Source organism: Apostichopus japonicus, chromosome 12 (assembly GCF_037975245.1).
Source record: "Apostichopus japonicus isolate 1M-3 chromosome 12, ASM3797524v1, whole genome shotgun sequence".
Classification (NCBI taxonomy): Eukaryota; Metazoa; Echinodermata; class Holothuroidea; order Aspidochirotida; family Stichopodidae; genus Apostichopus; species Apostichopus japonicus.
In genome coordinates this window covers 33,668,596-33,789,741 of record NC_092572.1, presented here as the reverse complement: position 1 = coordinate 33,789,741, position 121,146 = coordinate 33,668,596, and the positions used below count along the sequence as shown (strand labels likewise).

Genomic DNA, 121,146 nt, shown 5'->3' with positions numbered 1-121,146 from the left:
GCATGGGTGTGAAAGGCTTCTGTGACCAGAAAGATGTTTAACCTGATCATGTTTGGTTAGGTTATGGGTGAAAATAATTTAACGTTTAACGACGCTTTAAATTGTACTTTTGTGTTTATTTGTAACATGTTTTTTGTTTCCATAGCCAAGCCATGTAAGGTTAACTCCTATGATAATATTATCAACCTATGTAACCGTGTGGCTGTGGCCGTACACCTTCTGATAAGAAATACACTGTTTGAACTAATAATACAGGATAAAATACATTTGTGTTATCTGACACAAATTTATTGTTAGTGTTTACTGCTTCATTTACAATCCTTCAATCAGCCTGCATATTACGTCGTGTAATGATATCATAATTAACCTGAACTATTTCTTAAGAAGCCTTACTTAACACATATGTGATGAAAAGAAAGTGTTCCTCTTTTTGTAAACCATAAAACAGCCGTATTACGAATAACCAAGAATGTTACCAAAATCTTTAAAATATGCAAAATTAGATTGCAATTAATCAAATTATGGTATCTTGTTTTAAGTCGTGAATGAGAGTAATTAATAAAGTACATAAGGCTTGTAACCCGTCGTCACACAGCTATTTTTTCTAGATTAAAACCTTTAAGGAACTAAATATGAATTGGAAACCTCCAAACTTTAATTTACTGTTTGTTTGAATTAAGCATAACAATTTTAACGAACAACTTTGCTACGGTAGTCTTGAAGCGAATAACATATTTATCAAATAAATCGAACTATTTGTTTTAAATATTTAAATATACAAATAATAATCTACTTAGCCTAAAACGAAAGAGTCAAACGTTACAGACTAGCATTCAATCTAAAAAATATTGCATTCAAAGTGAAACCATTTCTCTGCACTGGCCTTAATAATATCAGCATATATGGCCGCAGAGTTCTCATTTCTCTGTGAATAAAGCGTACGAGCGCCCTCTAAAGACAATAAAGTTTGCATCACCCAGGAGGTGGATATAAACAGATATAAACATCAAGAGAAACAAAGGTGGAATCAGAGTAATATACAGCTTACTACCGTAAAAGTTCGTTTTTATAACCGATTTTGTTTGATTAATATTAACAGACTAACTGTATATTAGTTTGAATGTTATAGTTATGCGAGGAGTAAAAGGACAAACTTGTGTTTATTTACAGAATTTGAAAACAGGACGACGATCCAGATTTATCATATATGAATACAAACGATTATCCAGGTTAATCGGCCCTTAATCAAGCATATTGACGATAGACCTGCATTATCGGTCGAAGAAACTTCCTTGACAATGAAAAACTTTGATTATTAACCGGATTATCGGTTTGATTTATAACTGATAATCCTATTTTATTGCCAGTAAGCTTCATTTTCAGTTGAAAAAAATCTAAAACCAGTAAAAACAAGACCGGTATCGAGGGAATATCCAAATTTTCCGACAGAATAAAACTAGAATACATAATTTAGTTGTTATATTGAGCGGTGGGTCACACACGTGATTCAGGAATACTCTTGACATGCGAGGTAACGTCCGGTATGATTAGCATAACAATACGAGTAAAATCCCATTCTTTATACAAAGATGGAATGAATGAAAAGAAAACCGCAGGTGACTTTGTGAACATTTCAGGCACAGATGTTCTCTTTCTAGTCTTACAGTATTGTATTAATGCTAGCTTGAATAGGCTCGTTTCTCGTGCTTCAAATCCAACGTAAGCAATTGAACTTACAGGGACTGCGGTTGATAGTGTAACCGTTTAGTGAAATAATATTTTCCTCAAATACATTACAAAAAGACAGTGCAAAGGCTTAAGAAGGTGGATCTACATCTATGGAAATGTTTGTGCAAATTATTGTCGTTGGATCAATATCCCAGGATTTTTACCTTGTGATTCTTTCGCGATGATTTCGATACTCCAGATGGATGTAGGCTATATGCTATCACGAATTAAGGATCAATATTATTATCCAGAGACCTACATCTTTTCGTGGGCTGAGGAGGTGATTCTTTGTGGAGGATTACGTTTGTTGAGAGGATCAGTTTGGTTTTATACCGGGATAAACTTTAAACTATATAGCATAACGATAGTTACTTTCTAATGGTAAAGTTCCTACGAAATTTTACCTGCCCGACTTCTTGAACCTTCTTGGAGATTAACAGATATTGGATTTCAAAGTATTGTCCCGTTGACCTTTCGTCATCCCATGTGAGTACACATTCCAATGAAATTCTTTGTTAATATTAATAAACTGAAATAAACGGTACTAGGTTAAACACCGGAACAACAAGTTACTCCTCAAAGACCAGTATAGCACAACCCACAATTAATTAACTACCCATGATTTTCTTCAAAAAAATAAGCAACTTATTTATGTCCTTTATTGTAATTAAGTTTAATAAATCAAATAAGAGGATATATACGCATCCTCTAATGTAAACAATAACGTTACACTCAAATATTGGCAAACTATGCCTGAAGTAGATTATTTAAGTCTTAAAGGGTAACTTTCAATAGTCTTTCCTGAAATTTCGATCGGATAGGAAACAAACATCTATAGGCTACCGCTGATACCGGTCGAAAAGTAAAATAGCGGCTTACCAACTAGCAGCCTAAATTGTTTTATGTTTAAAACAAAGTTTTGAACGTCCTCCAATGATTAATCACTACCCCAGCCCAAACTGGAAAATTAGATCAGGTGAATTATGTAAGACAAAAGTCCTTCACTTTCTTGATAAATACGGTATTATTTAGCGCACTCATGTTCCATCAATTGTATTGCATAAACAAATTAAACACCCACACAGACACCTGTGACTCATTCCTTTTCATAATTCATGTAAATTAGTCATCATTTCTGGGGTATGAAACTCTTTTGTTGGAATGTGAATTAGAATTTAGAACCAAACCTTATTTGATTTTACAATATCATTACAATATCAATACAATATCAAGTAAGTATATCAAGTCGAATTATGTACTGTTAATGCATCTATCAATCTCCAATCATTGTTCGCAAAATTCATCAGTGGGCGTAAAGTAAAACTGGTCAATACCTACCGTCAAAATGTCGGTATAAATAATTCCTTTACTAATGCAATAACACACTTCCGTCATGAGAATATTTTGTTCATGTAGGCAAGAACAAATTTACGTTTTTCATAAGAGTTCCGATGGTGTGCCTGCATTTGTGGGTGCTCGCGCGCGTGTGTGTGTGTGATGTTAATTTTCCATTCATGGAGATGAAAGCACCACTGTAGCCTAACTTATACATACCTCTACTACCTTTCCTTCTTTTGTTCTCGAAATGTCTTGGAATATTACATTTAATTCTCAGTACTGCATTAGTATGCCATTGTTTATTATTTTCATGACTAATATCAGCAACTAAAAATAATGGTTTCTAACCTTGTTTGGTTTAAATCTTAAGACATGGCTTACTACAATAGGTGGTTACTGTATAGTAGACTGTACAGGTACTGTATAGTAGACTGTACAAGTTCTGTATATAGTAGACTGAACAGGTACTGTATAGTAGACTGTACAGGTTCTGTATATAGTAGACTGTACAGGTACTGTATAGTACACCCTACAGGTACTGTATAGTAGACTGTACAGGTACTGTATAGTAGACTGTACAGGTACTGTATAGTAGACTGTACAGGTACTGTACAGTAGACTGTACAGGTACTGTATAGTAGACTGTACAGGTACTGCATAGTAGACTGTACAGGTACTGTATAGTAGACTGTACAGGTACTGTATAGTAGACTGTACAGGTAACATAGTAGACTGTACAGGTACTGTATAGAAGACTGTACAGGTACTGTATATAGTAGACTGTACAGGTACTGTATAGTAGACTGTACAGGTACTGTATATAGTAGACTGTACAGGTACTGTATATAGTAGACTGCACAGGTACTGTATAGTAGACTGCACAGGTACTGTATAGTAGACTGTACAGGTACTGTATAGGAACTGTGCAGTAGACTGTACAGGTACTGTATAGTAGACAATACAGGTACTGTATAGTAGACTGTACAGGTACTGTATAGTAGACTGTACAGGTACTGTATAGAAGACTGTACAGGTACTGTATATAGTAGACTGTACAGGTACTGTATATAGTAGACTGTACAGGTACTGTGTAGTAGACTGTACAGGTGCTGTATAGTGGACTGTACAGGTACTGTATAGTAGACTCTACAGGTACTGTGTAGTAGACTGTACAGGTGCTGTATAGTAGACTGTACAGGTACTGTATAGTAGACTGTACAGGTACTGTATATAGTAGACTGTACAGGTACTGTATATAGTAGACTGTACAGGTTCTGTATATAGTAGACTGTACAGGTACTGTATAGTAGACTGTACAGGTACTGTATAGTAGACTGTACAGGTACTGTGCAGTAGACTGTAGAGGTACTGTATAGTAGACTGTACAGGTGCTGTATAGTAGACTGTACAGGTACTGTATAGTAGACTGTACAGGTGCTGTATAATAGACTGTACAGGTACTGTATAGTAGACTGTACAGGTTCTGTATATTGTAGACTGTACAGGCACTGTATAGTAGACTGTACAGGCACTGTATAGTAGACTGTACAGGTACTGTGTAGTAGACTGTACAGGTGCTGTATAGTAGACTGTACAGGTACTGTATAGTAGACTCTACAGGTACTGTGTAGTAGACTGTACAGGTGCTGTATAGTAGACTGTACAGGTACTGTATAGTAGACTGTACAGGTACTGTATATAGTAGACTGTACAGGTACTGTATATAGTATACTGTACAGGTACTGTATAGTAGACTGTACAGGTACTGTATAGTAGACTGTACAGGTACTGTGCAGTAGACTGTAGAGGTACTGTATAGTAGACTGTACAGGTACTGTATATAGTAGACTGTACAGGTACTGTATAGTAGACTGTACAGGTACTGCATAGTAGACTGTACATGTACTGTATAGTGAACTGTACCGGTACTGTGCAGGTACTGTATAGTACCTGTATGGGTTGTACATACGTGCATTTATAGTGATTTGTCCATTTTAAATTTTAGCATATTTCTTATATATATTTTTTCAATTTTTTCAACTCCAATTTACATATTCATAATAAAATTAGATCCTTAAATTTAGTTAATTTACTGTATTGTTTAGTCGGATAAAACGAATTACCATACCATATGATATCCTTTGTTCCAAAATATTATTGTTGCATATGCGAAATGAAATCTCATATTTAAGAAGCAATATTCACTAATGTGCATGTTATTACGTGATGTGTTAGTACTTCACCAAAGCACATAAAAGCTTGAAATGCACCGCGCGTATGGAAAGCCATTTTAACATTTAATCGGCAATTTGAGATATCTGAAATTGTTTCTTATTTTAGATATCTGAAATTCTAATTCGGATATCTGAAATTGATTTCGAGATATCTGAAATTGAATTCAAGATATCTGCAATTCTAATTAACAAAACGTTATTTGAGGAGTGTGTGTCGCTCAGTACAGACTAGTCCTTAGCCATATTGCGACCAAGCCGGTTCAGTTACATGATCTGAAATGTCTCAATCGTAGCTGCGTAACTGTAGAGAGCTCACTTTGATAGAGGTTTTTCGTATGACACAAATATCAAATATCATCAGCTAATAAAAAGTAATTCAACAATTGAACGCTTTGGATGATAAAAACAGGTTTTAAGTGATATACATTGATATATAAAACAGACGTATACTCGCAACCGAAGGTTTCATTATACTCAGATTGAAGTATAGAGGTTTCCGCTTATGAAGCTGTTTCATAGACACCAATTATCACAAACCATGCACCAACACACACATAAGCTAGGAATATTCACTCGTACTTTGAAATGAAAAAAAAAAGACACGTAACGCTCTTGTACCCTCTGAACTCAGGATAAAAAACAATTTCGAGGAATTCGAGGAAAGATGTGAATGACGTGATTTCGTAAATCAACGTTAGAGTCTGTGAGTACACTCATACACGGATGAAGCCAGCGATGGGATTTGAAGGTAATAAATGCTGGAGGTTGACGGTCTGCTGTAATGGTCCCAAATTTAGCACACTAAAACTAAAAAGGTACTGCTCAATGACACACTGATCTGACATGCTCCCTATCAACCAACACACCAAGTCTTCACAAGCTATACAGCAAGCTCAATCAAACATGCAGTAAACTTCTTTTTTTTTACAAATTGACTCAGGCAAGAAAGTGCAGAGCAGAGCAGAGGCGGGCTAACTGGCATATACTATCGGCTTATAAAATAACACCGTTACCAGGTTGGAAACTGACATGAGTATATCATGATTTAAAACATTCCCTATCCTAAATTTGTTTTGAAGTTTGTTCCAATTTATGTAGTATGTATGTAGTTTGCACTGAGGTTATCGTTTCTTAGTTAAGCGCCTTTTGACAGTTGCGTTGTAGCCCTAGCGTGGCAGGTAGCGTAAACATTACAACCTAACCTTATTTGAAGCAAATACAATTTGACAAACTCTACAGGTACCACAACAGTTACCTATAAAAACTAAAAATGCAGTCAGTTACTATAATTGTGATCACACTGCCTATGAGTCTATTGTGTGTGTATATATATATATATATATATATATATATATATATATATATATATATATATATATATATATATATATATATATATATATCGCTGCTGAATAAACTTCCAAACATTTGACAAATCAAGCTCAAGCATATTAGTGTGGTATTTAAAGATCTGTTGTATTGGCCCAAAATTTAGCAAGCAATATATCAAAATATATTGGATAATAAGAAAATATGATACTTACAAAGAAACTATAATCCAAAAGGATTAATCTCATGCGGTTACTAGTATTGATATAATATTATATGTTTATTACACTAACAGTATATATACCCTCTATGCTTAAGCAGGAGGTATTCCTTGGCAATACATTGCTCCTAATTGAGAGGAAATTGACAAGTGAAATCTCGCTGGGATGGTTTTCCATTGGGGGGGGGGGGGTATTTTGGCAAGTTTGTCAGTAAATTTAGGAAGTGTTCTTTTTTTCTTATAGAAGTTGTGGACTAATATTAGCCTTATATTTGGAGTAACATGTGTGTTAACATTGTTGATGAGTGACATAATATATTCTAATCAGGATGCAAAAAAAGTATCATCAAAAGTCGGATTACTGAAGTAATGTTATATTTCTAGGGAAAATTGATCACGCCAAGAGCATTACCCGAGAAGTCAGAATACTATAGTTTGAATCACGGCATGAATATCAATGCTTTCATATGAATGACCTTTTTTTGCTGTTATTTAACGGATTGTTTTTACTAAATGTTTCCGTTACAGTAATAATTTACCATGCATAAGCTAAATAGAAATAACGACACAACAACTCTGATAACCTTAAATGAGTTTTTATCTGCTCCAAAATTGTGTAAGTTCTTAACACATACTACACTCATTTACCAAGCATATAGCTATCGATAAGATTTTTGTACACAGTATAGGTAACTAAACTAACAACATATATGATTTGCTGAAGTTAATTATCTTGAGTTCTTACGTTTACTACCGATAGAGTTACACTAGTATCAAGTTATCATTTATTTAACGCCTTCGACACTAGAGGTGTTCGTTGTAACAAATCTTGTTTTTTATATGATTATTGACATATTACTCTTATTTATGAGCACCTGTAGGGGGCAAGGAAAGATCAGGGGACTTGCACTCCACATGGAAAATAAAATTGTTAACAACAATCAGGGTTAAACAAAACTAATGATACATACAAATTAACAACATTCTAGCTCGCTATAAGGGCTCAGAATAGCAGGGGTGGTCATTTAATTCTTAGAACATTGCTGGGGCTTCCCCAGCCGTACATTTCTGCGTAGCGTTGTTTGCGGTTTGCTATTATTATGCACTGGCATTATTCCCAACATAACGTTTACATTTGCAAAATTTTCATTGCAGACGACAGCATATTTGGGCATTGTTTGGATTCTAATTTTATCTCACCAAATGTTAATTCAACATACTTTTATATATGAATAAGTAAACTTGTCAGTCACAATTTTCTGAAACCTTATTCATGAACCAAAATCATCATGCATCTTACCAAGACGGACAAATGTTAGTTACCAAAACGTTAAGTAACCCTACTCTTTGCCACATGTATAATATTTCAGGGTAGCTAGCGGGGGTTGGAGGCGGCGAGGGATATGTGTTGGAAAATACATTTTATATTTTCTAACACATAATTTTGTGAATGACCGTTGGCGTGTCATTTTGTTATTTCATGACGTGTTCAGCCAAGAATGTGTGTCCCGTGAAGCAATCCCCTGATCTTTTCCCCCTCTGTTAAAAAAGAAGTGGTTATGACGTATTATTATTCTCATGTTGCCTTCACCCGTAGAGTATTTTTTATTCACAGAATACTCACTTTCAACGTTAATTTAAATATTATAATAAAACTGCAGACATTAATGAATGAATGATTGTAACATTGTAATAACAATCTAAATATAACATGTGTGGATAATTACCCAAAATAATATATAATACACATTTATATCAATAATTGTCTTGAAGAGAGAGGAAAACTGAAAAAAAAGAACCACTGGTGCATTTATAATTAAATATGAAATAATATTACCGTTTTGTCGCCTCTGTTAAGACAGGACATTAAATTTATTATCATCCATCAACATTTTGACAGAAATGTCATATTGTTCAAAGGGAAATGATTAAAAGAAACGTGAGTGTAAGAAACAATAACGTTGGATTAAAGCAGTATGTTAAATGTAATTCGTATGATTTCCTCATGTTGTCATAACATGCTTTGAAACTTCGCCAAAATTGGAGCCAATCAGTTTGCATCTCCGGTGATCTAAACGGGTGGAAGTTGGTGTGTTATAAACCGGGGAATCGTTTTAAAAACAATAAATCACTTTGGCTACATTTTTATTGAATACAAATACCGCTGGTATGGTGAATATATCCGGACTGCATAGAATAGACTACTTTACTAAATGGAAATATAGTACATGATATTATAACCTATAAAATTGTATCAACATATCTTATTGAAGAGCAAACCGTCAATAAGGAAACAAATTTGGGAGTGAAAATAAGCAGTAACGCCTGAGTAATGTCACTTGTTTCAGTTCACGTTGTTGCACATTAATTAAAACAATGCTGATTTATATTGTTTAGCGTTGTCCCAATATGAAGATTCCTTGTACAGTTTGAAGGATAATAAGACCTGTACATATGACATTGGACGCGAATAGGTTTTTGTTGGCACCTTTAATACGTTCACTTGATCTCAAACATATATAGACGCGGTACAAATGAATTGACTCAACTTTACCGTGAATATGTCTAGTGAAAAGCTTGGAAGGGGATTTCCCATTTCAACTATTTCCAACTATTGCACATGTACCTGGATATCAATCATCAAACTCAACCCCGCTTCTAAAGAAAAAGATGATACACATTATTTTGAGACGTTCCGTCAAAAATCATGAACATTATTTTGCGTACGTTCCTATATTTATCGTACTTGCCAGCGACATGTGTTACTTGCGTGGCATATGAATATTCATATCATGTCATTTCACGAGCTGCACTTTTCAATCTCTTTATGCGTACTTAGAGATATCGAGAGTTGGTCCGAATGTGTGAGGAAAAATACGGCAAAATAAGTGAAAAGTCTAGGCGAGCTGTTATGTCGATAAGGAAAGATTGTACACACCCCCTTTTCCAATCTACCTTTAATATGTCTTGCGGAGGTACTTGCTTCTGGAACCACCCCCCTCCTCCCTCTCCAAGAAAAAAAAAGAAGAAAAAAAAGAGATTTGAAAATTAAAATTGTCACATTTCAAAGTTATAGTGAACTTGAAGCAAACAGTTGTGATGTCATTGTGTATTTCTTAAATATTTGCATTTACTTTTCTGCCCTAAGATGTGTTCCATTCACAATTTTTAATGCACCACGGACATTGACCTTATATGCACTTGCAACCCCGTGAGGTAAACTAGCCATATGTCTCTTTCAAGGTCTAAACAATAGACTGGACTATAAGGAAAAATAAAGCAATCAGTTAAAACTGTTCGGCACATCCGTCGGAATAGATATGGAATACATATGGAGTACATCATATCATAAAAATTCCAAGTTTTTGACCAAAAGGCATTTTTCTTGACAAGCCCTCAAATTAATCTTAAATATACGTACACTCAATCTAGCATGGGTGGCTTATACTAAAAATGCTCATCTAATTTGTTTTTAGCCTTTCAAAGCACATGGCTGGCTGTCAGCCGATATTGATTGAGCGAACTTCTTCTTAAATGCTGTCATGGCAAAACATGATTATAATGGAGATTAAAACATGTCATCTTAATTAATCCCCAAAACACGAACAACGTATCTTATCTGGAGGGTATAAGAAATCATAACTGCCCATGTCGTAATTATGATTGTTATTTCGAGTTTGTGAGTTCACGAGATGGAAAGTAGGTAAAGGAGGGAGTGTCCCACATTTTAAGTTTTTCATGCTAAAGTGCCCTTCTGAAAGTTCTAAAGTCCCGCTCTGAAAGTTCTAAAGTGTCCCGCACTGAAAGTTCTAAAGTGTCCCGCTCTGAAAGTTCTTAAGTTCCCTCTTGAAAGTTAGACTATGCCCATTCAGTCCCTTCTACACATTAATGTTTCATATACACCAGAAGGATGATATTATTTCTGGAAAGGGTCAACAATGACCACAGGGGCAGTCTAAATTTAATGAAAATAATGAATGATGCCCTTTTGCACACTTGCAGATCATGGTTTTACTTTCAAATCTGCACCCAATTTGCTAGAAAAACACAATTTGGTATTTTTGTATGACCTTTACAACCTCTTGATGCAAACAAGCCACCTTATCCAAGGGATAACTGTAAAAGTAAAAATGAGAACACACTTTGTTGTCAGTGTGCAACTTGAATGAAAGTTTGATAATTGCTTGAAATTATTTTTAGTTATCTTATTTTATTCTTAGGTATATCGAAACGAAATTTCTCATGGAGTATCCTTTCGAGATATAAAAAAAACCGAAATTGCGTGTTAGGCAGATGACATTATTTTATCAAATATCAGTGGCCAATCAAGGACTTGTCTAAAACGCGGTAGTCCTCTGGACTGATGTTAAATTGTCAATTACGTAAGGAACGTAAATATTGAAGAAATAGTAATACTGAAGGCAATACAAATTGCTAGCATAGAAGTAGGTAACCTTGAGTTCAGTCGCAAAGCCAGTCGCTGGGTGAAGGGTCCTCCTCTTCACCAAGAAGTCGTCGAACATTTAATGGAGTTTACTGCTACCCTGGACCATTTCCAGGAAGAAGAGTGCTTATCACGTTCTCAAATTGATAATTTGATCGAGATGTATTTTACTTAATTGAGAAGGCTACGACCAATTTGGTTCATTTCCAAAACTTTGAAATGCAAATAAAAATATGTTGGTTTAGGGTTGATTGCCATAACATTTTAATCTAAATTTTTATTGTATTTCAGGTGCCAGTGTGTAAAAAAAGCATACACAATTTACACGGATGGAAGAAAGCATGGGCCCATAATTGATTGCTAAGTAGATGGCTTCTACACCCATCCTGAACCATTTATAGAGCTATATCAATTCCTGTTGAATAGCATTTTGTATCTTCTTTAACTATTACCTATTACCTAACTATTACTCTACGAGGTGCATGGTACAAAGAATGTCGAACTCGACAGAGAGTTTATTGACAGCTTGTGTTCAATGTAAGTTGACTCTATAGGAGAGTATTCGACATTGTTGAAATGAATGGAAACTGTAGGTCTTTCCGAGCGCATTTGACCTATTATTACAAATGACTACTCAATATAGTGCGATCACACTTCTATATTGCACGCGAACATTTATCTCACTATTTGTCATGAAAAAAACCTGAAAAACAGACGGTCGTAAAACTAGTATCAGTTAGAAGTTGCAGGTGCATTTTATTGTTTACGAATTTCTCGCGCTTGTCAAAACTGGAATAAATGAAGAAAAAAAAGGTACTTACAGCTTCTATAATCAAATGTGTCAAATATATGCTGACAGAAATGGCATATATAGTTAAAGTGAAATGTGTAAGAAGTATAATTAAGACTTAGAACAAAGATTGTATCCACTCCATTATTACTATTACCAGCTATGATTGTACCTCAAGGAGACCATCAATCATCGACTAAAATCCGCCTCTGTTAAAACAATCAAAGTGTCACGCACACGTGCTTCATTTGAAGGGCAAATTTAACTTGGTTTGACGTTGAACTCTTTGATTGTACCTGCCGTGGTCAGTCGAGGGTTTGTTTGAGTTTGTTCCACTTTCCACCACTCCCATCGATCGAATTTTATAAATTGTCTTCAGTCATTTTTGGGCCAACAAAATATGCTGGAAAGATGATAAGATAATGAGAAGTAACTTATAATTGACAAGATACTGGAAATTTTGCCCGACTAGAACATTGCGGAAATTTTCTGGAACCTTATTATTCTACATTAAATAATTCTCCATTCAACCAATACTCTACCTACGGAAATATTTTCTTTCGGAACTTGCATTTTTGCTGGCCTTAAATTGTTCATTTCATCTGTATCAACTCACACAAATATATCAAATGATTCACACTTTCTGCACTATATTGTACATTGTACAAGTCAGTTTGGCCATTCGGGAGTGATATGGTAACTTATTCAATTTTCACGTATCTGAAGTTTCGTCCCACTGTTTGCAGGAAGGGATACTTACCACAATAGAGATGTTTTTAACAAAATTTGAAGGAACAAATATATCAGAGGCATGAGTTTTACACGATGAAAGCACAGGATAGTCAGAATTAGATAGCAATAAACTGATATCTTCTGTCAGTTGAGTTAGAATTTTGTATAGATAACCAGGCAAAGAAATAAAGATAAATTCTAGTTTTTCATGAAGCATCAAGTGAGTAGTCTAATTGAAAAAAGTCGCTATGGATAGATGTATTAACTGATGAGGTTTGTGAAATTACAGCTTTAATTCTAAAAGACTGTGCTGGAAGCTTTGTTTTGATCAATGTCAACTTTCTTATCGTATATTGAGCAAGGAATATTGCATTAACGGTCCATAGTGGGAAGAAATTGTTAAGCCAGGTTGTCTTGCTTTGTTAATAAGCAGTTCCATTACATGTCTACATATGTATGGGCGTATGTATGGGATTACAGTTATTTTATTAGTCGACTTCTGCTTTGTGTGTTTATTCAAATTGTCAAGTAGGCCTAATAAATGGTTGAAGACCATTAGGAAACTAGATAAGCAATATTCTGTTTTTGTAATAGAGATATAACATGGAAAATGGGAATTTTTTTTTTTAAATATATAAACTTTAATATATAAACTAAAATTTAGTCTTCATCGATAACCTCACTTCTGCTCTGTGTGTTTATTCAAATTGTCAAGTTATAAATTGTTGAAGACCATCAGGAAACTACGTAAGCAATATTCAGGTAAAAAAAAATCAATTTAATTATTTATGATGGAGAATCAGGCGAGAAAGTATGTCTACAAGGAAAGGCTTAACGAGTTCATCACCCGCCTATGAATATTAATAGTTTATTTTAAATATTTTGTGACTTGGCTGGTGGATAAATTTCCTGTTATAAAATAAACCTGCATAGGTTTATAAGCATATTTAACCAAATGCAAATATAAGCAAAAACCAAAAGCTATATTAAACCTGCAACAGGTGCAGAGCTTTTGGCACGGTTTTGAGGGTATATATAGCGATAAAACGCTGCCCTGTGCTGCTGTTATGTATGCCGTAATATTTCAGGGAGACATTCGAAAGATTTTCATTTCGTTCCAGCATGAATCTCTACATTTTGTCTCTGTTCTTTGGCACGGCTTTATGCGCATTCAAAATATCGTTTGCATCTAGTCACAATGAAGAAAGAGTCCGTCTGAATCCGCCGAAAGAATCTTCCCAGAAGAAAGAAAGACCATTCCAGCCCTTGACATTGGTAAGTGAATATATTTGTATTCTGTTTAAAATATTTAAGAAATCTGAACCAAAATTATAGTGGTAAATTTTGGTAGTTTAGATGCAACTTATTTAATGATATGTGTGTTTAAGAAATTACTACTTAAAAATTGAAGTTGCTGTTGAATTTTGAGGTATTTGAATTTGTAAGTAAGTGAACTTTATTTAAACGTTGGAAGGAAAAATTAACTGCAAACATTTCCAAAATTGCTGCATATATCGTGAGAATGAAAACACATGTAGCCGACAATGCTGAAACATTAAGCACTCCAATTTCTTTCTATATCAGTTTTACCTAAATGTTTTGGTGACCCCCACGCCAACCTCCCCCTCCAGCGACATCCTTGGTTCCGTGTGTCTTTTTTTCAGACCTTTCCCCAAAGGTTCATTTTGATTATGATAACACAGTTATTAATCTCAATTTGTAGGGACCAAAATACTGGGAAAACTAACCTAAAATGGGCTAATAGAAGGTCCCCAAATTTGTGTTTAAAATGCCTGGATGTTATTAAGAATTCCAAGTCATATATATATAAACACTAGTAAACTAGATTAATGAAACGAATGTTGCACCTCTGGCAGGCAAACGCAACTTCGGTATCAATGAAAAGAAGTTTTAAAATATGCAAATCAAACCCAATAGTTTTAATTAACCAATCAGTGAGTAGTAAACATGTTAATTTATGATCCGTAGCTAAAGGTAGCTTCAAAAAGTTGCGTTGATACCATGTACTGCCATAAACAATGTATACAAATATACCATGGTGTTATTTTACGTATTGGTCAATGACGTTCAGAGGTTAACGTAGGGCGGGGTTTATTGCGCTCCTAACGGGGAAAAACAACGATGAAAGTTGTACATTTTTCAACTTTTATGCCACCATTTGACTTAAGATTGAATACATAATACATCAGTTATGTAAGTCGTTATAGCATGGTGGAGTCAGTGAGGTTGAGAAAATCATATGAAAAAGACGCAAAAAGCTGCTTTAAAATGTACACTTCCGAAAGAAAATAGTATAAGTATGCTATAGCATTCTAATGGTAGCCATAGCCTACGTATGCTGAGAGGAAGTCACATGAGCAATTTATATGTAGGTTAGTTCTTAGCTTTGTGTTATCAATCTTTGTTTCACATGCCAAAGGGACTTACGGGGGGAAGGGAGGGTGGATGAATTGAGTGAAGTGGCCATTAAGGGGACCGGAGCACAACCCCCTAGTTGTTCAAAAAAATGTCATATGGTGTATTTTGACACGACTTCGTCTTGTTAACGCTTTGCCTATAGGAGTGGTGCTGGATGCTTTATCATTAAGTAAGCCCATAGAAGCCTCAAAATGCTTAATTATCATCCATTCGTCTTAAATTTCATCCTAGAAAATAAAATAGACAAACATAAAACAAGGAAAGTGTGTGTGGGGGAAGGGGAGGAAGGGGGGGGGGAGTCCCAGGCCGCTCAGTATTGACCCCCTGGTTTTGCAGAAGAGTCTTAGTTTTGCAATAGGGTGGGGACTTAGTTCTGCAGTGTGTCTTAGATCTTAGTTTTGTTGACAAACGTAACAACCGAACACGTTTTCTTTAATTCACCAAGTTTCATTCCTGCAAATGACATTTGCTTCTTCCTTGTTGCATTTCATAGGGCAATGCAGAACTACCCCTTGATGTTAACAAACAGGGAAACTTAGCAGGTTATGGGAATCTTCGTAATCGTAGATTAGACGACACCGACGAGCATAAAGTGTCAGTAAAGATCAGAAGCAGTAAGTTTTGTTAGATTTGAGTAAAATATAGATAATAACCTTTATCAGGCCACTGAACTGGAGCCTTAGGTTATTAAACTAATAACACTATTACAGCAATCTACCATTTGATCCGTGAACATTTCATCTTTGGGGCAAACGATTATTTCCTTTTTGCGATGTAATATGAAATCGTTGTTATTGTATTAGTCTTGTCCCACAAACACGCATGTATGAAAAAGCAGCTTGTACAATTAAACACATATCCTACCTTAAGTGGCTCACGTAAAGACCTGCAGATCTATATTCCTTCGTAGGTTGACAATTAGTTCCAAAGAATGGAATATAGCACATAGTGTTTTATTTTCAGTTGAAGTGTGTACTTCGATTTGTAGATTTGGTATCCAGGTTACCGAACAGTGTAGAAATATGATACTTATGTCGTAAAGAAGAGGCATTCGTAAGTCTGTATTTGTATTGAAGTACGAACACCATTTAACCTTTAACTGAAACTCAACAAGATTTCAAGTTAGTTCAGATCCATGCTTCGTATTATTTCCAGCTGGTCTTATTGTGTATACTATTACAGCAGGAGATGACCAGTCTAATCTCCGAAGTCCTCCAGGAGAATCAGCTAGTGGAGCCATCTACGTTAGATGGGGTCATCATAGTTGTCCATCCTCTTCACAGTTAGTTTATACAGGTAGCTGATATGTAAATTACAGACAAATGTTTTTACAACAATTTCTTTTTGAAAAAAGCAAACTATTATGATCGCATTGTTTTATGCTATTAGTTTAAAATGATTTTTGAAAGAAAAAAAGAATCCACCAGAAATTATTACCGACAAATAGATGAGATTAATTTAAATTTTTATAGAATTGTTCATGATAAAACAATATACCCGAAATACCATGTATGTATATATTCCACCAGGCAAGTAGTTTTCAACTATTTCTTAAAACTTTTTTGATATGGAATTAAAACCTTTTCAGCGTAAGATATGTGAAAAGTATTGATACGAATTTCAACCGATCACAGTTAAAATTTTAATAAAGAGGATTTTGTCTGTTTGTAAAAAAATGGGGATGCATATCTAATACGTTATACTGCATGTTGTCCTTACGTGAGGTAATTTATTCATTTAAAAGTAGAAGAAAACGATGTTTGAGTTTCTGCAATAGCCCATGATTTTTGTTTTAATAGTTTGCAAGATTACACAAAGAAAATATTCTAACTACCTTTATCCCCGTTTACAGTTGCGAAAATGTATCCATGTCGAAAATAACATCAATTTAAAACAACCAAAATAGGTGATGTGTTGGAGGTTGAAGGTAGTGATACACCTACGCGGTTAAGTCAAATAACCTTTCTGACTTAAATAAAGACGTCTTTTGTTGCGATTCATAACGTATTAAAGTGGTCTCCAAGGTGGTATACAACTAACACTGCTCTCAGGCACGTTTCTACTACAAAAGGTTCTTAAATAGATACTTCTAATCGCATTTTCGAGAAAATTATAAATAAAAATCTTTCTACTAAAGAAAGCATGCACAGCATTATGATAAATCTTTTTATACTTCAACCGAAGCTCCGCCGCGGGAACAAACGCGCAGGATTCCGGGGCGGAGTAAATCAACTTTGCCTATCGCAAAACCCTGTTTACGATTCTCCAGTAGCTGGCGTAGGGTCAGAAAGATCTTTCATTCATGGCAGTGAATATCAGATAACTAATTTTCCACAACTTCAGTCTAAACGATGGTATGATGTTCCTTGCGCAGTCTGCTTAGCAACGGCCAGATTCGCTAAACTGATCATTCCTGGCACGAATGTGTGCCCTTCAAATGCATGGACCAGAGAGTACGGAGGTTATTTGATGTCCGCGAGAGTTCATTCAGTACATAAAAGGTCAACGCATGTTTGTGTCGATAGAGAGATGCAGGTGATACCTAGCTCCGGTGGGATTCCTCCTGATACTAAGCGGGATTCCCTCAATTTGGTGGAGGCTAGATGTTTATCAAGTGGGGCCGGCGGCGGCATTACTTGTGGTCCTTATGTTGATGGCTATGAACTGGCGTGTGCTGTGTGTACCATGTAAACTAAAAGTATTTGCATATCTAAGCACAGTGACTTTGGATAATTTTTATTTTAAATCTCTAAAAACTCGTGAATATATTAAAATAATTGGTAAAAATATCGCAGTTAAATAAAGTATGGAAATATAAATAATACATTCAAATGATGTAACCAGCAGTATGCATGTTTTTCAGACTTTTATCTTTGCTCTCGGTTTTTTTTTTCGTTTTTGCGACCATTTTCCGTTTTGCGAAATTTTATCATTTCTGAAAACTTAACTGTTCGTCTTTTGGGCATTTCTTTCACGTTTTATGACTTATATTTTTCGTTTCTACTACTTCACATTTTATCTCAAAATGCAGGATCATATAGTCTCTACGCGAGGCCTCAATTGCGAAAAACAGTTCGTTCACGAAGCAAACATATCATTGCTTCTTGGCGACTGATTTCTCTCTTCTAAAATTGGACATCGTGAAATCAATTGTAATCCATCGATCAATCACCTTTAATGTCGGAAGAGTGTCATAGTTGGTCAATATTTCTTACGAGAGACATTTCTCATTCTGAGTAGCCTGCGTTATAGGCTCTTATAGAGGTTAACAATATGATATACAGCCACCAGCCTATCGCAGTTGGAGTAGCAATGTAGCATAACTAAACTTCAGGGTAGACATACTAAAAGAGAGGATGAAATGTCGCCAAAACAAAAATATAGAAGTCGCTGAAACAGAAAATAAAAGATGTAAGAAAAATATAGGCAAAAAAAGAATAAAGGTCGCAGAAATGAATGACTGGATACTCCTGCAACAACTTAAGAGACCTAGATACATTGTTGCAACCACATGACTGTTACTAACTACAGGCGCGTATCCAGGGGGGGACGTTGGGGGCGCGCGCCTCCCGGGTAAGAAAAAAGGGAGAGAAAAAAAGAGAAGAAAAAAAGGGAAAAAGAGGGGGAAAAAGAGGAGGAGGAGAGGAAGGAAGGGAAAAGAAAAAGAAGAAAGAGAGAACAGGAGAAAAGGAGGGAGTAAAAGAAAAACGCCAAGACACCTGGACAAGAAGGAGAAACAGTGACGTCATTACAGCGCTGATCCCTATTATATACACAGGGTAGCCAGTGACTGATCAAGGATTTCGAAAGGGGCGTGCGCCTCACCCTACCCCTAACATCGTCAACTCCATTTTTGACGTTTCCATTTTGTCCTCTCTCAATAATGTAAATGTACATATATACTATATGTAAGGTCTATCATAACGCGTGTGTGTGTATATGAAACCTGCTACGAAACCAACTGTGGCTGGTCTCGAACTCGACCGTGTCGTCGGGGAACATGACGCATTTCGGGAAGGGGGCGACTGCCCCACCCCCCCCCCTCCTTGAGCATATTTTGTTATGATACCTTTAGTAATTTCAAAATGCTTAAATGCAACATACAAGGCCGGGGAAGTTTCATTACCAGCGATCTGGGAGGTATTTTTGGCCAAAATTTGCTTGTACGCTTCGCGCCAACAAATGGTCCTGGGTAGTGTCATTTCCAGCGATTTGGGAGGCATTTTCGGCCAAAAATTTTCTTGAACGCTTCGCGCCAACACATGGTGGCGCTACGCTTAGATAGTCTGCCAACAGGCTTCGTCCCTCACTTAGCAAACTCCTCGCTACGCGCCGGCTCGAATTGAAAAAGCAAACAGCAGATATCACCTTATATCAATAAGCATTAAAATGGTGTTCAAATATGAACAACCTCAAAACTGTCTATGTGTGAAGTCATGGGCGTAGGAGCCCAATTTGATTTGGGGCTGTAACGACTTGCCCGAAAAAAACAACCAAAAATTTGCGCGCGCTCGGCGCGCGTTCAACATGTTAATTACAATATCATATACGCCAGCATCGGTTATTACATCGTATGCCATCGTGTACCTTACGATCCGTCAAAGTTGCGCAGTATACCGCGGGATGCTAATGTAAACAACGAAATGTCTTGTGTAGATGGGCTTAAAACCTTGAAAAGTGGGGCTGACACGTATTGTGGGCCGCGACGTAGAATCACCTACACAAGCAATGATCCACAGGACATGCGATGAGGTCCAACATGATTTGTGACTGGTGACAATCTTCAAAAAGGTTATGGATGGGGAAAAACGGAGAAGATCCTGCTAGGATCGAAACGTCAGGCCTAGTTACTTTACACTATTTCGTCACGCGTAATTGTACAGTTGGTGAACGATTTCAATATAAAATGAATATTCTAAAATTATGTACTATTCCTAGTATATATGAAGCATTGAATGCGGTCAAACCAAGTGTTTAAGTTAGGTCTGAAAATTCGTATCTTAAAATTTGTTTTCAGTAAATATTGACTGACACGCTATGTGAGCAACTTGAGCAGTGTACTCGTTACCAGATATTCATATAGCAGAAACCGTGGAACCAGGACATAGTTGACAGTTGGTTTTCAACGAAATATTGCGAAAGGTTCAACATAAATTTGTGTACATTAAAATCAATGGATATTCGCGTCTCTATATGATTAACAAAGAATAGCGTAATATTGGATCAACGAATAACGATATGATCAATAAAGCTTCGCGTTTACTGTACGTAAAATAGAGATTCGCCTGGTGCAATAGGATCGGTACAGATTAGTGTTACGATATGCTCGGGCTACTTATTAACAGAGATTGGTGTCCAGTAGCATCATAGGTTCTTGTAAGGTACTATGGAGGTTTACGTTTGATAGCATCAACAGAGATCCGCGTATGATAGCAAGAACAAGGACTCGCGTTTATATTATATAGAAAATGAGATTCACGAACAATAATTTCATTAATGTATATATTGAAGTTTGATAACATCGACACAGATGAGGATTTGAAAGTATCAACACATAATCGAGTTTGATATCAACATCGATTCGAAATTGATAGCATGAAGAGAGATTTCCATATAATGAAAGAAGTATATTTATTAAAACTGCTATTTGTATATAGATTAATGTACATTCTGTACATAGCTACTGTTAAGAATTCCAAATACCTTAAAAAGTACGTATTAATAGAGTTATTTTAATGTTACCATTTTAAAATGTGTTAACTTGTCTAAAATTACTTATTTTAAAATGTTATCCTATTGGGAAATCTTCAATCCACAATAATATTAAGTTACGTTTTGCGATAGTTATATTCGGGTCAGTATTGTGAAAATCCATATCAAAGTAAGGGAGTTGGGGGAGGGGAGGGGGACCGATCAGATCGCTTGTTGCAAGGGCGCATGCGAAAATGATGTTCTTCGTGGTAAGGCTCTTGCCCTCGTCAACAATCTAGTCCACATTATTGGGTTTTAAGGATTTCCTGTGTCACTTTCTAGCCAAAAGGTTGTAGGAACGCCTGGAACGGCATGATATAAACTGCGTGACATTAATACAAAATGCGGCAATATTTTCTAGATCGGTCAGGATACTTCAAAATGTCGAAGTGTATACCTCATGTGTCCTCCATTGGCTGTTAATGATATACTGCTGGTTTGTAGACGTGTGCAGTTTTTTCTAGTTCAATTATGTGACAATCTGAATGCAACATTTGACAGTTAAAATTGACATCCACTTAAGAGATATATAGGTGTGACATGATGTAAACGTATTAAATCTTGAACAGAAATTAAAGAGTATGATTTTCAAATTTGGGCTAGAATGAGTTCAAACCAGTGACCTCGTGGTTACCACATTACGGTCACACACTGGTTACTCCCTAAAGTATGTAGTTCTCATAAACATGAACAAATCCCTTTAATTCCTTTATCCCCCGGATCATATACGTTAATAAACTGTTTATGGTATTTGCGTTTAGGATATGCATAATTATGAAAAAAAAAACTTCAGTGGGTTTCTTTACACGGATACGTGCAGGCCCTTTTGATTCCAATAGGTAACAAAATACAAGTAAGAGGAATGGGAATGGATCTATTCATGTTCCCATTTTGTTTGTATTAAAATCAACATTTCAAATTTGTAGTACATTATCCCGTTAATCAAATTGCGTGACGTATTCTAGTGAGGTCAGTTCAGAGTGTTCATATGGTGTTTAACGAAACATTATGTGTTCATATAGCCTTGCCTACAGCACCTCCATTATATTACCCTTTTGGGTTTTGTTGGGCAGCTTATACCTAGTCATGATAACTTGTATTTGAAGGGGACGATGATACGGAAGCTCGGGGACCAGTATGGGTGGCATGATGAGAGCTATGGAGGGGATGACGGACGTTGAAGAAAGAAGACGGTCAAACATTGACCACACCCCTATCTTTTCCACCTTGAGGTCTTCTATTATTGCTTAATACAGTCACCCCCATCCCATCCCCCACCCCTTCCTTGCTGCTAAAAACGAGACTACGTATTGTTATATGTCTATTGCATATTGTTCTGTATTGTAAAATAAATCTTTAGTACGCAACAAAAAGTAAACCGAGTTTGTATTTCTAAGTCATATTTTGTTCAAACACGACCCGCAGGAGGTTGGGTTTTCCCCTCAAGGCTCTTGTGAAATTATATCTCAAGCAATGAAGTTCATCCAACTTTTACCTTTGGAGCTATCCTAAAGTTTGAGGGAATTTCATCTCCATTCTCAGATCAAATATCTGACCAACAAACCAACAAAAAGCAAAAACGATAACCGTTCTTGTACTGAACCATTACGGTTGTAATACATACGAGGTTTATGCAAATAAGAATGAACATCGAAAATATCGTGTAGAGTTGATGATGGATTTAAAGACAACATATCACCTTCACTTCGGAATTTATTATACTTACAATAAGCGCTACATATAGCGTATGGTAGACATGGATAACTTATGATATCAGTTATTAATTAAAAGTCTTTCACTTGTTGACCTCTGCTGACTGAAATGACCCTCGACCTGCAATTACAACACAACTCAAGACGGTGGATCTACAACGTTCCGTCATACGTATGGTCATTCAAGTTTTTTGTCTGTTGTTATTAAGTTTGCAGGGTTTTCAGACTGAACTTTGACGACTGAAAAAGACCATTCATATCCACAAAGCAATAAAGTCCTCTTATTCATTAAGGTGGATCTATGTACTAAATATGTAACAATGCACACGATATTTCACACTTTCACTTCTATGTGCGTCAAATGAAGTTTTACCAGAAAATGCAACCAGTTTCTACAACATACATTACATTTGTCATACTTGCAGCTTGCAGGGAGAGTAGATCTTTAGACCGTTCTGATGTCAAACTTCCTGATAACTCCTTGAGTCTGAGAAGTTGCCCTGTGGTCAAACTAACATCGCTTATTCCCCTATTCAGATTGCAGCTTGATGTAGATGAATTCTCCTGGCAATAACCTTTGGCCAAAATAGCAGAAGCTGGTTCCTTCAAAGTAGAAGTACTCTATTGCCACAGATGTTGTACCAAAGTTGGTGCCCCAGCCCAGTCAGTTCACATTGTGTCCCTTGGATTAATTCTCAGGCATAAATTAATTGTTGACAAGATGGCCACATGAAGTCCTTTCCTTTAGATTCAAAGTCTGTACCTTTGCTACAATATTTGCTTTTCTTCATAGCTTGTATAAAGATAGCTTTATGTTAACCGTTTATACACGCTGTGTCTATTGACCTCAAAGTTACAACAACTTTGGGTATTGAGTTAATTTTCAGTACTGTGAGAGATCACCGAGTCCATGACTTACAATTCTGATGTCATAACTGTCTCAATCCCTAAAAGAGCATCCTTAGAGCAAAAATTTAGAAAGTATAGGTCTGTTGGATGGTCTGACCTTCAAGTTGACATGCTGTTCTCCTGATTGTATCGAATTCATAGCTGAAAAAGGATAAAATCATTCATTTCAAATTGATTAATTTCACAGTTTTTTGTCAGTTTGGTTCATGTTTCCATTTAGTGATTATTCATTTCTATGTTGAATTATACATCTAGTACATTGTACAACATTTAATAAGATAGGCTAAGATAATCACATTTAATTTATAATAAGAATGATTACGGTTAGTCCATCATCAGAGCTTCACTGCAGAGAAAACGATCCTTTTTATCTGAGGTTGGCTATTTAGTACAGCTATTGCAGCCAATTTCAATTATATTAAACCATTTCCACTGTTGTATTAATATTGGAACAAAGAATAGAAAGTATGAAACCATCATTCCAATGATGGATTTCCAACTTAATTATCGAACTGCCCTGGAAAAGGATGTTAGTTCAGCAAATGACCTGTCACGTAGATACAGATTATCAATTCTGTTTCTATATCCTGATTCTTAACTTTATAATGATATACTGATTTTGTCATTGCAGACTGTCTGATATAAAAAAGATGCTCTCAATAAAATCCAGGGAGGTCCACTAGTTTAGGGTCTCTCGGTGACTGGAGTGTGTTTGAGTTTAACCTCCATTGTGGAAGACAGCAGTCACCTGGTGGGTTTGAAGGCTGATCCCTGAGGAGTTTGGTGCCAGATCTGGGGTACCCAATCTGCTCAAGCTTAAATGCAATGGACTCCTGTTTATTTTCCAGATTTTGGTTATTTATCTGTCAAAAGTTACTGTCTGTTTCCCTACCCTTATTCAATTTTAAATATATTTTCATAATGATATCGGTTTTCCCACAAATGTTTTCCCTACCTTCGTACAGCTCAAACTGAATCACATCACTACACACACGATCAATCAATCTTGACTGTTGACTTGGTATTTCTGACTGACTTGAGACTGAAAAAACTATATAACATACCATACGATATGCTGATGAACAGGAATACAGCTCAAAGTATTACTGACATCTGTTCTCCAACACGGTATCGTTCTATTTTGGATCTCTGATTCGGTCATACTTGCTCGAGAGCTATGAATTGATTATGGGTGTAAATGATGTAAACATGAGGACAAGAAAACCGAATGCATATTCATAGCTGTAACTATGATGGTAGCTTCTTAGGCTACAAATGAAAGTATATCACTTTTTATGTTATGAATGTTAATGAGGGGGGGAAATGGCACATTATACACAGATTGTTTAAAGGGTTAAGTCAGTAGCTGTAGCAGAATGTAGGTTTTGTTTTTTAATATTCCTTTTAATCAACATTAACTGATACAGTTATTGCTGGCAATTAATCTCCTTGAATATTCATTGTGCCTGTCAATGTATGTCAGGTAGATTATTATTAATCTGAAGTCACTTCACTTCCAGACTCACTTTCTGAGGATATCAGTTATACGGTAGCTAATTCCATTGGGGTATTTATATTATTACATTTGATATAAACCTTGCTTAAGCACTTCCTCCCACAGATCTCTACAGCCAGCTGCATCCCCTCCTAGTACCCTGTATGTTGATTTACTCCCATGTTTCTGTTTCCTTGCCTGTAGCATCTGATAAACAGTCTCCTTGTGTCCCTCAGTGGAATCTGTTTTGATGTTCACAAGATCTACTTACCAATCATGAATTCATCCACAATAAAGTGTGTTAGCTGTCTTATCTACAATCCAAGGATTCCCACACACAATCATGCACGCATTTATACTTTTTTTTAAAATGCTGTACATTGAGCAAAGCTAATGTAAATATATTTAAGCATATTCAATTGAACACATTGGTTCAGTAGGTTCATCATATTAGCTTCACTACAGAGTCACAGTCTTCATTCTACCCATTTGATGTAGCGTATACAGGTTTATTTTTTTTTAAATTTGTGTTATTTACAAATTTTACATTTGTCATGCCACTATTGTAAGTAAAACAAGATGGCAAATCCTGGAGTTGCAGGTCTTATCTCCTCCACACTTCCTAACATTTTTCGTGAAGACAACCGTTAAGTACGATATCTAATCTCCCTATACATTACATGTATGGAGATGATATAATGACACAGAATACATGATACTATCACTGAAACTGGGGATGTTCAATCAAATGTATACATGATTACTTTGAAAAAGACTTTCAGTGAAGACACTCAGAGCATCACTAAACTCCATCTAGTGATCAGAATGATCGTCACACAATTTATATTTTTTTTTTTCAATATTTCTGATTTGAGCACTCTTGGTATCTTCTGGAAAGGCATACCCAAGTGAAGATATTGCAATAAGTAAGCTCCTTGCCAAGTAAAAGTATTTACCATCACATTATTCAATATACCTAAAAACAGTAAACCTCTTGACTTTAATTGTTATATAAATTAATTAGACAATAGTTCTCATATAAGCAGAGTAACAAAATGTATATATTACATACCAGATAACTGAATGGATATCTTCTTTCCTGTCCTGCTGGGATATGACTGTAATGTGAACACATACACAGTCTAAGGCAGATGTTAACAACCATCATACAGATGATGATGGTAGAAGAGCATAAAAAGAATATCTACAAAGAAAAAAGGGGAACATGATAAGTATAGCAAGTGTGTTCATATAACTATTATCATGTAACTGTGGATTACTTATATAGCCTACTGACAGACTATCAAGTGTGAATCTTGACTGTTATATTTGTACTAATTTCATGAATTTGAGATTGACTAATACACACTACATGCTGCCATTCAAATGTCACAAGTTACTGACATTCTGTAACTGTGGTCTACTTATATAGCCTACTGACAGACTATCAAGTGTGAATCTTGACTGTTATATTGGTACTAATTTCATAATTTTGAGATTGACTAATACACACTACATGCTGCCATTCAAATGTCACAAGTTACTGACATTCTGTAACTGGGGTCTACTTATATAGCCTACTGACAGACTATCAAGTGTGAATCTTGACTGTTATATTGGTACTAATTTCATGAATTTGAGATTGACTAATACACACTACATGCTCCCATTCAAATGTCACAAGTTACTGACATTATGTAACTGGGGTCTACTTATATAGCCTACTGACAGACTATCAAGTGTGAATCTTGACTGTTATATTTGTACTAATTTCATGAATTTGAGGTTAACTAATACACACTACATGCTGCCATTCAAATGTCACAAATTACTGACTTTCTGTAACTGGGGTCTACTTATATAGCCTACTGACAGACTATCAAATGGTAATCTTGACTGTTATATTTGTACTAATTTCATGATTTTGAGATTGACTAATACACACTACATGCTGCCATTCAAATGTCACAAGTTACTGACATTCTGTAACTGGGGTCTACTTATATAGCCTACTGACAGACTATCAAGTGTGAATCTTGACTGTTATATTTGTACTAATTTCATAATTTTGAGATTGACTAATACACACTACATGCTGCCATTCAAATGTCACAAGTTACTGACATTCTGTAACTGGGGTCTACTTATATAGCCTACTGACAGACTATCAAATGGTAATCTTGACTGTTATATTTGTACTAATTTCATGATTTTGAGATTGACTTATACACACTACATGCTGCCATTCAAATGTCACAAGTTATTGACATTCTGTAACTGGGGTCTACTTATATAGCCTACTGACAGACTATCAAGTGTGAATCTTGACTGTTATATTTGTACTAATTTCATAATTTTGAGATTGACTAATACACACTACATGCTGCCAATCAAATGTCACAAGTTATTGACATTCTGTAACTGGGGTCTACTTATATAGCCTACTGACAGACTATGAAGTGTGAATCTTGGCTGTTATATTTGTACTAATTTCATGATTTGAGACCGACTAATACACACTACATGCTGCCATTCAAATGTCACAAGTTACTGACATTCTGTAACTGGGGTCTACTTCTATAGCCTACTGACAGACTATTAAGTGTTAATCTTGACTGCTATATTTGTACTAATTTCATGAATTTGAGATTGACTTATACACAGTACATGCTGCCATTCAAATGTCAAAAGTGACTGCATATGAGGCCGATAACATAGCAACATACATGCAGACACTGATAATGTTAAAAAGAAAGCTGTTGCCATTTCCATTTTTAACTCACACATCTCCACTTGTACAATACAAAGAGTTCACCAAGTAAATTAGTGAATTATGATATTTCTTGATTTCTCACACAAAGTTTTTACCTAAATGTAGGCATATATCACATACCATATGAGATGCTGATGTACAGGCACATGTTTTGAAGTATCACTGACTTCTAATTTTCATTATGGTACTGTTGCTTCTCTTTTCTTATATTCAGTTATACTGACTCTATAAACTATGACAAAGCCAGTGTTATGTTCATATGAGCCGTAGATCTAAGGAAGAGAAAACAATGCACGTAGATGGAGTCAGCTACTATGATATGTAAATATATAAATGAAGGTTTTTCACTTTAAATCAATGAAGCATATGTTATGAATATTATTATTAATAAAGCTGAAATGTATATTAAAAGACATTTTCTGCCACTGTTCAGAATTAAAAGTCATTGTTTAATATTTGCATTGCTTTCTTAATATTAAATATAGTAAATTATTTGCATTGTTTTCAATTTTTTATAAGTCAGTAACTTGACAGATGTTTCTTTCTATATCATATAATAATTGGTTCAATAGTATTTCATTCATTTTAAGGCAATTCAAGCACTCTCAGCTCACAGACCAAATATAGATTATGATAATTGAAATGATTAACATACCTAACATTTCCCAACACCAGTTCTAACAGACTCCTTGATTTTTGTGGAGAATTCCAAAAGTTGACCAATTGCCATATTCTTCATTCATGTAGTAAACATTTGTAGAATCACTTCCTTCCGACAACCAGAATAGTCTGACTGAATATCATACATATCCTCCACAGTCATCTGCGAGATGCAAGATATGGCAATAGCACGGATATAAATGTCTAGGGTTATTTCCTGTACTTACTTATAGAATGACCTCTGAAGTAGATAAAAATTCCAGAGAAATGTTTTTAAATTAGATCATACAGAAATGTAAAACGAATGCTGGGTCATTGGAGTGGATATAAAAGTTTGAATCCTTCCACACAACAGAAAGACTCATATCAGTGTTATTTACTTAAGGAAACTGCAGTATGGATAACTGTTATTATAATAGTAACCAAATTATTTAATATTCAATGACAATTGTAAGGATACTTGTGAAACTTTGAGAGAAGCCTGTTTTCCGACATTCGGCAATTGGCTGTGCATTATACTATAATTAATAATAAAAACAATGAGCATATTTTAATGTTTAAAGTACAATACATATTATAATTGCTGAGATCATATGAGAGTGAAAGAGTCTGCATGATGGACAAATATTGTTTAATATATTAAATGATCTCTCTTACCAGGCTTTAAAAGTACTTCTACAAAGTCACTGAATTTTGTTTGCCTCTGCTCATCACTCTATGGCAGTGCCTGCAACTATGGAAAAAGAAATTGTAAAATTAAGATAAGAATTTTGAACTATAAATATTGCCATTTCTTTCTGGCTTGTATTTCAAATTCATGACTAATGTTTACAATTTGAAATTTCTCTTTAAAGTTTGATGTCTTTGAAATGTCTGTTGAGTTTTCAATGTAGCATGAGAAGGCAGCAACTAAGTTAATCTTTTGCTTAATGATTTGAACAAAGCAACTGATTCTTCAATTGAATGGACATGATAAGTTCACTCACTGTACGGTCATATCATTAAAGTTTATGATTAACATTATACATACACTCTTCAAATCTTTGTTACCACAAAATGGTTTGCAATTTTAATAAGCTGACCAACATTTACAGCAAATTCTTGATAGCTTTCCTTTCTAATATAGGGTTGTCCATATAGAAAGTTACTATAGGAAGTAGCTTATGAGACTCCCTTTAAAGATGGACACACTAATGTATTAATAGTGAGACCAAATGAATTTTCATAGACTATCTCATACTTCCATGCAAATTACCTTTTACATTTACGTTAAGTCCATTGCGGAATTAGTAGTTTTTTCACAAGTAAAAGTGAATTGTTCCTTCTACAGGCTTATATCCTTTTCATATTGTGTTTGGCTATGGAATTTACAACTGTATAGTGTAAATACAAACCAAGAAATACATAATCCCCCTTACTGATCTCATTAAGAAGATAACAAGTTTATTGCAGAATAAGTAAGTTTGTTTAAGTAATGTGAATTGTTCTTTCTATGTTCATATCCTTTTCATATTGTATTTGGCTATTGAATTTGTATAGTGTAAATACAAACCAAAATATATACATAATCTCTCTTACTGATCTTATGTTTTGTTGCATTTGACTTACCTGAAGCCAATCGGACAGGTCCCCTCGATTAGCTGCTTTTAGAGCGTCTCTCAGTGTTTTGTTTGTTGCTTTCATCCCATGTTTCCGTTTCCATAGTAGCAACATCTGGTAAACCACTTCCTTTCGTCCCTTACTATTGTTATCTGCCTCTATGTTGTCAAGCTCTGTTTCATCATGCTTCAGATTTCTTCCCACAACCCGCCATTCGTTGGAAAATTTTCCAGACAGTTCCTGGAAATAACAAAACAAGATGTTTCATCATTCTGATGCTATCTCAGGATGCCATTTGAACCTCAGTGGACGGTCAAAAACTAGAACAAGTATGAGGCAGGTTCTCATGTCATAAACTTTTAATGAAAATTAGTTGTGTACAAGACAGTAAAGGGCTAATGCATTCGTTTCATTTTGCCCCACCAATTCATTAATATGCTTGACAAAAGCTATCATTATCCATGGAAACAGCAGCAATTTTGAAAAGTTTGACTTTCACACAAATAGACACATAATAGACACAGCATTGCCGCACGTTTGTCCCACAGGTGTTTCCTGGAAAGGAGTAGAAAACTCAGAAGGGTTGACACAGGAATGCAGAAAATAGTGCAGATTCTCAATACTACCAATGTGCTTGTAGTGTCATACTTTGATGTTTTTTAGAGTATCATTTAAGACAGTTATTTTAAAGGTATTTTAGGCGGAAGTTGTTTAATGCATTTGGTTGACAGACGTTTTCCACACAGAGCATATATTGCATAATCGATTACAAATATCACAGATTCATGTAGATAATGCCATGATAACATGAAAGTCAATCCGAACAAACCGAACATAGTTCCTCACAGAACTTTAAACATGCTATGATTCCATTATTGTGAGATATGTTTTGTGGGACAACAAACTAAAAGCAACATTATTCTTTTCAAGAGTACAATCCAAGCTGTCTAGATCGTTGCAGTTCCATGGTAAAACGAAGCCTTTAATGCCAGGTATGGAATATATCAGTCACTTACACGCTACCAATACCACTGTCACATTAGCAGTCTGTTACATTAGTGTTCAGTTAAGTATATCAGTGGCTCCTGCAGCACTACATATGGTAATTGATAATACGATAGATGCACAACGTCCTTCTTTACACCTTCAGTACTTTGCAAAGATCAGCAACCATGTAACATAGGTACTGCAAGACCGTGGTTGACATTTTGGTGTAACCTTATGTGAGTGTTTCAGGCAAATAAGGCAAAATACCTCATAATTGGTTTCTGAAATGATTTTTGGTTACAAAAATAAATTAGCTTTTTCAAACAATTTCATGTACTACCTAATGATAAACTTTCAAAAGAATTTTCCAGTGTGGCAGCAGAAGCAAAAAAGTAACATCAAATCCCATCTACCATTTGCATAATGATTTCAGCCATTCATGTAAACAATTTAATAACATAAAAACTTACTTACCATACAAACATGCCAAATATAAAAGATAACAAACATTTATGTTGCCATATTAATATTGTTAATATGCTTTGTCTACTTATTAATATACATGATATTACTTCTTAAAACAATAGGAAGTATATAGGGCAATATTTTATGTATACTTTCTGATATTGGTAGGATGTGTATAGATGTAATATGTGTACAACATGCAACCTTAATGTAGCAAGTATAACTTTCAGTAATGTCTTAATGTCGGCCTCAAATCACGAACTGAAAAAAAGCAAGTTATCAGTCAACGATTGTTTCAATTTAACAACCAGGCTGTATCAGTCAGAAGTGGCAGACTTTGAGAGATATTGGTCAAAAGTCATGAATCATACTTGGAAGTTCTCACTCCCTAATACTTACCCACAAAGTTGAATCTTTCACTACTTCGCTATCTTTTGTCATTGCTTCAGCTCCTGCTGGGTTCCCTTCAGCTTCTCCTCTAGTTCCTTGATGAGATGGCAAAGAAGGATTCTGTGAGAAAGAAATGGAAAAGGAGATAGTTGAGAACCAGCAAGCTGATATGATTCATATCTAGGGCAAACATTATTTTTTTATAGTATGTCACTTATGCAATGTAAGGGATTTTTTTTGGTATGAAATCACAATCACCTTTGATGATGCTTGCACTGATTTTTCTTTTACCCGCAAGAGTGTAATGGTCCGCAACGGAAGTCTAGCTTACAAAGACAGGCAGGCTTATGTGTGCATAAAAGCTCCTGAGTTGCAGTAAAATGTTAACTATTTTTGAGACAGTTATTCCCATACTTAGTGTGAACATTATTGTATCACTAACTGTTAACATGTAATATTAAACCAGTATAAGTAGGTGGTAATGTGAAATTTGTCATTATCTGTTGGAACAATGGACTTACTGAGACACACTCATTCAGAGACCCCACAACGGTGACTAAACAGCATTTGTCCTTTAACCACTTGAATTTCTACCTGAGATATCATTGTAATTTAAACTATATATTCTGAAAGTACTAAATTGTGAACATTGAAAGTCTATTGAAATTATTTCTTTGTAGTCATTGCAAAAATTTGCTTCTAGAATAAATCAAAGTTGAACTCTGATCTTTCTTCCCCCATCACAGGGCACCTTCCTAAAAAAATGAAGAAGCCATCTTCCAAAAACGGCAAAGTGATTAGCCAAATCAAACGAATAAACGTGTGTAAACATGGTAGTTTGCTTCATCTTCATTAGTTTGTTCAGTAGTTTGCTTCATCATGCTTTGCTTCATCTTCATCTTTGCTTCATCATGGTAGTTTGCTTCATGTTTACGAACAAGCTATGTAATAGACACAAATATCAACATGATTTTCTAATAGTATTTGGGCATTTTATTTGCCCAGTTGAGCTATTGTAACAAATCAATTTTTCACATGAATTCATCACACAATTATGAGGATATTCAGCGATCTGACAACATGAAACTTTATCTATCTTAAAACATATTCTAAAATGTTGGTGAAATATCCCATCTCAAAGTTATGTCCCTCACTTGAGATATGATTGATAGCCTATATTTTGCATTATCTAATCTTGTTGATTTATCCTGGAAATGTGGTACCTTTGTGATGTGTTTTCTGTATTCATAATTTTCCCAAAAGGCAGTTGTGTCAGTAGCCATAAATTAAGCCCATCCTTTCTCCCATGTTGAATTGCTAGATGTAATTCAAAACTCAAGAAAGTTTATTTTTATTGGTTTTTATTGAGTAAAGAGAACAAAAGAACCTGTGTTGTAGGACAGGACAATGCCACTACCAGAATAACAAATTAAATATTGATATAAGGCAGTACATGGGATTTTAGTTTGGAATGCAGGCGTGCGAGGGGGAAAGGAAGCTTTGGGGTGGGTGGGGGGGGGAGGATATGCATAGTCAATCATTTGCATTGTGCATTTCCAACAAATTAAGTCTCAGAGGGAACAAAGGATCCAATGAACATGCTAATATCAATTAAGTTTATTGGGACTATTTGATCAGCATAAACACTTTTTTGAGGAAAAGAAATGTTACAATCACACACCTGAACCCCCAAAACTTATCAGTACAAACTGCATGCTGCTAATCAGTTTGCACACTCACAGAAAGTCATGTTTACGTGACTGGATTGAAGTTTGTACACTCATTTCCACTTTGCACACGCAAGAAACTGATTCTGCACCCAAGACTCTATGCACAATTAGACAGTAGTTGAAACCGTGGAAAGTTGTGCTCAGTATTTAGCATAACTTATTGTATGCAATCTCCAAAAGTGGACTTGTTAACCAACATTGTGCCGCTTGTATGCTTCTCCAGTTGCAACATGTGTGTTAGCTGTGATCAATACAAATTGTTGGCATGAGGCGCAGTCAGCATTTAATGACATACCCTTATTTGTTAAGCTCATTCACGTAACATGGCACGGTTTCATTAGGGCTTGGTCGCATGCTCTGTCAAAAATCTTTGTAAGTTACTGCATTCACAATTGAAACAATTCAGTATAGTAAATGTAATTAACTGCAGCATGCACATACTTCATTGAAATCAGTTATCATTAAACAGCATCAGTACTAAATGTCAAGCATTTTAGTAGAAATAAATGATGAAATATATGAAAGCAAACCATGAAGCTTGAATATCAAAATAGGTATGCCTGAAGGGCCAGTATGGACAAACTGTAAAACACCAATTTGTGTTATATGTTCTAAAGAAGACTTTTTTAGGACAACAGAATCTTGTATATGTAAATTATTACCCTGAGACTTTCTGTTCTGACTTCTAGATCAATGTTTTCTAGGGGTTGTTTGGCAGTTAGACTTTCATCACCAGTCCTCTTCTGTGACTGAGATAGTCCTGCATCAACTAATTTATAAGAACTGCTAGCTGCAGAATCTTCCACTCCATCCTAACGACAGAAAACAAGATAAATATAAATATATATGTTACACATGAACTTCTTACTTTAAAGGGGAAAGAATCTCTTGATATTTCTGCTGAAAGAATAATATTTTGCAGTAAGCTCTTTCCGACAAAAGCACCACGAGTGCTTGTCACCCATGGCATTCATCATTTTGTTTGAATTCGGAAAGTTAGAAAAAAAAAAAGAGGAAAATTCCTGGAAATTTGGGGAACTTTGACTAGTTATTTCACAGAGGGTGTAAAAATATTAGTATATACGATAAGGTCATCAAGAAAACAGAGGATTTAATCTCTACTTGGCATCTTGTGATCCAGTGTTTTAACCAAGGCATTTTCTTTGACACACCAATACATCAGACAATGTTTCTCAATTCAAGTCGAGTCAAAGGTAAAGTTTATTTCAGCAGGTTAAGACTGTAACAGGTCATTTGATTTTATCACAAGTCAAAGCAAGTCACAAATGTTTCTCAATTCAAGCCAAGCTACATATAAATTTTATATCATTAGGTCATGTCTATCACAAGTCATTTGACTTTATTGCAAATCAAACCAAGTCACAAGTCAATGTTTCTCAGTCCAAGGCAAGTTGTAAGTCAAATTTAAAAGCAACTTATATAGTCATACTATAGGTATAGGCATTAAAACACATCAACAGTTACAGGCCAACAGGTTATTTATGTGTAGCTATGCTGGTATGCGGTGAATGGCATGCATCAAAGAACTCCAGCTGCAATAACTAGACAGGAAATGAACTTTATAGTAAACCAGGTACTTTTTAATTCCCTCTCCCTATTAAATATCCTAGTATACATAAATTAACACGTACTCATGAAATAATTCAACATTCAAATGGTGAATGTACCACCATTGTTTAATGATACAATATTTGATTTCCTTCCATTTTACATTTCAATTCACTATGCGCAACATCCAACATTGTCACTTGTGATCAGTATCTAACAGGCTCACTTTTCTGTTTGCTACTAATATAGTTTTAAAGTCGAAATTATCAATATTTTGCAAGATATTCTGAGATGATCAATAGAATGAGCTTTGCCATCACTACAGCTGTAGATTCATTATAGCGTCTCTTCTTTGAGTGTTGGACATCTGCTGACTGTGATGGCACAGGACTGCCTGAGAGGGATGATGCTGATACGTCCTGCAGATAAATATGTTGAAATGAGTAAATAGACACACAGTTAGGATATTGCTAAATAAACCAGGTAGCCAATTAGGCTTAGTGAATCGTTATTTGCCAGATTAATATATATTTGATGTAGCAGTGCAGACAAGATTGAAAGTTTGACCACTGGTGAATTCACAAACTGTTCGTGAGATTTCATACTTTGACTATGTTGACCTTACCAGACCTTTGACCTTTACCAAAAAGACCAAAGGAGTCTTGTATTTGAGCACCTCTATAGAGCAAGTATGAAGTTCATCCAAGCTTAATATTTGTTGTAAAACTGAAAGGATACATGTTGTTACTAAGGCAGATCGAAATTACATGTACAAACATGAAATCCTATTGATTGTGTGGAGGTGAAAGGTCATTTGAGGTCAATATTAACTACCATGGTAAACTTCAATAATGTTTGCTTACAAGGACTTTAGACTTGTTGACCTCAAATCACCTATGACTTCTGCAATTAACAATTATTGTAATTACTTTGGTGAATCCACATGGAATTATGTAATGCAGCTCTCAACTTTTAGAGTTACCGCATTTTAAAGCTTTCCTACATTGCCTAATGACGCTTTCAATATGTAGCAATGCATATAGTACTATCATTATCAAAATGCATTCACAAATCATGTGTGCAAGTTCACACATGCTTTATATCATTTACCATGGTTACTAGGCTTTCAGGCCAAGCTTACAGGAAGAAATTTAACATTTAAGAAATGGTGTGTTTTTATTCATCATGTCCTTGTGCAAACATCACATCCTTTAAAGGTATTTTTGATAATGATCACAAGGTTAGAATTATCATAATTTAACCAGTGTCTGCAAAATTGGGGAATCCCCCGCCACATTTGACTCCAAGCCGGCTGCAGTAAACAAACCTCACTTTGCCTTCTGCCCAATTACCTTTACTTGGGTAATATTAGGCTAACAAAATTGTGGCACCTATGTGGTTATTTTCCCTATGAATCCCCCACAGGTCTTTGAAATACATTCCAATGATGATGCTATGTATTTCTGTGCTGAAGCTAAAATAGCTACAAGAAGTTTCTGAAAGGTTTCCAGGCTTGGCACACCTCACACAGACATTAAATTCCTCTTCCTGACATGTGCTATTATTCTTCAAAGTCGCTACAAGGAAACAAGTCATATCTCAAAATTGACAACTTCTGGGGGTTCCTCCCTCCCTAGACACTCAGCACTGCTTTGAGATGCATTCCATATAAGTTGATTTCTCTCTTTCACACATATTTTTTGCTTTTAAAATTGCTGATAGAAACATAGCTCAGCTGGTCAATGCAGTCAATTTTCAAAAAGCCAAGTCACTTAAGTGCTGTTTTTCTCTCTAAAACGTATTTTTTGCTTTTAACTCGTTTCCAAAAGACAAGGGATATCTGAAAACGCTAGAGCTTCCACGGTTTAGGTCCCTGGACCCTCGCATAGTCCCTGAGATACATGCCAGAGAAATGTCATGGTAATTCTTTTATCTGACTTGTCTTTTAGTGCTAAAAAATTGCTTGAATGGTCAACAAGTGTCGTCTTAAGAGCTGCTGCTTCTGGGACTCTGAACTCCCAGCCAATATTAAACAGTGTCCAGTTGCAATCATAAAGCAAGTTGCTGCTTTTATTGGTTAGTTTTTCGAAACGTTGCTCAGCAGGTCACTACAGTCAATCACAAAGAGCAGTTGGTCTTGAAGTCGGTCTTGAAATTGTTTAATATCCGCTTGAAAAATGGTGAATGTCCGACCATGGCTATATGATACAATTTTTTTTATTTCCTTCCAAAAGATTATACATTTCAATTCAGTATGCTCAAATGCAGCATACGACATTGTCACTTGTGACCAGTACTTAACAGGCTCCCTTTTCTGTTTGCTACTAATATAGTTTGAAAATCGAAATTATCAATATTTTGGAAGATATTCTGAGATGATCAATAGAATTAATTTTACCATCAGTACAGCTGTAGATTCATTATAGCGTCTCTTCTTTGAGTGTGGGACATCTGCTGACTGTGATGACACAGGACTGCCTGAGAGGGATGGTGCTGATATGTCCTGCATATAAATATGTTGAAAATGAGTTAATAGACACACAGTTAGGATATTGCTAAATAAACCAGGTAGCCAATTAGGCTTAGTGAATCCTTAGTTGCCACATTATTTGATGTAGCAGTGCAGACAAGATTACAAGTTTAGACTTCTGGTGAATTCACAAGATTTTCATACTTTGACATCTGTTGACCTCAACAGACCTTTCACCTTCTGATTCTTGAGACCTGACCATTAGAAATTTTGTTGGGTTTGACTTCTGCAAACCTGAAATGATCTTTCACCTGTACAAAATTGTGGAGCAATTTTACTTATCATTTGGATAATGTACCATGCATATATTATCTCTTCCGAACTTAAAGTTATCAAGATACAGTACTTTTGATATTTGGACCTCAGCTTTACATCATGACCTGTGACCTTCATCCAAAATAATAGGATTCTTGTACTGACTATATGAAAGACACATGCTAAATACGAGAGCTAATAAAGTTTCCCATCTAGAGATCCTCGTGTTTACAAGGATTTCAAGTTTTGACCACTGGTGACTTAAAATGAACTGTGAACGACTCCAAATTCTTTAAACTGTTTACAGTACAGACAGATATCCTGCCATGCATACATAACCTCAATTGATGCCCATGTTCTTGAGATTTAAAATTTCTTAAAATGTACCCTCTCCTGGCCACAAAACGCTAAGTCAGTAGCCAAGATTAAACCCACCTTTTTCCATGTTGAAATGCTAGATGCAATTCAAAGCACAAGAAACGTTGTTATTATTGTTAAGAGTGCAAAAGCATACAAAAGAAGTTGTGTTGTAGTACAGGACAATCCCATAACCAGAATAGCAGTTTTGATATTGATCTAAGGCAGTAAATTTGACTGTAATTTGTAACGCATGTGTTCGCAGGGAAGAAAACTCTAGGTAGGGGGGAGGGGAGGGAGACATGCATTGTCAATCAATTGCATAGTGCGTTTCCAACGAACTCAGTCCAGGGAAAAAAGGACCCAAATGAACATGTTAATATCTATTAAGTTTATAGGAACTATTTGATCAACATAAACACTTCTTGAGGGAAGAAATTTAATTAAACAGCAGAACCCCCAAACCTAGTCAGCACTAATTGCTTGCTGCTACTCAGTTTGCACACTCACAGAAACTCTAAGTATATTTACGTGATTGCATTGATGTTTGTCTCACTTCCACGCTCAAAGAAACTGATGCTGCACCCAAGACTTGAATCTATGCACAAGAAAGTGGTTGAAACTTTGGGAAGTTGTGCTCAGTACTTAGCATAACTTATGTAATCTCCAAAGTTGACTTGTTAACCAACATTGTGTCGGTTGTATCCTTCTTGTGCACAGGTTGCAAACATGTGTGTTAGCTGTGAACATTACAAACTGTTGGCAAAAGGTGCACAGTCAGCATTTAATTGATGCACTCAAATGTGTTAAAGCTCATTCACATAAAATGGCACTGTTTCATGCGGGCTTGGTCTTATGACAAAAATCTTTAGAAGTTACTACAGTACATTTACTATTGAAACATTTCGTCTCATAAATGAAACTAACTGCAGCAAGAACATACCTCATTAAACTCAGGTATCATAAACAGCATCAGTACTAGATGGCAAGCATTTTAGTGGAAATAAATCATGATGAAATATATGATATAGCAAACCATGAAGCTTGAACCTCAAAGTAAGTGTGCTGTAAGGGCCAGACTGTATGGACAAACTGTAAAGCACCAATTTGTGTTATTTGCTCTAAAAAGACTGTTTCCAGGACAACGGAATCTTGTATATGTAAATTATTACCCTGAGACTTTCTGTTCTGACTTGTGGATCAATGTTTTCTAGGGGTTGTTTGACAGTTACACTTTCATCACCAGTCTTCTTCTGTGACTGAGATAGTCCTGCATCAACTACTTTATTAGAGCTGCTAGCTGTAGAATCTGCCTCTCCATCCTAACATCAGAAAACAAGAAAAATATATGTTACACATGGACTTTTAACTTTAAGAGATATCTCATTAAGAATTTTATGTCACTGATTAATATCCATATATGCACATGGAAAACGACACGGTTGATTGTATGAATGTAGCGTGAAAAACCTAATATGTCAAGGATGAAAGATGGAACATTGGTACATACTCTGTACTTACAGCACTATACTAAGTATAAACTAAATGGGACCTACGGTTGCAGAGATATTTACATTTTAAAGAAATTTATGGCAAGCCCTGTCCACTCATTAGTTTTCATGAGATGGAAGACACTAACGATAGGGCACATCTACACATCATAGGGCATCTGTCTACCTAGTATGACATTGATTCAACTTGTCTTTGTTGAGATATCATGTTTACAAGCTAGTTTTGATGAATTTCTATGAAGCCCACACATTAATATTAAAAGAGGTAAAAATTGTTGTTGCACAGAACATGTACTTACAACCTTCATGTCACATACACACACATACATACGGCAATACGAATGCAATGGTTAATGAGCCTTCAGCATCGTAACCAAAAATTGCATTCACGTATATTTTGTATGCAAGTTCCCACATGCTTTATAGGTTTAACATGAATACTAGCTATTCAGGAGAAAAAAGGTTTAACATAAGTTGGGTGAGGTTTCATTAATCGTGTACTTGTATGAATATCACTCCTGTTAAAGTTATGTTTTGTTGATTGCTAAAAAGATGCAGAATTATCGTCATTTCCTCTCACATATATATTGTCCTTAAAATTGCTAGTCACTGCAGTCAATATGCAACAAATTTGGCTTCTAAATCAATCAACATCCCACAATTAAAAATGATGAATGTATTGATGAATGAATTTTTTTTATTTAATGCAAAATAAAATGTTTCATAACTAAATTTGGGTCACTAATGAAGCTGGGGGAGGGGGGTATGACATGTTCTCAAGCACCTAAAGTTTTTCTGTGATGTCCACTTTACAAAGGTACTTTTTTACACTTCAAAATTCGCCCAATTTCTGTTTACCTCCCACACACCACTTTTGAATTTCTGGTGCTGCCTCTGAATGCACTGTATGACATTTTAGAAAATTCCATTGACTTAATCATCTCAGTTATCAGTGTCTACTGGAGTTCTTATAAATCTAAAAGATATTATGAAACAAGCAACTTGTATATCTTCAAATATTTGTCGATTCACAGTATAAATACAATGTACTTATCATCTGGAACTTAAATTTAGTCTCCATTATCATGTAGGCAGTCTATGATACACATTTCAGTTAAACAGTACGATGACATATTTAAATAATTGCAATACACAAATATCATCACTAATAATAATTTTTGTTTGGTGTAAGTCTGTTACTTGTAATAACTAGATATGTGCTTCAAACAAAAGGAACTGGATCCATAATGACACAGTGGAATGGCATTCCAACTTTGATTTGATTTCACCAATGTGCAATGTACTGCACGGTCAAAGATTAAGCTAATTTCATGTGTACAATTACTGATACAATTAAGTTGAACTTGCCATTAGCAATCTTGTCACACAAAAGTATTTCATCAGATCAGCTATCATTAAGCAACATAGCAGTCCCTTTTCAGCCTAATCCCTTTGTTGCCACCTTATAGACTCATCATTTCTTACTTGATTTTGTTAAATTCTCTTTTCCTGACTTTTTTCATAATTATAGTCCACTGCATGGTTTACATGCTTCCTCCAATTTCATCTTCAGTAATCCATTCACCTCCTTTGTCATTTTATTTCACTGCCCATTGTTATAATTTTACCCCATTCATTGTCTAGTGTCCCAAACAGCTTTATCATGTCTGTTAAAATGTATATTTGATCTGTTTTCCTCCCTTTTCCTTTATGTCTGCCTCTGAAGATCCTGCTAGGTTTAAACCTTCAGGAACTCTAAGTTTGATTTATTGAATTATTTTATAAATAATTAGCAAAAAGGTTAGCAATGATCTGAACATAAACATGAAGTAATCAACACTAATTTTGAGATTTGGAGTCACTGGGTTTTTATTCTGAGGGAAGCTATGTTGGTAACATCGATGTAATGTGTATGTAACCTAAATTAGCATGAATCATGATAAATAACAAACCTCTAATCCAAAGGTTAAGTCTGTAAGGTCTGATTCTTGTCCAGCTTTGAAGTAACATGAACATTCGTTCGTCTCCAGAGTACCTTTCTTATTGAATACAAATGTATGGAAATGTCCATTCACAGTAGCTGCTCTGATGAATGGTATATCCTGGTGTAAAAAAGGAAGGTATTAAATTGAAAACGAATAAATATATTCAAAATATTTCAATTTTACCATCATATTTATAGCAACTATATATGTTGGTAGTACAGGTAAACCAGACTGCCAACAGGCATACTACAACTTCTACGAGAGTATTTAATACACCAATGTGGTCCTATCTATTAGTATGAGCTGCATCAAAGTTTTACATTTGTTGTTATCATGTGTAAAAAACTTAACCTCTAATTGAGCTTCCATCTCCACAACAAGCATAATGTTTTTATTATAGCTATGACATATGAACATATTATGTACAATATTGATTCATGCTTTAGTTTCTACAACATGGCTGAGTACACTGAGCTTTTATCTACACACAGCTGCCTTGTCGCATTGTTCCTTCAACTCACTTAGGTGGAGCCACATATTTGTAAGACCTTCATGCAAATTTTTACTCTGCAGTTAAACACATGGTTTACAAGACTCTCATATTTGACCTATTTTGACTTCCTTTGGCCATAAACAAAGGTTCTTTTACCTACTGACCTTAAAGTTGGATCTATATATTGAACATGATTTTTGGATCGATTATGATTACATTAACACACACTCGTCATTATGTCCACAAAGTCTGTTCCTGCCTTTGGCATGAAACCAATTAATATTGTTCATTAGCCAATGCCCAAGTTGGTATTGGGAGCAAAACGTATTGCCTGCTATCACGTACATATAACTAGTTTGTTTTACAGACACCTGTTAGTTGAAACGCCCTTTTAATATATTTTGAATAATTTCCTACATCCCTTTTAGGCTGTAAAATATTTAAGCAATCACTTATGTATTTTATGGAAATGAAACAAATTATTTCTACAGAAACATTTGTCACGTTTTATAGTGGTTCTTTCGAAGCCGTTTGGGACATATTAGAGCAGTGCTCACTCTTATATCACTAGGATAAATCCCCCAAAAGAACTGTTAACATCAGTCTTAACATGAAAGGTTTATTATCGAACACTTTGGTTGAATAAAAATCCTCCATACTTTTGGGTTTTCTTCATCAGGGTGAATGTTCCAATCAGGCGGCTCAGTTTTGACAAAATAGAATTTAAGAGGTAATCGTCCTTCTTTCAAAAGTAACGCAGACTTTTTTTGCAGCACAGAGACTTTGTTCATACTGACATTCTTCAAACAGAAAAGGAAAGAAAGGAAGGATTCATGCATATGTACAGGTGACAGGATGATACATATATCAAAGTGTAAAATAACCTCCTCTTTGTGATAGATAATGTAACAGTCAAAAAGCAGCATGCAGGTTAACCTCATTCGATGAGCCCCAAGTAGATCTACAATATACACAAAATTCTATGATTTTATATGTGAATAAACATTATTCCTTTAACGTTTGGTATTCAGTTCAAATAATAGCCAATATTAATTTGTGATATCATTCCCTCATTTCAACTCTGTGTAAATTCAAACAATCGTAAATATTAATATATGTGGTAACCTTTGTATGTGACCAGCTAGTACGCACCATTACTACCATAGCCAATGTGATTTTAAACTCACCTCTTCACCGCCTACTAAATCCAAGTAATAACCAATATCAATATGTACTTTAGCTTTATGAGATGTCAGATGTTTAGCAGCATACAACACGATACGTTTCCCTTCAACAATTTCATCACCGATGTCAAATTTCTCCCAGCTGAAAGTTCTTAATTCGATAATGCAATTTCCCTCATTTAGTAAATAAGGTGTGTCCGGTTGTGGTTCCCACAGAGGATGGTTGCCTGAAGAGTCAAAATGAAAAATAAAGGTACTTAAGTTTTCTTAAATATAAAAGTAATCTTTAAATGGTTGTTTTTATATGACAGATGGATTGTATTATGCAGGAGTTAGTCTATAAACTGCATGACTGTCAAAGAGAACCATATTACTACAGCTGAAATAAATTTAAAAGCAATACTTGTGCATTTGCTCTATAGAATTACACATGCACAAATAAATAGACTGCAATGGATTCATAACACCGCAGCACGAATTAGTGCCAAAACTCCTAAGTTAAGTCATATAACACCAGTGCTTGAAGACCTACATTGGCTGCCAATATCTGCCCGCATTGAATTTAAGCTGCTGCTTCTCACCTACAAGTGTTTGAAGAGTGGAATGGCCCCAGATTACCTGAAGAACTAATTGAGCCCATATCAACCATCCCTTGACTTGAGGTCCTCTAATCAGGCACTTCTTAAAGTTACAAAGGTCAGACTTTCTTCATGTGGTTCCAAGGCTTTCATAATCGCTGCCTCTACATTGTGGAACAACATCCCACTTAACATCAAGAAAGCCACCTCAATGTTTCAAATCCCAGCTGAAGACATTTCTGTTTTATAGATTTTTTCATCTTTAAGCCCTCGACTGCACCTTTCAACAAGCCTTCTGTTCTGGATTTATGGCGCATTATTAAGTGATTTACTACATTTAAATTTACCTTCTTCATGATGGCTGCTATATATCTTTGCTTTCCATTCACACCCTTTCTTGAGAACCAAGCAGTGAGGCAATGTCAGTTTTGCTGGTTTCAGTAGCTTTAGGTTACTAGGCAGGAGCTCAACCACAAGTGATGAATTACTACTGAATGAAAGATCAGAATCACCCTGGAAATTATATGGAATAATTCTCATCTGGATTAACTGATCCTTCTCCAGAGCACCAGGAGGTATTTCTAAGCTGACACCGGTATCTGGAAGCTCTAGCACTCCTCCATCCTTGTTGATCCAAAGCTCCATTTGCAGTGTATTGGAAGGTAAGTTGTCTGCAATATAAATAATCAGAAGTTCAGGGACAATCAGCAGGAATATCTTACAATATTGCTTTCAGTGAAGAGTGGTCTCCTTAATGGTCTTTTTCTTTGCTAGTATTTGTAGTATATGAGGACACATATATCTGCTTATTTGTCAAAACTATTATTCCTCCATTTATAAAATTGATAATTTTTATGTATATATATTTAAATCTTACAACCTCATATGCATTACATTTTGATCTTTCTTTTTGCATTTATCAGTTCCAAGTATATTGTTGTCACTGAAATAACTAAAGACAGAGGTCTACAAGCTAAACTATTACACATAATTATTTACAAATACTCAAATTAAAATTACTCACAGAGGATTGATATTTGTTGCTGATGTTGTTCAAAGCAAGATTATTACAAGTCTTACAATTCTTTACATAATGCTAACAAACTTGAACATGTAATACTCAGCACTTACTGTAACAAAACCTCATTATTTGGAACATAACTATGCAATGGCAAAGTTAACATGAGAGTATAGGCACACCCTCCCACTTTCTAAGGAATGACTAACAGTAAGTTAACAGCATGTAAGGAAGTTAAGACATTGATGTGGATAGTTGTTTTCTTCAGAGCAAACCCTATCGGTGGTTTACCCTTTCCCATGATCCATGGGTGGTTGTTCCACTGTGTCATTGATACAATGCAGCCATACTGACACCATTATTTCAGTATTTGTTTTTTAACCTGTTGTTAACACTAGTTACTACATGCTGAGTGTAGAAGTTCATCATTAGCTACTATTGTGAATCTTACTGCAAAGACTGGTAAGCCTATCGTTATGTTATGGTGGCATTCAAGTCCTACTAACCAAGGATTTATAATTATTTTGCAAAGTATAATTTGACTTTCTCAATGTATTAACATTTGTTGTCACAATAATGCAAGAAGTATCAATCACATATTGCGCTGTGCATATGTCCTGATGTACATATCTGCATGAATTGGGACAGTTAGGGCTAACATGATTCCAACTGCTCAACAGTACCTCAGTAGGATGAGAATCGAAATAGACCCAGATCCTCAAACATGATTGTCAGTATAAAATTCTCAGAATTAAGTCTTGGTTTCTTAATACTAGGAGAACACAAATAGGATTTCATAGGAAAACCACCAATTATATGAGGTAAAAGGAAATAACTATTTGGATAGAAGAAAAGTCTCAAAAGACTAGTATATCACGTTTCAAAATTTGATTGATCCTGTACTAAGTTTATTTTAAGGTCAGCCTCCATAGTTTGCTCCAAGACTGGTCAATAAAGACAAAAATATATTATTGTGCAGTTAGTAAAATGTAATGAAAGGAAAGGGCTTGTAGTACAAAGAACGTTGCAAAGAACGTCAATAACAATAATGAGGATGAAGTACCTTCACTCATCAGCAGAAATCCAGTAATGAGTGAAGAATTAAATATGTATGCCAGCTTAAAGTGTGATTACAGACTATTGTATGTACTTCAGCACTTATTCTAGAGTTACAGGGATTTCTTTGACAACAACAAAGAAATTCTCGTTAATTAAACATTTTAAGTTCTTAAAGGATTGTTCCTATTAATACAAGAAACTCACCAGAGATTGGTTTCAGTGATGATGATGTAGCTGACATCCTCCCTGGTATTCTAAATTCCATCTAAATGAAGATTTCATCAGACAAGAAAAGACAAAAATACCAATGGTGGAAAATCATACAAACCTGATAGAAACTACATAATGATGCCTTGTCATATTTTTATTTATTTAATGAGGTAGCTGATGTAGGTCAACTCAATAAAATTAAATCTGTACTAGGATATCACAAAATTCAAGCTCCATTTGCCATTACATCAAAATAGCTTGATAATCACTTATCACTAAAAGAACTTACAATATACAACACAATGACCCAAAATCCAGACCAAACAGCTTTCTGATGTTGGCTAAAACGTCACATGTTTTATATAATAAGTGATATTTTCCTGTTGAGCTTTAGAATCAATTAGATCCATCATTAGCTCTTCAACAACTGTTATTAAAGAAGGAAGCTCATGGCATTATATAATTCATTGTGAAATATTTGGATAGTTTACAACTTTCCTTAACAAGGACCTCTAGTGTATATCGCAGAGAATTAGGTAAAATACTGCAGACAGCAAAGATAACATGTGTGACAAGACATAGCTTGTTAAAGTCCCCCAATACAAGAGCATAAATTCTCTGATATATATTTCATCTTCTGACTACTGTATACAGTGTGCCAAATTATTTGAGACCTATGTACAATATTGTACCTCATCACAAAATGAGTGGCAACCAAAAAGTCACTATAATTGAGTATCAACATACTGTACTAAGTATTACACTCATCAATGGTGAATTTCATGAGTAATTTTTTACACAGTTTTCAAATTTTGACCATAGCTGACATTAAAATGACATATGATCCCTGCCAAAACTACTACAAGGATATTATTCATGAAGGGGTACATACCTACTGTACCAAGTATGAGATTCACTGACACTAAATTATATTGGCCAATGGTGACCTTAAATTTTCTTTACCTAATTCTATAACAAACAGCCAAGAATTCACTAGGAATATCTATAAACCAAGCATGATATTCAGCAAAGCTACAATTATTAGCTACAATATACAATAGCTACATTAGCTACAATATATAAGTAAGGTTGGTTTGAAATTTTGTATTCTTCAGTTCTCCATTGACATTTGATTTCCACTAAAATATACGATTCAGATGACCTCTGACCACCACAATAATGAAAACAGCCAACAGCTTTCCCAGAGATATCTTGATGCAATGCTTAAAATTCAATGATGCTTGATAATGCTTTAGCAGACATATCTCATTCACACACCCCAAACACACAAGAATCACATATACTTGTTTGCACTTTGTTAAAGAATAAACCAGGAAGCCAAGAGGCTTAGATATTCCATGCCACGATTACAGTTTATCGGAATATTTACTGACTTCCGTGTACAGACAGTTTTAATACTTAATAGGCTGGTTCCAAATACCAAGTGTGAAGTTCATCCAAGTTTATTTTTGAAGCTAATATTGTCACCATGAGTGACATTTGAGTACTAATTATGGTTGAGCCACATACCACGTGTAAAGTTCGTCAAAGCTATCCTTTGACTTTCGGAGTTTTCAAAATTACAATTATTTGAGATTTGACATGTACTGACCCCAATTGAAATTTCCCAATAACTAAAGCAACCTTGAACTTACTGAGGGGCACCCACATACCAACTATGTGATTGGTCAGCAAGATTAATTGAGTCTGCTTGTTTACGTTGTCAGAGTTTTCCTCCTGTTGACATCACTTGACCTTTGACCTCTTCCAAAGCTGCTTTATGGAGCACCTAACACCCTAGTATGACATTTATCAATGCTATTGATGTCCAGTAAGTTTGTTTACAATGTTTCCATATTTTGTCCAAAGGTGAACTCAAATGACATTTGACATTGTAAATAAACTAAAACAGCCCAGAGAGCTCTGTAACGGTTATCAACATACAGAGTTTGAAGTTCGTGGACCACACGCTTGGTGAGTTATTGTGTTTACAAGACAGTGATTATTGTGCTTACGAGATTGTGTTTACAAACTTGTTTTCTAATGTCAGAACACAATCTGAATTGAAAGACAATAATTGAAAAAAAAATACAAGATAATGCATCTCACCATCCATTCTCCAGTTGTCACATTTAATGTGTGAATTAAGTTTGCTCCAATGATCCATTCAACTGAAATGAGTATAAATAGATAACAATAAGACTCTCAGCCACTCTCACATGGAATATTTTATTGAACACATTTTTGTATTCGTTGCCACATTTCTCTGTTTTGAGGATAAAAATAACATTTCAAAGTTACAGGTTACATTGGCACTAATTCTTATCATATAAATTGCATCACGATCAATGTAGTGATTACCACAACGTTTTGCAGTAATATAATCTAAAATATTTCCTCCCTCCTGAACAAATAGAGCACTAATGTAGTTAACCATAACTGATCATGATCCATTTCACTGTAGTAATTTATTTTACTCAGCTGATCATGTTCAATCTACTCTACTGCTCCACACTCACACACACACTAAAACAAATGTAACGTCTTCTTGAATTGCTGTCTTCATGAAGTGTGCTTATTTCCTTGTGATGAATGTTATCACATGTCTATTCTGTATGAAATGAAGTTTTCTGATTTTAGCTTGTCCAAGCTATTATCATAATCTATCTCGCTTAACTGTTGATTCAATTAGTACCATTTTGCGGGCTAAAAGCCTTAAGTTACATTTTTTCAACATGCTGGACAGAGCTACGTTTCTTACCACTATGCAGAAGCAGGACTAGAATGAAACAGCTTAAAACAAATGTCAGGCTAAGATCTTGTATCACATACAGAGGAATATATTTTGTATATAATCACCAAGCTCTTGTTATTCATAAATAAAACGTACATTACCTGAAATGTTTCGGGATTGTAAGTTACTTAGAACTTTTTCATCTTTCACAGCCACCGGTGGACTTGGTAATAGTAAGCTAAGAAAAAAAAAGAGTAAAATGTACGATAAAATATCTCCCACTGTGCTGAATTTTCTAAGAAAAGAAATAAATATAATTGTTAGATAAATTAACATAGAAAGAATTATGTAGAGGGATTAGGCCTTAATTTTTCAGGAAAATGCTTAGTTTTCTACAATTATATATTATGATAAGTACTGTATTTTGTAAAGGGAGAATTGACACCAGCCATGCTCACCCACCCACCCACCCTAGATACATACATACCAACTCTTGGAATCACCTTTTTACACAAGATTTTAATATTTTGACCATTGGTGACCTCAAATGGCCTTTGATCTACTGTAGAAGTCTCATGTTAAGTATGGGGCACCTATCAATCTATTCTACATTTTACAGATATTATAAATGTTGAGTAGGCTTGTTTTCAGTTTTGGATCTGGTGAACCCAGATATCTAATGAGCTCTCATGATAGTGAGAGCAGTTGAGAACTTACCATTTAAGAGTAGAGCTTTTACTAGAAATTTGAAGACCAAAAAAATCCTGATAAAATGATACTTAACCAGAATGAAAACATTTCATGGTTCCTTGCTGCTGTTCATTAGTTCCATTCACAGGGAAATTTCTAACAAAGCCCTAATACAACAACAGCAATTTATGCACACAAACTTTTGTTGCCAAAGTAATGCTAAGCCCTGATATCAATTGCAACACACATCAGTGTGTGAAGACTATCTACCATTATCATCATACCAAGTTTGACGAAATTCCAACTAGTAATAGTAGCCAAGTAATTGCAATTTGGAGTATTTCACGTTTGTCCCCACGACCTCATTAATATTCATGATATGAGCACCAAAATCAACAGGGTTCATCTACTCACTATGGGCCACCCACCCACCAAGTATGATAATGATTGGTCATTCCCTTGTTGAGTTATCGTGCATACAACCTTTTCATAACGAAATATTGCTAAGCCCCCCCTCATAAATATGCATGATATCAATTGCAGCACACACAGGGGTCAACCTATTGACATTTATGATCAGAAGGTACCTTTGACATCTGAAAATAGCATCGAAACTGTAAAAATACCCAAAACACGTAAAGGTCACCAGAGGTCAAATTGAGGTCAAAGGTCACCAAGATGCGGGTCGACAATTGGATTACATTGAAGCAACTCCCAACCCTAACGGACATTTCGCTCTTAAGTTATCGCAAAAATACTAGTTTTTTATAATTAATTAACCTTTGTTGACCTTCGATCACATTAATGTTAAGTTTGGAAACGATCCCTTACCCCATTCACAACTACTCCCAAAATATCAACCATGTCGGACCTTGTAAATGGGAGTTATTGCTGTTTTTAATATATTGGTTTTAGGCATCTAACTGACCTATGGTGACCTTTGCCGGCACCAAAATCAATAGGGTTCATCTAGTCACTATGGGCTACCCACCCACCAAGTATGGTAGTGATCGGTAATTCCCTTGTTGAGTTATCGTGCATACAAGCTAAAGCGACACACACACACACACACACAAGCCAACCTGAATACATAGGTTCCTTTGCTTAATAGCAAGGAACCAATAATATGCAGATCAAAAAGACAAATGATGCTTTGTCCATGATAACACTTCTAGGCAGCATGTGTGGAAGAGAAGGATTGACTTTGACCAATAGCACTGGTCACAGAAGGTGTACATTGCTAAAAAGATTACCAGTTCACCCTAGACATTATCGAATGAGAATGAGCTAAGCTTGTGGGGAGACAGGTAAGCAAGGAGTGGAGTAAATTATGACTATGTAATCTCGATGTAGCAGACTGTCAGAAAAAGTAATGATGCAGTGAGAAAGCCAAACATTTTACATGGTTCCCCATTGTTCATAGATATCAAATGCTTGGAGATATTTCTGCTGAATGTTCTTCTATTAGCTCTATAAATCACACATTCCAATACATCATTATTTTCAATGTCACATAGAACGAAAACTTTAGTTTGGTTTGCCAACTTTGAATAAGTCCTCACCGTGCTACTTCAACCTTTTCATTGTTGATAATGAATTTAATGAGATCTGCATAATCTTGTTCAATCAGCTTCTGGTCCCACCGATTCACTTCAATAGCCCTCAGGGTATTCAAAACTCCCAGCGAGACATCAGCCTTCAAGATCAGGGCTTTCTCTGTAATTTTTTCCACAACATCTGAAAGCTTCAGACATTTGATTGGAATCTGGAGAATAATTCACAGATATTGTAGTATGTCAACCTGAAATCAGTACCCAACAATAACAAGTGGAAAACATCAACCTAGAAACCTGAAGAGAGACATTACGATTAGTTTTGTGTGTTATTGAAGATATGAAATTGTAATATGTGTCATGTAGTGCATAAAATCAGCTATAAGTTGTCACATCCATCAAAATATCCTAAAGCAACACTAAGGATTGATTAATAGCCAACCTTTCTTTAATACCATTGACGAAATGTGTACTTTTCGATACACTGATCTTGTAAATTAAATAGATGGTTCAGCAATGATAATGTTGTATTGAAAATGATTCACACATCCCAGAATGATCTGCCACTGTATAATACCGGAATGATCAATTCATATTTTAGTCTGATATAACCAGAATGAGTACATTAGGTCGATCTTGTACTAAAGATCAAATTTGTTCTCTGGATTGAGAGCTACATTTCAAGAGGTAACATATATAAATAAACTAACATCATCAATATCTCAACATACTAGATTTATTTACGTTTTAGCACAAATTGGTGAAAATATACACCTTTCATTTTGTATCCTACAGATTGATGCTGTACTCGACACTGGAAAGTTTGAACGTTGTATTCATGCACACTTCAGATTATGTATCACAGATATCGGGATATAAAAAGAGGTTTGCTGTGTATTTGAGCTAAGAAAGTTGTATTCACACTTTACCTTTGATCTTGAAGCAAAGGTGAGCATAGAAACCTTTGACCTCAGCAGCAGTCGACTATCTCCAGAGCTGAAGTTGACGGATTCTCTTCTACAGATCTCTGTGACAATGTCCTTGACCTTGTGTCCTTTGTTACCATCATACTCAGCAAAACAGAGACAGATGCAGTTGATGATGTAATCGGGAATCTCACCATCTCCTGTTTTAAAGTCTCTCATTAGAAAACTGGCAATGAAATGAAAGCTGGGAGGACAGATGTGACAAGTGAAGCGCAAGACATAATGGAGATCAGCTGGGTCTATGTTAGCCAGGTGTTCTCTGAACAATTGATACTTGTAATGTTGTTCAGTTGATTTGTGACCCCAGAAGAGGAGAGCTAAATACTGTGCTGCAAACCACTCTTGGATTAACTTATGAAGGAATTTGACCTGTAAAGAGACATATTTTGCAGCTTTTCCTTCCTGTAAAGGTTTTGCTTTCTTCTCTTGCGATTCCAATGTTGGTTTTCTCTCTGATTGATTGACAGATGCTGAGAGATCAGGATCAGGAGATGCCCCTCTCTTTATCTCTGAAGTAACATTAGATGTGTTCAGTGACTCATCACTGATGGAATCAGTCTGGGGAGTTCCACTGCCTGAGTTAGTCTGAAGATTTCTATCAGGGGAATAAAATGGAGGTCCTTCCTCAACAACAAGTATCCCAGAATCTATCCATGCTTTGCTATTAGTGACACTTCTATCCACAAAGTCTTTCTGCCAAAACAATTGCTGGTTTCCTTTACAGAGGCCATTAAATGCAAGTTCCTCCAATGTAATACATGTATCTTGGGAGTCCATTGAAGCTTCACCCTCTGAATTGCTCTCATATTCTTCACTAGTATATTCCAGAAGTGACCCAGAGGTCTCTTCAGTGTCAGATGTACTTTCTTCATCCTTTTCCGAATCTGATGAAACAAATGAAACATCTTCCCATCCATGATATGCAAAAGAATCAGGATCAAACTTATTGGGAGCATGTTTCTTCCGTTTGAAATCATGTGTGTGGTGACCAGATGATTGTGCCTCAGACTCCCACTCAGGAGCAGTCTTATCACCAGTTACTTCATATTCCTCCTGCTTGATAAATGTTTCACTCTCTGAACTGCTCTCATCCTCTTCACAAACTGATTCCGGCTGCTGGTTAGATAGATGACTCTGGTTGTCTTCCTCATCCTTCACAGAACACAGAATGTCTACAATGGCCTTCACAAAAGGAGTAACCCTGTCAAGCTGACCCTCTTGTAGCTTTCCTAATCTATCAATGTTATGTACTAACAGCACAAAGAGTAGTGGAACATTACAAAGATCAAGAATAAATGGAACATTATCAATCAATTCCTTTACTTCTTCTTGCCTTTTGACATCATCAGAGTAGACTTTTTCAATGTATTCATCCCTCTCATCCTCACCAAAGCTTCCTATCTTCAACATTGGACATGGAGGTAGTTGCTTGGCATAATCTGTCCTAGCTGTGATTATAACAATGCAGTTGGACAGTTTCTCCTTTGTCATTACTCTCATGACCTCTGAGGGACTTCCATCTTTGGTTCCACCATTGTATTCTTCCAACCCATCCAATATGAGGTAGACTTTCTTCTTACCACTGTTAAGCATAGACTCAATATCCTCTTCTGTGATGGGAATGCCTTTACGGATGTAAAACATGTTGATAGCTTGAATAATTGTCATGTCATCAACAATTTTCAAGGGCAGATAGACGACCATGGGGATATCCATAAGCTTTCCACAACACCAGTCATAGGCCAACTGAGAGGAGAGCATTGTCTTGCCGGAGCCTGGCTGTCCTTCCAGAATGATTCGAGTCTCTGCTTTTAGTCTTTCATCAGTAAAGATATCTAGGTAGTGTAGCTTACATTTTCGGTCAACTTCTCTGCTAGATATTTTTGAACCAGAATATGTTAAGACTAAGCCGCTGGCTATAAAGAGATCACTTGATTTCCATTGACAAGACTTCATCCAGGGGACAGGAGTCATGGTTTCAAACCAACTCTTTATCTTCTGTTGTAAGCATTTCAGGAATAAGCTCTCTTTGTCTTTAATACAAGGAAACAGAAAGCACAGTTCAATTTCTATTGAAACAAGTTAAAATGTTTCACAATTTACGACAGAATATTTAAAAAAATGTACCATACTGATATCAATAGTTTGGGCAATCTCGTAACACTGTATCTTTGGTAACATTTATTAACAACTAATGTACAGTAGTATAATCTTCAAATGTAAAGGAAGCTCACTCCCAACACAAACTAAGACACTGTCATTGCTCAAACATGCCAGTCAGTTTAAAATTACTCAGTAATACAAACAGCAGTGTTAAAATATAGTGTCATACATCCAGACTTGAAACAACATATCATAATATACAATGATTGCTGTCATAAATGGAAAGAATTTATTTATTTAGTTTTATATATATTATATATATATATATATATATAAAATTTTAAATATTAATAAAAATATTTAAAAAATATTTAAATATTAATAATATGTAATATTTATTTATAAATTCTTTATTTATTTGTCACTGATCAAGTAGGACTCCTCCATAATTAGGAGCATTGTTTAACTGTGAAGTCATTTGAGTACACTGCAAACTGCAGCTTCCTGGGACACGACTAAATCATTTCCAAAGGATTAATATCATAACTTTAATTTTACAGGAGAAGGAGCTGTTGGTGTAGTCAAGCTGTGAGTTGAAGCTGTGAGTTGCAAGTTTGTAACATACACATGAATTTACAATACCTTCATCTTGTGCCTTTGTTTTGTCAGAAAGTGCCAAGGACTGGTATTCGTGTATCTTAGCTACTGCCTGAAGAAGATGATATTCCTCTAAAGGAGTCTCTAATTTGCTGACATCAGAAGGATTAATGATACCCATCTCATCAATTGTCAGGAGGAAGGAGAGTCCTGGATTCTGACTGGAGATAACTGTGTTCTTGTTCTTATCAGTAACTTCAAAGTTATCACACAGTTTCACTGTTATGGAAAATGTCAAATGAGCAGAGAGGCCGGCGAGGAATTTACCGTATTCAGTCTCTTGATCTGAAATGATTAAGGTAAAACATTAAATTAAGTTTCCAGTTTTGTTAAATATCCACAGACACGTACAGGCACACTGATAAATGCATAATCCACATCATGGCACAGGGTGACTTTTGCTCACTTGTAAAAATTTACATATGTACTATGTTTTGGTGTGCACATTTTGGTTGCCAGCATCTAGAATAAATCACCACCTGTGTTTTGTATCAATACTTCAATTGGGATCTTTCTGGGGGTGGGGGTGGGACTATGTTTTGGTGTGCACATTTTGGTTGCCAGCATCTAGAATAAATCACCACCTGTGTTTTGTATCAATACTTCAAGTAGGATCTTTCTGGGGGCTGGGGGTGGGGAAGGGGGAGGGTGATTGGGCAAGTTGGGGAAGGGGTAGGGCTTTTTAAGTAAGTGCATTTTGCAAGTACAAATGGTGAGGCAAAAAACGATACAAGAGAGCTAGTGATTAGGGGCCTACCTCTCAGCTTCATGTACGTCTCTGTTAATAAGTGAGTATGGTTGATCTTCAGCTCAGTGAGTGCATCAGTTAATCGATTCACATTTGAAGGGTGTATGTATCCTCTCTCTTCAAGGGCAAGCAGAAAGTTCTTGGAGTACAAGGGACTTGTAATAATGGTCTTCACTTGATCGGGTGGTAGTGAAAAGTAGTGGCCTAAATTCCCACAGTCAGTTTGGGTAAGCTTTGAAGAAAGTTCTTCTTTGAGATGGCTGAAGGTGAAGATGGATGCCTATGGAAGAGAGAAACAACAATCAATCCAATGAGTTAGTTATTCTTTGCCAACTTATCACACCAATAACTTTCATTTTAGACTAGCCTTGGTCAGAATATTTCTGAAACGTGATGTTTGAGATGTAACCAACAGCTCATCTGAGACTGGAGCTTCTCTTGAACTCCACATAAGAGAGTAAGATTCTGGTTACTCGCACAGAAGATCAACATACTAAATGAAGTCAAAGCAGCTACTGTAGGTATTGACCTCTGATCGGCTTAATGGGATCACTTGATACAAGTTGATATACATGAACTGGAAGCAGATCACTTCGCCCAACAACCATTTCGCCCAGCTGCCATTTCGCCCAACCTTACCATTTCGCCCAACCAGCCTGCTCATTTCGCCCAACCAGCCTGGTCATTTCGCCCAACCGGCCTGGTCATTTCGCCCAACCTTGATTAAATATGATACTTTAGTAAAGACACGTTCGGGAATTGCTAACGTTACGGGATACAAACCGAATATTAAGGAAACTTGAAGTCGTGGTTAAATTGATCACATATGTGATTACATACTGTATATATATGGTTACATTGATATATTATATATATTTTTTTAATTTGATAAGGAAAAGTTCGGGAATTGTTAGTTGGTAGGATTGATCAGTGTTTCAGGGGTTAGGTTTTATAGGTTTTTATGGAGACCTATTCCCCTTTGTTTGTATAACATTAAATTAACACTACTGTATGTAGAACTAGATAAATGCCTAACTGCTGTGAACAATACCTTGATTAATGCCTGGCGGACTTGATAAACGCTTGACCGAAGTCATCAAGTAGAACAGAGCTCTATGGATTAATGAACCAAATTGAACTAGTAAAATAGAAAAGGTGATATTATTCCACACCGATTCCCCTTTGTTTGTGTAATAAAATAACTTCTGTTGTATGCGTAACAGCCTAAAGTAATGTAATCCTCCCATTATACCCGAAATAACTGCTTAGACTCCTATCGATATCGAGCGGACCTCACTTTATTTACCTACCACGAAGTAACATAACCCAAAATAAATCAAATTGAACTAGTGAAATAGAAAAAGTAATATTATTTTAACTGAATATTAGTAAAAAAAATGGTTGGGCGAAATGACCAACAAGGTTGGGCGAAATGACCAGGCTGGTTGGCCGAAATGACCAGGCGTGTTGGGCGAAATGGCAGTTGGGCGAAATGGTTGTTGGGCGAAGTGACCAGAAAGCCATGAACTTATTAGAAAAAAAAACTTGACCTCTGATAACTTCGCACACAAAGGTCGCACAGAGGTCAACCAAGGACAATTTTGATCGGAAGGTACCTTTGAGATCCGATTATGGCCACGAAAATTTGAATAACCAAAGAAACTGATAAAGGTCACCGGAGGTCAAACTGAGGTCAAAGGTCACCTAGATGCGGGTCGACTAATGGATTACAATAGCATAACACCCAACCTTAACGGACATTTTGTTCTCAAGTTATTGCTAAAATACTAGTTTTTGACCCCTAATTGACCTTTGTTGACCTTCAATTACTTGACCGTGGAAACAATCCCTTACCCCATTCACAACTACTCCCAAAATAGCAACCATGTCAGAACCTCTCAATGGGAGTTCTTGCTGTTTTTAATATATTGGTTTTTGGCATCTAACTGACCTTTGCAGGCACCAAAAACAATAGGGATTTTCTCTTACTATGGGCTATCCACCCACCAAATTTGATCATGATACATCATTTCCTTATTGAGATATCGTGTACACAAGCCAAGCGACACATCCACGTGTTTGTATTACATTCAGACCAAGGACCCCATTGTATTTTCCATTGTTCAAATCCACGTACCCTAACCTTAACAATACCCCATACAATAGAATTCTTCCCAGGACGTGGTGATTCTTTAGAAATCACAACCGAGGACCTGAAATTCTTTCGTTCAAGTCCTCGGTCAGATGGCAAAACAAACGCACACACACACATACACACACACACACACACACCAAGTTGAATGCATAAAAAGCAAGGAACCAAAAACACTTAAGTTTGCAAGCAACTCTACCATTCATCAAGACACTCCAAGCTGTCATGCATCTGCATTAGAGACAAGCTATAAGACAGTTAGAAATTAGTTACATTAATTTCAATACAGGTGAAGAGTTCATCTTTTAACTTTGCCCCAAACACCTCAGGAGCCTAGTCAGTTTCATTGTGCGTACAGAGTAGCAGCCCTTATTAAGTGTAATTTGGAATTAATTAGTACATTGATCTCCTATGATGGCAGAATGCACAAATAATGTATTTATTATTTAGGACTTAATACCAGTAACAGCTATAGTGAGTCTACAGGTACAGTAATTACTATTGTAATGTGTGCAAATTCTGTATCATTTTTAACTGAACATTGTTTAATAGCTGTTTACAGGGTTATTATGGCACTTATATGCCCTCAGCAATAATGTGTGTATGGTTAAGTCCTAACCTACATTGAATTAATGTGAGAGAATTGAAAGTGCTTCAGGTTATTGGTCCAACGAGAACCCACATTGGGATATTTATTAGTTTTATAATGTATTGCTGTGATTATGTCAAGCATTACCCGTCACTCTAATGCACTCAAATTTATTTTTCAGTTGGTATAAGTGTCGCCTATTCGAGCTATGTTTAGATCCCATGATGCAATGCTACACTTTTACTAGTTGCCATGGTGACAGGATTTGCTGAACATTCCATCAACTTCTGGGTTGAAAGATTTGTAGCAATATACTTAAGTAGATAGGACTGAGGCTCTATTAAGGTTTTGTTAAAATGTTAGCAAGTATTAGCAGCCCTAATAGTCACTCCTAATTGGTACAGATTCCATCAGACCAGATAAAGCTGATATTCTATGTGATATAGTCTCTGCTTTGTAGCCTACTTTTAGTCCAAGGGGTTGCTTATTTACATGCAGCCTAAACAAAGGTGCTTGTTGCCATGGCAACCTGTTGTCTAAGTCAGAAGTTGCAAATGGCCGAAGTGGTTAGAGTGCTACTTGTTTTTGTTATTATTACTAGATGAGGGATTTCCCCGTTAGAGTTTACTGAAAAATTTCCCGCTCCCGAACTTGACAGTTTTGTTGCTGTTAAGTAGCTACAAAATTCATCATGAATTTGATTTTTCTTTCTTGACCTATAACTATGGGCTTCTGTTGAGCACAAGCCAATGTCTTGTCAGGAGTCATTATAAGTATTGTGTGTTCATGTACGGGTATTTTAAAGGGCATGGACTGCAGGGACATTAGTTTTTCTGAGCGAGTTTCAAGACTGTTTAAATCCTAGTAACAGAACTGTATTAAGGGTCTACACAGTTTATATAATAAAAGAAATTTCAGAGGATTTTGACAATTATTCGCCCTGTGCTGTATGTATGTAATTGCTATGAGAGGTTTTGCTACTTCAATCCTATTAACATTTTTCTTCTCATTTTTCCCTAAATTGATTGATATTGCCAAAAAATTGCCATAAGTGTGCTCTTAGGAGATGTTTGTATGCACAGAACTCATATATGTTTCTATTGGAGGTCTATACAGTTTTTTATAATGCAAGAAATTTCAGAGGATTTTGACAATTATTTGCCCTGTACTGAATGTATGTGTTGCTATTGAGAGGTTTTGCTACTTCAATACTATTAAAAATTTCTTCTCATTTTCCTCTAAATTTATTCATATTGCCACAAAATAGCAATAAGTGTGCTCTTAGGAGATGTTCGTATGCACCAAACCCAAATATGTTTCTATTGGAGGTCTATACAGTTTTTTATAATGCAAGAAATTTCAGAGGATTTTGACAATTATTCGCCCTGTACTGTATGTATGTGTTGCAATGAGAGGTTTTGTTACTTTAACCCTACACAATTTGTCTTCTCTTTTCGCTCTAAATTCATTCCTATTGCCTTAAAACAGCGATAAGTGTGCTCTTAGGAGATGTTCGTATGCACCGAACCCAAATATGTTTCTATTGGAGGTCTATACAGTTTTTTATAATGCAAGAAATTTCAGAGGATTTTGACAATTATTCGCCCTGTACTGTATGTATGTGTTGCAATGAGAGGTTTTGTTACTTTAACCCTACACAATTTGTCTTCTCTTTTCGCTCTAAATTCATTCCTATTGCCTTAAAACAGCGATAAGTGTGCTCTTAGGAGATGTTCGTATGCACCGAACCCAAATATGTTTCTATTGGAGGTCTATACAGTTTTTTATAATGCAAGAACTTTCAGAGGATTTTGACAATTATTCGCCCTGTACTGTATGTATGTGTTGCAATGAGAGGTTTTGTTACTTTAACCCTACACAATTTGTCTTCTCTTTTCGCTCTAAATTCATTCCTATTGCCTTAAAACAGCGATAAGTGTGCTCTTAGGAGATGTTCGTATGCACCGAACCCAAATATGTTTCTATTGGAGGTCTATACAGTTTTTTATAATGCAAGAACTTTCAGAGGATTTTGACAATTATTCGCCCTGTGCTGTATGTATGTAATTGCTATGAGAGGTTTTGCTACTTTAATCCTATTACAATTTTCTTCTCATTTTCCCTCTAAATTTATTGATATTGCCACAAAATAGCAATAAGTGTGCTCTTAGGAGATGTTCGTATGCACCGAGCCCAAATATGTTTCTATTGGAGGTCTACACAGTTCTTTATAACGCAAGAAATTTCAGAGGATTTTGGAATTAATTTACACTGTACTGTATGTATGTGTTGCTCTAAGAGGTTTTGCTGCTTCAATCCTATTAAAATTTTAGTCCCAAATTTCATATTATTTCCAAGACTCGCAAAAACAGTACAAATAAACGTAATCTACAGAAATGTTCGCAGTCACTGATACCTAACTTGGTAGTTTTTCTAGCCTATTTTCATTATTCTAGATGTTAAATAAAATTCCTATGTTTACTTGTTTACACTATCCTACTGTACTTACTGTGCTGTATACTCTCAGTGTTCCTCGTCTTGCTGTTGCTGTTAACATAAACCTGTTTACATCGTTTATCGTGATTCTAGGCAACGTCGCATCAATAACTCGGAAAGTAAACAATTTATGATTCTCAGAGAGAGAGAAAACAACAACAGCAGCAGCAGCATGGAGCCAACATGATACAAACACCAGACCAAACTCACTGCTTACAGTGATACTGCGTGTATATGAGTAGTCTGGTGTGTTGTATTCATGTAACATCACTCCCTCCATGTTGTATCTAATGGCTCTAAACTTGTTTGTAGATATAAACAGATTATCTCCATAAACTGTTATATCTACAGGATAATCACCTCCTAATCCTTCAAAGGTGATTGTCTTGATTTTATTTAAACTAAAATCAAACACAATCACCTCGTCAGAAGACAAACCAATAAATATCTCCCCCTCTCTGACAGTCATACACTTGGCTTCTCCATCGCGTAACTGATCACTGTGTGTGGGTATGTCGTCTGTCTTGATATCGAAGACATCCAACTGATCATCACACACAGTGACTATACGAGAATCATCCAAGAATGAAACATGACGAGGCCGCCATCTTGAATGATTCTTAAATTCTTTAGAATAAAACCGAGTTATAAATGGCGACGAAGAATCAGGAATATTTAATGCAAACAGGTCTATGAATGATGTCCGTGTGTCTTCGTTGTAACCGCTAATAGCAACTTTGGTAGAATCCACCGTCATATCGCACAGATAGTCGCCTTCACCGGTAAACCTGGGCAACTGTGTACGATGAACTCTATTATATACAAGGCAAAAAAGTACAATATTAGGTCAAGTTTACAAGGCCGTATCCATGGTAACGGAGAATGTTGTCAGACACTATGCATATAGGAGCTGGAAATGTGTTCATTATAAAAACAAGAAAATATCGGAAGCTGAAGCAGCCTCCCCCAATACCAAATAATAAACAAATAAATAAGGAAATAAACAAACAACAAAACAATTAACTAACGGATCGAGTATATTTGCGAACATGTTGAGAGGAATTTCGCTGTAAACACGAGCTTTGGGATATGGAGTATACTACAGCTGTTTACACGATTGAGTGTATCAATTCATACTCAGTCATAGGACATACAGTATAATAAGCGACTGGCCCGTAAAACGGGCTTTCGTTGAGCACCCGTATCACGGGTGAACAATATGCTGTGATTTCTTAGTTTAAAAATTAAGTAAAAAAATAATTGTGGATCAATGAGGCGCGAGGGCTTAAATAGGTTACTCAGAAGCTAGAAATATATAGCCGCTGGTGATTATGTTTATTATATTCTCAGCTGGCTGACCCCTCCCGTGCAAATTAAGAAAAGAACGTAAAAAAAGTAAAACAATTAATTTATATACTAGCTGTTGACCCCAAATATGTTATAGGCCTATATTCAAATATGCCGGTCACCTTTGGTCAAAATTCTTACACTGTTTTAATTTCAACCAAGGAAGTTTTCCTCACTCGGATTTTCAGTCATCTTGTGTGTTCCTTAAAAATGTATGAGAACAATTTTGAGAGTAAAAACCTGAAGGAAAGTATATTTTGAATACTTCTAGCAATTTTAGCGTGCTGTAATTTGGGGCATGCATATACTGACTACACCGACCTTTAAGGACCTTAATTCTCCAAAAAGCTTGCAGTTGTCTGCAGCATGCATAGCAATATCGCCCTACTGATCCTTCTTCCTCTGTTGAGAGAGTCCTTTAATTAATTAATTTCGGGTGGGAAGATACTTGTCTCTTGGCCAACTATCAGAAGTACAACACCTAACAGAAAAGAACTGATCCAGGACCTCTGCACAATTTTGCAAACATACACAACGGGGCGAAAGTTTTTAAATCGATGGCGCTATACCAATGTAAATAAAGCGAAAATGTAAAAATAGATGGCGGGCTTCCACAATTCATTATGAAATAAAGTTTTACACTCTACAAAGCGGCCGCAATGTGCTTTTCGCATTAGGGGACGTCATCTTCTTATCAAAGACAGGCTTAATTGTAAGGACATATCATATACAAAGCTCATTTCCATGAACAAAAGGACCCCTTTCCTACGCTTACATCCTTCACAAAGAAGCACATACAGAAGGGAATTTCAAATATTATGCAGTATTGTAGTGAATTACCAAAATTTATGATATTGCCCGTGTACGGCGTTAATCTGTTCTCTGAGCTCCAAACCCGAAATGCGAACCACAAAAGATAGATTTATGGAAGGGATCATGCGTAAAGTTCCTCTGGTTCAACATAATATGGATATTTCAAAGACATATAGTGGTTGTATAATGTATATGGCATGAGAAATGCCTATAGCTAAATTATACTTTCGTTTGAAATATCTACAGCTCTTCATTGTTCACTAATCAAATCAAATCATACAAATACCTCATTTATACGACAAACTACATTAATGGTACGTTAATAATAAACCTGGCTAATCATTCATAGATAAACCTGGCTTTTATCCGTATGACATCTATTCAATAAGATCAATAATAAAAGTAAAATGATACATTAATGTTTGAACGGAAACTCTAGTCTACAAGGATCACACGGAGCATACATTCAATCAATCAAGGGGAGCGGTGGGGCAATCACACCTACTTCAGGCTGGTTTTACACCCCTTGAGGGATGTTGGAGCGGTGCGGTTTGTCTCTTAGTTAGTATTTCAGCACTTGATTGTGTTCACGAATATCCAATCGGGATTACAATGAAATGAAACCACTTATTTATTTGTACCCTTAATGTAAAAGTACTTCATTTCTCTCACATTTATTATTATGCTTCCAAGTCTTTGCGAAGGAATTTCTCACACTTTAACAGCTTCCGGTGAATTCGTCACCCCCCCCCCACCAGGGCTTTAAAAAAATTCCAGTGATATAAAGCAAAATCTCTCTGAAAAGTAATATGTGAGTGTGTTTCAAAGCGTTATTCGAGAACAAGAATATCCAAACCTCCACAGATCCAGCACACCAGGGCTAAAAACACATCCCGAGGAATGGTCCTCTTGAAAAGAAATAACACCGCGGCGTAAATATTCTGGTAAGGCGGATCCCAACGAAAATAAATAACCTTGCACCCATCCGCCAAAGACAACGTTTAAAAAAAAAAAATTCACTTTCTTACGTCTCTTCGTACACCCACCAAAATGGTAAGTAAAGCGATTTGGAGGGGAGGGGGGGGGGCTGTGGGGGGGCTGTTGCTCCTTGCTATACGCCACTTAAATATTTCAAAACACTTCAATGTCTGAGGGCTTGGCCCTCTAAACCCCACCGGGCCCCTTCGAATATATTTGACGATTAAGCAGTTAACATTATGATTCTTTTAATGTAAATCAATGAACCAGTTATCGAGATCCCGATGTTTGTTTGACCGCTCAGATATTTTCTGCAGACGCCTATAAATCGCTCGCAAAAACAGAGGGGGGCGTTAAATTAACATGTGATTCACCGTATGCCACGCCCCTTAGCCATTTCTCTGTCTAAGCTAGTGAATTTAAACAAAGCTGCCAGTATCTAAGTCTTGTCCGTCGTCAATAGATGGAGCTACTTGTTTACCTCAGAGTTGACTTTTTCCTGCTTGTTTCCAGTTACCACCATTCCGTCTGCACCATATAGCAGTCAAAGCACTTATGTTTATTGTGACATGGATATACAACGGTTTAATTTACTTCTTAATCTAAATTTAAGAACGGAATAATCGTTCTAGTTTCAGTGTAATCGTTCTAGTTTCAGTTTCAAACTTCTGATTGACAGGTTTTGAATGTCACTTGTTAATGTTGTTTGATATTCTGCTCTATCGTGAGGTTTCCTTGAAGACTATTTGCTGTCGGGAAACGATGCTATGAAAACGAACTAGTTGCCGCCAATGCAACATGTATAACTAACAAGTAACGGTTGTTTACATTTATCTGCAAACGCACTGCCTTTTACTATGAAATGTATCTCAACAAAACAACCTAATACACACCAACTATAAGACTTCCCTTTAAATATCAAAATATATAAATTCCGCATTTCTCCTCATTATTTCTAGTATTATATTCCACAGCCTCAAATACGAGAGCGCAACCCTCTTGCTTCATTATGAAGAGAGATGAAGAATTTAAAATTAGATTTACGGCCGCATTAATGAATACTGAGATTTCATCAGTGAGTAATACTATATTTATAGGTCTGTGTGCTAAGCATACCTGCTTGTTTCTACACACGGGTGAGACCTGAATGTATCAGTGACGTTGACGTCTTATATAGAATGACCTCTGACCTCATAAAAAGCAATATATTTGTACTGACCCAGGTGAATGCACTACAAATTATGAAGTTCATTTAAGTTGCACCTCTGGAGTTATGGTGTTTACATGATTCTCAGACTTCCGTCACTGTTAACCTTAAACGATCTTTGACCTCCACTATAAATACATAATGATTCTTGCACTCACTAATATGGATCTCTATACCACACATTCAGCCCATTCAAGTTTCAATAGTTGTGGCACTGTCACAACAACATATATCAGACTTTGACCACTATTGACCTCACATGAGCTTTGACACGAACATAACAAAATGCTTTCTTTGTACTCACTACGGTAAAATGTCTTACAACGTATGTTTTAAGCTTGGAGTTATGTTTATATAAAGATTATGTGTTATTATTATTATTATTGTTATTAGAAAGTTTTAATTTTCGGACTTCATTACAACATAATAAGTTTTTTGAACTAGCTTAGATGGATTCACGACGTATGAATTTCATCTAAACTTTAATTTAGAGTTTTTACAAGGTTTACAGACCTGTGTTGAACCTGTGTTGAACTCGGGTGATCTTTAATCTCCACATGAAACAAGCAATTATTGTCCTCATTAAAGTAATTACACACACCAAGTATTAAGTCCATCCGAACTTGGCTTAAGGCTAGAAGTTTAACGTTATCTTGTTTATAAAGTTTTCAGACCTTGACATCAGTTGACGTCGTATGTCTATTTGCATCCACCAATATCAATTGGGTTCCTCTACTAACTTAAAGACAAATCCATATACAATGCATTAACTTAGGCCATCATATACTTTTTGAGTTATTGTGTTTACAAACACAGTGTCGCGTACATACAGACGCACCCGCACAAATAACGACATCACCATAAAACAAATTCCTTATGCCTCCGCCAATTTAATGAAAAAAGAACCGAGGAAGAAATTAACCGTAGCATCGCTGAAAGGAACCCATGGATATATTTATGACATATTAGAATAAAGCATTGTTAAGTAGGAGATGGGTGTAACCTTCAGTCTAAACAGATGGGGGACTTAATACGGTAAAGTGGGAGGAGGGTCACATTAGAGGCAATTGATTAAGGCGGGTTACTAGAGAGGGTATTACTTACGGTGTGATGGCGGGCTGCTTCCAAACTTCCATCTTCTGACAGATATCTCAAAACTTCGCACGATCCTGCTCAACTAAACCGAAATAATAGTACTTAATTAAAGGTTCATACTAATCATATAACACAAGTGCAAAATGTTTCTGTCTTTCGTATAAGTAAGCAGTATTGCACCTCCAACATATACTGATTTGAAAACTATATATATATATATATATAAATATGTCTAAGATACGCACAGCGTTGTTTGTTCTATGTAGACATGTTCAATAGGCTACTTTCGGAACACATAATTTGAATACAAGGTTTCATTGATGTCGAAAAATATACATAACATAAGTGCGTCCCAGAAGTGATTGAATCTTTGGAAGAATTAATGTGTTGTACTAAGTACAGTCAAATTACATTATATTTAGTACAAATATCCTTTTTGTACATGTACCTCAAATACAGATTCAAATGATATGATAAATACCAAGTGTGATGTACATAAACAAAATAGTGTAACAGTAAGAAATATTGATCCCAAACATGTTAGTTCTCTCATTAAAATTTCCAATAATGAAGTAAGTATTTTACGAGTTGACAATAGGTCTACACTGCAAGAGCATCAAGAGGAGTCTACAGTTTTTCATCTGAATCGAGTTTGACCACTCACTAGGAGTGAATGTTTTATTATGGAGTGATATGTAAGCTACAGTAATAACGCTATAATAACTTCACGCTTAAACCTGATATACTAATATCAATCCAGTCAAAGAATATTCCCATAGCTGAACTGAAGTTCATTGTCTAAAATAATCACCGGAAATCTTAATTCATCACAAAATTTGATGAACGTATCTGACAATAGTATTATTGTTTGTGTTTCTCCATGCGCAATGTACGAAAACAATACAATAAATAAGTAAACAATTTATGAAATTTAATAATGTTAGTTAACATTATATATCAGGACTGTAATAGCTTGTCAAGATCATCTGCCATTATGAAACACATATTACTTAGAATGAGCAGGAAGTTTTTAACCTACACTTCCTGTAGTAGAAAAGGTTTATAGGTAAAGGGTATACATTGAAATAACTATATCCAGGCGCGTAGCCAAGGGGGTGGGGGCGAAGGGGGCAGCTGCCCCCCCCTGAGCATATTTTTAAAGAAAATTTTTAATGTTTTTATGATATCGCTAGTATTTTCAACAGAGAAAATGCTAAGATGCAACTTACAAGGCATGGGAAGTGCCATTTCCAGCGATCTGGGAGGCATCAATGCCGAATCTACAGTTTCGCCCCTCCCTTGGCAAATTCCTGGCTACGCGCCTGACTATATCTAGCGTTAGAAGCAGTGTATTAAGATAGTGGTCTCTGTTAATGAACACGATAGACTACCTGTCTCGTTAAACTTATGTGTCACAGTACACCCGCTACCGGAGTACCCCATAACGCTACCTTCTAAACCACAGCCATTGACATATATAATACTTATAACTGTGTACTGCTGTAATACACACAGAAAGGGTAACACTTACATTGAAAGCCGCTCTAATCCACTTGTGTGATGTTGCCGTGTGAATCAAGGATCCTTTGAATCCTTCTTCGTCAACTTAAAACACACCCGAGCTGAAAATGATCACGAATAGTACCTTGATGTAACCCGAAGAGGACGAAGTTACCCCAAATAATGACGTTATTGAAATACGATAAATAGAAATGAGTTGTGAGAGTGGCAATATGAAAGCAGATTATTACACTGAACAGCTCTGTACATATCAATACTGATCGCGTGACTGATAAACAACGCCCACTGTTACACGACACGTACGCGACTGTGCATTGAGCTCCACGGTTCAAAGGTTGATTGTCTTTTGTGCTATGCACGTACACATACTCAATCGAAAGTAGAACATTTCTGATATGTATAATCAAGTCATCTAAAGTAGTTTTTCCTTCCTGTATAACTTAACTCTCTACTCTCTAATAGTACGTTTCACAGTAAACTGGATATATGATATTCATCGTGTAGTCACACGACGGATATATCACCAGCTACATTGTATTACAATGACCATACCAGGTGCGTATCCAGGGGGGGGCGTTGGGGGCGCGCGCCCCCCGGGTAAGAAAAAGAGAAGAGAAAAAAAGAGAAGAAAAAAGGAAAAAAGAGGGGAAAAAAGAGGAGGAGGAGAGGAAGGAAGGGAAAAGAAAAAGAAGAAAGAGAGAAAAAGGAGAAAAAGAGGGAGTAAAAGCAAAACGCGAAGACACCGGGAAGAGAAAGAAGAACAGTGACATCATTACAGCGCTGAAGGGTAGCCAGTGACGGATCAATGATTTCGTAAAAGTGTGACTCACCCTACCCCTTACACCGACAACTCCACGTTTTGACGTTTCCATTTTCCTCTCTCACTAATGATCTATATATATACTATATATGGTCTATCATAACGCGTGTGTAGAATTGTGCTATGAAACCAACTGTGGCTGGTCTCGAACTCGACCGTGTCGTCGGGGAACATGACGCATTTTGGGATGTGGGCGACCGCCCGCCCCCCCCCCATTCAGCATTTTTTTAAATGATATCGCTAAGTAATTTCAAAATAGAAAGTGCTTAGAGGCAACTTACAAGGCCTGGGAAGTGTCATTTCCAGCGATCCGGGAGACATTTTCGGCCAAAATTTGCTTGTACGCTTCGCGCCAACCTATGGTGGCGCTACGCTTAGATAATTTGCCTACAGGCTTCGCCCCTCCCTTGGCAAATTCCTCGCTACGCGCCTGTTCGAATTTGTAACGCAAACAGCAGATATACATCATATCAGTGAGCATGAAAATGGCGTTCCAGGATGAAAAGCCTCAAAACTGTCCGACTTGCCTGAAAAAATAACCAAAAATTTTTGCGCGCTTCGCGCGCGAAAAACGTGTTCATGTTAATATCATATAAGCAAGCATCGGTTATTACATTGCATGCCATCATGTACCGTACGGTAAAATTGCTCAGTATACCGCGGGATGCTAATGTAAACAACGACATGTCTCATGTAGATGTATAAAAAGCATGGAGGTCCAATTATGTCAAAACTCTCTTTTACATTAGTAATGGCGAATTAGGGCCTGCACCCCCGCCGCGCAGTGGCGGAGCGTCCATATGGTCAGGGGGCGGATGCCCCCCTGACGACTCAAATGGACTGCTGGCGCCTTTTTCAGCTCTTTACCACTTTTTACTTATTCTAGATTATTGACTTTTTTATTGCGCTCTCATATACTTATTGACATTTGTCACATTTTGTTCGTGTAATTTGGCGATAACACCTTATTCTTCGTTTATCTGCAAATTAGCCAGGCCCGGAAAGGGTCATTTCCGGCGATCTAGGGAGTATCTTTACTCAAAAATTTTATGTACGCTACGCGCCAACCAATGGTGGCGCTCCGCTTAGATAGTGTCGAAAGCGCCCCTTCAGACCATTCTCTCCACTCCTGACCAATACCCCTAGCTCCGCCAGTGCCGCCGCGCCTCCTACGCCTATGTGTGTAGTGTTCGCTTTCGGAAATATCTGCTATTTTTTCATTTCCTTCAACCAAGTTTTATAATAGCCGTTATAAGAGGTTTTAATATTTCTACACCAATAAATTAACTGTGTCTGAATTTTAGAAAATTTCTGACCAACATTCTACATCACACTTCCCTCTACTCGTGCAATTTTGACCGGTCTGTTAGGGGTTGAAGGAAGTTTTTTTCTATATTGGTTGTCCATAGATGAAATTTTGTTCAACATTATGGGTATGTTTTGAAGTGAGTTTATTCACGAGAAATGTGAATTTTCAAATTCGGAACAAATATGGGGCTTAAAACCTTGAAAAGTGGGGCTGACGGGTATTGTGGGCCGCGACGTAGAATCACCTACAAAAGCAAAGACCCACAGGAGATGCGATCAGGTCGAACATGATGTGTGCCGGGTTCAAAAAGGTTATGGATGGAAAAAAAAACTATTAGGAAATACTTGGTTCTCAGGCAAAAGTGTACATATGGTTGGTCATTTCAGGCCCGAGAAGTGCCGTTTCCGGTGATCTGGGGGGTTTCAAAACAAGAAATTTTCTTGTACGCTGCGCGCCAACCGATGGTGGCGCTCCGCTTAGATAGTAATTCGCGCCCCCCGGGTTTGAAAATCCTGGATACGCGCCTGCATACTGACATAGTATGTAGACTGTGCACTGTGTCATTCCAGGAAGTCAGTGGTGAACTAGAATTAGCTGTGTTTTGCACTCTTGAACAGAAATTTGTGATTAAAGTGACACCCACACATTAAACTACATTGTGAAATGATATCAAATTTCAACGTTTTCCTGACAAATTACTCTTTAAATCATCTTTCGTTTTTTGCTGGCAGTGGCGGCACCAGCAGTTGCAAAATTGGGAGGGGGCTAAACACAAGAATAAGCAAACAGTTAAAATTAATGGGGCAAACATTTTGGAAGTGCAAAAACCAACCTGTATCTATTGCATATCAAAGGGAAATTTAAGGGACTAGAGATCACGTCCTAACCCATCTCCGCATAGCACGCTTTATCGGTGATCCACGGTTTAATTTATTAATATTTTCATGTTTTACATGAAATTCAAATTGTAATAAATCCAGGGTCGTCTTCTGAAGCACTCTCTTTTACGCTCAAATTAACCAAAACAAAATGCTGCAACTTCCAGGTATCGCCGTCTGAGACCATACAGGAACTTTGAATTTTATTTCAATGAAACACATCCATCTTTGGAATGTGTCTATATTCTGTCTTATGGTTCTACGTTTAAGATTACAAGAGGCTTTTATATAAATACCATATACTGTCAATCTCACGAGTACTTTGTGCTTTAAACTCGCTACGAGAGAACAATGAATAACACATTTATATTCATCTGAGCTTCACAACTAAAGTTACAAAGGTTGAGTGGTTTATTATTCTATGTCAATATTTGGCAGTATTCGATATTCTAAGGTTGCTGACATGTTAAGCCAGCTACAGTGGTTTCTCTTTCTCTTCGTAACTGTAATTCACACGGGCACAGTGGCGGGGCGTACATACGGATGCCCCCCCCCCCCCCCTGACGGACTCAAATGGACTGCTGGCGCCCTTTTCAGCTCTTTACCACTTGTTAATTATTCGCGATTATTGACTTTTTTATTGCGCTCTCATCTACTTATTGACATTTGTTACATTTTGTTGGTGTAATTTGGCGATGACACCTATTTATTCTTCGTTATTCTGCAAATTAGCCAGGCCCGGAAAGGGTTATTTCCGGCGATCTAGGGAGTGTCTTTACTCAAAAAAATCTGTACGCTACGCGCCAACCAGTGGTGGCGCTCCGCTTAGATAGTTTCGACAGCACCCCTACAGACCCTTCTCGCCCCTCCTGACCAATACCCCTAGCTCCGCCACTGCACGGGCAGCATCCATTGTGTAGCCATACAATGGAAGTAATGAGTTCCTTGTTCACGGACAGTATGTCCGCAGGTGGTAGTACGGTCACTGGGTGGGTTCTGCAGTTTATAATGGATTTCCCAGGGTAGGATGGTGCTCGGTCTGGTCCCCTCCTCCCTCACCCTACTCCTCTTTGGTTCTCTGTTTCTTCGGTTAGGCCGATACTAGTTTAATCTTGCAGGAGCTGCTCGAACGGGTATGGTAGGCACTGGGGAAACAAATATACCATATATTTTACGTATACTAATTGGAGTATATATATAATTCCAATATATATATGCGTATTAATTCGAATATATCAAGTATTAAATCAGCTGATAATACATGTATGTATTTGAATTAATATACGATTTAGGACAACCATAGAAATCGACCTTCCGATTAGCTAATAAAATATGCGTGTCTATATTGGAATTAATACGGGTACAAAGTATGTTATATTTGTCCCACATGGCGAACCATAAAACGGGAACGTATCTCAAATACGTAGTCGTTATTAAAGGATTGGTTCAGTTGCCATATATGTTTATGTTATATGAAAGAGTACAATAAAAGAAACACAATGGTAAAAAAATGTTCAAATATCTTTTTCGGTTACAGAGATATTCAAGTGTAAAGTTTTATCAGATTGTGTAGAAACTGCTGAAATCTGACTAACTGTGATGTCATATCCTCACATTCCTGTAAAGTCTTTGTTTTTTTCTCTAAATATTTTGTGAGATTTCATGACTTTCAACCAAAAGATATGTCATGAGATCTCATATTTGTCAAAGGAAGTATTTGAGATTAAACATCTGAAGAATTTTTGATTATATTATTTTCAAATGTGTTAAAAAATGTAAATAATTTTTAAAGAAATATATTCACAGATGGTAAGGAAGTTAGGATGTGACGTCACACCCTCATAGTTAGTCTTTCTAAACCAGTCGTTTTCAAAGAAATTTTGATATCTTCAAAGTGTCATATCTCCTTAACAGAGCATGCTATCATGGTAGTGTCTTCACTGTTCTTTTTTGTCTTTTTTGTGCTCTTTCATACAAAATAGACATGTCAAACACCTTAATACTTTAAAAAGAAAAATTACACTTTTATTGTAACAGCTTCAGGTCTTCATTCTCAGTGTACGATTATACGCATACGAGATTTATGCATATGAATAATCGAAGGCCCCAGCTTCGATTGTAAGAATTGTAGATTTTGTCACATGCTAATCTTTTCTGTCAAACTCACTGTGTTAATGTGCACTATAAACAATGGTTCTAGAATTATGATGATTGAGCTGTAACCAAAACCATTCTTAGTCCCTTAAACTCCTCAATACCTTGTAATTTATTAGTAAGTTAGTTTGTTTTACTTTGTCAGTTTGAGGCGGAAGGGACTCTTACGCTCATAAACTGACCCCCCCCCCCTCCCGGTAATTTAGTGGTAGGTCCCCCCAAAAAAATGAACAGAATCACTCTATGCTTGAAAGAATCAAACAACATTTGATTTGCTTGTAAGTATAACATTGACTCAACTATTTAATAATAAGGGTTGAATGATATTACAGTTACTAACTAGTCTATGAATAGCCGCGCCCGGCCTGAAGCACGTTCAAAGCAAAGAAAGAGCAGGTGTTGGATGTACAAATCAGTTCGCAGGTTAATTTAATTAAACGAACAATTCTTACCGTTACGTAACTGAAGGCCTGTATAGCCAATATTAAGCCCATGTAATAGTATTGACCGAGTTTGGTTTAGATTGAGTACGTATGAACGCATACCCGCTAGACCGACCAAACCGCTGAGACGCAAACCAGGTTAAGATTTTTGGGACCGGTCCCATCACTAAATTCCCGGCCTTCATTCTACTACCCTGCCCATCAGTCCCTCTATGAACAAATTGCCATATATAGTATTAAGTTACGTTTTGCGATAGTTATATTCGGGTCGGTAATGTGGAAATCCATATCAAAGTAAGGGAGTTGGGGGGGGGGGGGGCTGATCAGATCGCTTGTTGGGCGCCTGCGAAAATAATGTTCTTCGTTGTAAGGCTCTTGCCCTCGTCAACATTCTAGTCCACATTATTGGGTTTTACGGTGTTATATAAACCCTACGTGACATTATTACAAAATGCGGCAAAATTTTCAAGATGGGTCAGGATACTTCAAAATGTGGAAGTGTATACCTCCTGTGCCCTTCATTGGCCGTGTATGGTATACTGCCAGATTGTAGACGTGTGCAGTTTGTTCTACGTCAATTCTGTGACAATCTGAATGCGACATTTGACAGGTTAAATTGACATTCACTTAATATATATATATATATATATATATATATATATATATATATATATATATATATATATATATATATATATATATATATATATATATATATATATATATATATATATATATATATATATATATATATATATATATATATATATATATATATATATATATATATATATATATATATATATATATATATATATATATATATAGGTGTGACATGATGTACCGTTTTAAATCTCAAACAGAAGTTAAAGAGTATGATTTTTCAAGTTTGGGCAAGAGTGAGTTTCTAACCAGTGACCTCGTGGTTACCACATTACGGTCACACACTGGTTACTCCCTTAAGTAAGTAGTTCTCATAAACATGAACAAATCGCTTTAATTCCTTTATCCCCCGGATCATATACGTTAATAAACTGTTTATGGTAATTGCGTTTATGATATGCATAATTATGAAAAACTTCAGTGGGTTTCTTTACACGGATACGTGTAGGCCCTTTTGATTCCAATAGGTAACAACATACAAGAAAGAGGAATGGGAATGGATCTATTCATATTCCCATTTTGTTTGTATTAAAATGAATATTTCAAATTTGTAGTACATTATCCCGTTAATCAAATTGCGTGACGTATTCTACTGAGGTCAGTTCAGCGTTCTCATATGGTGTTTAACGAAACATGATGTGTGATGTGTTCAGACAGCCTTGCCTACACACCTCCATTATATTACCCTTTGGGGTTTTGTTGGGCAGCTTATACCTAGTCAAGATAACCTGTATTTGAAGGGGACGATGATACGGAAGGGAGTTGACCAGTATGGATGGTATGATGAGAGCTATGGAGGGGATGACGGACGTTGAAGAAAGAAGACGGTCAAACATTGACCACACCCCTATCTTTACTACCTTGGGTTCTTCTATAATTGATTGATACAGTCACCCCCAACCCCCCCCCCCCCCATAACCGTCCTTGTTGCTCAAAATGAGACTAATTATTGTTATATGTCTATTGCATATTGTTTGTAGGGGGGGGGGGGGGGCAAATACTGTATTATACAATAAATCTTTAGTACGCAGCAAAAAAGTAAAACCGAGTTTGTATTTCCTTAAGTCATATTTTATTCCAACACGATCTGCAGGAAGGTTGGATTTTCCACTTAAGGTTCTTGTGAAATTACATCTCAAGCAATGACGTTCATCCAACTTTTACTATTGGAGCTATCCTAAAGTTTGAGAGAATTTCATCTCCATTCTCAGATCAAATATCTGACCAACAAACCAACAAAAAGCAAAAACGATAGCCGTTCTTGTACTGAACCATTACGGTTGTAATGCATACGAGGTTTATACAAATAAGAATGAACATCGAAAATATCTTGTAGAGTTGATGATGGATTTAAAGACAACATATCACCTTCACTTTGGGATTTATTGTGATTACAATAAGCGCTACATATAGCGTATGGTAGACATGGAAACCTTACGATATCAGTTATTAATTAAAAGACTTTCACTTATTGACCTCTGCTGACTGAAATGACCCTTGACCTGCAATTTACAACACAACTCAAGACGGTTGATCTACAACGTACCGTCATCGAATGTGCGCTACCGATAAATCGAATGTGCGGTACCGATAAATCGATTGTGCGGTACCGATAAATCGAATGTGCGAGACCGATAAATCGAATGCGCGATACCGATAAAATGAATTTACGATACCGATAATTCGATTGTGCGGTACAGATTTATCGAATATGCGGTACCGATAAATCGATTGTGCGGTACCGATAAATCGAATGTGCGAGTCCCATAAATCGAACCTACGATACCGATGAATCGAATGTGCGGTACCGCTAAATAGAAAGTGCGGTACCGATAAATCGAAAGTGCGATACCGATTAATAGAATGTGCGGTACAAATAAATCGATTTTGCGGTACCGATAAATCGATTGTGCGGTACCGATAAATCGAATGTGCGAGACCGATAAATCGAATGTGCGATACCGATAAAATGAATTTACGATACCGATAATTCGATTGTGCGGTACAGATTTATCGAATATGCGGTACCGATAAATCGATTGTGCGTTACCGATAAATCGATTGTGCGGGACCGATAAATCGAATGCGCGATACCGATAAAATGAATTTACGATACCGATAAATCGAATATGCGGTACCGATAATTCGATTGTGCGGTACAGATTTATCGAATATGCGGACCGATAAATCGATTGTGCGGTACCGATAAATCGAATGTGCGAGTCCCATAAATCGAACCTACGATACCGATGAATCGAATGTGCGGTACCGCTAAATAGAAAGTGCGGTACCGATAAATCGAAAGTGCAATACCGATTAATAGAATGTGCGGTACAAATAAATCGATTGTGCGGTACCGATAAATCGATTGTGCGGTACCGATAAATCGAATGTGCGAGACCGATTAATTCGTATTGTGGTACCGATAAATCAATTGTGCGGTACCGATAAATCGAATGTGCGATACCGATAAATCGAATGTGCGATACCGATAAATCGAATATACGATACCGATTAATCGAATGTGCGGTACCGATAAATAGAAAGTGCGGTACCGATAAATCGAACGTGCGATACCGATTAATCGATTGTGCGGTACCGATAAATCGAATGTGCGGTACCGATAAATCGAATGTGCGAGTCCCATAAATCGAACCTACGATACCGATGAATCGAATATGCGGTACCGCTAAATAGAAAGTGCGGTACCGATAAATCGAAAGTGCGATACCGATTAATAGAATGTCCGGTACAAATAAATCGATTGTGCGGTACCAATAAATCGATTGTGCGGTACCGATTAATCGATTGTGCGATACCGATAAATCGAATGTGCGATAACGATAAATCGAATTCACGATACCGATGAATCGAATGTGCGGTACCGATAAATAGAAAGTGCGGTACCGATAAATCGAAAGTGCGATACCGATTAATAGAATGTGCGGTACAAATAAATCGATTGTGCGGTACCGATAAATCGATTGTGCTGTACCGATAAATCGAATGTGCGGTACCGATAAATCGAATGTGCGCTACCGATCAATCGATTGTGCGGTACCGATAAATCGAAAATGCGGTACCGATAAATTGAACCTGCGATACCGATTAATCGAATCGAATACCGATAAATCGAATGTGCGGTACCGATAAATAGAATGTGCGGTACCGAAAAATCGAATGTGCGATAACGATAAATCGAAAGTGCAATACCGATAAATCGAATTTACGATACCGATAAATCACATGCGGTACCGATAAATCGATTGTGCGATACCGATAAATCGAATGCGCGATACCGATAAAAATGAATTAACGATACCGATAAATCGATTGTGCGGTACCGATTTATCGAATAAGCGGTACCGATAAATCGATTGTGCGGTATCGATAAATCGAATGTGTGATACCGATAAATCGAATGTGCGATACCGATAAATCGAATATACGATACCGATTAATCGAATGTGCGGTACCGATAAATAGAAAGTGCGGTACCGATAAATCGAACGTGCGATACCGATTAATCGAATGTGCGGTACCGATAAATCGAATGTGCGGTACCGATAAATCGAATGTGCGAGTCCCATAAATCGAACCTACGATACCGATGAATCGAATGTGCGGTACCGCTGAATAGAAAGTGCGGTACCGATAAATCGAAAGTGCGATACCGATTAATAGAATGTGCGGTACAAATAAATGGATTGTGCGGTACCGATAAATCGAACCTGCGGTACCGATAAATCCATTGTGCGATACCGATAAATCGAATGTGCGATAACGATAAATCGAATTTACGATACCGATGAATCGAATGTGCGGTACCGATGAATAGAAAGTGCGGTACCGATAAATAGAAAGTGCGGTACCGATAAATCGAAAGTGCGATACCGATTAATAGAATGTGCGGTACAAATAAATCGATTGTGCGGTACCGATAAAACGAATGTGCGATACCGACAAATCGAATGTGGGATACCGATAAATTGAATTTACGATACCGATAAATCGAATGTGCTGTACCGATAAATCGAATGTGCGGTACCGATAAATCGAAAGTGCGATACCGATTAATAGAATGTGCGGTACAAATAAATCGATTGTGCGGAGCCGATAAATCGATTGTGCGGTACCGATAAATCGATTGTGCGATACCGATAAATCGAATGTGCGATAACGATAAATCGATTGTGCGGTACCGATAAATCGATTGTGCGGTACCAATAAATCAAATGTGCGATACCGATATCGAATGTGCTGTACCGATAAATCGAATGTGAGGTACCGATAAATCGATTGTGCGGTACCGATCAATCGATTGTGCGGTACCGATAAATCGAAAATGCGGTACCGATAAATTGAACCTGCGATACCGATTAATCGAATCGAATACCGATAAATCGAATGTGCGGTACCGATAAATAGAATGTGCGGTACCGATAAATCGAATGTGCGATAACGATAAATCGAAAGTGCAATACCGATAAATCGAATTTACGATACCGATAAATCACATGCGGTACCGATAAATCGATTGTGCAATACCGATAAATCGAATGCGCGATACCGATAAAAATGAATTAACGATACCGATAAATCGAATGTGCGGTACCAATAATTCGATTGTGCGGTACCGATTTATAGAATAAGCGGTACCGATAAATCGATTGTGCGGTATCGATAAATCGAATGTGCGAGACCGATTAATTCGTATTGTGGTACCGATAAATCAATTGTGCGGTACCGATAAATCGAATGTGCGATACCGATAAATCGAATGTGCGATACCGATAAATCGAATATACGATACCGATTAATCGAATGTGCGGTACCGATAAATAGAAAGTGCGGTACCGATAAATCGAACGTGCGATACCGATTAATCGAATGTGCGGTACCGATAAATCGAAAGTGCGGTACCGATAAATAGAACCTGCGATACCGATAAATCGAATGCGCGATACCGATAAAATGAATTTACGATACCGATAAATCGAATATACGGTACCGATAAATCAAATGCGGTACCGATAAATCGATTGTGCGGGACCGATAAATCGAATGCGCGATACCGATAAAATGAATTTACGTTACCGATAAATCGATGCGGTACCGATAATTCGATTGTGCGGTACAGATTTATCGAATATGCTGTACCGATAAATCGATTGTGTGGTACCGATAAATCGAATGTGCGAGACCGATAAATCGATTGTGTGGTACCGATCAATCGAAAATGCGGTAACGATAAATCGAATGTGCGATACCGATTAATCGAATCTGCGGTACCGATAAATCAAATGTGTGATACCGATAAATCGAATGTGCGATAACGATAAATTGAATTTACGAAACCGATGAATCGAATTTGCGGTACCGATAAATAGAAAGTGCGGTACCGATAAATCGAACCTGCGATACCGATTAATCGATTGTGCGGTACCGATTAATCGATTGTGCGGTACCGATAAATCGATTGTGCGGTACTAATAAATCGAATGTGCGATACCGATAAATCGAATGTGCGGTACCGATAAATCGAATGTGCGGTACCGATAAATCGAATGTGCGGTACCGAACAATCGATTGTGCGGTACCGATAAATCAAAAGTGCGGTACCGATTAATCGAACCTGCGATACCGATGAATAGAATCGAATACCGATAAATCGAATGTGCGGTACCGATAAATAGAATGTGCGGTACCGATAAATCGAATGTGCGATAACGATAAATCTAAAGTGCAATACCGACAAATCGAATTTACGATACCGATTAATCAAATGCGGTACCGATAAATCGATTGTGCGGGACCGATAAATCGAATGCACGATACTGATAAAAATTAATTAACGATACCGATAAATCGAATGTGCGGTCCCGATAATTCGATAGTGCGGTACCGATAAATCGAATAAGCGGTACCGATAAATCGAATGTGCGGTACCGATCAATCGATTGTGCGGTACCGATAAATCGAAAGTGCGGTACCGATAAATCGAACGTGCGATACCGATTAATCGAATGTGCGGTACTAATAAATCGATTGTGCGGTACCGATAAATCGAATGTGCGGTACCGATCAATCGATTGTGCGATACCGATAAATAGAAAGTGCGGTACCGATAAATCGATTGTGCTGTACCGATTAATCGAATGTGCGGTACTAATAAATCGAATGTGCATACCGATAAATAGAATGTGCGGTACCGATAATAATAATAATAATAATAATTTATTCTTATATAGCGCTTTACATCAAAAGAATGATCTCAAAGCAGCTTCACAGAAAAGCATAAAAAATACAACTTAAAAAGTATTACAGCTTAAAAATAATACAATCTAAAAATATTGCATCCTAAGAATTACAGAAATAAATAACTAACAATAATTAATAAAAAACAATAAAATTCAGAAATTAAAGACAAAAGCAATAAAATATGACAGCATACAATAAAACTAAAATACTAAACTATTACAGCCGAAGAAATAGCAACAATAAGACTATCAAAACAAAAATAGAAAATAAATTTCAATATAAAACAATCAAAAGATGGTAACACAATCAATATGACTGGAGGTTTAAAAAGAATAATACTTTCGAAAAAGGTGAGTTTTAAGGTGTGCCTTAAAAGCATTTAATGATGGATCTGCCCTGATGTCATTGGGGAGTGCATTCCATAGATCAGGTGCAAAATAGGCAAAGGATCGTGCGCCAAAGCTTTTTTGGGCGAATCTGCCAGGCTCTAGTCGTATCTCCATAGAATGTCTGTTCCTCTGTCGTGTGCGATTTGCAATCTGCATGGGCTCTGGAAGAGCCTGACGACTGATCAGAGAGCCAAGATAGTGAGGGGCAGTGCCATTTATAATATTGTAAGTTATGACTAGAGACTTAAATTCGATCCTTGCGGAGACAGGTAACCAATGAAGGTCAATCAATATGGGTGTGATGTGTTCGTGCCTCCTGCTTCGTGTAACCATGCGTGCTGCCGAGTTTTGAATCAATTGAAGACGTGCCAGTTGCTGTTGCTCAATTCCATATAATAAACTATTACAATAATCAAGGTGCGATGTAACAAATGCATGAATTGATCATGAGATAAATAGAATGTGCGGTACCGATAAATAGAATGTGTGATAACGATAAATCGAAAGTGCAGTACCGATAAATCGAAAGTACGATACCATGAAATCAAATGCGGTAACGATAAATCGATTGTGCGGTACCGATAAATAGAATGTGCGGTACCGATAAATCGATTGTGCGGTACCGATAAATCAATTGTGCGGTACCGATCAATCGAAAATGCGGTACCGATAAATCGAATTTACGATACCGATAAATCGAATGTGCAATACCGATAAATCGATTGTGCGGTACCAATTAATCAAATGTTCGATACCGATAAATCGAATGTGCTGTACCGATTAATAGAATGTGCGGTACCGATAAATCGAATGTGCGGTACCGATTAATCGACTGTGCGGTACCGATAAATCGAAAGTGCGGTACCGATAAATCGAACGTGCGATACCGATTAATCGAATGTGCGGTACTAATAAATCGATTGTGCGGTACCGATAAATCGAATGTGCGGTACCGATCAATCGACTGTGCGATACCGATAAATAGAAAGTGCGGTACCGATAAATCGATTGTGCTGTACCGATTAATCGAATGTGCGGTACTAATAAATCGAATGTGCATACCGATAAATAGAATGTGCGGTACCGATAAATAGAATGTGTGATAACGATCAATCGAAAGTGCAGTACCGATAAATCGAAAGTACGATACCATGAAATCAAATGCGGTAACGATAAATCGATTGTGCGGTACCGATAAATAGAATGTGCGGTACCGATAAATCGATTGTGCGGTACCGCACATATCAATTGTGCGGTACCGATCAATCGAAAATGCGGTACCGATAAATCGAATTTACGATACCGATAAATCGAATGTGCAATACCGATAAATCGATTGTGCGGTACCAATTAATCAAATGTTCGATACCGATAAATCGAATGTGCTGTGCCGATTAATAGAATGTGCGGTACCGATAAATCGAATGTGCGGTACCGATTAATCGATTGTGCTGTACCGATAAATCGAAAGTGCGGTACCGATAGATCGAACCTGCGATACCGATTAATCAAATTGCAATACCGATAAATCGAATGTGCGATACCGATAAATCGATCATGCGATACCGATAAATCGAATGTGCGATACCCATAAACCGAATGTGCGGTACCGATAAATCGAATGTGCGCTACCGATATTCGATTGTGAGGTACCAATTTATCGTATATGCGGTACCGATATATCGATTGTGTGGCACCGATAAATCGAATGTGCGGTACCGATAAAACGATTGTGCGGTACCGGTCAATCGAAAATGCGGTACCGATAAATCGAATGTGCGGTACCGATAAATCCAATGTGCGAGAACGATAAATCGATTATGCGATACCGATAAATCGAATTTACGAAACCGATTAATCGAATGTGCGGTACTGAAGAATAGAAAGTGAGGTACCGATAAATCGGACGTGCGATACCGATTAATAGAATGTGCGGTACAAATAAATCGATTGTGCGGTACCGATAAATCGAATGTGCGGTACCGATCAATCGATTGTGCGGTACCGATAAATCGAATTTGCGGTACCGATAAATAGAACCTGCGATACCGATAAATCGAATGCGCGATACCGATAAAATGAATTTACGATACCGATAAATCGAATATACGGTACCGATAAATCAAATGCGGTACCGATAAATCGATTGTGCGGGACCGATAAATCGAATGCGCGATACCGATAAAATGAATTTACGTTACCGATAAATCGATGCGGTACCGATAATTCGATTGTGCGGTACAGATTTATCGAATATGCGGTACCGATAAATCGATTGTGTGGTACCGATAAATCGAATGTGCGAGACCGATAAATCGATTGTGTGGTACCGATCAATCGAAAATGCGGTAACGATAAATCGAATGTGCGATACCGATTAATCGAATCTGCGGTACCGATAAATCAAATGTGTGATACCGATAAATCGAATGTGCGATAACGATAAATTGAATTTAGGAAACCGATGAATCGAATTTGCGGTACCGATAAATAGAAAGTGCGGTACCGATAAATCGAACCTGCGATATCGATTAATCGATTGTGCGGTACCGATAAATCGAAAGTGCGATACCGATTAATAGAATGTGCGGTACAAATAAATGGATTGTGCGGTACCGATAAATCGAACCTGCGGTACCGATAAATCCATTGTGCGATACCGATAAATCGAATGTGCGATAACGATAAATCGAATTTACGATACCGATGAATCGAATGTGCGGTACCGATGAATAGAAAGTGCGGTACCGATAAATAGAAAGTGCGGTACCGATAAATCGAAAGTGCGATACCGATTAATAGAATGTGCGGTACAAATAAATCGATTGTGCGGTACCGATAAAACGAATGTGCGATACCGACAAATCGAATGTGGGATACCGATAAATTGAATTTACGATACCGATATCGAATGTGCTGTACCGATAAATCGAATGTGCGGTACCGATAAATCGAAAGTGCGATACCGATTAATAGAATGTGCGGTACAAATAAATCGATTGTGCGGTACCGATAAATCGATTGTGCGGTACCGATAAATCGATTGTGCGATACCGATAAATCGAATGTGCGATAACGATAAATCGATTGTGCGGTACCGATAAATCGATTGTGCGGTACCAATAAATCAAATGTGCGATACCGATATCGAATGTGCTGTACCGATAAATCGAATGTGAGGTACCGATAAATCGATTGTGCGGTACCGATCAATCGATTGTGCGGTACCGATAAATCGAAAATGCGGTACCGATAAATTGAACCTGCGATACCGATTAATCGAATCGAATACCGATAAATCGAATGTGCGGTACCGATAAATAGAATGTGCGGTACCGATAAATCGAATGTGCGATAACGATAAATCGAAAGTGCAATACCGATAAATCGAATTTACGATACCGATAAATCACATGCGGTACCGATAAATCGATTGCGCGATACCGATAAAAATGAATTAACGATACCGATAAATCGAATGTGCGGTACCAATAATTCGATTGTGCGGTACCGATTGATAGAATAAGCGGTACCGATAAATCGATTGTGCGGTATCGATAAATCGAATGTGCGAGACCGATTAATTCGTATTGTGGTACCGATAAATCAATTGTGCGGTACCGATAAATCGAATGTGCGATACCGATAAATCAAATGTGCGATACCGATAAATCGAATATACGATACCGATTAATCGAATGTGCGGTACCGATAAATAGAAAGTGCGGTACCGATAAATCGAACGTGCGATACCGATTAATCGAATGTGCGGTACCGATAAATCGAAAGTGCGGTACCGATAAATAGAACCTGCGATACCGATAAATCGAATGCGCGATACCGATAAAATGAATTTACGATACCGATAAATCGAATATACGGTACCGATGAATCAAATGCGGTACCGATAAATCGATTGTGCGGGACCGATAAATCGAATGCGCGATACCGATAAAATGAATTTACGTTACCGATAAATCGATGCGGTACCGATAATTCGATTGTGCGGTACAGATTTATCGAATATGCTGTACCGATAAATCGATTGTGTGGTACCGATAAATCGAATGTGCGAGACCGATAAATCGATTGTGTGGTACCGATCAATCGAAAATGCGGTAACGATAAATCGAATGTGCGATACCGATTAATCGAATCTGCGGTACCGATAAATCAAATGTGTGATACCGATAAATCGAATGTGCGATAACGATAAATTGAATTTACGAAACCGATGAATCGAATTTGCGGTACCGATAAATAGAAAGTGCGGTACCGATAAATCGAACCTGCGATACCGATTAATCGATTGTGCGGTACCGATTAATCGATTGTGCGGTACCGATAAATCGATTGTGCGGTACTAATAAATCGAATGTGCGATACCGATAAATCGAATGTGCGGTACCGATAAATCGAATGTGCGGTACCGATAAATCGAATGTGCGGTACCGATAAATCGAATGTGCGGTACCGAACAATCGATTGTGCGGTACCGATAAATCAAAAATGCGGTACCGATTAATCGAACCTGCGATACCGATTAATAGAATCGAATACCGATAAATCGAATGTGCGGTACCGATAAATAGAATGTGCGGTACCGATAAATCGAATGTGCGATAACGATAAATCTAAAGTGCAATACCGACAAATCGAATTTACGATACCGATTAATCAAATGCGGTACCGATAAATCGATTGTGCGGGACCGATAAATCGAATGCACGATACTGATAAAAATGAATTAACGATACCGATAAATCGAATGTGCGGTACCGATAATTCGATAGTGCGGTACCGATAAATCGAAAGTGCGGTACCGATAAATCGAATGTGCGGTACCGATCAATCGATTGTGCGGTACCGATAAATCGAAAGTGCGGTACCGATAAATCGAACGTGCGATACCGATTAATCGAATGTGCGGTACTAATAAATCGATTGTGCGGTACCGATAAATCGAATGTGCGGTACCGATCAATCGATTGTGCGATACCGATAAATAGAAAGTGCGGTACCGATAAATCGATTGTGCTGTACCGATTAATCGAATGTGCGGTACTAATAAATCGAATGTGCATACCGATAAATAGAATGTGCGGTACCGATAAATAGAATGTGTGATAACGATAAATCGAAAGTGCAGTACCGATAAATCGAAAGTACGATACCATGAAATCAAATGCGGTAACGATAAATCGATTGTGCGGTACCGATAAATAGAATGTGCGGTACCGATAAATCGATTGTGCGGTACCGATAAATCAATTGTGCGGTACCGATCAATCGAAAATGCGGTACCGATAAATCGAATTTACGATACCGATAAATCGAATGTGCAATACCGATAAATCGATTGTGCGGTACCAATTAATCAAATGTTCGATACCGATAAATCGAATGTGCTGTGCCGATTAATAGAATGTGCGGTACCGATAAATCGAATGTGCGGTACCGATTAATCGATTGTGCTGTACCGATAAATCGAAAGTGCGGTACCGATAGATCGAACCTGCGATACCGATTAATCAAATTGCAATACCGATAAATCGAATGTGCGATACCGATAAATCGATCATGCGATACCGATAAATCGAATGTGCGATACCCATAAACCGAATGTGCGGTACCGATAAATCGAATGTGCGCTACCGATATTCGATTGTGAGGTACCAATTTATCGTATATGCGGTACCGATATATCGATTGTGTGGCACCGATAAATCGAATGTGCGAGACCGATAAAACGATTGTGCGGTACCGGTCAATCGAAAATGCGGTACCGATAAATCGAATGTGCGGTACCGATAAATCGAATGTGCGATAACGATAAATCGATCATGCGATACCGATAAATCGAATTTACGATACCGATTAATCGAATGTGCGGTACTGGTGAATAGAAAGTGAGGTACCGATAAATCGGAAGTGCGATACCGATTAATAGAATGTGCGGTACAAATAAATCGATTGTGCGGTACCGATAAATCGAATGTGCGGTACCGATCAATCGATTGTGCGGTACCGATAAATCGAATTTGCGGTACAGATAAATCGAACCTGCGATACCGATTAATTGAATCGAATGCCGATTAATTGAATCGAATACCGATAATTCGAACCTGCGATACCGATTATTCAAATTGCAATACCGATTAATAGAATGTGCGATACCGATTAGTAGAATCTGCGTTACCGATAAATCGAATATGCAATAACGATAAATCGATCATGCGATACCGATAAATCGATTGTGCGGTACCGATAAATCGAAAGTGCGGTACCGATAAATCGAATGTGCGGTACCGATCAATCGATTGTGCGGTACCGATAAATCGAATTTGCGGTACCGATAAATAGAACCTGCGATACCGATAAATCGAATGCGCGATACCGATAAAATGAATTTACGATACCGATAAATCGAATATACGGTACCGATAAATCAAATGCGGTACCGATAAATCGATTGTGCGGGACCGATAAATCGAATGCGCGATACCGATAAAATGAATTTACGTTACCGATAAATCGATGCGGTACCGATAATTCGATTGTGCGGTACAGATTTATCGAATATGCTGTACCGATAAATCGATTGTGTGGTACCGATAAATCGAATGTGCGAGACCGATAAATCGATTGTGTGGTACCGATCAATCGAAAATGCGGTAACGATAAATCGAATGTGCGATACCGATTAATCGAATCTGCGGTACCGATAAATCAAATGTGTGATACCGATAAATCGAATGTGCGATAACGATAAATTGAATTTACGAAACCGATGAATCGAATTTGCGGTACCGATAAATAGAAAGTGCGGTACCGATAAATCGAACCTGCGATATCGATTAATCGATTGTGCGGTACCGATAAATCGAAAGTGCGATACCGATTAATAGAATGTGCGGTACAAATAAATGGATTGTGCGGTACCGATAAATCGAACCTGCGGTACCGATAAATCCATTGTGCGATACCGATAAATCGAATGTGCGATAACGATAAATCGAATTTACGATACCGATGAATCGAATGTGCGGTACCGATGAATAGAAAGTGCGGTACCGATAAATAGAAAGTGCGGTACCGATAAATCGAAAGTGCGATACCGATTATTAGAATGTGCGGTACAAATAAATCGATTGTGCGGTACCGATAAAACGAATGTGCGATACCGACAAATCGAATGTGGGATACCGATAAATTGAATTTACGATACCGATATCGAATGTGCTGTACCGATAAATCGAATGTGCGGTACCGATAAATCGAAAGTGCGATACCGATTAATAGAATGTGCGGTACAAATAAATCGATTGTGCGGTACCGATAAATCGATTGTGCGGTACCGATAAATCGATTGTGCGATACCGATAAATCGAATGTGCGATAACGATAAATCGATTGTGCGGTACCGATAAATCGATTGTGCGGTACCAATAAATCAAATGTGCGATACCGATATCGAATGTGCTGTACCGATAAATCGAATGTGAGGTACCGATAAATCGATTGTGCGGTACCGATCAATCGATTGTGCGGTACCGATAAATCGAAAATGCGGTACCGATAAATTGAACCTGCGATACCGATTAATCGAATCGAATACCGATAAATCGAATGTGCGGTACCGATAAATAGAATGTGCGGTACCGATAAATCGAATGTGCGATAACGATAAATCGAAAGTGCAATACCGATAAATCGAATTTACGATACCGATAAATCACATGCGGTACCGATAAATCGATTGCGCGATACCGATAAAAATGAATTAACGATACCGATAAATCGAATGTGCGGTACCAATAATTCGATTGTGCGGTACCGATTTATAGAATAAGCGGTACCGATAAATCGATTGTGCGGTATCGATAAATCGAATGTGCGAGACCGATTAATTCGTATTGTGGTACCGATAAATCAATTGTGCGGTACCGATAAATCGAATGTGCGATACCGATAAATCGAATGTGCGATACCGATAAATCGAATATACGATACCGATTAATCGAATGTGCGGTACCGATAAATAGAAAGTGCGGTACCGATAAATCGAACGTGCGATACCGATTAATCGAATGTGCGGTACCGATAAATCGAATGTGCGGTACCGATAAATAGAACCTGCGATACCGATAAATCGAATGCGCGATACCGATAAAATGAATTTACGATACCGATAAATCGAATATACGGTACCGATGAATCAAATGCGGTACCGATAAATCGATTGTGTGGTACCGATAAATCGAATGTGCGAGACCGATAAATCGATTGTGTGGTACCGATCAATCGAAAATGCGGTAACGATAAATCGAATGTGCGATACCGATTAATCGAATCTGCGGTACCGATAAATCAAATGTGTGATACCGATAAATCGAATGTGCGATAACGATAAATTGAATTTACGAAACCGATGAATCGAATTTGCGGTACCGATAAATAGAAAGTGCGGTACCGATAAATCGAACCTGCGATACCGATTAATCGATTGTGCGGTACCGATTAATCGATTGTGCGGTACCGATAAATCGATTGTGCGGTACTAATAAATCGAATGTGCGATACCGATAAATCGAATGTGCGGTACCGATAAATCGAATGTGCGGTACCGATAAATCGAATGTGCGGTACCGAACAATCGATTGTGCGGTACCGATAAATCAAAAGTGCGGTACCGATTAATCGAACCTGCGATACCGATGAATAGAATCGAATACCGATAAATCGAATGTGCGGTACCGATAAATAGAATGTGCGGTACCGATAAATCGAATGTGCGATAACGATAAATCTAAAGTGCAATACCGACAAATCGAATTTACGATACCGATTAATCAAATGCGGTACCGATAAATCGATTGTGCGGGACCGATAAATCGAATGCACGATACTGATAAAAATTAATTAACGATACCGATAAATCGAATGTGCGGTCCCGATAATTCGATAGTGCGGTACCGATAAATCGAAAGTGCGGTACCGATAAATCGAACGTGCGATACCGATTAATCGAATGTGCGGTACTAATAAATCGATTGTGCGGTACCGATAAATCGAATGTGCGGTACCGATCAATCGATTGTGCGATACCGATAAATAGAAAGTGCGGTACCGATAAATCGATTGTGCTGTACCGATTAATCGAATGTGCGGTACTAATAAATCGAATGTGCATACCGATAAATAGAATGTGCGGTACCGATAATAATAATAATAATAATAATTTATTCTTATATAGCGCTTTACATCAAAAGAATGATCTCAAAGCAGCTTCACAGAAAAGCATAAAAAATACAACTTAAAAAGTATTACAGCTTAAAAATAATACAATCTAAAAATATTGCATCCTAAGAATTACAGAAATAAATAACTAACAATAATTAATAAAAAACAATAAAATTCAGAAATTAAAGACAAAAGCAATAAAATATGACAGCATACAATAAAACTAAAATACTAAACTATTACAGCCGAAGAAATAGCAACAATAAGACTATCAAAACAAAAATAGAAAATAAATTTCAATATAAAACAATCAAAAGATGGTAACACAATCAATATGACTGGAGGTTTAAAAAGAATAATACTTTCGAAAAAGGTGAGTTTTAAGGTGTGCCTTAAAAGCATTTAATGATGGATCTGCCCTGATGTCATTGGGGAGTGCATTCCATAGATCAGGTGCAAAATAGGCAAAGGATCGTGCGCCAAAGCTTTTTTGGGCGAATCTGCCAGGCTCTAGTCGTATCTCCATAGAATGTCTGTTCCTCTGTCGTGTGCGATTTGCAATCTGCATGGGCTCTGGAAGAGCCTGACGACTGATCAGAGAGCCAAGATAGTGAGGGGCAGTGCCATTTATAATATTGTAAGTTATGACTAGAGACTTAAATTCGATCCTTGCGGAGACAGGTAACCAATGAAGGTCAATCAATATGGGTGTGATGTGTTCGTGCCTCCTGCTTCGTGTAACCATGCGTGCTGCCGAGTTTTGAATCAATTGAAGACGTGCCAGTTGCTGTTGCTCAATTCCATATAATAAACTATTACAATAATCAAGGTGCGATGTAACAAATGCATGAATTGATCATGAGATAAATAGAATGTGCGGTACCGATAAATAGAATGTGTGATAACGATAAATCGAAAGTGCAGTACCGATAAATCGAAAGTACGATACCATGAAATCAAATGCGGTAACGATAAATCGATTGTGCGGTACCGATAAATAGAATGTGCGGTACCGATAAATCGATTGTGCGGTACCGATAAATCAATTGTGCGGTACCGATCAATCGAAAATGCGGTACCGATAAATCGAATTTACGATACCGATAAATCGAATGTGCAATACCGATAAATCGATTGTGCGGTACCAATTAATCAAATGTTCGATACCGATAAATCGAATGTGCTGTACCGATTAATAGAATGTGCGGTACCGATAAATCGAATGTGCGGTACCGATTAATCGACTGTGCGGTACCGATAAATCGAAAGTGCGGTACCGATAAATCGAACGTGCGATACCGATTAATCGAATGTGCGGTACTAATAAATCGATTGTGCGGTACCGATAAATCGAATGTGCGGTACCGATCAATCGACTGTGCGATACCGATAAATAGAAAGTGCGGTACCGATAAATCGATTGTGCTGTACCGATTAATCGAATGTGCGGTACTAATAAATCGAATGTGCATACCGATAAATAGAATGTGCGGTACCGATAAATAGAATGTGTGATAACGATCAATCGAAAGTGCAGTACCGATAAATCGAAAGTACGATACCATGAAATCAAATGCGGTAACGATAAATCGATTGTGCGGTACCGATAAATAGAATGTGCGGTACCGATAAATCGATTGTGCGGTACCGCACATATCAATTGTGCGGTACCGATCAATCGAAAATGCGGTACCGATAAATCGAATTTACGATACCGATAAATCGAATGTGCAATACCGATAAATCGATTGTGCGGTACCAATTAATCAAATGTTCGATACCGATAAATCGAATGTGCTGTGCCGATTAATAGAATGTGCGGTACCGATAAATCGAATGTGCGGTACCGATTAATCGATTGTGCTGTACCGATAAATCGAAAGTGCGGTACCGATAGATCGAACCTGCGATACCGATTAATCAAATTGCAATACCGATAAATCGAATGTGCGATACCGATAAATCGATCATGCGATACCGATAAATCGAATGTGCGATACCCATAAACCGAATGTGCGGTACCGATAAATCGAATGTGCGCTACCGATATTCGATTGTGAGGTACCAATTTATCGTATATGCGGTACCGATATATCGATTGTGTGGCACCGATAAATCGAATGTGCGGTACCGATAAAACGATTGTGCGGTACCGGTCAATCGAAAATGCGGTACCGATAAATCGAATGTGCGGTACCGATAAATCCAATGTGCGAGAACGATAAATCGATTATGCGATACCGATAAATCGAATTTACGAAACCGATTAATCGAATGTGCGGTACTGAAGAATAGAAAGTGAGGTACCGATAAATCGGACGTGCGATACCGATTAATAGAATGTGCGGTACAAATAAATCGATTGTGCGGTACCGATAAATCGAATGTGCGGTACCGATCAATCGATTGTGCGGTACCGATAAATCGAATTTGCGGTACCGATAAATAGAACCTGCGATACCGATAAATCGAATGCGCGATACCGATAAAATGAATTTACGATACCGATAAATCGAATATACGGTACCGATAAATCAAATGCGGTACCGATAAATCGATTGTGCGGGACCGATAAATCGAATGCGCGATACCGATAAAATGAATTTACGTTACCGATAAATCGATGCGGTACCGATAATTCGATTGTGCGGTACAGATTTATCGAATATGCGGTACCGATAAATCGATTGTGTGGTACCGATAAATCGAATGTGCGAGACCGATAAATCGATTGTGTGGTACCGATCAATCGAAAATGCGGTAACGATAAATCGAATGTGCGATACCGATTAATCGAATCTGCGGTACCGATAAATCAAATGTGTGATACCGATAAATCGAATGTGCGATAACGATAAATTGAATTTAGGAAACCGATGAATCGAATTTGCGGTACCGATAAATAGAAAGTGCGGTACCGATAAATCGAACCTGCGATATCGATTAATCGATTGTGCGGTACCGATAAATCGAAAGTGCGATACCGATTAATAGAATGTGCGGTACAAATAAATGGATTGTGCGGTACCGATAAATCGAACCTGCGGTACCGATAAATCCATTGTGCGATACCGATAAATCGAATGTGCGATAACGATAAATCGAATTTACGATACCGATGAATCGAATGTGCGGTACCGATGAATAGAAAGTGCGGTACCGATAAATAGAAAGTGCGGTACCGATAAATCGAAAGTGCGATACCGATTAATAGAATGTGCGGTACAAATAAATCGATTGTGCGGTACCGATAAAACGAATGTGCGATACCGACAAATCGAATGTGGGATACCGATAAATTGAATTTACGATACCGATATCGAATGTGCTGTACCGATAAATCGAATGTGCGGTACCGATAAATCGAAAGTGCGATACCGATTAATAGAATGTGCGGTACAAATAAATCGATTGTGCGGTACCGATAAATCGATTGTGCGGTACCGATAAATCGATTGTGCGATACCGATAAATCGAATGTGCGATAACGATAAATCGATTGTGCGGTACCGATAAATCGATTGTGCGGTACCAATAAATCAAATGTGCGATACCGATATCGAATGTGCTGTACCGATAAATCGAATGTGAGGTACCGATAAATCGATTGTGCGGTACCGATCAATCGATTGTGCGGTACCGATAAATCGAAAATGCGGTACCGATAAATTGAACCTGCGATACCGATTAATCGAATCGAATACCGATAAATCGAATGTGCGGTACCGATAAATAGAATGTGCGGTACCGATAAATCGAATGTGCGATAACGATAAATCGAAAGTGCAATACCGATAAATCGAATTTACGATACCGATAAATCACATGCGGTACCGATAAATCGATTGCGCGATACCGATAAAAATGAATTAACGATACCGATAAATCGAATGTGCGGTACCAATAATTCGATTGTGCGGTACCGATTGATAGAATAAGCGGTACCGATAAATCGATTGTGCGGTATCGATAAATCGAATGTGCGAGACCGATTAATTCGTATTGTGGTACCGATAAATCAATTGTGCGGTACCGATAAATCGAATGTGCGATACCGATAAATCAAATGTGCGATACCGATAAATCGAATATACGATACCGATTAATCGAATGTGCGGTACCGATAAATAGAAAGTGCGGTACCGATAAATCGAACGTGCGATACCGATTAATCGAATGTGCGGTACCGATAAATCGAAAGTGCGGTACCGATAAATAGAACCTGCGATACCGATAAATCGAATGCGCGATACCGATAAAATGAATTTACGATACCGATAAATCGAATATACGGTACCGATGAATCAAATGCGGTACCGATAAATCGATTGTGCGGGACCGATAAATCGAATGCGCGATACCGATAAAATGAATTTACGTTACCGATAAATCGATGCGGTACCGATAATTCGATTGTGCGGTACAGATTTATCGAATATGCTGTACCGATAAATCGATTGTGTGGTACCGATAAATCGAATGTGCGAGACCGATAAATCGATTGTGTGGTACCGATCAATCGAAAATGCGGTAACGATAAATCGAATGTGCGATACCGATTAATCGAATCTGCGGTACCGATAAATCAAATGTGTGATACCGATAAATCGAATGTGCGATAACGATAAATTGAATTTACGAAACCGATGAATCGAATTTGCGGTACCGATAAATAGAAAGTGCGGTACCGATAAATCGAACCTGCGATACCGATTAATCGATTGTGCGGTACCGATTAATCGATTGTGCGGTACCGATAAATCGATTGTGCGGTACTAATAAATCGAATGTGCGATACCGATAAATCGAATGTGCGGTACCGATAAATCGAATGTGCGGTACCGATAAATCGAATGTGCGGTACCGATAAATCGAATGTGCGGTACCGAACAATCGATTGTGCGGTACCGATAAATCAAAAATGCGGTACCGATTAATCGAACCTGCGATACCGATTAATAGAATCGAATACCGATAAATCGAATGTGCGGTACCGATAAATAGAATGTGCGGTACCGATAAATCGAATGTGCGATAACGATAAATCTAAAGTGCAATACCGACAAATCGAATTTACGATACCGATTAATCAAATGCGGTACCGATAAATCGATTGTGCGGGACCGATAAATCGAATGCACGATACTGATAAAAATGAATTAACGATACCGATAAATCGAATGTGCGGTACCGATAATTCGATAGTGCGGTACCGATAAATCGAAAGTGCGGTACCGATAAATCGAATGTGCGGTACCGATCAATCGATTGTGCGGTACCGATAAATCGAAAGTGCGGTACCGATAAATCGAACGTGCGATACCGATTAATCGAATGTGCGGTACTAATAAATCGATTGTGCGGTACCGATAAATCGAATGTGCGGTACCGATCAATCGATTGTGCGATACCGATAAATAGAAAGTGCGGTACCGATAAATCGATTGTGCTGTACCGATTAATCGAATGTGCGGTACTAATAAATCGAATGTGCATACCGATAAATAGAATGTGCGGTACCGATAAATAGAATGTGTGATAACGATAAATCGAAAGTGCAGTACCGATAAATCGAAAGTACGATACCATGAAATCAAATGCGGTAACGATAAATCGATTGTGCGGTACCGATAAATAGAATGTGCGGTACCGATAAATCGATTGTGCGGTACCGATAAATCAATTGTGCGGTACCGATCAATCGAAAATGCGGTACCGATAAATCGAATTTACGATACCGATAAATCGAATGTGCAATACCGATAAATCGATTGTGCGGTACCAATTAATCAAATGTTCGATACCGATAAATCGAATGTGCTGTGCCGATTAATAGAATGTGCGGTACCGATAAATCGAATGTGCGGTACCGATTAATCGATTGTGCTGTACCGATAAATCGAAAGTGCGGTACCGATAGATCGAACCTGCGATACCGATTAATCAAATTGCAATACCGATAAATCGAATGTGCGATACCGATAAATCGATCATGCGATACCGATAAATCGAATGTGCGATACCCATAAACCGAATGTGCGGTACCGATAAATCGAATGTGCGCTACCGATATTCGATTGTGAGGTACCAATTTATCGTATATGCGGTACCGATATATCGATTGTGTGGCACCGATAAATCGAATGTGCGAGACCGATAAAACGATTGTGCGGTACCGGTCAATCGAAAATGCGGTACCGATAAATCGAATGTGCGGTACCGATAAATCGAATGTGCGATAACGATAAATCGATCATGCGATACCGATAAATCGAATTTACGATACCGATTAATCGAATGTGCGGTACTGGTGAATAGAAAGTGAGGTACCGATAAATCGGAAGTGCGATACCGATTAATAGAATGTGCGGTACAAATAAATCGATTGTGCGGTACCGATAAATCGAATGTGCGGTACCGATCAATCGATTGTGCGGTACCGATAAATCGAATTTGCGGTACAGATAAATCGAACCTGCGATACCGATTAATTGAATCGAATGCCGATTAATTGAATCGAATACCGATAATTCGAACCTGCGATACCGATTATTCAAATTGCAATACCGATTAATAGAATGTGCGATACCGATTAGTAGAATCTGCGTTACCGATAAATCGAATATGCAATAACGATAAATCGATCATGCGATACCGATAAATCGATTGTGCGGTACCGATAAATCGAAAGTGCGGTACCGATAAATCGAATGTGCGGTACCGATCAATCGATTGTGCGGTACCGATAAATCGAATTTGCGGTACCGATAAATAGAACCTGCGATACCGATAAATCGAATGCGCGATACCGATAAAATGAATTTACGATACCGATAAATCGAATATACGGTACCGATAAATCAAATGCGGTACCGATAAATCGATTGTGCGGTACCGATAAATCGATTGTGCGGTACTAATAAATCGAATGTGCGATACCGATAAATCGAATGTGCGGTACCGATAAATCGAATGTGCGGTACCGATAAATCGAATGTGCGGTACCGATAAATCGAATGTGCGGTACCGAACAATCGATTGTGCGGTACCGATAAATCAAAAATGCGGTACCGATTAATCGAACCTGCGATACCGATTAATAGAATCGAATACCGATAAATCGAATGTGCGGTACCGATAAATAGAATGTGCGGTACCGATAAATCGAATGTGCGATAACGATAAATCTAAAGTGCAATACCGACAAATCGAATTTACGATACCGATTAATCAAATGCGGTACCGATAAATCGATTGTGCGGGACCGATAAATCGAATGCACGATACTGATAAAAATGAATTAACGATACCGATAAATCGAATGTGCGGTACCGATAATTCGATAGTGCGGTACCGATAAATCGAAAGTGCGGTACCGATAAATCGAATGTGCGGTACCGATCAATCGATTGTGCGGTACCGATAAATCGAAAGTGCGGTACCGATAAATCGAACGTGCGATACCGATTAATCGAATGTGCGGTACTAATAAATCGATTGTGCGGTACCGATAAATCGAATGTGCGGTACCGATCAATCGATTGTGCGATACCGATAAATAGAAAGTGCGGTACCGATAAATCGATTGTGCTGTACCGATTAATCGAATGTGCGGTACTAATAAATCGAATGTGCATACCGATAAATAGAATGTGCGGTACCGATAAATAGAATGTGTGATAACGATAAATCGAAAGTGCAGTACCGATAAATCGAAAGTACGATACCATGAAATCAAATGCGGTAACGATAAATCGATTGTGCGGTACCGATAAATAGAATGTGCGGTACCGATAAATCGATTGTGCGGTACCGATAAATCAATTGTGCGGTACCGATCAATCGAAAATGCGGTACCGATAAATCGAATTTACGATACCGATAAATCGAATGTGCAATACCGATAAATCGATTGTGCGGTACCAATTAATCAAATGTTCGATACCGATAAATCGAATGTGCTGTGCCGATTAATAGAATGTGCGGTACCGATAAATCGAATGTGCGGTACCGATTAATCGATTGTGCTGTACCGATAAATCGAAAGTGCGGTACCGATAGATCGAACCTGCGATACCGATTAATCAAATTGCAATACCGATAAATCGAATGTGCGATACCGATAAATCGATCATGCGATACCGATAAATCGAATGTGCGATACCCATAAACCGAATGTGCGGTACCGATAAATCGAATGTGCGCTACCGATATTCGATTGTGAGGTACCAATTTATCGTATATGCGGTACCGATATATCGATTGTGTGGCACCGATAAATCGAATGTGCGAGACCGATAAAACGATTGTGCGGTACCGGTCAATCGAAAATGCGGTACCGATAAATCGAATGTGCGGTACCGATAAATCGAATGTGCGATAACGATAAATCGATCATGCGATACCGATAAATCGAATTTACGATACCGATTAATCGAATGTGCGGTACTGGTGAATAGAAAGTGAGGTACCGATAAATCGGAAGTGCGATACCGATTAATAGAATGTGCGGTACAAATAAATCGATTGTGCGGTACCGATAAATCGAATGTGCGGTACCGATCAATCGATTGTGCGGTACCGATAAATCGAATTTGCGGTACAGATAAATCGAACCTGCGATACCGATTAATTGAATCGAATGCCGATTAATTGAATCGAATACCGATAATTCGAACCTGCGATACCGATTATTCAAATTGCAATACCGATTAATAGAATGTGCGATACCGATTAGTAGAATCTGCGTTACCGATAAATCGAATATGCAATAACGATAAATCGATCATGCGATACCGATAAATCGATTGTGCGGTACCGATAAATCGAAAGTGCGGTACCGATAAATCGAATGTGCGGTACCGATCAATCGATTGTGCGGTACCGATAAATCGAATTTGCGGTACCGATAAATAGAACCTGCGATACCGATAAATCGAATGCGCGATACCGATAAAATGAATTTACGATACCGATAAATCGAATATACGGTACCGATAAATCAAATGCGGTACCGATAAATCGATTGTGCGGGACCGATAAATCGAATGCGCGATACCGATAAAATGAATTTACGTTACCGATAAATCGATGCGGTACCGATAATTCGATTGTGCGGTACAGATTTATCGAATATGCTGTACCGATAAATCGATTGTGTGGTACCGATAAATCGAATGTGCGAGACCGATAAATCGATTGTGTGGTACCGATCAATCGAAAATGCGGTAACGATAAATCGAATGTGCGATACCGATTAATCGAATCTGCGATACCGATAAATCAAATGTGTGATACCGATAAATCGAATGTGCGATAACGATAAATTGAATTTACGAAACCGATGAATCGAATTTGCGGTACCGATAAATAGAAAGTGCGGTACCGATAAATCGAACCTGCGATATCGATTAATCGATTGTGCGGTACCGATAAATCGAAAGTGCGATACCGATTAATAGAATGTGCGGTACAAATAAATGGATTGTGCGGTACCGATAAATCGAACCTGCGGTACCGATAAATCCATTGTGCGATACCGATAAATCGAATGTGCGATAACGATAAATCGAATTTACGATACCGATGAATCGAATGTGCGGTACCGATGAATAGAAAGTGCGGTACCGATAAATAGAAAGTGCGGTACCGATAAATCGAAAGTGCGATACCGATTATTAGAATGTGCGGTACAAATAAATCGATTGTGCGGTACCGATAAAACGAATGTGCGATACCGACAAATCGAATGTGGGATACCGATAAATTGAATTTACGATACCGATATCGAATGTGCTGTACCGATAAATCGAATGTGCGGTACCGATAAATCGAAAGTGCGATACCGATTAATAGAATGTGCGGTACAAATAAATCGATTGTGCGGTACCGATAAATCGATTGTGCGGTACCGATAAATCGATTGTGCGATACCGATAAATCGAATGTGCGATAACGATAAATCGATTGTGCGGTACCGATAAATCGATTGTGCGGTACCAATAAATCAAATGTGCGATACCGATATCGAATGTGCTGTACCGATAAATCGAATGTGAGGTACCGATAAATCGATTGTGCGGTACCGATCAATCGATTGTGCGGTACCGATAAATCGAAAATGCGGTACCGATAAATTGAACCTGCGATACCGATTAATCGAATCGAATACCGATAAATCGAATGTGCGGTACCGATAAATAGAATGTGCGGTACCGATAAATCGAATGTGCGATAACGATAAATCGAAAGTGCAATACCGATAAATCGAATTTACGATACCGATAAATCACATGCGGTACCGATAAATCGATTGCGCGATACCGATAAAAATGAATTAACGATACCGATAAATCGAATGTGCGGTACCAATAATTCGATTGTGCGGTACCGATTTATAGAATAAGCGGTACCGATAAATCGATTGTGCGGTATCGATAAATCGAATGTGCGAGACCGATTAATTCGTATTGTGGTACCGATAAATCAATTGTGCGGTACCGATAAATCGAATGTGCGATACCGATAAATCGAATGTGCGATACCGATAAATCGAATATACGATACCGATTAATCGAATGTGCGGTACCGATAAATAGAAAGTGCGGTACCGATAAATCGAACGTGCGATACCGATTAATCGAATGTGCGGTACCGATAAATCGAATGTGCGGTACCGATAAATAGAACCTGCGATACCGATAAATCGAATGCGCGATACCGATAAAATGAATTTACGATACCGATAAATCGAATATACGGTACCGATGAATCAAATGCGGTACCGATAAATCGATTGTGCGGGACCGATAAATCGAATGCGCGATACCGATAAAATGAATTTACGTTACCGATAAATCGATGCGGTACCGATAATTCGATTGTGCGGTACAGATTTATCGAATATGCTGTACCGATAAATCGATTGTGTGGTACCGATAAATCGAATGTGCGAGACCGATAAATCGATTGTGTGGTACCGATCAATCGAAAGTGCGGTAACGATAAATCGAATGTGCGATACCGATTAATCGAATCTGCGGTACCGATAAATCAAATGTGTGATACCGATAAATCGAATGTGCGATAACGATAAATTGAATTTACGAAACCGATGAATCGAATTTGCGGTACCGATAAATAGAAAGTGCGGTACCGATAAATCGAACCTGCGATACCGATTAATCGATTGTGCGGTAACGATAAATCGATTGTGCGGTACTAATAAATCGAATGTGCGATACCGATAAATCGAATGTGCGGTACCGATAAATCGAATGTGCGGTACCGATAAATCGAATGTGCGGTACCGATAAATCGAATGTGCGGTACCGAACAATCGATTGTGCGGTACCGATAAATCAAAAATGCGGTACCGATTAATCGAACCTGCGATACCGATTAATAGAATCGAATACCGATAAATCGAATGTGCGGTACCGATAAATAGAATGTGCGGTACCGATAAATCGAATGTGCGATAACGATAAATCTAAAGTGCAATACCGACAAATCGAATTTACGATACCGATTAATCAAATGCGGTACCGATAAATCGATTGTGCGGGACCGATAAATCGAATGCACGATACTGATAAAAATTAATTAACGATACCGATAAATCGAATGTGCGGTACCGATAATTCGATAGTGCGGTACCGATAAATCGAATAAGCGGTACCGATAAATCGAATGTGCGGTACCGATCAATCGATTGTGCGGTACCGATAAATCGAAAGTGCGGTACCGATAAATCGAACGTGCGATACCGATTAATCGAATGTGCGGTACTAATAAATCGATTGTGCGGTACCGATAAATCGAATGTGCGGTACCGATCAATCGATTGTGCGATACCGATAAATAGAAAGTGCGGTACCGATAAATCGATTGTGCTGTACCGATTAATCGAATGTGCGGTACTAATAAATCGAATGTGCATACCGATAAATAGAATGTGCGGTACCGATAAATAGAATGTGTGATAACGATAAATCGAAAGTGCAGTACCGATAAATCGAATGTGCGATTACGATAAATCGATTATGCGATACCGATAAATCGAATTTACGATACCGATTAATCGAATGTGCGGTACTGAAGAATAGAAAGTGAGGTACCGATAAATCGGACGTGCGATACCGATTAATAGAATGTGCGGTACAAATAAATCGATTGTGCGGTACCGATAAATCGAATGTGCGGTACCGATCAATCGATTGTGCGGTACCGATAAATCGAATTTGCGGTACAGATAAATCGAACCTGCGATACCGATTAATTGAATCGAATACCGATTAATTGAATCGAATACCGATAATTCGAACCTGCGATACCGATTATTCAAATTGCAATACCGATTAATAGAATGTGCGATACCGATTAGTAGAATCTGCGTTACCGATAAATCGAATATGCAATAACGATAAATCGATCATGCGATACCGATAAATCGATTGTGCGGTACCGATAAATCGAAAGTGCGGTACCGATAAATCGAACCTGCGATACCGATTAATCAAATTGCAATACCGATAAATAGAATGTGCGATACCGATTAGTAGAATCTGCGTTACCGATAAATCGAATATGCGATAACGATAAATCGATCATGCGATACCGATAAATCGATTGTGCGGTACCGATAAATCGAAAGTGCGGTACCGATAATTCGAACCTGCGATATTGATTAATCAAATTGCAATACCGATAAATAGTATGTGCGATACCGATTAGTAGAATCTGCGTTACCGATAAATCGAATATGCGATAACGATAAATCGATCATGCGATACCGATAAATCGAATGTGCGATTCCCATTAACCGAATGTGCTGTACCGATAAATCGAATGTGCCCTACAGATAATTCGATTGTGCGGTACCGATTTATCGTATATGCGGTACCGATATATCGATTGTGCGGTACCGATAAATCGAATGTGAGATACCGATTAATCGAATTGCGATACCGATAAATCGAACATCCGATACCGATTAATCGAATGTGCGATACCGATAAATCGAATGAGCGGTTCCAATTAATCGAATGTGCCGTACCGATAAATCGAATGTGCGATACCAATAAATCGAATATGCGATACCGATAAATCGAATGTGCGGTTCCGATAAATCGATTGTGCGGTACCGATCAATCGAATGTGCGATACCGATTAATAGATATGCGGTACCGATAAATCGAATGTGCGGTACCGATAAGTCGAATGTGCGATACCGACAAATCGAATGTGGGATACCGATAAATTGAATTTACGATACCGATAAATCGAATGTGCGGTACTGATAAATCAATTGTGCGGTACCGATAAATCGATTGTGGGATACCGATAAATTGAATTTACGATACCGATATTTCGAATGTGCGGTACCGATAAATCGAAAGTGCTGTACCGATAAATCGATTGTGCGGGACTGATAATAGAATGTGCGATACCGATAAATCAAATTTGCGGTACCGATAAATCGAATTTACGATACCTATGAATAGAATATGCGAGACCGATCAATCGAATGTGCGGTACCGATAAATCGATTGTGCGGGACCCATAAATGGAATGTGCGTAAACTATATATCGTGTGCGGTACCGATAAATCGAATGTGCGATACCGATAAATCGAATGTGCAGTAACCATAAATCAATTGTGCGGTACCGATAAATCGATTGTGGGATACCGATAAATTGAATTTACGATACCGATATTTCGAATGTGCGGTACCGATAAATCGAATGTGCGATACCGATAAATCGAATGTGCAGTAACCATAAATCATAATGATATGAATTCATCCAAATTCCAGACCCACATCTCTTTACCTCCCTTACCACCCCCACCCTTTCCAGACTAACACTTTACTGATGTTGTATTAACTGATCCCATCAGCGTACGAAGAATATTACATGAACGCTAAAAACATTTCACCGACAAAGAAACATAGTAAAGTTTCTATTTAGTGTTAACACTAACATTTCATTAGTAACAGTGCAGTTAGGGATGCTTTTGATCATGCGCAATTAGTTCAATCTCTCCAGGTATGATAACATAACATCGATATAGGATTTTTAACATTACTACAGAAATTAATGAGATAGACAGTTTCCCATTATTTTTAGGGCTTTTAATGGATATCATATTCTTATTTTTCAATTGCTTACTATAAACGTTTGCTACATTTTGAAAACTGTCTGTTGAAGTGTTCTTTATATTTTGACGCAAAAGAGACTGTAACGTCGATAATCTTAAAAGGATAAAAGGAAAATGTATATTTTGACTTATTAAAGAAAATTATATACTAAGCATCCTGGTGAAATTTGAATCCAATTCCTACATTGCGTTTTGGAGATATCGATAGCTTAAAATGTAACAGTTTGTACCAAAGTGAACTTGAAGCAAACAGGTGTGACGTCATAGTTGCACACTGACAGCAAAATGTTCCATTTTTCTTATGTATTTTCTTCCTTCGTTTGACTTTGGATTGGAAAGGATCACAACATTGGTTTAGGGTATGTGATGATGACAATATCCATTAATTGCAAATACACATAGGTTAATGCATACCAACTTTTGATTCCTTATCGAAGGCAAAAGGAATATATGCGATGGTGATGGCGTGTGCGTGTATGTGTGCGTCTGTGACTCAACAACGGAGTGATGGGTATTTGTCATACTTGTTATGTAGATAAAAGGTGTGCCCAATTTTATAGAGCTGACCTTATATTAATAGGGTTATGGTGTCAAACCTACAAACGTTTTACTTTGCAATAACTCCGCAACCCGAAGTCGGATTGCAGCCAAACTTGGTATACAGTTGCTGGTTAATGTCTGGGCTCCAAACAGTTCCGGACCCATTTTTTAGCTGGTGGAACCAAATTTTATTTCCAACTAAAATGCATTTTAGGCAACTTCTCTGGGCCCGAATTTTTGGAGCCCAATAATTTGGGACCATATGAGCACACATTTTTCTCCATTGCAACAACACCGCAACCGTAACTCGGGATGTAGCCAAACTTGGTAAACAGTTGTTGGTTAATAGCTGGTACATGTAGGCGATCTGGACCCAATTATTCAGGGCCTATTTTTGGGCCGGCAGGCCCTTACTTTCATTTTCAAAGTTCTTTGGACCCGAATTTGTGGGAGCAATATTTTTGGGATCATTTGAGGGCAAACTTTTATTATTGGGCCCAATATTTTGGAAGGTCCAACATTTGTTATTGCAATAAATCTACAACCTTTAAGTATATCTGATTGTATCCAAACTTGGAATACAGTTGTTGGTTAGTAGCTGGTACATGTAGGCATAAATAGTATGATAATGAGTGATGGCATACAGCATTTTAATATTCCACTTACCAAGGAACCATAGTGACCGTTGGGCTCTTGTTAATATTTTATCGCCTTCATTTACCCTACGTTGTTATTATAGTCCTAAGTAAAGCCTTCGCTTTTAAGACAATATGATCACGTGAGCTTACATAATTTAACAAGATTGAATATGATAATTAATGCTGATAATGTTCTGTACATTAAGTAAGCCTTGTGTGCAATGGTATGCTCTCAGTATTTCACTTTTCATTTAATTCCTTAAGGTGTTTTAGTTTACTGCATCTTTTAACTCTTTATTAACATCTTCGTATTACTTCTCTAATTAAAGTACAATGTAACATAGTCACGAGTTTTATGTACAATGCAATACATTACAAGCACAATAGGCTCCATGCAGTAGTTTTCTTGTATAAGTGTAACTTAATAAAGTAATATATGTTGTAATCGTGCAGTTGTGGTTAAACAAATGAATTAAATTAAGTGTTATTCATACCATACAGTTACTTTACAATATTTTACAGTTTCATATCAGTTTCAGCTTGAATCACGATATAAATGTTATAAAACACATGTAACTATATCATGTATTCATTTCACTATATGGAACTTGCTACGTCACGGTCATTTGACATCATTATGGTTGAGTTGAAATCAAACAGCTCCTCTTGCAATGTACAGCATAGACTGGGCATACGAATCAAACCTACTTGTTACGTTAAGGTAGAAACTAACGTCATCTCGCTCTGCAGTCTATTACTGTGATTTTTTTTATTTTATTAAAACTGGATGGAAATGTGATTTTTCTCTTTGATTGTCAATTAAATATTTCTTCTACGACGATTTTCTCTCCTGGAATATTTCGTTTACTTTCCAGATTCTAAAATTTAACATTACAAAATGGCGGAACGGTTCATCATGCTTATCCCTGTTACGATGTGTTATAATGTAATCCACATACACACACAGTATGGAATGACACAACATGTCTTCATTACTTCCTGTAGAATCAAAGTATTACAACCCCTGGACAGATAGTTTCCTGTTTCGAGAAGTTTCCAGTTTCCATTAATATATATTATATATATATATATATATATATATATATATATATATATATATATATATATATATATATAGATATATATATATATATATATATAGATATATATATATATATATATATATATATATATACACACACATATATAGATATAGATATATATATAGATATATATATATATATATATATATATATATATATATATATATATATATATATATATATATATATATATATATAAACTTACAAGTCAATACACACTGACTGATCTAGTGTATTACCTTCTATGGGCTCAAGTAATACGCCATTGTGCGCATAACAGTGTGTAGCTTGAAACAACTACATGGAAAGTTCACATCGTTTCCTGAGTATACTCAATTACCTTTTTCATCCGGTATCCAAATATTATCACGATAAGTTTCAAAAATTGAAACCGGACAATGTCGAACATCTTGAGATCAGTTCTGAACAAGCATACGATGATACGAATAGCTAACATTCTGTTTATAAAATTCTATAACCTGTAAAATAGACAATCAAAGACGTGGAATTGAACAAACAGTATAGTGATAAGACTTTAGTTGTGTATGTAATATGATATACCTAGGTATGGTATGATATGGTAGGCTAGACTTGACGAAAATAACATTTGCGATAGTTAAAGCCTTTGCTAATGACTGGAAAGTTCTATACTTCCAACGTTTTAATCTGAATATTTTCTTTGCAGATGATTTGAAGTCGACCAGTGATTATGTATCAAGATGATTCACTTCCAAAATCTCTGTATTCGTAGTAATATTACACAAGGCTAAATAAACGATAACATGCTCTTGTACGAACTGAATTCGTAACACGTTTATGTTAGGTCCCTCTTTATAATGATCAAGTATATTTTGTTGCAAGTGTAAATCAGTAAAGCGACCGAAGAGATAATTTACAAATATGTAGCCTGGAGTCTGCAGTCATAACTGACCTCTAGTCTAACTAAAATTCACTGATAGGAATAGCTGTGGTAGCAACTTACAAGTCGACTTTTAACACAATCAAAGTAATATAGCAACCAAGAAAACTTAATAAACGTACATCTATTAATAAGTCGAGCTCATTGGTACAGTCGTAGAATCCCCGGATCTAACAACAATTGTAGCAAATGTGTTGATTTTGTGGGTTCGTTGATTTCAAAATTTTCTGATTGTGGTACCATTTACGATATTGTGCAAACATTTTAAGGGGATAAATTTCATTTAAAGTTGGTCCCTTAAACCCAGTCTTGCAATTACGGGCTGACGAAGTTTTCAAACGTACTGAAAATTTGCTTTGCCTTACGACTAATACTCGCTGTGTGATAAACAATTTTTCAACGGTTCAGGATTTATGTTTGCCTGCAACTAAGGACGTCGCTGGGTTTATATTTCAACGCAGACGATCATTTTCTATAACAAAAATATCTAGCTTTCTGATATCAAAATATAAATGAGAATCATATTAGTTAAACAAACAACAATTTAACAGATTAAAAAAAATAAATAAACTTAAGGTAAATTATCCAAATGCAAAATCTGAAAGTAACATCTGTCGCTATTATAACGCCAGTGAGCATTTCATTGTGTAACCCGTGATATTATTTGATAAACGTAATGGAACTGTATTTAATAGATACTTTCATTTTGAGGTCAATCTGAACGCTTCCCTTCTTGCCTTATCACATTGTTTAGGTACTCTCGAAAAGGAAGTAATTTAGCTATACGTACGTGCTGTCTGAGCGCGATTTCAAAGAAAAGGCGGAAATTTAAAGTCAATCGATATAAAGGTTACATTCGTAGTCATAAACAGATTGTGCGCTTGAATCCAACCAATTCACTTTTATTTTGCATCGACTAAATATTACGCTATGCTATGCGTATATAATAAGTCGTGTGGATAATAGCATTATCACCATTCTCAGATGGAGTATGGCGTGGATACCGGAAGTGTTAAACACGGAAAGTGACATTGTTGTGGGTGTATGACGTGGTTACCGAGTACAGGCGTAGGAGCCTCATTTGATTTGGGGGGCTGTAACGACTTGCCCGAAAAATATAACCAATTTTTTTTCGCGCGCGGAGTTATTACCCTTCCATATTGGTTAGAATTATTGGGGAAGTCGTTACAACAATAATGATAATAATAATAATAATATAAGTTTAACCATTGAAAAACACATTTCAAATTCTTCTTTCTTTCAGTAGGTGCCAGTGGCGGAGCTAGAGGTATTGGTCAGGGGGGGGGGGAGAATGGTCTGTAGGGGCGCTTTTGACACTATCTAAGCGGAGCGCCATCACAGGTTGGCGCGGAGCGTACAGAAATTTTTAGAGTAAAGATACTCCCTAGATCGCCGGAAAAGACCCTTTCCGGACCTTGCTAATTTGCAGATAAACAAAGAATAAATAGGTGTCATCGCCATTTGTCAGAAAATTGCACCAACAAAATGTGACAAATGTCAATAGGTATTTGGGAGCGCAATAAATAAGTTAATAATCGCGATATAAGTAAAAAGTGGTAAAAAGCTGAAAAGGGCACCAGCAGTCCATTTGAGTCTGTCAGGGGGGCATCCGCCCCTCTGACTGTATGGACGCTCCGCCACTGGTAGGTGCCCGCAAAATTCTCAGCATATTGCCGAAATTTTCACCAAAAAAATTGAAAAAAATGTAAATTATTATTCTTTCAGTAGGTGCTCGAAAAATTCTCAGCATATTGCCCAAATTTTCACCCAAAGATTGAAAACACATTGCAAATTATTATTCTTTCACTATATGCCCGACTAATTCTCAGCATATTTCGGAATTTTCACCCCCCCCCCCAAAAAAAAAAGGAAAAACACATTGCAAATTATTATTCTTCCAGTAGGTGCCCGAAAAATTCTCAGCATATTGCCGAATTTTCACCAAAAGAAATTGGTTGGGGGCTGCAGCCCCCCCCCCCAGCCTCCCCGCCTCCTACGCCTACAGTATGTTACCGAGAGTGACAACTAGTATTGTTCGATACAGGTGGCAGTTGCCAACAGTGGAATTAAGACCTTCCTAACCGGTTTCGAACATCTTGCCTTAGAAGCGTAGCTTTACCTACAATACAGGTGGTTTCCAGTACTCACTAGGTATCTGACGGTTGGTTCCAACATGTTATGGCCAAAGGATTACAATTATCAGATTAAGTTATTATATTTATATGATAATTGAATGGACGCTCACAACCCATTTGTTTTAATTCTTTGTTTCTCCAATTATGGACAAAACACTACTTTACTGAAATATTGTAAGTCAAGCAGCGTCCACAGTCCATCCTATTTGCATATCGCAGTTATATTAATCGCAAGTGGAACGGTCTGAAAAACATTTGCAATTCCAGGAATGCATATATACGATTAAGAAAATAAAATTGGTTCACTTCTGTTTTGCAATACTATAGATGCACTCCACGACAGTGCTAAACCTTTTAACTGAATCTTTGTATTTGCAAACAGTGTGGCAGGCGATGGCTATTGTCTTTTTCCTTTCCTAAATGGTTTGAATAATAATGACAAAACTGATAATACAAACATATAATGGTGAATTCCAGTAACATATTTAAATGCACGTTCCATTTTTCATACGTGACCAACCGTGTAGTTTTTTTTCTTTTCATGGACCTTATTATTTGAAGGATAACCGTTGACGTAATTTCAGTATTCTGCACATCTGTCCGAGTTCATCATATCACAATTTCTTCAATAATGGAGAAGATGGTAAAGATTAATGTTTTTCTTTTATTTATTTTTTTGTCAAATAAAAAGATATTCGTGGCCGGGAAAGAAAAATGATTATATGACGATTAGAAACTTTTCCAAACTTAATCAGGGATAATTATTTTTTGTCGAAAACATAAATTCTTTTAAATATATATGAATTTAAAAAGATTTAATCAATCCATTACTTCATAAAATAAAAAAAATATGGCGTAAAACAATTTGTGTATTTATTTGGATATAAAAAAGCATGATACCACAAAAGCAAAATGTTTGATGTTCTTATTAGCATCTGCGTATCGCTCATAATGTATACGATTGATACTTTATCATCGTTAGTAATTTAGACTGATAATTTGTGACGATTAAATAGTAAACGGTTGTCAAATATCAGACATTTACGTTGTTTGACATTGTATGTCTATTTCACACTACCTCAAACCCTCCACATCTAATATTATTAGACAAGTAGTCATGTTTATTTAATCAGCTGAATGTATCTATTGTATACTTTCTTTAATTGATATCGCGTGACTACTTAACCTCTCTACTACCTTCCTATACCCCCACCAATGACAAAACTGTTTGAATACCTTCCACCAGTTAATACATTTCTTTATCTTTAACATTCTAAATAATTGTAACTATTTCAAACCTCCATTACCTTCCCCCCCATTGCCCCCCCTAAAAAATGTATAATATTAACAGGCAAGTTGTCATATTTAAGTAATAACATAGTCATATCAATGGCTCTTTCTTCAATTGTCATTGAATGAACGACTTTACCCTACAACTCCTTCCTGATACCCCCCCCCCCACCTCTTCTAAGAGTTTATATATTTGACAACACTTTTTTGAATTTCCTTCTAAAATAACACCCGTCCCAACAGCAGGTTCTTATTTTGACATTACATTCCCCAACAAATTTATAGGCAATTACAAGAAAAATACACTTAACTGAAGAAAATAAAAACCACCCTAAGTTATGTCAATGAAATGCAACGATATAATATGACTCCAACAAGGCAAACATTACTATAATGTCTATTTGGATGTTAACAAATCAGTAAGTCATTTCGTAAATCGTGTACAAAAATGTGGTTTTATTCGTAAAACGTCTTAATTTTGTTCATTGATTGATCGTTAAAAATCGCGATATTGTTTAGAATGCTTAGGATAACGACTATTTGGTGCAAAAAACACGTACCGTGTTAGTTATATCAGAGTAGTTTTGTTGAGGAAACATTTTATTCATCGACGCTAACTTAAATTATTCAATTGTGCCGTTCTTCACTTAAGCGTTAAACTCCACATAAGCCTTAACATTTCGCATTCTAAACAGTCAAAGCGACACTGTTGTTACAAGATTTAAAAAAAAATCAAAATTCAAAATAAGATTTAATCAAAGGAACCCCAAACAACGTGATTTTGTAGGAATTTATGAGCTAAACAATAGTCTTGTTGAGTGTGAAAATAATTATGAAAAAAATTATGAACAATTAACCAAGATGATTTGCGCTGTTCTAAATAATTAAATGAAAGAAACCTAAATTGTTATTTCTTGGCTAACATAGTTGTAAAACAGAGATGCACGTTTACCGATTGTCAAGGTGACCTTCAGCGGTACATTTCTTTGATAATTTCAATGGGAAACCAAGTGATGTACGAGGACATGTACTGTAGCTGAACAAGTGTTTAATCACGTGACGCATGGAAATGTGATTGACATGCATAGACATTAAACTAGGAAGAATGCTGACAGAGTGCATCGCCGTGTGTTTAAGAAAAGGACGTCGCTAAAAATGGGGGTTGTGGGGGGCGGTGTCTCACCCCCAAACTTGATAAAACTGACGGTAGTTGTAAAATTGGAATGCGACAGTGGAAATTTCTGACTGTCGCACTCTAATTTACCTAGGCCTATTCATGTGATTGTGAATGACCAATAACTTAGAAGGGCACTTTAGCATGAAAAATTTAAAATGTGGGACATTTCTTCCTTACCTACTTTCCATCTCGTGTATTCATTAACTCGAAATAACAATCATAATTACGATATAGGCATTTATGATTAATTATACCCTCCAGATATGATACGTTGTTCGTGTTTGGGGATAAATTAAGATGAAATGTATTAATCTCCATTATTATAATGTTTGCCATAACAGCATTTAAGAAGAAATTCGCTCAATCAATATCGGGCTTTGAAAGGCTTAAAACAAATCAGGTGAGCATTTTAAGTACATGAAGCCACCCACGCTAGATCGAGTGTACGTATATTTAAGATTAATTTGAAAGGGTTGTCAAGAAAAATGCCTTTTGGTCTAACATAAGATTTTTATGATATGATATATTCCATATCTTTAAAAAAATGTGCTACCAGGAAACTCTAGTTAGTTTGGGCTATAGTCCGGTTAGTATTGTTACAAAAAAAAAACAAAGAAAATAAAGACATTCCAGGGTTAATTTTGCCAAATATCTCAAACTAGTGTTATAATGACATATATATATATTTTAACCGTGGGTAATATTTTAAAACAAGTATTCTATCGGTTTACTATTGACTCTAGCAACCGTTTAACATTCTATAGTACTTTTGCATTACAATAAATTTGAAGTGTTATCTTTAAAGTGCATCAAACACCTTATTTTGAATTACAAAAAAAAAAACGAATTTGTAAATTTGATTGTTTGTAAAAAATGTAAACTTTTGTAATTTTGATGTATTTCTCTGTTTTATTAATACACTACTAACTACTATTAATTGAATTAGTGGACTTGTCTAATTGGAATTAATGTCAGTGGCGTAATTACGAGGGACACGCACGGCCCTCTCCAATCGCAAAGTCTGCATTTACCCAAACCCCGCCATAGTTACGGCAAGTGTCAACAATATTTCATATTTGGCATGCACGTCTATAGTCAGTCGGATATAGTAATATCATGTACACGTTAAAGTTTCAATTTGTTTGTGAGACTAAAGGAGAATCAAACCAACGAGTATTTTAATATGATGTGAAAGCTAAACTATCGATCATTTTAATATAATGTGATAGGTTAGCTATCGGTCATATTTAATATGATGTGATAGGTAAGCTATCGATCATATTTAATAGTATGTGATAGGTAAGCTATCGATCGTTTTAATATTATGTGAAAGGTAAGCTATCGATCATTATAATATTACGTGATAGGTAAGCTATTGATCATTTCAATATTATGTGATAGGTAAGCTATCGATCATTTAAATATTATGTAATAGGTAAGCAATCGATGAGCAAGTCACTTTAGGTCAGTTACCCATTTTAGCCAAATATTAATTTGATTTTGGAGATATCGATTCTTGAATATTTGTTTAGATACAAGAATTGTAGATTTGAAGAAGTTTTGACATTTTACATTTGACTTTATTAATTGCTTCATTAACAATCTTCTTTAATAAGGTATGTACGCAGAACGTTAAAAGTAAATTCTTTTAGCATTTCATAATTTTGGCGTAGTAAAGCTTAAATACAAAGATCGGCTCTACTTTTCATTTTATTCTTTCATTGTTATTTTAATGCACTTTATAAATGATTCTACTGGTTTCATTTTATTTCAGATCTTTTTTATTTCTTTATATTCCGATATTTTTTTTCGATTTAGAACAATTATAAGACTCTAACTAAAACTTGCTCTAATTATATAGTCATTAGTTGTTTAACTGCTTTCTGCTTAAACCATTCATTAATTTTACTTTCTTTCAAGATTTAGTTACTTTTCATTCGTTCCTCCTATATATTATGAATTAATCTACTCACGCGTAATACAGTGAATATTAGAAGAATATTGTTAAATGTTATCATAATCACAATGACTGGCTGTCTACCGTTATACCATTGATTGTGTTACTCAAAATCATACTAAAACATTGTCTTAGACATTAATTATAACAATGACATGTATTGTTTTTCAATCCAGTTTTTTGTTCCAATATGATGATCTCTAGTGATGTTTCTCCGAAGACAATAGGAACACGTGACTTCGACGTATTATAGTAAGCTTTTAACATGATAGTAACGAAGATAATGTTCTGTATATTTAACATTAACCTTAAATGCGATGATCGGCTCTCCATACATATCTTTCATTCTTCTCGTTATTTTGCTTCTTCTTATTAATGGTGCTGGTTGATGATTAATGAATATTCATTATCTCTTCATTGTTATTCAGTTTTTGTTGTATTTGCTTTAAGGCAATATGATTTTATGAAGCCATAAAGTTTACCAATATAACCCAAGCCCCGTCCCGCAAAACTGAATATAAGTACATTATACTATACCAACACCGACTAACGATGAATATGGAAGAAATCATTGCGTTACAATATCTGTTTATGATATTATATATTCCCAAAGAAATAATTATTCCTTTCCTTTGTATTGTTCTTGGTATCTTCCGTGTTTCTCTATGCTTGTACAAATATATAATGTTTACAACCAAATACACTTGTTCCCTTGGAGGCGATCCTGGTCTCTCATTGTGATACAATTACAACATATTCATACCATTTATCTGTTCCTATATCATAAGTTCATATCGTAGAATCTTATAATGAAATGATTGATATGTATTGATGTTGTAATGTCAATGGAAGCAATAAAAGAAAACTAATCAGATAAGTATTGTCAACAGTGTGATCTCTGTGTAACATATAGTCTATATACTAACTTGTTATTTCAACCTCTTACTCTATTCCTGTCCTGCATCAAGGTCGCACAGAAGGTTATGGCTATACAGTAACTCTCAAAGCAGGTGAGGCTGGTATAGTTGAGGTTGGGATAAAAACAATCTTGTCCTAATAAAAATGTTGATAACGCTCTGTGAGTCTTTAATTAAAACTTTCTCTTCAAGTTCATCTCAATTTTCTAGAAACAAATGCTTTTTGAAAGATTCAACCTATTTACCAAATATTCAAGAGCGTATAATAAAATGATCGTGAAATATATTGCGCAATGTAGCACACGGTGACCATTATCTGATTTTATAGCTTTTTTTTGGGCTATATCTGAATCATCTCCATGCAGGCAGGATTTTAAACTTTTTAAATTTTCCTGTATTTTTCTTACTCCTCGAGGATCTCTCCTAGTCAACGTTCATTGTGTTAATCATTAACGTCTCTGCACGCGTGAGGGAGGGGGTGGGGTGGGGGGTGGGGTGTTCATTGTGGATTCCATCATTATATTAACCTTAACTCGAGATTAACTTCCTCATTGAATTCATTTGTTGAATTAAAGATGAGTTAATAAACTGGTATATCAATGATACCGATACCCCTGGCCACTATATATTCTTACTGAAATCATTTCTCCCGTACAATGTCCTTTCCCTTCTCCGTTCGTTCTCAACTGCACTGGATACCGCGTATGACTGTTTCTATGTATTAACAACGTCATTATGCTGATATATATGCGATAACATTTCTTTGAGGCCTTTGTTAGGTAACACTTTGTCACGCCCGTTTGCATGGTATCCTTAAACTGTTACCTAAAACGCAAACGGAAGTGTAAATTAGCTGAGAATGTTTATTAATACATCGATGACGATATCCGATTCTATTTTATTTATAATTTTATGTCGTGAATTTGAAGGTTGCTTCATAGACTTGTTTTTAAAATAGATTTCAATCCTTTCTTGTTTTCACTCCCTTTGACTCAGTTTCTAAAGGTCATAACATTGACCTATATTGATGTCTGGCAGTAATAGTAATGGCTTATTTCATCCTTCATGGTGTGATTTCTGTGGCGTCAATCTGATTTGAAACGTGGGGGGGGGGGGGGGACGTGATCGATTCGAGTATTCCGGCCATAAGTACTATCTAAGCGGAGCGCCACCATCGGTTGGCGCGCAGCGTACAAGAAGATTTTTCTTCTGGCAGACCCCTCAGATTGCAGGAAGCGGCACTTCCCGTGCATTATGGCAGTAAGCAACACCCCTAAAATTGATGAAAATTTCCTGTAATTTTTTATTTTGGGAAATATTCTCGAAGGAAGTTATCGCCATTTATTCCTCAGTTTACCAATTCCTCGTCTCCCAGAAGCGCCCAAAATTAAAGAAATCGAAACATTTTTGTTTTAGCTGATCCCTGATCACCGCCCATGCCCGTGAGAAGTGGTGACTGGGTGAATAAAAAGCTATGCGTTTGAAAACATGGGCAGAAAAAGCGAAAGTAGCGAAACCAAAGGTAAAACGCGCGATAACGAAGTGATTATTTTCCAGGTTAATTGAGACTGTATCAAACGCGAGCTTAGGACAAACATATTCGAAGGTAATCGCATTACTAATCCCGATATGTTGTCTTTGAGGTGTGGTGGAAAATCCGCAACGACCATCAAAGAGCAATTGAATATTTAGTCTACTTTTCCATTTCGAAAACACTTTCTTTTTAAATTATGACAAAATTTTATGACACCTTTGACAATTTTTTTTTGGGGGGGGGGGGGCCTGTGCCCCCGGGCTCCAATGGGCACGACGCCACTGACCCCAGGGCCTCAGATATAGGCCTATTGCAGGGGTGGGCAACCTTTGAATGAATGGGCCAGATTTTAGGAGTGAAAGATTGACAGGGCCGCACCTAACCAACGACCTGCTGTTGATTTCAAACCTTTGATTCCGAGGGGCGTTCAAGCAATAGGTGTGTGTACTTAATCTGTATTCACAAAACCATAATGTCAATACAGTCCAGTTGATAATTAATGGTGATAATATACCAACCTGACAGCATCATTAGTGCAGATAAATTCTAAGCAGCTAGCTCGTTTTTGGTGATGATGCAAACTAGATTGATTTTTTTCTTTTTCTTGAGACAACTCACGGGCCGCAAAAAAATCACTGGCGGGCCGCATGTGGCCCGCAGGTTGCCCACCCCTGGTCTATAGGAACGATGTCCCAAAATTTCCCCGGACATATAGGCGAAGGAAGCTATCCGCCGCGACTGCATGTGAGTTTCTCGACTTTCCGTCCTGGGAGGTCATACCACAAAATGGTGCATTTCCTCATACGCCATTATTAATAACTTAAATAACTAACTAATTAGGCACAGTCCAGATCCGAGTTCGTATAGCGAGCTTAGCTCAAATTTGGCCAAAAGTCGTCAAACGCCAGCATGTTAAACCAGGTTGCTAGGTCTACGAGAATACATTTCTATGAAATTTGAAAACAAGGATAGCAAGACAAACGCCAATGTGAGTGGTGGCTAAAGTGATGAAGGCATGAAAATAAATCAGTGGTTATTCGTTGGAGTCCTCAAGCAAGTTACCTCGGTTACTAGGTGGATCTGCATCTGGTTATCGGGTGAATTCTGGTCGGAGCGTACTATGTAACCACCATGTACCCAGGGACGTAGCTAAGGCCTGATGATTGGGGGGGGGGGGGGTGTGTAGTGGCTGAAAATCGGTTTTGAAGCCAGAAAATTGCGACTGCTGCTTTGTACCCCCCACCCTCGCGCTACTCGTCAACGATACGGTCAGTGTCAGTCAGAAAAGCCAATCTTTCGCGACTGCACTTCTGTTACGAACTTGTTGCGATACATTTGTTCCCACTGGCACTCATTTCACAAACTTATTGGTCCCTACCCCACCCCAACCAAATATTTTTTTGTGAAATTCGGGCATTATGCTGATAGCTTTTGGGCACCTACTGAAAGAAAGATAATTTGCAATGTGTTCTACAGTGGTTAAACTGATATTATTATTACCCAACAATTCTCACCAATACTGAAGGGTAATAAGACGGAAAATGATTGTATGCTATTTGCATGCGATGTAAAGACCGATGCATGCCTGTATGATATGCACGTTATCCTGTGGAATGCGCGCGACTTGCGCGAAAAATTTTGGTTATATTTTTCGGGCAAGTCGTTACACCCCCCCCCCCCCCCCCACAAATCAAATTGGCCTATGACGGTAGTTCTATTAGGCATTTTTTGTAGTATTCAAAATCATACGAAGTTTTGTACGGTGGAGTATAAGAATCGCGAGATACAATTTCCCAAAGATGCAAGGAAAACGTGGTAAATATGACAGGTTAAAGGTCAATTTTGACCGAAATTTTTAAAAATTTTTAGGTCATGCACAATCACAGGGATAAATGAATAGGCCTAGATCAACTAGAGTGCGACAGTCGGAAATTCCGACTGTCGCACTCCAATTTTCCAACTAGCGTCAGTTTTACCAAGTTTGGGGGTGAGACACCCCCACACCCCTCTAACGACGTCCCTGCGCGGTGAATATGGAACACGATCACATGGTTCAGCCTCTGTAGAGTCATGGTGCTCCGTAGCCTTGTCTTCAAACGCCTCAGAGCACTAAAAGATCTCTCGGCTTCCGTCGAACTGGCGAAGGAGACGAGGAGCAACCGCAAGAGAGCTTCGACTTCACCAAACATAGTCCGTACCACTGGATTCATCGACTTGAATATTTGTCTATACCCTTCAACCGATGACGAATGGAACTGGCCTCGAAAGAAAGGCAGACTAAGCTTAAGATTGTTGGAGAGCTCAGGGTACCAACTCACGAGATCTGGGTGGAATTCTCCATTCAGCAACATTGAGTGATATATATTCGAGGATATGAATCCTAAGCTGTGTAAGCCGTAACCAAATAGAGCCACGACACTACTCTTTTTCCTAATGTGTGGGGGACATTTGATATCGATTCCCCCATCCATCGAAATGTGGGGGGGACGTGTCCTCCCTCCCCCCCCCCCCGGATTGACGCCCATGGCTGTCGCAGTTAAAGAGATGTATCGTCTCGTTAACACCGCGGTTATGATATACCGCAAGCTGACATATTGTGGGAATTCATCCTAAACACGCAATAGTATCAGATTGATAGAAAGTTCAGTGATACAGGGTAATGATTGTTCCTAGTTTAGTTTGTATTTGTTTAATTAGTCAAAGTACTGATAATAATCATTAAATTAATAAACAAATACAATCGAACGCACATCAAAGTTCAAGATTGACAAAACGAAAGGCTCTCTCTATTTGCACGACGATAAGGAGTATTTGGTTGTATAACGAGAACATATGACTGGAAAAACTGGCTGATCTTATTTTATGTCAGTGTTTAATAAGACCACCCACTGATAATAAACACGATAATGAATAAGACGAACTTAAGCTCAAGTTAGCACAAGTGAAATTTAGTTGCTTTGCTGAGAAGTGAATTGGTGTTGGGAATTTTGAATCATTAGCATATATGACGTCATGATCAACTGTTAGTGTGTAAGATATGCATCACCATATATATTTCAAGGGGAGATTAAAATGGAGAGAAGGGGGAATGGAAGGGGGAGGGATGGATGTATTGGTGTGGTTAAGTTCCATTATTTACCTGTAGTGCTGGGCTACGTTCGGTTCAATATCTTACTATAAACAAAAATAAAACATTGTTGGAGTATATGTAAAGTATATTTTACCCCTCTTTTGGGGGTTGGCTGGAAACATTGTTAACCAAAATCTTCAGAGAATTTCAAAATTAGATTGCAATTAATCAAATTAAGGTATCCTGATTGAAGTCGGTTAATGAGAGTAATTAATAAAGTACACAAAGCTTGTAACCTGTCCTCACCCAGCTGTTTTTTTTTTCTAGATTAAATCCTTTGAAGAAGTAAGATGAACTGGAAACCTCGAAACTTTAATTTACTGTCTGTTTGAATTTGAATTAAGCTTAACAATTTTAATGAACAACTTTGCTACAGTAGTCCTGAAGCGAATAACAGATTTATCAAAATCAACCGAAATATTTGTTTTAAATACACAAATAATAGTCTACTTTGCCTAAAACGAAGAAGTCCAACGTTACAGACTAGCAATCAATCTAACAATACACTTAAAAACATGTTGCATTCAAAGTTAATCATTTCTCTGCACTGGTCTTAACAATACCAGCAGTTATCGCCGCACAGTTCTCATTTCTCTGTGAATAAAGCGTTCGAGCGCCCTCTAAAGACAATAAAGTTTGCATCACCCAGGAGAAGGACACAACTATCTTCTGCTTATAACAAAGGTTTCGTAAGATGAAGATTGTGGATTACGGTCAGGATAGTCAGGGTGATGTTGTAGGATTATTTAGATCATCCATGTTTATCTGAGATTAGAAGGGCCACCCAGACGTTCATTAGTTGTTGATGTTCAGAATAATAAATATTCAAAGAACATAATGACATAGATATAAACATCAAGAGAAACAAAGGTGGAATCAGAGTAATATACAGCTTACTACCGTAAAAGCTATTTCCACTCCTTGGAGGTTGGGGGCGTGGAAATTTTGAGAGATTATAACTGATTTCATTTCGTTAACGTTGTGAATATAACTAAACATTTACAGGCTGAATTTAGTTATAGCTCAACCATTCGTTTGAACGATATGTTTATGATGGGAGTTAGAGGCCAAACTTGTTTTTATGTACATAATTTAAACATGATGACTTTCGAAATATTGCTCGTTGTGGACATTTGGCATGTATGGATACAAGTCGGCAAACAAAAACCTTGATTAACAATGAAAAAACTCCGATTATTAACCAGACAATCGGTCAAATTTTAACCGATAATCCAATTTTATTGACTATAAGCTTTCATTTTCAGTTGTAAAACCTGGAGTACCGGTTCAAAACAAGACAGGCATTGAGCATTGATCCAAT

General features: G+C 37.1%; 1 protein-coding gene and 1 long non-coding RNA gene across 10 annotated transcripts; one reads left to right on the top strand and one right to left on the bottom strand.

Annotated features, from left to right (window-relative positions):
- The first annotated feature begins 1,698 nt into the window (after positions 1–1,698).
- On the top strand, positions 1,699–17,427 carry LOC139977820 (uncharacterized). The gene is made up of 5 exons (XR_011796703.1): positions 1,699–2,214; positions 14,009–14,090; positions 15,748–15,868; positions 16,437–16,550; positions 17,107–17,427. It is a non-coding gene; the product is annotated as an uncharacterized lncRNA (long non-coding RNA).
- An 11,181-nt stretch (positions 17,428–28,608) lies between these two features.
- On the bottom strand, positions 28,609–68,618 carry LOC139977731 (uncharacterized). 9 transcript variants are annotated; one of them, XM_071987276.1, is made up of 22 exons: positions 68,154–68,612; positions 66,632–66,704; positions 61,196–61,994; positions 55,955–56,225; positions 55,183–55,482; positions 52,381–54,470; positions 51,461–51,663; positions 49,370–49,446; positions 48,584–48,645; positions 46,469–46,529; positions 44,535–44,858; positions 43,613–43,836; positions 43,085–43,225; positions 41,900–42,049; positions 39,609–39,758; positions 37,693–37,797; positions 35,609–35,713; positions 34,388–34,537; positions 32,005–32,115; positions 30,163–30,393; positions 29,212–29,281; positions 28,609–28,717 (listed from the first exon to the last, which is right to left on the bottom strand). In XM_071987276.1, the coding sequence occupies exons 2-21, from the start codon at positions 66,661–66,663 to the stop codon at positions 29,270–29,272; spliced, it is 5,598 nt and encodes a 1,865-aa protein (XP_071843377.1). In that variant the 5' UTR covers positions 66,664–66,704; positions 68,154–68,612; the 3' UTR covers positions 28,609–28,717; positions 29,212–29,269. The 9 variants fall into 9 exon arrangements, with proteins under 9 accessions (XP_071843377.1, XP_071843376.1, XP_071843375.1 ...); XM_071987275.1 differs by having other exon boundaries at positions 28,609–28,795; positions 29,212–29,287; positions 68,154–68,611; XM_071987274.1 differs by having other exon boundaries at positions 29,212–29,287; positions 68,154–68,611.
- Positions 68,619–121,146: the final 52,528 nt, after the last annotated feature.

Coding starts and splice junctions, on each gene's coding strand:
- LOC139977731 (XM_071987275.1), bottom strand. CDS start 66,663: ATGGAAGTTTGGAAGCAGCCCGCCATCACACC. Junction 44,859..46,468: donor ATCACTGAAACCAATCTCTG/GTGAGTTTCTTG, acceptor TTTATATTGCAG/ACAACTTACCTTCCAATACA. Junction 35,714..37,692: donor AATCTACAGCTGTACTGATG/GTAAAATTAATT, acceptor ATTTATCTGCAG/GACGTATCAGCATCATCCCT.